The sequence below is a fragment of the Gopherus evgoodei genome, chromosome 2 (assembly GCF_007399415.2).
Source record: "Gopherus evgoodei ecotype Sinaloan lineage chromosome 2, rGopEvg1_v1.p, whole genome shotgun sequence".
NCBI classification, from domain to species: Eukaryota; Metazoa; Chordata; order Testudines; family Testudinidae; genus Gopherus; species Gopherus evgoodei.
This window is the reverse complement of record NC_044323.1, coordinates 157,266,069-157,401,110: the sequence shown is the minus strand read 5'-3', so window position 1 is coordinate 157,401,110 and position 135,042 is coordinate 157,266,069. Positions and strand designations below refer to the sequence as shown.

The following is a 135,042-nucleotide window of genomic DNA, read 5'->3' as shown; positions in this document are numbered from 1 at the left end:
GGGACTCGGTCCTTTGACGGGGTTAGCCGGTGGGAGCGGACAAGCAGAGGTGCGTAGTGGTGCAGAAATGTTGTTTATTATCTGCATAGAAACAGAGAGACTTTGCCTTTGTGTGTGTATGTTGGGGGAGAGGCAGCTGCAAAGGATTCTTCACCCCTCTGGTTCTTCAGAAGACCCCGGCTCCTCAGGGCTGGTTCTTCCCTTCACTGACTGTACAATGGATCATTCCCACCCCCCAGCTCTGACTGTGACCTTCATCAGAGCCACCCGTGGCCGATGTTTTCCTGGCGCCTGTGGCCCAACTGTCCAGGGCCTGGCAATGACTGAACTGCGCCTGTGGCCTCCAGGGCATTGCACTGGCCCCTCTGTGCTACAGCAGCATCCAGGGATCAGGCTAGGAAATGGACGGCAACTTCCAAACCACATGTGTGTTTCTGTGTTTAACTAGGATTTTCTTAGTCTGGCAAAAAAAAATATATCTCACTCCTTTCAGTGCAGTGTGGTTTTCTTGTGGGTTACTTGCATGGGAGGGTGGGACTGCAGGCTGCATCGGAGCAGAGGTATTGTGGGACCGAGGCAGCATTTGTCTGCTCCCATCCTGCTGAGGGCACCTCATATTCATTCGGGGATCCCACAGCAACACAAGAAGGTGAGTCAGCCAATGAACCCAGGCGCTGCTTCTGAGCTGCACCTTCCACGATGCTCAGCTTATTAGGGATGGGGCAAAGGTGGCTGTAGCCCCTGGTGTACCCTCAAGCAGCCCCAGGGGCTCCTAGTTTAGGACTGGGGCCCACAACTCCCTGTTGGGCCATTTGGCAGCCTGGATTAGCCAGAGTGCAGTGCACTGGAACTGCTACCCTTGTCGGAGAACCCTACAGTGGGGGTGCAAGGAGGGATGGTTGGGTGGTCCTGCTCGGTCTTACATGGTGGAAGCCTGCCCCATGAGTATTCCCTGGGGAGGTGCTCGCCAGCCCCGGAATGCCCTCAGGATACAGGGACCAGAAAGCATCAGCAATGCTAATAAAAGAGTATGCTAACACGTTTCGGAAGTGATCTAAAAGCTCAGGGTTTAAGCTAGTCTCTAACTCTTCATGAGGCTTTCAAGCAGGGCAGACGATCCCGCAGCTGCCTGCTGCTGGGTTGCTTGCCCCTTCCTCTGAAGCAGTTGGTGCTGGCCATGGGTGGAGAGAAAATATTGGTCTAGATGCATCTCAGTTCTGATTCAGTCAGGAAACAATGCATGCAAAGTTTTGGCATTTACCGGCCTCCAGTGAGCCATAATTCCCAGGAATGGTCCACCACTGCCAACTGGCTTTGTCTTCTGTGTTGCCTCCTCTTAATGCTGCGAGGCTCTAGGCTGGGGGCAGGAAGACACCTGGATTGAATCTATTCCTAAATGGCAATCTCCAAGCTTGGTGTCCATAGGCCCACTCTTGCCATGATTCTCCATCATCCTCTCGCCCACCCCTATGGCCCTAGAGGTCCTTCTCGTTTGTGGTCATTATGTGGTGCTCCTTGGAGCAGTCCAGCCACATTCTACCATATATTCATTTCTTTCTGCCTCTCTAACTCCCCCGTGTGGTTTCAGTGGGATACATATTCTCCATCGCTTCCCATGCTAAATTCTTGCAGTGCTTTGTTATGCACCGTTACACAGTGGCTGCATTTCAGGGGCAAGTGAAGAGACTCCTATTCGTGAGGTGCTTTGGGATCCTGAGACAGAAGCACTGTCCACCAGCAAGGAAATTGTTCTCTCTGCTCACCTCAACACCTAACTGCAATACTTTTTGTGCTGGGAGCAGGGAAGGAGGCTGTGACCTGATTAATAGGCTGTGAGACTGAAGCAAAGGATTGGGAGTCAAGATTTCTGTATTCTGTTCCTAGATCTGCCAGTGACTTCCTGTGTGACTTTGCAAATCGCTTGGTGGCTCAGTGACTCAGTTTCCCCATTTAAAAAACCAGGCTCGCAATGCAGATTTATCCAGCTAACGCAGTTCCCAAATATTGCAACATGTCAGTCTCTCTTTACTATGATAACCATCTATGGCTATAACTATCGAGTGAGGTGGGAAAGTGTGCAGAGAGGCTGAGGGGTGTGACGAAGAAGAATGGGAGAAAATGAAGCAAAGGCAAATTGGAGCTGAATACTGGGGAAATGTCCTGGCACTGCCATCTCTGAGACTGGAACAGGCTCCTGGGCCACAGGGCGGAAGCCCCAGCTGTTGAGAGATTTAAAACTTGACTGTACAGAGGCCCTGGGACTACGGTAGGGGATTAAAGTGCATTGGTCCCTCAGAGGTGGACAAGAGGGGACCTAACAGGACTAACCATCCCTCAGTTCTCTCACCCTGAGGCCAGGTGAGGCAATAGTTCTATCCCCAATGGGTGCGTGCATGTGGCGGGGTGTGTGTGCTCCCCTTGTCTCCAGTGTAAGACCGGATTAAATGCAGAGGGGCCTAAGAGATTTAGATGCCTACATCCAATTTGGTGGAAGTTGGGTGCCCGTCTCCCACCTTACTCCGTGGTCCCGAATGCTCTGTGTTGCTGGGGGTGCCGAGCGCTGACTGTGTCCTTTGCTGCACACCTACTGGGGGCCTGAGATTATCCCACTAAGCCCCTGACAGGGTGGATGTGTGAAAAGAGCCCCTTGAATGTGAAGGGTTCTCCAGGTTCCATGTAGGCACCGTTCAAGTGGCTGAAGCTGTTTGCTGAGACTCGGCTCCGCCAGGTGACTGGGTGGGAAGAAGCATTAAAACTTCGATTTAAATGGAAATTGGGAGCTTCTCCGAAGGGGGCGGGGGGACCCAGTGGCCACCTGAGCAGTCCAAGTGATCCGATGAGAGGAGAGGCTTGAAGGGAAGCTGCGGCAGCACTGTGGCAAGTCATTGTCTCCTGCCCCTGTGTGGGAAATGACCCGCACTCAGCTGAGAGGAGGTGAGATGTGAGTGAAGCTGGTTCAGTGGCCAGTGGGGGCCTGGAGAGATGGGGGATTGCGAGGGCTCACAGTTAGCCCAGAGCACCCCCTCTTCCCACAGTCGGAAGGCTTGTCTCCATATTTCTCACCCCTGGGGCTTTCCCTCCATCCTAGGAAGGCACTTGCTCTATATTTCACACACACCCCCAGCGCTGTCCCAAAGGTCCTCTTTTCCCACTCTGAAGAGGGCTTTCTCTACTTCCCTCTATATTAACTATAGGCACATTGACTATCTCCACCTACATGCCCCTCCACCTGCTCCTGCCAGAGGTTTCTGGTGCATCTGCCTACCTTCTCAGGTCCCCAGAGCCCTGCTAGGTTTTTGCTTGAGGCTCACACAGGGATGATGAATAGCAAGTGCCAGGGTGACATTTAGCCTGATGGCTCTGTTACCGGGAGACGCAATAGAGTGCCCAAATCTGCGGATGCTCAGGAGGAGCTGCCCTGGAGTCTATTAGAAACACAAAGACTCATGGTTCATCTCTGTTCCCTGAGGTAAATTCCAGAGGCCACACAAGGAAGACTCTCCTGACTCCCAGGCTGAGGGGGAGATGGGGCCACAGCATGAGGGAACCTGCCCTGACTTTCCACAAGGAAATGGGGATGGGGGCCATTTGAGCAGAAACAGCATCTGCCTTTCTGAGGGGAGGACTCAGGTGGGCAGGCGTTCAGCAGCCAGTGAAACAGTGGGCTCTGTAGCTTCAGTGCTCGTCTGACACAGCCTCCTTAAATCAGGGTGGCACCCCAGATGGTTCTGTAAGATGCTGGCAAAAGGTGCCCCTCTTTGCTGGCTGGTCCTCATAGCAGATAAGTGCCTACTATTGCTGCTAGCTCCTTTTGCTTGAGTGGTAGAGAGCTGGGCTTCTGGTGCAAAAGAGCCCAGATTCAATCCCTATGGATAATCCATGGCAGAGTGTTGCAAGAGTCCTGGGCTGATATTTAGTACAAAGGGGTATGCTGCTATTACACGACTAAATCTGGCTCAGAAATTGTCCACTCGAGTTGGCAGGCTGCCTGTAAAGGAAAGTCGGCACTTCCTGGCCTACATCAGGATGGGATTTATTGACCCTGCATTGCTGTGTGTAATCACTGATTACGTTACAGGATATTGCCTGCAGGGCCGTCCTTAGGCATAGACAGAATAGGCAGCCGCGTAGGGCCTCATTCTCCCTGGGGGCACCACTCTGCAGGCAGCCCAGACAGTGTAGAAGCAGGGCTGCTGGGTCCTAGAGAGAGCCCAATGCAGCACAGTCTGAGGAATGGGATTGGCTGCTGGGGTCTCTGGGCAGGGGCGGGGGTAGGGGTTGGGAAAGGAGCTCACCTGTGAGTGTGACTCTTTCCCCCCCAGCTGAGGTCAGGTGAGGCAGGCTCTGTGGCTCTGGAACCAGTATCCTTTGTTGTCTCCCATAACATCCATTCTTCTCCCCCCTGCCCCACGGAGCACCCCCTCCTTTCTCCCTCCTCCCCAGGAGCATCCCTCTCTCTCTCCTCCCTCCCCTCCGTCAGGGCTGGGTTGGATGAGGTGCTGGGGGTGGGTGGGGGGAGGGGAGGCTGGCTGCTTGCTGAGGAATGAAAGTGAAAGTAACTCACTTCCTGGGCAGGCAGCCAGGATTGGAATGTCAAACAGGGCTTGGCTGGGGTTAGCCAGATGTGTGACAAATCAGGACTTGGGGTGGGGTGAGCAGATATCCCTATTTTATAGGGACAATCCCAATTTTGGGGTCTTTTTCTTATATAGGCTCCTTTTACCCTCTCTCCCCCCACCCCCACTGCCTGTCCTGATTTTTCACACTTGCTGTCTGGTCACTCTACGGGGGGGTAATTGGTGCCTATATAAGACAAAGCCCCAAATATCGGGACTCGCCCTATAAAGTCAGGACATCTGGATCTGGCCACCCTAGCTGGGAAGCGCCTCTCCCCGGGCTGGCAGCTGCCAGCGATCCGTCTCATCCGGGGGGAGCTGCACAGGACAAGATGAGCTGCTGTGGCTCCATGGGTGACCTGTCTGAGATCAGATGCTGTGCTAACTTCACCATGGTCCGTAAGGCTGGTGGTGGTGTCCATTGGTGTGTGATTGCACCTGAGGGTTTGCTGCTTCTGTTGCCACTCTGCACCCCAAGAGGTGGATTTTGGGGTCTTGCAGCTGTTGGACCAGCAGGCTGGGGGGTGAGCCAAGCATGAAAGCAGTACTGTGTTGCCATTTAGATTGTCATTTAACAACTTTGTTTGCCAAAAATTCTTGCTAACAATCCCGAAGCCAATTTCAATATATATATTTTTTTTAAAAAAAATCAATATCTTAGCCAAAAACAGAAAATTAAGTTGTTGACAATTATTAGTGACAGGTTTGGTTAAAGGCAGGGAGTGGGCCAGTTTTCATCAGAGAAACAAAAAATGTTGACTGACTTTCATATAGCCTGTTACTCCTGATAAGAACCCTCCAACAACTATAATATGCTCATCTCCTTACTAGTGTATAAAGCAGGGGTCGGCAACCTATGGCACATGTGTCAAAGGTGGCAGGTGAACTGATTTTTGATGGTATGCAGCAGCAGGCTGAGCGGCTCAGCCCATCTCTGCTCTGGGGTTCCGGCTGCTGCCCTATTGCCAGCTGGGATACCAGCCATCGGCCCCGCTCAGCACCTGCTGCTGGCCTGGGGACCTTGAAGGAACCCCAGGCTGCAGTGGACTGAGCAGGCCAGTTGAACCACTCAACCTGCTGTCAGCCTGGGGTTCCATTCACTCAGCTGGCAGCGGGCTGAGTGGGCTGGTGGCAGGCTAACAACGCCGGTGGAGGGTTGAGTGGCTCAGTCTGCTGCCAGTCTGGGGTGCCAGCAGCACTCAGCCTACTGCTACTCCAGGGTTCCGGCTGCCGGCCCCTTGCCAGTCAGGAGCTCAGCCGCCAGCCCCACTCTGCCTCCTGCCAGCCTGGGTGAGCAGAATCCCAGGCTGGTAGCGGGCTGAGGGGGGGTTGGCGGCCGGGATCCTGGCTGGCAGGAGTTGGTGGTCAGAACCCCAGACCAGCAGCGGGCTGAGCAGGGCCTGGGATCCTTGTCTAGGGTTCCAGCCACCAGCCCGCTGCCAGTTTGGGGTTTCATTTACTCAGCTGGCAGTGGCCTGAGCAGGACCGGTGGCCAAGACCTCAGATAATAACAATAGTTTACTTATATAATATAGACATAGAGAGAAACCTTCTACAAACATTAAAATGTATTACTGGCACGAGAAACCTTAAATTACAGTGAACTTGACACACCACTTCTGAAAGGTTGCCGACCCCTGGTATAAAGTGACCATATGTTGTACTAAGATTCTCCTGCTTTTTTTTTTCCCCTGTGAGTCAGTATAACTTTTGCCAGCCCAGAAGTTGGGCAGCCAATGTTTTACGTTTTCACAATGTTTTCTCCAACTTTCATAAAGTAAATACATAGTTAATATGAGTTTAAAAGGCCAGGGACACTTCTTTGTGAAGAATCTGTACAGCAGATCATGCCCATAGACGATCCAGAAAATAAATTTGAGGTTGATTTTTTTAATGTTGTGATGGATAAAGCAGTATCTGCTGTTGATGAAAGGTTTAATACCTTGCAAGTACACCATGAACAGTTTGGATTTTTGTATGACATAACTAAATTCAACGAAATAGGAAAACAAGAGCAACTAATGACAAAGTGCAAGAACCTAGAGAGCCTCCTGAAGCACGGTGATAGTTTTGATTTAAATGGACTTGAACTGTACGAAGAATTGAGTGCACTGTCATCAATGTTGCCACATGCAAAATCGGTGATGGACATTGTACAGTTTATTCATACCCGCAAACTTGTTGACATATATCCTAATGTGTACATTGCCACTCGTATTCTACTGACAATTCCTGTAGCAGTAGCATCAGGAGAACGGAGTTTCTCAAAACTAAAGCTCATTAAAAACTATCTCCGCTCTACCATGAGTCAGGAACGCTTGACTGGTCTTGCTATTCTTGCAATCGAACAAGACACGACTTTGTCTTTGTCATATGATGACATTATTACTGATTTTGCAGCCAAAAAAGCCAGAAAGATTGCTTTTAATTAAAAACAAATCTTTGTTTCAATACCTTTTCATATAAATTTCCAATAAAATTTTGATAAATTAAAAAAATATATTATTTGCATCATTCTGTCATATCAGAATTTTTTCTATAGTGCTGCTTCTTTAGTGCTAGTCCATCAGCACTACAGTGTGCTTAATTAAGTTAAACTGATTTTAATAACATGAATGTGGCAAGTTTTCCAATACTGTAAGCTTATGTTTGTGTTGCTAAGAGCAGATCAGGCACAGGGGCACCAGTTTAATCTCGCCTAGGGCACCATAAATCCTAAGGCCGGCCCTGATTGCCTGGGTGCTGAGGGAAAGGTAGTTAGAGGAAAATCTACCCTGACCAGAGGTGGCTGCTGCTGCAGATTCAGCCTCCCTTTGGATCTAGCTGACTGGCACAGAAGGTCACCTCCACTCTTTCCTACCAGGGCTGCAAGGTTGGGAGTCATGGGCACAGATGTGCCATAGTTGTGATGAATGGGACTAGCCTGGGAAAAGAGTCAGACCCATCAGCCTACGGACAGGGAGGGGCTGGGGGAAGAGGTGGCAGGCTTGTTCCTTTTCTGATGCTGACGGGCATGAGAGGTGGGGGCGGGGGGGACGACTCTAGGATTAGTCAGAAAGCAGCCAATCTCCATCATCTCTCCTCTTGAGTTTCTTTCCAAATTGGAGTCATTAGATGCTGCCCTCATCAGACAGGAGCAGGTGCAGGGGTCACAGGCAGAGATCCATCTCCAAGGGAAAGCAGAGTGTCTAGGCGAAGGATGGAAGAGGCTGAGGGGCTCTGGCCACCTGAAGGAGCCTGGCACAGGCTCTTGTGAAATCACAGGCCTGGCTTTCTCAATCTGTATGGTAATTCAGAACAATCAGAATCAGCAGATGGGGAGAGGCAGGAGAGATTAACCCTTCCCGGAGCAAGTAGACCAAGATAGAGACCACCTCTCCTAGCTGGGATGGGGGAGAGAGAGGTGCTTGGGGAGGGAATCAGGTATCAGCGTTGTACTGGGGTTCCCTGGATGGGGTAGGGGTGGATGTGCAAACAAGCAGGTGAGGTGTAAGTCCTGCACAGGCAGGTCTGACTGGACCTTTGGTTTCCTCCAGAATGCCCCTTTGGATAGGGCAATGATATAATTGTGAAACACCCATGGGGTGGGAGGGGGAAACGGAACCCCTCACGAAGGTTGGAAAGCTGTGCTCCAAAGTAAACAGCATCTCAGACTCAGCATAGATTTGGCAAACACTAGCAGCACAAAGAAATCAAGAGGAAGGGCTTGACAAATGCACTTCCTGGCTGGGGAGTTATTGAAAGCTCAGAGCCAGGGGATGGGAGGAGAGGGAGGCAGTTCATCTTTCTCCCTACTTCTCAAATAAAGTGCTGGATTCTGAAGTGAATGCAGAGTCTGTCAGGGTCCAGGGATAAATGGATCGCCGTAAAGGCTACAGTGTGAAAGAGGGTTCCACAAGCCAAACGCAAAGCTGGGGGGCCTTCAAATATAGCCCAAAGCATGGGTATGTCAGGATCTCTATACACTCCACTCAGAGCCCTAGCAGATTAGCCAAAAATGAAGATGACTTTGTAATAGCAAGGGCAGTGTCTTGCCCTGGGACAGGAATTGCACTGAGATGATGACTTCTCTGAGGCAGAGACTGTCTTTGTGTTGTCTCTCTACTGTCTGGTACAGTAGAGCCCAAATCTCTGATTGGCTTCTACTGCAACAGAAATAATGAGAGTCATTAATTACATTTTAGGAACACTTCACTGGAGAACGGTGGGTTTATTTTCACCCTCATCCATTCTTGTGCTTAAAAGAGGCAGTATTTTAACCAGGGGCTGCAGGATGCCATCTAGTGTCCATCTCCATTTGCAGTGGATTTTGCAAATTGCAGTGAGATCTTGTCCATTTAACATTATTACCCTGAACTGGAGACTGCCCTGTGGCTGGGGAATGAAGATGAATGGGGCTGGGACTGACAGGTAAACAAACCTAGAGACTAGACTTCCCTGCATTTTTCAGCTAGTGTGTAATCCCTCTCTGTCTCTTGGAAGCATGTTTGCCATCCTGCCTTCCTTATTTTCTCACTGCCCATTGCACTGCTCGAGCAATAACAAAGTTCCCTTTACATGGTATTTCTTTTAAATCCCTCTCATTTCTTTGGGAACTCTGAGTGACCTTGGGCAAGTCACGAATGCTCAGATTTTCATGCCACTGCTGATTGTTTTGGGTGCTCAATACTGGGACTGACTTTCAGAAGTATCAAGCACCTGCAGGTCTCTTGACTTCCGCTGAAGGTGCAGAGGCCCAGACTCAAATCCTCAAAGGTCCTTAGGTGCCTAATTCCATTTGAAATCAGAGGAAGTTAGATCCCTAAGTAGCTTTGAGAATCTGGGCATCAGTCTGTAAATCAGGTCCAGAATTTTTAAAATTGGCATCCAAAACCTTGAGGCATTCAAAATCAGACTGCTTTTGACCACTTTGGCTCAAAAACAAACAAATAAACCACCTCCAGTGCCCCCATCTATTAAAGGAGACTAATGATGATCCCATTCCTCTTTATAAAGCCACTTGAGAGCCTTCGATGGAAGAAGCCATGTAAGTGCAGAATACAGTATTATTATTTATTTGCTGTTTAGAAAAGAGAGTCAAATTACAGGTAATTGTGCCACACAGATAAGATGTCCCTGCCTCAAAGCACTAAGGCCTGGATCCTCAAACCTATTTAAGATTGAAATCAGTGTGAGTTAGGTGCCAAAATACCTTTGAGAATCTAGGCCGTACAGCTTAATACCCCAATCCTGCAAACTGCTCTGTGCACCTGGGCCCCACTAACTTCAGTGAGGCTCCACTTGCATGGATCTCACTAGCAGGACTGAGTGAGTGCACACAGCACACATGGCCATTGCAGCTGATGTGTTTCATGAAGCAAAGTAGGTGTGGAGAAGTCTGTTTGGCCCGTGAGGGGAAGAGAACTTTGCCAGGCTTGAGCTACAAGGTTAGAATTGTTTCTATAACCCTTTGAGGATGGGGGATTATGTGCTGGTGCCTTTTAAAGGGAGACTGTCTACTTAAAAAAACATGTATTGCAAACAAAGACATTTCTTTAGGACATGAATAGTAGTTTAAATATCAAAATGGAAATAGAGCCATAGAAAATCTAGCATACTTGTCACGATTTCTGCTCTCTGTTGGCTTTCCTCTCCTTTACTGGAACAAAACAAATCCAAGAAGTCAGTTTCATTTTTGTGCCTAGAGAGTTTCTCTTTCCAGTTCTGGGCACTGTGGTATTTGAGTTGCAAACTCTCTAGGGGGATATTTGTGTGTTTTAAAAACAATGGATTCCATTAGAATTTAAAACAGCTGTAGTGGTGGGAACAATTCTATTCATCTTATGTTTTGTAAATGCTTTACTCTGAACAAATCAAAATTCAGGGTTACGCTTTGCTGATCATGACCCTGAAAACAATGGTTTGAAGGTCTGCCTAGTGCACAAGTGGGCAAACTGTAGCCCGCGGGACCATCCTGCCTGGCCCCTGAGCTCCTGGCCAGGGAGGCTAGCTTCTGGCCCCTCCCCTGCTGTTCTCCCCGCTCCCATGTGGGCGCCCAATGCTCTGGCCCGCTGCTCCTGCTGGAGAGTGTGGTGGCATGGCTGGCTCCAGCATGGTAAGGGAGCTGGGATTCCCAGGGGGGCAGTTGGATGAGGCAGAGGTTGGGGGGGCAGTCAGGGGATGGGGGGCAGTGGTTGGATAGGTGTGGGAGTCCCAGGGGGCGGGGGTGTGGATAGGGGTTGGGGCAGTCAGAGGACTACGAGCAGGGGCGTTGGCTAGGGGGTGGGGTCTCTAGGGGCTGGTTGGGGGCAGTCAGGGGACAAGGAGCTGGGGGGTTGGATGGGTCAGGGGTTCTGAGGAGGGGCAATGAGGGGGTGGATGTGGGGGGCAGGCTGTTTGGAGAGGCACAGACTTCCCTATCTGGCCCTCCATATAGTTTTGCAACTAACTTCGGGCCAAAAAGTTTGCCCACCCCTGGCCTAGTGAGTTCCTAGGATTCAAGGCAGAGTGACTATGGTGGCCCTTTAAGGGAGACAGAGGAAATTCTGGAATGAGAGAAGATTCTGGAGCAGTTAATCAGAGAAAGGAGAAACAGCTCAGTGAGTTTCTCCAGTGATTGTGGAGTCAGTAAGTTGCCCTGCAGGAGGGGTTATGATTTGTTTAGAAGAAAAGAATAGAGAATAAAATTTGTCATAATTCAAGAGCTAGAGCTTCTAGCCTGACTGCAAGGACACAATTTTGTTTGACCTTTAGTCAGTGCTTAAAGTGGTCTGAAAAGGGGGGGGGGGGTCTATCATCATCTGGGAGCAGCAGCTTTGGTAAATAGTCCTTAAAGTGTGCCCCTCAGGAATCCAGATCCAGTTTGATTTTTTTTATTTTTTTGAGGGGCTGGGTCTGCAGCCCCTTGTGATTCCCCACCCCACTTTAAGTAGTGTCTTGTACCTTTAGTTAAAGTCCTAACCTCTCCTAGATGACCAGTTTTTACTCTTGAGTAACTAAGTTTAACTGGTTAATGAGTTCAGTTCTTTGAAGTTGTAAAGCGCTGTATAATGTGATTATTAAGCCTCCTTATGAGTAATGAATAAAATTATCCTGGGCAGTAGTGATGGATTGGGATAGGATCATTTCCCAAAGAGACAGGGTGACATGGCCTTTCCTCCCACCCCCCCCACTAATATCCTCAAAGATATTTAGTCACTTTACAATTTATTTCAAAGAATTTAACTAATTATTTCAAAGCGAGTTAGATGCCTAAATATTTCAGAGAATTGTGACCTTAAAGTATCATAGTATGAAGTGCTCAGCGCAGAGGAAAACTAGAGAGGGAAGAGGAAAAAATACTGACCTGGGTCCAGCATCTGCTGAAGTAGCAGATGCTTTAAAAAAAGCCGTGTTGCCTTTAGCATGGCACAATGATTGCATGTGATTGATCTGTGATTTATTTCTCATGCATTATTGCTTTTTGGTTTTGTGCTTTGCCCCTTCACCTGCTGTGATAGATGAGGGAGGAGTCATCAGATAACATGTATTAATTATCAGTTTGTTTGTGATCATTATTATATAGAAGTAGAACTAGTGGGTTTCTACCTTGTTTTGTCCCTAGCTAGTGAAGTCTAATAGAGAGTTACTGACACATACCAAATCTGATTCTTACACTGGTATAACTCCGTTGCCTTCTATAGTAACTCCTGGTTTACACTTGAGTAAAAGGAAGAGAATCAAGCCTGGTAAATGTAATACAGCCCTGCCAGTGTCTTGCCCAGCTTTCATTAGGAAGAGGCTTTAATGAATTCCTAAGTAGAAATACCGGCTGGATTAGAATGGCTGCATAAGAAGCAGCTAACTCTGCATCAAACATTGTTCCGGGGCAAGGCAGAAATGACCCAGCCCAGCTAGTCTTTAGTTGTGTGAGTAAGGATGAGTCATGTGAGCAGAGGTCTCATAGACTCATAGATTCTAGGGTCAGAAGGGACCAATGTGATCATCTAGTCCGACCCCCTGCACAAAGCAGGCCACAGAACCCTACCCATCCACTTCTATAACAAACCCCTAACCTATGTCCGAGTTACTGAAGTCTTCAAATTGTGGTTTGAAGACCTCAAGTTGCAGAGAATCCACCAGCAAGTGACCTATGCCCCACGCTGCAGAGGAAGGCGAAAAACCTCCATGGCCTCTGCCAATCTGCCCTGGAGGAAAATTCCTTCTCGACCTCAAATATGGCGATCAGCTAAACCCTGAGCATCTGAGCAAGACTCACCAGCCAGCACTCAGAAAAGAATTCTCTGCAGTAACTCAGATCCCATCCCATCCAACATCCCATCACCGACCACTGGGCATACTTATCTGCTGATAATCAAAGATCAATTGCCAAAATTAGGCTATCCCATCATACCATCCCTTCCATAAACTTATCAAGCTTAGTCTTAAAGCCAAATATGTCTTTTGCCCCCACTGCTCCCCTTGGAAGGCTGTTCCAGAACTTCACTCCTCTAATGGTTAGAAACCTTCATCTAATTTCAAGTCTAAACTTTCTAGTGTCCAGTTTATACCCATTTGTTCTTGTATCTACATTGGTACTAAGCTTAAATAATTCCTCTCCCTCCTTAATATTAATCCCTCTGATATATTTATAAAGAGCAAGCATATCCCCCCTCAGCCTTCTTTTGGCTAGACTAAACAAGCCAAGCTCTTTGAGTTTCCTTTCATATGACAGGTTTTCCATTCCTCGGATCATCCTAGTAGCCCGTCTCTGAACCTGTTCCAGTTTGAATTCATTCTTTTTAAACATGGGAGACCAGAACTGCACACAGTATTCCAGGTGGGGTCTCACCAGTGCCTTATATAACAGTACTAACACCTCCTTATCTTTGCTGGAAATACCTCGCCTGATGCATCCTAAAACTGCATTAGCTTTTTTAACGGCCATATCACATTGGCGGCTCATAGTCATCCTGTGATCAACCAATACCCCAAGGTCCTTCTCCTCCTCTGTTGCTTCCAACTGATGCGTCCCCAATGTATATCTAAAATTCTTATTATTAATCCCTAAGTGCATGACCTTGCACTTTTCACTGTTAAATTTCATCCTATTACTATTACTCCAGTTTACAAGGTCATTCAGATCTTCCTGTATGATATCCCGGTCCTTCTCCGTGTTAGCAATACCCCCCAGCTTTGTGTCATCTGCAAACTTTATTAGCACATTCCTGCTTTTTGTGCCAAGGTCGCTGGACCAAGCCTGTAATGACTTGTACTGACCAACCATATTTTGAGAAGTGGTGTTAAGATCTAAGCGTAAAGGAGACTGTAGTACTTGGAACTGGAGTAATGTACCAAAATATTGGAGTTGGCAGCTGTGGTATGGCTCATCTGGGCCCATGACAGTAGGATAATCTAAACCCTTACAAAGTGCTGGAACAAATTAAGGCCCAGTTGTGCATGCAAGTAATTTTAGGCAAGTGTGTCATCGTATTAAGTGCACTGAGATTATTCATGTGTCTGGAGTGTCCTTAAGTCTTTGCAGGACTGGAGACTTAAGCTTTGTCAATGATAGAACGGGTACACCAGCAGTGCTGCAGCTGTAGCATACATACTTCCTCCAGCCTAACTACAGCATTCAGGGCATGAGTGGCAGAGCTAGGTTGATCTAGTTTTTATGTGCAGCCCCACCCTAAGGGGTCCCTTTGTGGATTTGGGCCTAAGGATCAGTGCTTAATTTGTGCCCAGGCTTGCCAGGGCTGAGCCCCAGCACCTCTGGGTTGGGCAGTTCATAGCCCTGGCACCTCTGGGCTTGCTGCATCTGTTAGTAAAGTAAAAAAAAATGGCTTGAGTCCTGGCATCCAATTGCTTGAGCCCCAGCCCATCTTTCATTACAAAATAAGCACTGCTAAGGGCCCAGTCCTGCAAACCCTTCCTTGGCAAGTTGTTCCGTTGCCTGGGTGGGATGTCTCGTATGGGGTAATGGTTACTGTTGGAGTTCACAGGACTGGGGTCCAAATTTTAAAATGGAAGCTGCAGGACAACACTTCCCCTGAATGCTGCTGTGCATCTGGAAGCTGGTGTGTTATAGGAAGGCACCTTTGGGGTGGGACTGGGAGGGCTAGGGAAGAGAGGGGACTCCAGGCCCCATCCCCAAATCTATAAGGCTTCTATCTAGCTGTGCAGCGCTCCTTAGAATGGTTTGATGTGGGAGGGCCAAGTGTAAAGGGTGAGAGCAAGGATTAGGACACAGTATCCACCTATCCTCCGTGAACTTACCTCATTGTCTTCCTTACACGTCGTCTTTGCTGTGATGCCGACAAAAGGTAGGACAACGGTTACATTGTTGTTGAGCAGAGGCCATTGGTCAGCACTGGTTCCTTGTATTCCCCCGTCCGTCTGTACCCATCTGTTGCCTGGAAGTAGGCATGGTCTACACCTAACGCTTAGGTCTACCTAGGGCTAGTACGCAGGCCTGTGAAAAATTTCACCCCTTGCATGCTGCCATTAGGTTGACCTACCTGTAGATGCAGCTAGGTGGATGGAAGAATTCATCGGTGGACCTAGCTTCTGTGTCTTGGGGGGATAGGGCAGGAGTAGGCAACCTATGACATGCATGCCAAAGGCAGCACGTGAGCTGATTTTCAGTGGCACTCACACTGCCTGGGTCCTGGCCACCGAGCTGGGGAGCTCTGCATTTTAATTTAATTTTAAATGAAGCTTCTTAAACATTTTAAAAACCTTATTTACTTTACATACAACAATAGTTTAGTTATGTATTATAGACTTATGGAAAGAGACCTAAAAACGTTACAATGTATTACTGGCAGGCGAAACCTTACATTCGAGTGAATAAATGACAACTTGGCACAACACTTCTGAAAGGCTGCCGACTCCTGGGATGAATTTCCGACGGGAATCCCTTTCCCTTCTGTTGCTGTAGTGAGCGTCCACACTATAGGGGCGTAGTTGTGGCCCTTGCTGTGTTTGCCTTGCAGCCTGTCAGCTCTTCCAGGGGAGGGAGAGACCCCTTTGTTCAGTGTGTACAGCACCGAGCACAGGGGCCCCGGTAATCCCAAGCAATAACCCTTCATGCAAACAGCTAAGGAGCGTTTCTGCACCCTGCGCTCCCCAAGCACGACAGACCCCGGGGCAGGGGACCCGCTTCACGGCTGCTGCAGGCGGGGCAGGCACAAGTCAGTCCCCGCCCACCGCCCGGCCCTGCAGCGAGCCCGGCCCGCCGTGTTTCCCCCGGGCCGCGGGGCGGCGCAGGCGGGGGCGAAGCCGCGGCCGGGAAGCGGGGCTCAGACGCCGCGTGGTGCAGTTGTTGCTGGTCCCCGGCCTGCTGGTGAGTGCGGCCCTGCGCCCTGCAGGCTGGCCCCGGCCCCCCGCTTCCTCCGCTCCGGCTGCCTGCATCCATCCGAGCACCGGGGCCGACCCTCGGTTGCTGGTCTTGCGCCCCCAGCGCAGGTTGCTGGGGGGGGGGGGTTGGTGTGGGTCCTGCTGGGGGGAACCGGAGGTTGCTGTGGGTCCTGCTGGGGGGGGGGGGGCGTTGCTGTGGGTGGATGCTGAGGGGGGGGGGCGTTGCTGTGGGTCGTGCTGGGGGTGGATGCTGGGGAGGAAGGGGGGTTGCTGGGGGTCGTGCTGGGGGAGGAGGGTTGCTGGGGGTCCTGCTGGGTTGGATGCTGGGGAGAAGGGGGGTTGCTATGGGTCCTGCTGGGGAGGTGGGGTGGGGTTTCTGGGGTAGATGCTGGGGAGACGAGGGGTTGCTGTGGATCCAGGTGAGGGGGTGCATGCCTGGGAGGCATGGCAGGAGTTGCTGTGGGTAGGGTGGTAGATGCTGGAGAGGTAGGGGGGAGAGATTTGTTGTAGGTCCTGCTGGGGATGGATGTGGTGTGTGGTGGGGTTGCTGTGAGTCCTGCTGGGGGTATGTGCTGGGGAGGAGGGGGGGTTGCTGTGGGTCCTTCTAGGGGTGAGTGCTGGGGAGGAGGGGGGTTGCTGTGGTTCCTGCTGGGGAGGAGTTGGGGGGGTTGCTGGGGGTCCTTCTGGGCGTGGGGTCGTGGTGGGGGAATTGCTGGGGGTGGTTGCTGGAGAGGTGGGAGGGTCACTGTGGGTCCTGCTGGGGGGGGGGGGGGCTGGAAAGGCAGGAGGGTTGCTGGGGGTCTTGCTGGGGGTGGGGGCTGCAGTGGATCCTGGAAGGTGGGGAATTTGCTTTGGGCCTTGCTGATGTCTGTACAGGATTCAATAAGAGGTTGGGTGGAGGGTGTGGTCTCTGCCATGTGGCCTCTATCTGAAGTGCCAAACCACTGTAGACCTTAGTAGCACCAAGGAGCTAAAGCATTTATGCATCTCTCTCCCCTTCCCTCCCCTGCTGCCTTTTGTCACCCTCTTCCTCTGCATCCCATCCTCCATCAGGCCACCCCCACTGTCACCCTGGCGCTGCGTTGCTTGGATGGCGTCTTCCTTTCCCCCAGTGAGAATGACTTTGTGTGCAAGGTCGCTGAAGAACTGGACCATTTTCTGCTCCAAAACCAGCATGAGAAGTAGGTGGCTTATGTTGTGCTGTTTACATTGCAGGAGCTTTCAGATAAGGGCCACAAAACCTGGGCCCTTTTTACCCCATGTGAATAATAAGATGTTTGTGGTCCCCTTTGCCCACTGTCATGCAGGGTGCTTTGAGCCGTTGGGTGACTGTGTGTTCCACCCAGGGGTGGCTGCAATTCTTTGCTGCCGTATGTCTGTAACTTCAGATGGGCCCTACAGGATGAAAGATTTTATTAGAGATGGGGGGGGTGTAGGGGGCTGAGCTGCAACATTTGGAGCCAGATCCCATGTCCTAGACCAGTGATTCTCAACCAGAAGTAAGCATACCCCTGGGGGTACGCAGAGTCTTCCAGGAAGTACATTGACTCATCTAGATATCTGCCTAGTTTTACAGCAGGCTGCAGAAAAAGCCCTAGCGAAGTCAGAACAAACTAAAATTCCGTATAGATAATGACTTGTTTACACTGCTCAGTATGCTATACACTGAAATGGAAGTACAATATTTATATTCCAGTCGATTTATTTTATAATTAAATGGTACAAATGAGAAAGTCAGCAATTTTTCAGTAATGGTGTGGCTGGGACACATTTGTATTTTTGTGTCTGATTTTGTAAGCAAGTAGTTTTTAAGTGAGGTGAAACTTGGGGTATATAAGACAAATCAGACTCCTGAAAGGGGTACAGTAGTCTTAGAATCATAGAATATGAGGGTTGAAAGGGACCTCAGGAGGTCATTTAGTCCAACTCCCTGCTCAAAGCAGGACCAATCCTCAGTCATCCCAGCAAGGGCTTTGTCAAGCCTGACCTTAAAAACCTCTAAGAAAGGAGATTCCACTACCTCCCTAGGTAACCCATTCCAGTGCTTCACCACCCTCCTAGTGAAAAAATGTTTCCTAATATCCAACCTAAACCTCCCCCACTGCAACTTGAGACCATTGCTCCTTGTTCTGTCATCTGGTACCACTGAGAACCACTGTCCTAGATCATTCAGAACTGGGTTATGGTTTGGGCCATTAAAACAAGAGGGGTCAGTTACAAAGTTTGAGCTGGATCTGTACTTCCCCAAAGTGCAGGGATTTTGTACCTGGGTTTTTTTGCCATGGGCCCATATCTAACTATTATTCTTCCCTGGGTGGAATTATCCTGGATGCTGGCAGCTTCTGCACCAGCCATTTCCCAGCCTTGTTCAGTTGATGTCCCCGCTGGGTGGGTTATTACCAATAGTTTAAGATCAAATAGTTCTTCATCAGCCCCTACCTGCTAGGCCTTCCTGTGCACAATGTTCTCTGTCCCAGCAGAAAATGATTGTGGGGCATAATGAACACAAACCCCTTGGCCTGGCTGAGCTCCAGAAGTATGTTTTGCCTGTCTGCTTGTGCGTAGATGAGAAGATTCAGACGAGCTTCTGTCACAGAGTAGGGACTAGATGGGAGAGAGGAATGCTGTGTTCCAGGTAGACTTGCTTGGACTCCAGTTGTTTGAATTGGATACTTATCACAGTGTTTTAGATGGAGGAGGATATTAAAGTCCAGTCACAAGGTACCTGGGAGTGAAACTAGATCTGATTTTAGTGTGTGTATAAATGCCATGCAGTGTGAAACAGAATATCTTTTTTCTGACCTCCAGTTTCTGAAGATATACATAATAAAGGTGAATTTAGCGCTAGTGAAAGGTGATTGACAGGCCTCCACCTTGATGCCCTTTTGTTTGTCCATGGAACAGATAAAGGCAGAACGATAATCTTGTGGTGAAAGCACTGGCCTGGAACTTGGGAAACCTGGTTCTATTCCAGACTCTGTCCTGTGTGACCTTGGGCAAGTCCCTTCATCTCCCTGGGCCTCCGCTTCCTATCTGCAACCCAGGGTAAAACCCTGCGCTTCCTGGCAGGGGTGTTGGCAAGTCACATCATTACAGTGACGGAGAGGGCATAAACATACCTAGATAGATAAAACAGTTTGCAACAGCAGAGCAGTCTAAGCCAACCGAGTCGTGTTCTGGAGGAGTGAGAGGGTACGGCAGGCACTACAAACTGTTCACTTTCTAGTCCCTCTGCTGTTGCTCCCAGCTAGGGGGCCAGTTGACTTTTGGAATATGGCTCGCTGGCCACTGGGAATGGAATTAGGACCCTATTCCAGGAGTGACTTGGGGTCACTAATGGGGACTTGCAGTGTCTGCTTCCCCTTCCCTGCCCACTCCAAGCTGATGATGCCCTGTCTGTTTTCCCTTTTCAGAGTTCTCTTGTTCCCCCCCTTGTCCAGCCGCCTCAGGTACCTGATCCACAGGACCGTGGACAATGTCGATTTGTTAAGCAGCTTTTCTGTTGGGGAAGGATGGAAGAGGAGGACTGTTATATGTCACTCAGTCATAAGGTACAACAGCACTTCTCCCTTACTGTGCACTACAAGGCACTGACGCTCACTGCACCCTGTGAGGATGGCTTGATCCCTGTTCTATTCTGCAGATACAGAAAAAGGCAGTGAGTGGTTGAGTGCAAAGGTCACACTGTGAGTTAGTTACAAATAGAACCCAGGAGTCCTGACTGCCAGTCACATACTGAGCAACAAAACGATCCATCCTTAATTCACGCAATAGGCCTGAATTACAACTGTGGGTAATTTCACCCCTTGGGGTTCAAGCAATACGTAGGGTGTGTGCAATCCAAGCTTGTCAAAGTGACTCCATGACAATCGCCAGACTGCCTAGTTGTACTGAATATGGGCAAAAAGTTAACAGCTTTATCCTGCTTTTGTAATGCAGTTAATTCTATTCAGATGTGTAAGGCGAGGGAGTTCGGTCTAGTTGGAGCAGAGGACAGGGCATCAGGAGGCCTGGGTTCTGTACCTAGATCTGTAAGGGAGTGTTTCTAGTGGTTAGAGTTAGAGTCGGGCATCTGTCATTCTTTTCCTCTGTGATCTTGGACAAGGTCCTTAACCTTGTGGTGCCCCAGCTAAAGGGACGTTGTCCGCTTAAAAGTCATATGTATTAAATACCTATTTGTTATGAGCACTTTAAGATTAAAAGTGAGAGAATTAAAAAACTGAATTTGTCAGGCAGTAACTTACGCTGTTTGGTCACGTTGTTTTTTTTTTCCTTGGCATTTCTCTCTGTGAAGAATCAGCAGAGTCACTTTCACGTTTGTGCACAGTCATTTTTGTTTTCAGATACTCACTGCTGCAATGTTTGGGTTGCAAAACCTCCCGAGGGACGTTTGCTTGTGTTTAAAAACAAAAGTTCCTGTTACAACCGAAAACAACAGCATGGGGCATTTCAACATATCTGTCGGACTTAGATTCTGTAGAAGCTCTTTTTTAAAAATTCTGAGTCAAAAGTGAGTTGACTGTGTCTCTTTCAGTATTAGTCCGGCGATCAGCCTGGATTCAGGCCGGAGTGGTTGCGATGTCACTTTTAGGTGGACAGATGGAATTCTAGATTGAGGAGGGAAGCTTCTTAGTGCTGCAATGTCTGGGCCACAGACCCTGCAGGAGATGAATGTTTGTTGTTAAAAACAATTGTTTTCCTGGGCCCCTTTTTAAAAAAATTGTTGAAAAATTCTTGTTGAGGATTTGTCAGAAATTAAATGTTGGGCCAAATGTAAGTGGGTGGGTTGCCCCTTTATCCCACCAGGGTGTGTGTCTGAAACCGCTGTTATTGTATTGTCCCCAGTGAATAGGAGGAGATGGAGAATTTTTTTTCCATCAGGAATTAGAGCCCAGCAGTTTACTCTGTCCCTCGCTTCATGAACAATTTTTGGTGATGATCAGTTGGGTGGCGCGTCAAGCGATGAATGCAGAGCATAGCCCAGGTGTGGGCAAACTACAGCCCAGGGGCCCCATCTGGCTCTTCAGATGTTTTATTCTGGCCCAGGAGCTCCTGCTGGGGACCAGGATCTGGGGCTTGCATCTCCTGGAAGCAGCAGCATGTCCCCTCTCTGGGTCCTATGTGGAGGGGCAGCCATGGGCTCCGCATGCTGCACCTGTCTCAAGCGCTGCCCCTGCAGCTCTCTTTGGCCAGCAACCATGACCAATAGGAGCTGCAGGGGCAGTGCCTGCGGACAGGGTAGCATGCAGAGCTGCCTGCTCGCACCTCCACATAGGAGCCAGAGTGGGGACATGCTGCTGCTTCCAGGAGCTGCTTGAAATAAGCCCCACCCAGAGCCTGCACCCCGATCCCCATCCCACCCTCTAAACTCCTCGGTCGTAGCCTGAAATACCCGCCTGCATCCCAGAGCCCAGACCCCAACGCCCTGCCCCAGCCCGGAGTCCCCTCCCACACCCTGAACTCCTCATTTCTGGCCCCACTCCAGAGCCCGCACCCCCAGCCGGAACTCTCACTCCCTCCCACACCCCATACCCCAATTTCATGAACATTCATGGCCCTCTATACAATTTCTATACCCAGATGTGGCCCTCAGGCCAAAAAGTTTGCCCACCCCTGGCATAGCCGGTTTTCTGAATTAATAGCTTCTTGTCTCCCCATCTCATCTGTTGCTCCTCAGGCTTCTCTGCCACCTAGTCCCCTTCTCATGTGCTAATGCACATGTTTGGTTCCCTCCTCCCTGTGTATGCAGCTTAACACTTGGACCTTTTCTCCCACTGTGTCTTGGACATACTGCCCAGTAGCTGCTTTCCTTTCTCTCCACCTTCCTTGGACGTTCCTCTCGGTTTCCTCCTCCTATGTAGCACAGCCTGCTAAAATGGCTCGTCCTCCTATGCAGCTGCTTTTACAGGCCTCCAGGCTCCCCTGCAATGAAGAGCCTAGACCCTGGTGGAAGCAGCTGGAGAGGAGGGTGTGGAGCCAGTGCTCTAGTGACTCTCTGACTTTAAGGTCAGAAGGGACCATTATGATCATCTAGTCTGACCTCCTGCACAACGAAGGCCACACAATCTCACCCATCCACTTCTATAACAAACCCCTAATCTATGTCTGAGTTATTGAAGTCCTCAGATTGTGGTTTGAAGACCTCAAGCTGCAGAGAATCCTCCAACAAGTGACCCATGCCCCATGCTGCAGAGGAAGGCGAAAAACCTCCAGGGCCTCTGCCAATCTGCCCTGGAGGAAAATTCCTTCCTGACCCCAAATATGGCGATCAACTAAACCCTGAGCATGTGGGCAAGACTCACCAGCCAGCACCCAGGAAAGAATTCTCTGTAGTAACTCAGATCCCATCCCATGACAGACCCCTGGGCATACTTACCTGCTGATAATCAAAGATCAGTTGCCAAATTAAGTGCCAAAATTAGGCTATCCCATCATACCATCCCCTCCATAAGCTTATCAAGCTTAGTCTTGAAGCCAGATATGTCTTTTGCCCCCACTACTCCCCTTGGAAGGCTGTTTCAGAACTTCATTCCTCTAATGGTTAGAAACCATCTAATTTCAAGTCTAAACTTCCTAGTGTCAAGCTTATATCCATTTGTTCTTGTGTCCACTTAGCCAGCTCTGCACAGATCACCAGGAAGTGATCTGTGGGCCACAGTTTGGATCTGCTGCTGCCAGGGGAGGCTCTGTGTATTTTGCCACCCCAAGCATGGCAGTCAGGCGGCCTTTGGTGGCATGCCTGTGGGAGGTCCACTGGTAATGCGGATTCGACGGTATGCCTGCGGGAGGTCTGCTGGTCCCGCGCCTTCGGTGTACCCCCCGCCGAATTGCCACCGAAGCTGTGGTACCGGGGGACCTCCCGCAGGCGTGCCACTGAAGGCCACCTGACTGCCACCCTCACAGCGACTGGCAGGCCGCCCCCAGCAGCTTGCTGCCCCCGGCACACACTTGGTGCACTGGTGCCTGGAGCTGCCCCTGGCTGCTGCTGCTGTTGTGAAGGACGCATGTGTGCAGTACTTTGGTGACAGCGTGTGTGGTTATACTCTTGCTCTTGTCAATAACAGTGACTTGTAATAGGAGGGAGGGGAAGCTGCTCCTGCTGAAGTTTGACTGCAGCCTGAAGTGTCCCAGCACATCATGTATTTCCCTGCTGTTTTGGTGCTAGGTTGCCCGAGGAGCCTGGTGATCAGAACAGTTCCTGCAGCAACATGGCGAGATCCCACCGCCCTCTCCAGTCAAGAAGCAGGGGAGGCAGAGCCACAGGGCCGCGCCACGCGGAGATGCCTGCCGATGGCTCTCGAATCAACAGAGGTATCGGCAGGGCGAGGCGACAGCCCCGGAGGAAGCCAGATAAAGCTTTGTATGTTCCCAGAGTAGTGCGCGAAAAACTGGAGGAGTTGAGAAATGAAAGCCTGGCAGGAGATGGAGCTGAGTTAGATGACGATGATGTACGAGAGATAGGGAGCTGCATTGAAAGTGCAACTGATGGGACCCTAGAGGAGTTAGATAACTTTGAGGCCACTACAAATTCCAGCAGGGCAGCAAGTCATCTTGATCCAGTCCCTGGCAAGGAACTTCCTGAGGTCCAGGGCCCTGAAGAGGCATATGAAGATCATATTGTGGGTGAAATCGGTGGTGATAAAGGTAACAAGTGTCCAGTGGACTGTTCAGATGTGTCTGTGTTGGAGTGTGCCAGGAACCTATCCGTATTAGAAGGCCGGGATAAAGGCTGTTCAGATGCCCCTGTAATGGAGTGTATCAAAACCCTATCCCAACATGAAGACCAGGATAATAGCAGTACAGATGCCACTGTATTGGAGTGTAGCAAAAACCTGCACCAAATAGAAGATCAAGATAAAGATGCCATGGATGCCAGTGTATTGGAGTGTAATGAAAACTTACTGGTCCTGGAAAACCAGGATGAAGGCTCTATGAATGCCACTCTATCAGAGTGCTACAAAGACCTATCCCTACCAGAAGACCAGAATAAGGGGTCTGTGGATGCCTCCATATTGGAACAAAGCAAGAATTCTTCAGTACTTGAAAACCAGGATGAGGGCTGTACAGACACCATTGTGTTGGAGCGTAGCCAAAACCCAAGTCTCCCAGAAAACCAGAATCAAAGATGCATGGATGCCCCTGGAATGGAATATGGTAAAAAATCATCTGTACTGGCAGACCAGGATACGCACTGCGTGGATACCTCTGCACTGGATCGTGCCCAAAAGGTATTGCTACCAGAAGATCAGGATGAGGACTGTACAGTCCTGGCGGGCAGACTGTGGTGTGGCTTGGAGTTGCCTGCAGAGGATAGAGGCACCGAAAACCCTGCAGCGAATGAGCAGAGCAGCGTAGAGGATGACTGTGGTGCTGAACTCTTGCAAGAGGTAAAGGTGTTGATGTGAATGTTACCTTAGAAACTGGATTTGTGACAGTAATGACCAGCGGATGTACTGTGAATTAGAGATGTGGCAGTGATTTTAATAGGCCCTGTCATCTTCTAAAAGGGAGACGAGGTGCCCCTGGGACACCTCTTTGTCATGGCTCTGGCAGACCTCTGGTTATGGCTCCTGCTTGCTTTTACTGAACCACTGAAAAGTATAGAATCCTAGGACTGGATGGGACCTCGAGAAGTCTAGTCCAATCCCCTGCACTCGAGGCAGGACTAACTATTATTCTCTAGACTGTGGCTGTAAAATGACTGGGGAGTAGATGGCTCGGGCAGTGTGGTACACACAGGTGGGTCTCAATCCATTTCCTAGCAGCCAGGGGGTCTCCATCTTAAAGCCCTTCTTCTGCTAACTGGGTCTGTTGAACAGTACAGGCCAAAGACTGAATGGGCACTGAGAGCTGAACTCCCCTCTCTTCCCTAGAGGGGTCTTTCCAGGGCAGTGTTTAGGGGAAAGCTGGTGGCTAAACTGGTTACGTCACTTTCCGGTGGGATCAGTGCTAAGTATCTTGCATGGCTCTCATTCCATATTGGAGCATCTCATGATCTTTATTGTATTTATTCTATGAGGCAAGGTAGTGCTATTATCCCCATTGTCCATTTGGGGAACTGAGGCACCGAGAGACTAAGTGACCGGCCCAAGGTCACACTGGAAGGCTGTGGCAGAGCAGGGAATTTAACTCAGGGCTCATCCCAGTCTTGCACCCTAGCACCTATCTATGTAAAATATGCAGGCATACTTTGTGCTTGATAGAACATTGCATTTTTGAAAGACCCCTAAATGTCCTTGCTCATTGGCTTTTCCTGCAATGTTCGAAGTGCACCTTTACATCTAACATGCTTCTCCTCCCAGATTGCAACTTATTTGACTGTAAAGGACATTAGCATCGAGAAGATCCAGTTCGATTATTCCAGCTACGGGGATGCACAGATCAATGAGGGAGATTTTGGACATGTTATAGAGATCTACGATTTCTTGCCATCCCTGAAAACGGAGCATCTGATGGAAGCATTTTCAGAGTTCCAGTAAGTACCTACCTCAGAACAGGGCAGTTCCCGCTCGCCACGCTTAGAGACAGTTGCTTGATGTCAGTGGTGCCAGTAGCTTGAATGACGTGAGCAGTTCTCCCAAGTTCTAGGCTAGTGTGCTAACCACTGGGCTCTTTTCTTAAATGGCTCTCGTCACTGTTAGTATCTGAGTTCCTGAGTAAAATTATACCCATTGATTTGAGTTCAACTCCTAAAGTATATTCAGGCCTTGGCTTCTCTGCTGAAAATGCAGTAAGGATTGGGTCCTTACTTTGCTAAGATTAATCTTGTAAATGTGTAGTACGCAGGCAGTGATCCAATGAAAGCTGCTTGAGGAGTGCATTGATTATCATGTCAGAACAAAATTCATCCCCTTAACTGTAGAGCTGTGACCGGTGCGCCTCTAATACACTGTGTCCACTCTGCCAAAATGTTTGATCTAGCATCTGCAGATGGAGACGCATTCATGCTCTTCCCCTCTCCTACTGCCTGCTTAATGTACATAATGGTGTGGTGTTAGGTTCTGTATGAGCCCCTTTAGCTTAATAGTAACACTCCTAAAGACACAAGCTACTTTTTACAGGCTGTCCTCTGCAGTTACCTTATGCACTTAGCTCTGATGGCGGAATTGGGCTGAACGCTGCCATTAAAACAAAACTGATGGTTTTCCAATTCTCATGCCCCTAGCACACAGCAACGGCATTTGAGTTTCCAGAACGTTTTGTTGGGCTGGCTTTCATGCGATTAAAAACTCCCTCCCCCCCGTTAGGTTTTGTACCACCTTTTGGGTACCCCTTTCTGACACTTGCACTTCCTGTTAACACTGGAAGAATCAGTTTGTCTGAATCATTGTGCAAATGATACATAATGCTTAGTGCTTTCCATGACAAATCCTAAATCTGGGATTGAAATTAAACTGTTTCTTTTAAAGAAATGTGTAATCACTGGGGGCAACAAGTCCCTGGTGGTGGCAGGGGGGCAGGCATTTGAGTGGGGTCAGGATACGTGGATTCTGTTCCCGCCTCTTCTATTAAGTCACTGTGTGGCCTTGAATAAGTTCCACTTAGCCCCTCTACTTCTATCGACCTCCACCTATAAAAAGGAGATAATGCTTTGTAAAGCACCGGGTAGCTATGTATGAAAACCACTCCTAAGTACTGATATTACTAATGGACACTATTCATCAGATTGTTTATGGTGTTGCTCTCCTTTTTCTTTGTAGCAAGAGTGGTTTCAAAATTCAGTGGGTCGATGACACTCATGCCCTGGGTATCTTTTCCAGTCTGGCAGCCGGTAATGTGACTTAATTCTTTGCTATGATGCTAGTAACCTCTGGTGTTGGTGGGACTTCACAATGTCGTACAGTAAATAGCTGTGGAGCCTTAAAATTCCACTTGGCCTGTAAGCTGAATTGCAGTGAGCGTCATGGGGTTTCTGTTACTAAAAAAGAAGATGCCCTGTTCCTTCTGGTAAGATGGAATGTGAAAGAGCCAGGTCCATAGAGTGGTATTGCTAAGGAAATCATATTTAGGATTAAATTCAGTTTCATCCCAAATCCCACATTCTCATTGGCAGTTGAAAAGCAATCTATTTCCCTATGTGGGCAGGGAGAGTTCTGCAATTTCTCATCCCCCTCACATGCCATATGGAAGTGGAAGCCTTTCTCCCACATCTGTTAGGTGTCCTGATACCTGAATGAAGCAACCTTCTGTAACAGGCATGGAAGATACCACTGACAGTGCATGCAAGTCATTCCAGTACTGAATATAAGCAGCTGCAAAACACTGATGCCAGTTCCCTGCCCTGCCACCTCTTCCAAATTTTAAACTTCTTTAAACCAGACATTCAACTTCTGACACAAGAACCTAGAATTAATTCTGCATTGTTGATGTTCTCTTCTGTTAAGTACGTGTTCTGGGGAAACTCTGCTTAGCAGGTTTTTGATTGGCTTGGGTAATCAACAAACTGCTGGGAATCCTTGTATAAGGAGTTAGTGTGTGAATCATTTTGCATTTTAAAAAGGAATCGGTTCTGCCAACTGATTTTATTCTCGAAAATGAACAAAATTCTAGCAAGCCTACAACAAAGGGGACGTGTGACCCTCTATGGACATCATTAATAGCTTGGGACATCTAGATCAAATGCCTGACCTCTAATGGCAAACTGACCTCCACCCTGAGCTTCAGCTCATAACGTTCCTTAGAGCAGTTCATGTCTGGCTGTGCATCTATTCAGAAAGCCTTCATTCTATATTTGGGGCCTGATCCTATCATCCTTGACCCATCCTGAACAAAACAGCTATAAATTCCAGTGGGAGTTTGCAGGCCCAAGGACTGCAGGATTCAACATCTGAGTGAATTGACTAAATTCTGCTGGCCCACTAAAAATCTTGGGCCAGATCATCAGCTGAGATGAAATGGTGTCATTCCATTGACTTCAGTGGTGTTATGCTGCTTTAAACCAGCTGAGGATCTCAACCTGTACACTGAACTTTGCTATAGTTACAAAAATTCAGCTTGTTGACTGTAGTGATCTTTATTCTTTTAAGCATCTCAGGCCTTGGGACAGAGTTATCCTTCTCTAAAGATCCGATCCTTGATCCAGGGGACAAGACAGTCTAAAACCAAGGCACTTCAACGACCAAGTAAGAAACCTTTGATTTGTGTTTGCTCCTTGTTTTGCATATCTTCTGCTGCTAGGGGTGATTTGTGACTAACTTATTTATTATACTGGATTTAAAAATAAACCCACACTAAAGACCTTTACTGCTTTAAAAGCAGGTGTTTACTCCTTGTGGCTTTATTGGCGCTGTTCTGGTTCAGGAGGGTGAGCTAAATTCTGTTGTGCCTCATGCATCATCAATTGTCAGTTGACCTTAATTCTACTCGTGGAAGATTGAGTTATGATGCCTGAGGCAGAAACGATCCAGCTGGATCTGTAGATTAGAAAAGTGACTGTGAAGGGGAGCACGTCAGAGATGGAATAACACACCAACTCAGTCTTGTTCAAACTCACTTTTCTGACTGTTGTGGCACACCTCAAGCCATCTGCTGCCTTAAGGTGTGGCATGATCAAGTAGCAGTCTTGTGTGTTTGTAACAAGAGGACAAAGCGTGCAGAGGAAGATCCTAAATCTTCATTTTTTAGCATAGGCCAAAATTTTTAAAGTTGGGTGCCTACAGTTAGACACCTAAATAACTGACTTGATTTGCAAAGTTCCACATACAGCTCTGATTTCAGTGAGAGTTGCAGGGATATCCCCACCCTCGAAAATCCGGCCCTGTGGATACCCAGGCTTGAAAATCTTGTGCGCAGCCTGTTAAATACTGTAACTTCTACATTGTTCCTCATGTGTCTTCTGCGAAATACAGCCTGCTGCTGATGCATTATTAGCAAATATCCTTTTGAAAAGCAGTAAGTCACGACAGGAGCCAGTGTGTACAGTAACACAAGAGCCAGTTCTGCTCTCTGGTACAGTCACAATTCACACTGACTTCAGTGAGAGGTGCCAAAAGTTTTGGGGGTAGAATAAGATTCAAAATAAGGAAGAGTGCTCCGACAGTATAAATGGGATTGCTTGCTTTTAAGCACATGCTTAAATTCCATTCTTTTCAGTGGAGCTTCAGCACTGATTCTGCTGAATCTGGGACTAGTTTTCTTTGCCACATGCTCCAGTTGTATAAAGCATAAATAGCATTCAAGACTGAGATCTGTTTCCACTACTGATGTTGGGGATCTGGAGTGTATATTAATTGATGTTAATAGAGACTTATGGTACATTTTCCCCCCGACACTAATTAGTTCAAACAATTAAAAAATATCACCAAATGAAACCAATAGCAGTTAGGACTTTGTGGTTGGCATAATTTTATTATTCAATAGCAGATTCAGATAAAATTGTTTAAGCTTAGCCATTCATAGTTAGTAACATTCAGTTCATTACTTTAAAATCATACTGTAATCAATTATGCTTGCCGCAGTAAGTGAAAAATGCCATGAACCTTGTAGCAATAAAGATTTTACTGTACATATAATTATACTGTTTCTTGTACAGTATAGTGCAGTCAAAATAAATTTCAGTATTAATGATTTAAAAGGACACTCGCTTTTTTTAGCACTTCCTGAGTTACTAGTATTGCTAGATTATTGAAACTGAAATTTTCAATGACTCCAATTCACTTTTCCCACTTTATATGGTGAAGGGACTGGTCTATTTCACATCCTGATTTTTGTGCACTAGGCTAAGGGTGTGGTATCTGGGTTGCAGAGGAATGTTTGAACCTGGACAAAATTGTATTTAATTAAAAAAAACAAACCCACAAGTTTTTACCAAAACTTAAATTAGCTGACAGTGCCCCCTTTAGAACCTTGTCAAGAATATTGGTGATTGATTGATTTTCCAAGCTGTGGGTGGTGACAATGAGCCTCTGTCCCTCTTACTGTTTGCTGCTGCTGTTGGGCCTCCTTCAGTTTTTGTTTGAACAATCTTATAATAACCCAGGCCAAGCCATATTGCTCACTGGATAATTTCAAGTTTGCAAACAGTTAATCAACTCTACTGGTATCAAATCCACTGTATATTAAATGAAGACTTATTCAGCTGGCAGGTTTGGACTTGGTAAAATGTTGGATTACTTAATTATTTTTTAAAAAGCCATTTTGAAGCTTTAACAAGCCAGCTGGTGGTTAACAGCAGTGATTGCTGGTAACCCCTGGCAAATGGGCTCTTCAGAAAACCCTTTTAAAACCTACACAATTATTTAAAAATGTTTAGGAGTTGAAGCAGTGTGCTTTCCTACTCTGCCACGTTCAGAGGGGTTAGCGCTAGGCTTTCAGAGTGAGTGTCAAGTGAAATCAGTTTTCTTGGTATCTGAATTGCTAAATTTTGCCAGAAGTGGTTCTGAAGCAGTTTGTGAATTTTAATCACAGAAGGTTCTCTACCACTGCAGCAGGGACCAGGTTTTAAACCATTTGAATAGAATACTTGGCCTTTTGTCTATGAATCTATGCATATTACAGACTAGCCTCGCAGCATTCCATTGAGGCAGGTCAGTAAAGTCCCCTGATGTGAGGTAGGGTAGTTGAGAAAGAGAGTGAAATGACTTGCCTGTAATTGCATGGTGACTCTGTGGAAGAGCTGAAACTAGAGCCCAGGGCTCCTGACTCCCAGTTACGTAGTTTAGCTACAGGACCGTGTTCCTAAAATAAGAGGATTTACTTAGGGAGACTTCCTCCCTCTTCCATTTTGTCTGATTTCTCATCTGTTTTGTTTAGAGCTCCTTCAGCTGGCTAAAGAGAGACCCCAGACTGACACTGCAGTGGCTAGAAGGCTGGTGACAAGGGCTCTGGGTTTGCAGCACAAAAAGCAGAGAGTCTCAGGTGGTGACATGCTCCAGCCCGAGAACTTGGAGCTGGAAAAGTAAAGCAACTCAGAGCCGAAGACGAGCTTTGAAGGAGCGGGGGTGGGATAGTGAACTGCATGCAGAACAGTGAGTTGCCATTAGGACATTTTGTGGAGTTTTTTTAAAATGGGTGAAGGGAACAAGTTTACTGTTGTTGCTATTGAACTCCCTTGTTGCATTCTGGGGAATGGGCCATCTAGTTTTTCAAATTATGCCTCACTAATCCAGGGTACAGAGGCCACTGTAGATTAGCTCTTTACTATGGAGAGCATCTTATCTTGTTCCCCAGCTGTTTATCAACACCCTGCCAAAGCAGCTCATAGCCACTGTGGCATGATTGGTAGTCTCCACTGATGGGCTGTGATAGGTACAACAGCAAAGCCTCCTTGATCTAAGCACTACCTTCTTTTAAAATGTATCAAGCCTTTAGTAGGAGCTGCCCTGCATTGGAGGTTGTGGGAGGGAAGACCTTTGGCCTTGATGGTAAGCAAGAAACACAGAGCAACACATTTGCAGGAGTCAATAGCTGTTTAATGGTTGATGATGTTTGTTTAAAATAAAGTTATACCACAAAACTGATAAGCAGCAAATGCATGTGGCAGCATCAGGTTTTTTTGATACCCAGTATGTAATAAGCATGCTCAGGTTTGTGATGGTGCAATATTTCAAGAAGCGAGCATTCTTATCCCCTGATTAGAGGGGACATCTGCTTCAGAGTTGTAGCACCTGATCCTGAGAGAATGCTGCAAGACTCCCACTACAGGAGCCCAGGCCTTTAGTAAAGTCTCACCTCCTATGAACAAAATGGAGCTTTCCAGATTTCTGTAGGTGCAAAATGTTTGCCAGATTCCTCTCTCTAAGCGGAGAGGAATAACTTAGTATTTATTAGCTACATACTTGCAAGGGTCTTAGCAGGCATTCCTTACACCTCACAACACCCCTGTGAGGTAGGTTAGAGCAGAAATGAGGTTAAAGGGACACATCCAGCTTCAATCACACTTTGGACTGAAATGTTCTCTCTTATTACACACCTAACAACATTAGCATAACTAAGAAAGTGATTTTCTACTTTGCATCTTTCAGCAAACAGAAAGGGAGAGGAGCTTTTCTTAGAACTAGGGCATGGGATTAAGGCCTCAAAAAAGGGTGACAGCAGCATATGTAATACCAGCCCATGCTCTTATTTAAGAATTGACTACAGCTCAGGTTTGTTGAGGTCCCTTTACTTGGTTTGCTGACTCAGAAGGCAGGTGTCCTGACTCCCACTCCCTTGCCGTAGCCACAAGGAGAGGGGTGAAAGAACTAAACTTCCAGGTCAGTCAATGAACATACACAAAAATGGCATAGAAAACTCTTTTCTGGGCAAAGTCGATTTTTATTCAAGTAGGTGTGTGTCTGAAGACATGTAGCAATGTGCGTCCTCAAACAAACAGAGGAACACACTTAGCACCATTATGCATTTACCAAAGTGTAATTTTTTTTAAAAAATCGCTTACACAGGTGGTCTGACATAATGCAAGATCCAGATCCCTGATAGTAATCTTTGTAAAAGTATATTGATGATACAATGATTAACTATATTCATTCTTTAAAGAAAAGGCACAGATGTAATATCTAGCTTAAAGGTGTTGGAAGGAAATAGACATACATAAAATCATTTGGGAGAACAGCTTAGTGTGCAACAGAAATCCTGTTTAGTCTCCCAACACAAGGATGTGTACTAAATAATGGAACTTTCCCAGGTCTAAATTGTAAAATTGACTTGTAGCTTTGTGGAGTTCTGGTAATTACCACAGTGCAAACTAGTCCTGCTTTAGATGTTCCTTTTAAAGATCATGATGTGAGTAGAGCATCTGAAATGAAGTTATGTCACAATATTAAATTACACTTTGCACCTTCCTGTTCTCAGGAAGGCTGCTCCAGTTTTCCTTAGCTATGTGCTAAATTGGGTATTTTCATGGCAGTACTGAGAATGAGTTGGATTTAAATACCTTTAGAAAAGCTATGTCACAAATGTCCGTTTTCGCATCAGTGGTGTGTGTTCAGACTCAAATCAAAGCGTAAAGATGCTGAGACAGGAGCAAGGCAGCTGAGAGGGAAGTATGTTTAAACACTGTCAATAGTAGGGACACAGGTAGGTTGTCCTCACCCAAAGGAAACCACCACCATCTCTGTGGTCTGCTCACTGCAGCATGGACCTGTGCAGATGAACAAGGTGGGAAGGAGTCTTCAGTGAACAGGTTAGACTGGATGGATGTGAAGCCCTAGTTGCAGGGACATAGGGGCCTAGTGGAATTAAACTCTGGTCCCAAATCATCCTAATATTAGGAGTGAGAAGTTAAAAAGCGAATTCTGTTTCCTAGTGTACTGAGCACCTGAAATGGGTATGGAGGGTATCGCTGAGAATAACTTACAATGCTAATTTAAAAGTTCATGGTTGTTTACTTGGTTTCTTTTTCTGTGCAGTGGTTAGGGAAGTCGCAAACAGGCATCCCTGCTTCCTTAAATAGTGGGTGGGAGGCCAGCAGCTCTACCGCTTGGACACTTGGTTATTTGTGAGTCCGCTGAAGTGATCAAACTTCTGTTCCATTTCTTGGCCTAAAGAGTCACCTGTGAGAGGCAGAGAGAACAAGGTACTGTCAGCAAGGTACCCCTTGAGACTGTAAATTATGCCTCTGACACAAAAGGCAGATGCACAACATACCAGATCAGTTGAGTAAATTACACCTCTGTTTCTAAGCTGCCAGTTCTGAACTTGGATCAAGGGCAGTTGCCTACCTTTGGGCTATTTAATCCTATTAAAATTTGACAAGCATATAGCTCAGCTTCTATTAATACGCTCCTGAAAGAGGGAGGGGAAGAGTAAACCTGACACTTGGATGTACACCTCACCCAACGCTTTAAGAACATTGTCCCACAATTTCCTTCTGAGATAGTCCAATGTCATCTTTTGTACCTGTGTGGAAATAGGAACCGCTGGTAAGTGACCTGCCTCATATGGCACAGCAAGTTAGTGGCTGAAGCAGAACCCAGAATTTGACTCCCAGCTGCTGGCTCTAACCTGTAGCTCACACTGTATGCCATAGCAATAACTATTTTTTGAACTGCTCAGCTTCTAACGTGCTTCTGCTCACCTATATGGCAGTTGTACATCCAGATGCGCTGTCCGTCATACCGGCTCTTGCACTTCATCACATTGTTCGAATAATCCGATTCTGCAACTTCATAGTTTGGGTTAATGACAATCTGGGAAAGGGTAAAGAAACAACATCATAGAGCCATTGAAAGATGTTCAGTGAAATGTAAATGGCAAAGAAGATGGTCTCTCTCTTTTGTTTGTACAGCACCAGGGTGGACAAAAATCAGTGATTTTTAAAAAAAACAACTGAATTGATGAGTTATAATGTATCTTAATTAAAACTATCATCATGGAATAGGGATTATAAATTCTAATTTGATAGTACGAGACAATATATTCCCGTAATGTTTAAGAAAAGTTTTGTAAATGAGTTCCAATAATTCATGGATTGGGACCCAATCTTATGGGGTTCCACAGGCTTGTGTCTTGATTATTTAGGTTAATCTTTCTATCTAACCACCCAATGGGACTCAGTGCTCAGTCCAGAAGATACCAGAGATGCTTAGTTTTGCAGTTCTCAAACTGTGGATTTGTCTCTAGAGATAACATGCTTGTTAACAGTAAAATGATTTAAAATAAATAATTAATACACCGGTACCCTGATACAACGCTGTCCTTGGGAGCCAAAAAATCTTACCACATTATATTGAACGTGCTTTGATCCCATCCCCCCTCCTGGAGCACTGCTTTACTGCGTTGTATCCAAATTCGTGTTATATTGGGATAGAGGTGAGAAATAACAGACTTCAACCCTATTGTCCTTCTGCAAATTTGTGTACACAGAGTCAATCCCTTACCTCTCTAAAAGTTCAATGAATAGAAGATTATTGGGGGTGGAATAGATGTGGACAGGGAGTAGAAGTCTGGAGATAAATGTGAGACACGAGGGACATATGCTTGTTTTGTTAATGTTATATGTTTGCTGTTGAAGAAAAAAATCCAGAATACTTACTGTTGTTTTAGTTAAGTAAAACAATTTAAAATGTCTGTCTGGTGATGTTCTCCTCCTAATACAGCATGGCAAGAAAATTGTCCAAATACTAATGATTAACCTATTGAATTGGAGATATTTCTGAATTCATGGTGAGGTGAATTATCTGCTTCAATTACCTTTGGTAAAAGAAGCAACAAACATTCATTTTCTGATATAGCTGTCAAACTAAATCACTGTTTAAAAATGTATAGTGTATACCTTCTAAAAATGAAACCTACATCTGTCACTAAGAAAATGTATTAAGGTTAGAACAACCAACAAGAATGCACTTTTATGTAGAAAACCATGATTAAATATTCTTCCTGACTAGTGACTTAAATCAAATCCACCCTGTACAGCACCTGGCACAGTGGGGTCCTGGTATGTGACTGGAAAAAAATGCATGCTTTTGAAAATATTTGTATTACTGAAGAACCTTGGAGCCCCAAACTACTTTTCAGTTTATTTTCTGACCAGCAGTATTAGTAAAAACCTTTAAAATTCTTTGTTTCATTGTGTCTAAGGAAATCTCTTGTGATGTAGCAGTTTCATGTGGAAGATGATTTTTCACATTTGATTGCATGCTGGTCGCACCCAAAGAGCTACATGCTTCTCACTCCCAGCTGAAGACACTGGACCTGCCTCAAAGCTTACAGGCAAAGGGGAGAGTTATTTGTATTTAATAGGACAGCTGTCAAGACAAAACCTTCTCTCTGCTCTCACATACATGTAAGGTTTTACATTTTTCACCCTTTCCACTGTTTGAATTTCAGTCCACTTGGGCAATTAAAGTAGCATTGGTGGCTTCCCATGCTGTAATGTTAGAGCTGAAAACAGTGCATGAGAATGATCAGAATTCTTTTCACTCATTTAAAAAAAAAAAAAAAAGTCAATGCTGGTTATATGCAGGTTTGTAAAACACTTAATCACCTAAATCTTTGTCCAAAAAGTACTTGACAGCATTTCTGAAGGAAGGCTGGAACAATTGTATAGTATTCAAAATATGGCACAGATCACAGATTAAGGTTGGAAGAGACCTTAAGAGGTCATCAGCCAGAGCTTTGTCAAACTGGGCCTTAAAAACCTTTAAGGAAGGAGATTCCACCACTTCCCTAGGTAACCCATTCAAGTGCTTCACCACTCTCCTAGTGAAATAGTTTTTTCTAATATCCAACCTAGACCTCTTTTCATGATCTGTCTATTGCGACTGGCCATGCTACCTTGAGCTTATTTTTAAAATCACTTAACATTGATAGGTATGTAACCAATTTATTGCTAGATACCAGTAAACAAGTGGCCACCTCCATTGCCCACATCCCAGTCCCCACGTACCTGGAAGAGGTAATCTCCTGGTGCGATATCAGTAATGTCGATCCATTGGCAGTCAATATCATGACGATAGACATCCCAGCATCCCACTGTGATTCCTTGTTCCCCAAAATTAGCACATTCATATTGTTTCTCCACATCTACAGAGGAAAGAGGTATGGACACATAGTGCATGTCAGAACAATCCCAGCTGGTTTGGTGGGTATTCTGCTAACCTCACTATGGGCTGGTTTACAATATGGGGGAAAATTGATCTTAGATATGCAACTTCAGCTACGTGAATAACGTAGCTGAAGTCGAAGTATCTAAGATCGAATTACTCACCGTCCTCATGGCGCGGGATCGATGTCCACGGCTCCCCCTGTTGATTCCGCAACTCCGTTCGGGTTGGTGGAGTTACGGAATTGATATAAGCGCGTTCAGGGATCAATATATCGTGTCTAGATGAGACGCGATATATCAATACCTGAGTAATCAATTGCTACCCGCTGATATGGCGGGTAGTGAAGACATACCCTATAAGGCAGGCAGTTCCTCTGTGAACAGAAGAGTGGCTGCACAGTGCTCCCAAGGTGAATATTGTCTCTTACGATAGTGCATCCATCCTAGAGCAGTGTATGAACTGTACATGAGTATCATAGAATCATAGATTATTAGGGTTGGAAGGGACCTCAGGAGATCATCTAGTCCAACCCCCTGCTTAAAGCAGGGCCAATCCCCAAATGACCGCCTCAAGGATTGAACTCTCAACCCAACTCTATGGCTAGGAAGCTCCCTGAAATGCAGCCACTTCTGGGGTGGAATGCAGCAGTATTTGAAACAGCAGGGTGCAATGCTACATGACAGGAAGTAAAGAATTCTGTGTCCTTTTGAAATTAGAGGGAGGAGTTCCGGGAAAACAGAATGTAAATACATGAGTTGGAATTTATCCAGGACAGCAGATTAGCACTTCTCATGTAGAAAGTGCCAGGGGGTCTTTTAACTCCCTCAAGAGACTTTAGGTCTTATCCAAAATGTTGTAGCTGTAACATTCCCCAGGCTATGAAGTCTACAGGGGTGGGTACAGGTAGCAGGGGATGGGGACAAGTCTATATAATTCACATGTTTTTCCTACCCGATCACCCAGATCAGTGGCTTGGAAGTACTTGTGTCATTGGAGTCAGAAAAGTAAGGCCAGATTTTCCGAACAGCCCTGCATCTAATGAGTTAAGTACTTTTGAAGCTTGTCATTCTTAATGTAATAGCACTAGGAACCTTCTGCAAGCACCAATAGATTTCAACTCTTTCCATGGTTTAAAGACTAGGAATCATTGGCTTCCTTAGCCTTAAGAACAATCACAGCTTTTGGATGACCAAGTTTGCGATCCTCCCTGTTAAGGGACATGGCTGTGTCTTTGGATCCTGAGAACACCAATACATCCCCTGCACAAACTTCCCACACTACGTGGATATAGCGAGGGTACCTGATTCACATTCAGTGTCTTCCAAACAGAAACTGGCTTTGTGTCCTTCGGCCACCTTGGTACCATTGAGGTTCAGCAGATCATAGTGTGTGAAAACCTCCATACTGTGATAATGTCTGAGACACACAAAGAAATGTAGTCTTTAATTAGGATAGCTGTTAACTTACTGCCATCTTAAAAGCATAGCATAATCCCTAGAGAGGACGGATGGTCCAGTGGTTAGGGCGTTAACCTAGGACTTGGGACATCTGGGTTTAATTCCCTGCTCTGCCACAGACATCTTGTAGGACCTTGAGCAAGTCACTTAGGCTGTGTAATTCAGCTTCCCTGTAAAACAGGGATGAATGCTGCCATACCTCACAAGGGTGTTGTGAATATAAATGCATTAAAGAGGGAGAGACCAGAGTAATGGGGGCCATAAACGTATCTCAGAAAGACAGAAACCTTAGTTCAGAGGGTACAGAACATTAATTTATTGGCCGGAAATGAACAGCATAATGGGGTAAAGTTAGTTTTGAGCTCATTTCACTCTGCCTCAAACAGGAAAGCTAGGTTCATACACAGTCCATTTCATTATTTTAACCAGGCACTAACAGAATCAGCTTGGCCCTGTCTGCGCTGCTGTCAGACAGATTCCAGCTCTACATGTCATCGTAGTCAGGATGGTTCAACCAGTGAGGATAGTTTGTTCGTGTTAGGGAACACTGTTATGCATCAAACCAGTGATTCAACCAAGTTGCTTAACTTTAAGTATGTACTTAAGTCCAACTGAAGTCAGTAAGACTTGTGCATAAGTGCTTTGCTGAATACGGATAGACTTAAGTACATGCTTAAAGTTAAGCATGGGCTTTTCTCAGTCAGGGTTTAGTTACACTGATGTAACTGAGATCAGAATTTGTCCCCCTCTCCTTAGAACCAGTGGTAGAGATGTGGCTCGAACATGGTTGTTGCTAGCACAGTTACCACATAAGGCTCTCAGATACCATGGTGATAAGCACTTGAACAAAACAGGCCCCAAATCCTGCCATCTGATCCCTGCGAGCAGATCAGTGCCAAGCCCCACCGATTTCAGGAGTACTTGGGATGTGCCCAAGAGTCTGATTGCAGCATTGGGCCGATTGCACAGAGCCTAATTCAAAACATGTTGCTGAAGAGTTTTTAAAAAGTGGTTCGACTTTAACGGAAAGCAGAACTAGCCTTCTGGCTGTAAAAATAAATCCAGGCTTCTCAGTAAATGGTGCTACCTGATATTGTCTGTCAGATATTTGCAACACCAAGCTATGCATGTATTTATTTAACTGAAATGTGGTTACAGAAGCAACAAAGGGCATTTTTCTCCTATAGGAAAAGAGGATTTTTCTTCACCCCGCCCCTTCCAAAATTGCCATCACTGAAATCGCTGCCAGATGTTCTTAAGTTTCCCTTCACCTGGACATTAAGTGGCTTTTCCCCATTTTTGTCCTGCTTCTGTTTCAAAAGCCTGCTGAACAGAGGCTTACAGTACCGGACTAAAACGGCTGAAAAGAAAAAAAAGCATTCCGTGGTGGCCAAGCTACTGATTTTGAAGTAGTCTATTTTGGCTGCCTCTGCTGCAAAAAAATTTAGAACCTGTGGTCTGACTCAGTTCCTAAAATGTCTGCATCCTTCCAACTGGTGTTTATATTAGTGTTTACAGACTGGAAGGGTGCAAGAGGAATATAGTTCATATTCCTCCATGTAAACAGAATCCAATTTCAAGCACACAGATGGCCTGCGGCCTCTTCCTGAGCCTCTCCTCACTTCCAAAAGACACAGACCCTTGTCCCTTTTGAACAGCTGCTCTCATTGCTTGGGTTCTGTTGGGCCATAGTATTGTACTAGTCTCTCTGTAAGAGGGACTCTCAATATAGCCACGTTGCGAAAGGGCCAGCTACTGAAGGCTCAGAGAGGAACAGAGCAGGCAACCAGTATATAGGACCACAAAGGATCTGGAAGCTGGTGGAGTGGGTCAGCGGGATAGAACAGTCCCTTTGGAAGGTATTGTGCTGCCTAAGCCTCTCTGCTGATCCCTCCCTATAAATGCTCCCTTGTGGTTTGGCAGACAGTAGAAACCTGTCCCTCAGGAGGGTGCTGAAAGCTGCAGCAAAAGGGATGCAGGTTTCTTCCCTCTATTGGTAAATCTCAAGCTGGTTTCCCTTTCGATCTGCCATGCAGGATCTGTTTATTTTCAGCTTGGTTTGTGCAGTTGTGGAACTGGCCCTGCCCCCTTCAACCTAGCTGGAGCATGGTGGAGATGTCCTGACTCTAATGAAAGTCTGCCCAGAAGATGGAGCTTGGTTCATTAAAAGCACGTTGGCTGACTGAGGGTGTCAAATGGGAAGGAGATACAGGAGGAAGGGCTCCAGCTCGTCACAGGGAAGAGGAAATGGGAGCTGAGGCTTCTGGGAGCCTGACTGAGGAGATATCAGCAATTATCTTCAAAGAGTCATGGAAGATGAGTGAGATTCCAGAGGACCGGAAAAGGGCAGAGTGCCAAGCTATAAAAAAGGTAATAAGGACAGCCTGAGGAATTACAGGCTAGTCAGCTTAACTTCTGTACCCAGAAAGATAATGGAGCAAATGATCAAGCAAGCAATTTGTAAACACCTAGATGATAAGAAGGTGATACATAAAACAGTCAGCATGGATTTGTCAAGAACAAATTGTGTCAAACCAACCCAATAGCTTTCCCTGACAAGGTAACAAGCCTTGTGGATGGGAGCAGGAGAAAAGCATTAGATGTGATGTATCTTGATTTTAGTAAGGCTTTTGATACTGTCTGGCATGACCTTCTCATAAACAAACTAGGGAAATGCAACCAAGATGGAGCTACTATAAGGTGGGTGAGCAACTAGTTGGAAAACCATTCCCAGAGAATAATCATCGGTGGTTCACAGTCAAGCTGGGAAGGGCATAATGAGTGGGATCCTGCAGGGATCAGTCCAAGCTCCAGTTTGGTTCGTTATCTGTGGACGATACCAAGCTGGGAAGTGTTTCAAGTGCTTTGTAGGATAAGATTAAGATTAAAATTCAAAATGATCTGGACAAACTGGAGAAATGGTCTGAAATAAACAGGATGAAATTCAATAAGGAAAAATGCAAAAGTCCTCCACTTAGGAAGGAAAATCAATTGCAAACATATACAATAGGAAATTATTGCCTAGGAAGGAGTACTACATAAAGGGATCTGGGAGTCATAGTGGATCACAAGTTAAGTATGAGTCAACAGTGTGACACTTGCAACCAAAAAAAAACAACACGAACATCATTCTGGGATATATTTGCAGAAGTGTTGTAAGCAAGACACAAGTAGTAATTCTTCCACTCTACTCTGGGCTGATATGGCCTCAACTGGAGTAGTGTGTCCAGTTCTGGTTGCCACATTTCAGGAAGGATGTGGACAAATTGGAGAAAGTCCAGAGAAGAGCTACAAAAATGATTAAAAGACTAGAAAACATGACCTTTGAAGGAAGATTGAAAAAATTTGTTTAGTCTGGAGAAGGGAAGACTGAGGGGGGACATAACAGTTTTCAAGTATATAAAAAGTTATTACAAGGGGAGGGGAGGGAAATGGTTCTAGTTAACCTCCAAGGATAGGATAAGAAGCAATGGGCTTAAATTGCAGCAAGGGAGGTTTAGGTTGGACATGAGGAAAATCGTCCTTTCAGAGTGGTTAAGCACTGGAATAAATTGCCTAGGGAGGTTGTGGAATCTCCCTCATTAGAGATTTTTAAGAGCAGGTTAGACAAGCACCTGTCAGGGATGGTCTAGATAATATTTAGTCCTGCCATGAGTGCAGAAGACTGGACTAGACGACCTCTCGAGGTTTCTTCCATTCCTACGATTCTTGGCACCTGTCCTTTAGCTTAGGGCAATCAGGTGGAGAGCTCGTTTAAGGGTTATGGAGCCATCAGTGTTTCTGTATCTCCAACCCCTTTGCATCGTCCATGGGGAGGTAAGGAATTTTACCCAGGAACATCTCAGGGTAGGCTACTTCTGGTGTCCCTTCAGTGAATTCTATGATTTCTCAGTAAAGCAAGCCCCAAGATTCCAATCAATTTTGCTACCTGGCTTCATCAGTGATTTTATACTGTATTAAACTGTGTATGCGCATTTTCTATTTGTTGGAATCATAGCTGCTCAAGTGTCTCATATAGGCCATATACTCTTAAGGAGATTCTCCTTTACTCCTGTGCTCCAGGCCTGTGCTTTTGAAGCAGAAGGATCTGAGTTCTATCCCAGCTGTCTCCATGAAGCCTGAGTGGCTGTGGCGTGTAACACAACAATAACAGTGCAAACATCTAGAAGAGGCCATTTAGTGCTATTTGGGCTAGTGGCTTTAAGATATGGATGGACTCATGTCCATGAGGAAATGGCCCCCCTAATTACTTTCATGACCAATAGGGGGCAGCAGAGTGGACTGGGTCTTTGCTGCTTGCATTTTGATTAGTAACAAATGCAGAGGAACCTAAGCACTCACCTGTGACAGTCGTGCCAAATCCAGGCGTGGCGGCCGTTCTTGGGGCGGAAGTCAGCCTGCCCGTTGTTGTGGATCTGGGAGGAGAAGCGCAGGAGCCGCCTGTAGCCAGTGGAAATGGATGTGTTGGCAGCCGAGGTGGCCAGACAGTTCTCCTCAAGTGCACACTGCAGCAAGAACATCGGGCGGTCCTCCAAGTAGGAGGTTTGCTCCACAATTTCAGCACTGAGCACCAGATCTGGGGCAGCTGACAGTGGGGAAAGGAAAGTGTCTTTAGACCTACCCACACCAAAGCGATGGTTTGCCACTCTAGTCATATCCCAATTGCAGCCATTGCCATAGCTGCCCCACTAGGCACTCCTAGCGGGGGCAGGACAAAGCCACAATCTGTGCTGTTTGAAACCAAGGTTTTCAATATAAACTGCAATACACCAGGCAGCTGGCTCAGGCTTGAGAAAGTGCAGAGATGTGGCTGGTGAGAAGGTCAGTGCAGGAAGCAGTGGCAAATACCTGAGTCTGGAGGAGGAGAGGCAGGGCATGTGGGAAACCAGAGGCTGTTCCAAATATAAGGTGGAAAGCCAAAGGTTGGAGAAGATGGAGAAGGGGTACGAGAGGAAGAAAGAAGAAAATCCATGAACTGAATGCCAAATAAAAAGCTACGTTCCTACCTCTGCTTTTTGGACATTTAACTCTATTATTCGGACAGACAGTCAGTTGATCCTAACATTTGCCAATGTGTTAAAATAGAAAGATGGCCCAATGAGTGGTATGAGCCTCCCTGTTTCCTCCCAGCATCCCAAGAGAAGCCCTTTGGAAGGGAAATCTCCATGATCAGTATCACTTTTCTAGGTGTCCCGAGTACTGGAAGAAGAAAATCTAAGCAACTCACTTTCTGAGCAGGAAACTCCCGCAGCAAAGCGGCCACCGCCTCTGGGGCACGACACCTGGGCGCCATCATGCCGGCAGTGCGCCAGGGACATCTCTGTCCCAGAACACTTCACGCCACTCATAATAACATCATTGGCACTGACGTCTCCGTGCCAGTACCAAGTTTCCTAGGGAGAAAGAGAGAAATGGGTCATTTGATTCCAATGGCAGGTGCGCGGCTGCTCCTCTTAGGAAGAATGTCCAAGCACAGGTCACTGCCGAAAAGATAGACCCCACCGGTGTATTTTGATATGCAAATTAGATCCAAATCCCGTAACTCCCACTGGAGTGAGGGGCAGGTGTGTATGAGGCAGACTATAGCATGGGAGACAGCATCAGAGTTTTTTGTCAATGCATGCACATTTCCATCAGTATTTGGAATGAGTGCTCCCCTCAAAGCAAATTATTTAGAGGCCATCAGGCTAGGAAATACTTATTCTGAAGGGAGATAGAGAGCTCTCATAACTCCCCACATTTATCATTTTGGAGCATATTCATTCACGTCATAAACCAGGTAAGCCAGTGATTAATGATCTGCAGCACCATAGGGGAGACCCAGGTTTGAATCCTGGGTCAAGATTTCCAAAAGGGACCAGTGATTTTGGCTGCCAAACTTGAACCACCTTAAAGGGGCCTGATTTTCAGAGGGTGGGTGCTCAACACAGTATAAAAACATAGCTTCTCCCCCCCCCCCGCTGCCCCTTTAAGAGCTCCCAAGCTTGGCAGCCAGAATCACCAGTCACATTTGAAAACCTTAGCCCCAGCCTTCGAAGACTGAGCCGACACCACTACTCTTGGGAACAAACTCTGTAACTAAGTGGTTAGTGTTCTGGACTACATTGTGGGAAGGCCTTGCTTCTGTGCTAATTCAGCCATGGGCCACCTGACATATAGAGATCTCCTGGAGCTGGGCTAACATTTGCACAAACTGAGTTTTGCAATTCATCAGCCTTTCTGCACAAAAAATTAGCCTGGAGCCACTTCCAGTTTAATGAGCTGGACTGGAATTCCTTTTTCATAGGGGTAGCAGGCTCCCTGACCTGATGAGCCACAGTTGTGCAGGGAGGCAGGAAGCAAGAAAAACATAAGTTACTGTACATGAAGTGAAAGGAGAATCTGTGCCCATTTAGCAAGAGGAAAACTTTTTTTTAAAGCCCCCCCCCCATTTTAAAAAGGAGGAAATAGTAGCAAAGTAGATCTAACAATATTCACAGACATTCTGGTTTCACAGCTTTATCTGTAAATGTATTATCACGTTCATTCCTACATTAGGAGGCTTGCTAGGGCTTTTCAACCTGGTCAGAGATTGGGATCTTCATTAACCAGTTATCAGCAAGTTGCCCTTACAAGGGTACATGATCTCATTGTTTGACTTGCTGCTGGGATTTTGTATTGTCCTAAGTCAGTTGAACTCTGGAGAAAGTGTATATATTTGTACACAAAGTATGCAGTCAGCCCTCATAACATGGGTGTTGTACCACACCATCCTTAGCTAACTCTCTTGGGCTTTAATCCATGCAATTTAAATAGAGCAAAGTTGTAGCAGTCTATATAAAATGAGCTGGAATTGTTGCTAATAGAGATTTTAAAAAATGGTGCATCCTCCTTTTGTGGATGTACTGGAGCCGCTGGGGTATCTGAGACAATCAAATGTCTGTCTTATGAGAGAATACTAAGCACTTTGCATCTGCAAAAAGCACTCTATGGCCTTTTAACTAGTTAAATCTTCACAACTAGCCTGGGAGGTATTTTCTGCACTGTATAGATAGGGAAACAGAGGCACAATTTAACTGAGGTTAAATGACTCGCCAAAGGCCACACGACAGTTACAGAGAATAGAAATCAGAGGCTCTAAGGCAGGAGATGACATTTCCTTCCCACAGCTGGGAGTAGAACCCAGGAGTCTGACTCAGAGTCCTATGTGCTGAGCATGGGTCACAGTTAAATGTGGTTAAAGCACATCTCTCCTTGTTTTTTGATATGTTTAAATTCCACTTTGCTGTAGTCCAACTCTACATCCATGTCTCCACCCAGCCTGACCCATCCAGTTTATGAATTCATCCCTTCGATCAGTTGGGATGGGCAGATACACTGTGCCACGTTAGAATGGGTGCCCAGCAAATAAATCATGTCTGCCTTGCAACATCTGTGCATCAGGGAGGGACAGCAGAATGCTCCAGCATGAGACCAGAATGCTGTTGCATGACTAATACCAGAGATAGAGAATTAACAGCCAGGCTGGCCTGGTGGGAGGCAGAGATGCTGTCAGCTGGAAAATGGGATTTGGACCCTGGCGAGGCCAGGATTTGGAAAACCCAGAAGATAACAACAGGAGGGAATGTTTAGAAGCAAAAGTTCTCCTGTCAGAAACAAACTCGTTAAATGCCTCCGACATTATTTTAGAGCCAGATCCTCAAGTCCTCAACTCCCCAAGGGTAGAACATGGTTCAGTAACATTGTCTGAAAGGGTGGCATGCTGTACCCAGAAATTGTGAAGTACTGTCTGCTGAGAACTAGACAAGGAGGGGAGCATCTCTGTTGGTTAGAGCTGGAGTCTAGGACCCAGGATTCCTGAGCTGTGATTATCAAAGCAGTTCACAGGATTTAAAATTAATGGAAGATTTGTCATTAAATCCCCTGAACGGCTCTGAAGATCTCATCCCTCCACCTATTCCCAGCTCTGCCTCTGTGTAACTATGGGCAAGCCACTTAGCTTTTCTGTGCTCAGCTTATCTAAAACCTATATTGTTATATTTAACCTCACAGGGCCGTTATGGGACTTAGTGGTTTAAGAGGCAGGATGGTCTAACACCTATAGCCCTCATTTGGATCTCAAAGGATCTAGATTCAGTTTCTGGCTCTGCCACCAACTTCTTGTTTGACCTTGAGCAAGTCACAATCTCCCTCTGTCTTAGTGCCTCACCTGTAAAATGCAGATAACATTCTCTCTTCCCTGCTTTGATCTGTCTTTCCTACTAAAATTGTAAGGTCTTCAGGGTCAGGGACTGTCTCTTACTATGGGTATGGACAGCACTGTGGGGCCCTGATCTTGCTACTGTAATACCGTTTGGGGAGTGCTTGAAGATCTGCAGATAAAGAGGGCACTGAGCATAGCGGATTAATTGTATCCCCATGAACCCAACATTAATTGTAAATATATAATTCAGAAGAACGCAATGCAAAACCCCTATTAGGTCTCATCCAGACTGTTTCCCTCGTGGACCCATGCAGGATTATTCCCCACTGAGCATTGCCCTCACTAGTAGTCCCAAGACTTGTTCCTCCTGGCTAAGAACCCAACATTGGCTGCAGCTGCAAGGGGTGAAGTAAAAAAAACCCACTTTATGCCCATCTACGTGAAAGCGTAAAGCTGGGAATGCGTTTCAGGTAGAGAAGGAACGGTCTGTACCATTGCTGCTGTTGCAACACAGTGTCTTGTTAACCTTGTTAGCAATGCCCTGTGCGCACACAGCTAACCCCTGTTCCCCACAGTATTGCTTTATGTTCATGGATATAATGCACCCTGGTCCCACATAAGAGTCTTTTCTATTCTAAATACCCGTGGCCCCTGCTAAAGGAAAATATCTTGTTTCACGCTGGCCTATTGGTGCCGCATCAATAGAGCTGGGCGACTGGGAAGGACAGTGTTAGATGGTTGCAGCTGTCCTGGGCTCTTGTATGCTAGCTTGGCAGCTGCACAGGAAACTAAACTAAAAGAACCAAAGCAGTGACTTGTGAAGGTGGATTGCTAAGCTAGCTGTGAATTTAAAGTGGTGGGAGAGAAATGACACCAATACCCTCCACCCCCATCCCTGAAGAATTAGGCCCTTCTGACCAGTGCTAGGACATGAGGGAGGGAGGATCCCCATCAACCTGAAGGCCTACAATGCGGTCTACAATGGCAGGAAATCATTGCCTGGAGGCATCATGGCTCAGCCGCCAGTTTAGAGCATGACGAGAACCAGAAGATCCCAAAGGCCATGAGGTTAGTGGCATCTCTGCCAGACCACTCACCCCAAAGGTAGGCTGGTGGAACTACTTTGGCAGCCTCAACATACCAAAGGAGGAGAACAGCAACTCAGCCTTCCCCTGAAAGCACAAAGGGGCAGGCTGGCTGGCTGGAGAAATGGGATGGGAGAGGATAGTTGGCCTGTCAAGTGGATTCTTGAAGACACCAGGGAAGAAGTGGCTGCATGGGCAAGCCCCTGAAGGAGGAACTGGATCCTCAGGGAGTGCAGTAATGCCTCCCAGTCCTGTAGAACTGCTGCCAGGTAAGGGGAGGCTGGGGAAAAAGCTTCTTTGCAGGCTCTTTGGCTACATTAACATAGGAGCATTGTGCAGCTTTGGCCGGCTCCCTCAAAAGCTTTGCATAGGAATTACAATGTTTGGATTGCCAGGGGCCAGGAGCCGCTCTATGCCAGGAGGTGAGTGGTCTGGGCCTCCTGCTTAGATGACAGTTGTTTAATCTCAGTGGTCTTCCAAGGACCTATACGCTCCATCTCTGGCCCTGTTCGTTGCTCTACAATGTGATGTTGTCTAGAGTCTGCCATGTTCACTGGGCCTAACATTTAACATTCTCCATGGAGATCCCCGATGGAGTCATTTATTACAGAGAGACAATAAGTCACCTACCACAGAGCAGCATTCAGGTTTTGCCTATCATCTCGCCTGTCTTAGAGTAAACTACCCAGTCCCTGGCAGGATGCAGGAGCTATTAGTTATTTTAAGGCCTCACTCTTCACCCACATTAAACAAGCCCAGGAAAGCAGCTGGCATTATTTCGTATTGTTTATTACGGTGAAGCGCGCACACAGCGAGACGGTCCCCTTCCCTGAAAAGCTTGACATGTTTGCCTCAGCTCTGGATGAGGGTCTCTCTTGGGACAGGCCTCTGTTTCTGCCCCTTTCACTAGATGTATGGCTTGTCCATCCTCCTCTATAGAGATTGCATTCTGCCTCCCTAGTCTCTTGCTGCCATTTCATTTGGATAGGGTAACTCGCTGCTCCCTGTCCTAAGCAGTTCTGCAGTGTTCCTATGGCCTGCTAAGCTGCTGCCACATTCTAGCCTAGAAGTGCCAAGCAGAGAAACAGATCCTATAGATAGTCTCCCATCAGTTAAAGTGCTGGGGAGGTCCCTTAGGATGGAAGTAGACAACAGAAACCAGCAGAAAGGGGGTTAGGAGACAGTTTATTTTCCTTGGCAGCCCTGCCATTTCTGCCCTAGTGCAAGTGATGATATGGCTACTCAGGTGCCCACTGTGGTGGCAGCCCTGTCCTGCACCCATCAGCCATGATTCACTTTGTAGTACATGGCGCACCCAAGGCTAGACCAGATCATTTTGGATTCACCGTGGGATGGAGGCTGTGGGCAGTACATTCCTGCAGCGGGCATTCAAAGAACTTGTGCCTTCACTTTGGACGGTGGCGGAGAGAGGAAGGAACCTACTTGCAGAGCATAACTGGTGTCAGCCCAGAGTAAACGGGTCATCAAAGAGTTCCTCTTGGGATTTCAATAAACTCCCTTGGACTGCTCCCAACCATTGCACCCTCAGGAAGCCTTAATGCTGCTGGAAGTACAGTCCTGTCTCATTGGCTGAAGGACATACATAACAGGCGCATGGAACAAACTGCTGGGAGCTAAGGGGCTGGATGGCTCCAGGGAATCTCTGCACTTATGAGCAAAACCATTACTATGTGATGGATGCTTGGGTGTTCTGTGTGGAACAGTGAGGCTCCCCCTATCACCTACACCACCATTGCTGCTGGCAGGCTCAGCAGGGAGGCCAAAGATAGAGTGGGCCTTGCAGACTGAACTGTCACGCACCTCACAGGTGCTCCTGCTAGCCCATGGTTGAAGTAGGTGGGTAGGGCAGCATGTGTGCCTGTGCGGTACCTGCTCTGTGGATAAACACAGCTGGGGGAAAAGATCACCTTGCTCCTCTCTGCCCAGAGCACATACCAGAAAGAGGAGACGTACCTGAAAGGCGTGGCTGGCAAAGCCGAGGCCTAGCTGGCGACATACCACCATGGCTTCCACCGTGCTCCAGTTCTGGCTGCAGACAGTCCCCCATTTCAGAGTGCCATTGCGCTGCATGAGGACTTCGACCCGGCCCTCGTAGGGGTTACGGCCACCGCTCAGACGCAGCTGCAGATTATCAAGGAAAGAGAAATCATCTCATCAGCTCTCTGAAAGCATCTGCCAGGGACTTCCCAACTGACCTAGTTCCACGTCTGAACAGACACAGGCTCGCAGATGTGGGCAGCAAAACACATTCTCCGCTCGCATCTAAGTGAGTGATTTATAAAAGGACCGTCCCAGCTGGGACCAGGAGATCAGGTTCAGTTCCTGGTTCTGCCACTGACTCCGCGTGTGACCTGGGGCAAGTCAATTCAGTCCTACAGCTGTAAAATGGGGATGATAATATGTCCTTCTCCAGCCCTTAGAGAGAGAGCATGTGTGTGTTACTAAACACGAATTCTTGTTACATCCACATAATTTGACTTCTCACCTGATTCTGGAAACCCATGGCTGGAACATTGCACCTTACAGCAGCATCTTCTTCATGGTTACAAGTCAGTGACTCTGTGTTGAACTTGCAGTCTGTTACGGATTTTTCAAACCCGGTACAGTCTATTTCATTTAGGTGAATGGGACCCATTCCTTTAAGAGAAAGAAATACAGAGTGGTCATTTCCCTGCCAGGCCCCTAAGGAGAGGGAAGCTGAAATCAGTAAAAGTTTATATTGTTGCAAATGATCAACATGGAATCCAGCATTCAACACACCAGCCCAAAAGGACTTCAGCTGATATCTGCTAAGGTCATCTTGCTGCTTGTTTTTACTGTTAAGAAATTATTTCCAGTAGTCTAAAATTTTCAAATGTTCCAGTAATAAAAGAAAAGCCAAGTTTCCATTGCTCTGTAATTTACAAACTTCAGCTGGAGAAATTTTAAAAATATGACCCAGTTTTTTGGTCCTGGTTTTATCCGACAGGAACCTGCAGTTGATCAAGCCCTGACATTTTAAATGGGGACATGTATATATGTGCCAGGGCAAGAAAACAAAAGTATGCAGATCCTCAAAAACCCAGCCAAACAAATAATCTCAAATACAGGTGTGCAGACCAAGATTCCAAGAGCACTGACATTAACAAGGATTGAGAGACTGATCTTCAATTGTTATTATTTGAACTAGGCAATTCTATAGCAGGAGTCACCATATTGTCTAGGCCTGGGGATAGACATATGTTCAAATTTATCTTCTACCTGACCTGCAGAGAATACTAAAATACCCACGGGTAATCAATAGTTGATCCAATGGCACTTGAAACAGTGTGGTTCTTAGCATGACAAATGACTGCACAGAGCTGCATCTTGCACCAAGTAATGCCACATCGTTCTTCAGCAAGAGACAGCGGAAAAGCATGAACACACAATACTCCCTAGTGGTTACATTTTGGTTACTCTCGTATCCCGGACCTGAGTTCAACAGCTAGTGAGGGACAGAGGCTTTCCCCTGCTCTTGGTGGATGGCATCAGATAATCCAGTAGGTCTTTTCCATCTCCTAGGACTCGCCCTACTGGATCAGACCTGAGATCCATGCAGTTCAGTAGCATCTATCTGATAGTGACCGCCAACAGGTATCAGAACCCCGTACTAGCAGATATATTAGGTCTCATCTTGGTCTCTGACAGATCTCTAATTGCTGTGATTATCCGTGAGAAGAGAGCGAAAAGACAAATGCTTCTGAACTTTGCTATGGAGTCATCTTCCTTTTCTCTCTCAACTCAGCAGAAGCCAAACAACTGGCAGGTGGCATGTTCTTCAGATGAATCATTTCAGTGTAGTCCACAGATGGCTACGCACATCTGACCCAGAGGTGTTCCAGCCGTCTTTGCTGGCTAGTAGTCAGCTTTAGCTGGAGGGCACTGGTGGGGGAAGGTATTACCCACAGGTGAGGTTTCCAAAGAAGAGGAAGGAATCCCACCCACTGTTACCTTCCCCCACCTCTTTACTCAGCCCTTATCATTTGAGGTGGATGTTCAGAGGAGCAGATGTCGGAAATGGCAAGCACTCCAAAGTCATCCCTGTCTTTTAATATACATAGAGCACACAGCAATAGGCACCAGGCGGGTCCATTTGTAACCATCACCTTGGAAAAACTGAAGCTGTCCTGTGAGCATGTAATAGCAAGTGGGCAAACCAGGGGGAGAATGGCAATGCTTGTGTCACCACTATCGACTGCCACAGTTGATTTCTTATTTCCTGTTGCTGGTTTTATTACAGTAGGACCCAACTCAAATCACGGCCTCATTAAGCTCCACATATAACCAGTAAGAAAAAGTCCCTGCCCTGAAGAATGTGTAATCTTTAAGGACCAGACAAAGGCATTACCATCATCCTCATCTTACAGCGGGAGAATTGAGAAACAGCGCAATTAAAGGACTTGCCCAAGATCACCCAGGGAGTCTGTGGCAGGAAGCTGGGAACTACCAGTCTCCTGACTCACAGTCCAATGCCTTAACCACAAGGCCATCCTTGACTGGGCCTCATTAAAGAATAAGTTTACCCATCTCCATAGCTATTTCTTTTAACCTGACCCTCAAAGGAAAGGACTGACTAAGGCATGCAGAGGTGGGTAACTAGTTTACCAGCAGCGGTGAGGACTCTTTCTTGGAAAGCTCCTACCCCCATCCTTCTACTAAATTTAACTGCTAGCCAGAAAGTAGAGGCCGGAACACCTTTGGCTCATATGTACATAAACCGCTGTGGTTCAATGATTCGTCTGGAGGATTTGCCACCTGTTCAGACTTCTGCTGAGTCACAGCAGAGACCAGTAAGGAGGGGTTCAGCAGCAGAATCAAGAAGCATGTTTCTATTCACTGCTCCTTTCTTCTCCTCAGAGCAATCACAGGGACGAAAGATGGAAAGGACCAATTAAATCACCTGACTTGATATCCAGATAGTTCTCTTCCCTGATACTCAGAACTCTGTATTTTGCTGTTTCAAGAGGGCATACGATAATATTTTTTTTAAAAGGGAAAACAACGATGGAGGCAAAGGGGGAATGTGTTTGTGCTGGTTTTTACTACTTTATCATATTAAAATCCTTGTAATCTACATCTGCAGAAGGTGAAATTGACATAAGTGATCCGCCCTCTGTGAAATAGCTCAAGAAATTACAGTTTGATCTTGCCAACAGTTGCACCCATTCTGGAGTCTGTGGGGAGTTTCAGACTGGAGGGTCTTAATACAAATATTTCACACAGCTCTCAGTAGGATCCCCCATTTGACTGAATTTTACTCACCACACATTGCTCCCCACTCAAGCCAACTTCCATGTCCCCAGGGTTTCTGAAGCCTTTGACCAACACTGTAGATTGGAAGACATGGGGGCGGAGGGGTGGATTTGTCCAACAGAAAAACCCTTTTTCGGTGCATGTTGCAATGCCTCCAGGTGGGACTCTGGAATTAACATGTACTGAGCGGAACACACAGAAAACAGAGCTCTCCAGTAAGGTCCTAATTATAACGGAAATTGCAAGCGTTCCCTCCCCCTTCTTGTAATATTTTTATTGGAACGAGATGTTTCGTATACGTCAGATGGTATAAGGACAACATTTATGTGTGCTGCACTTCCGAACCCTTCCCAAAGGCTGTAGTTAGTATGAGGTCCAGGGAAGAGAATGCACTTAATGCTATATCAGCTAGACTGCTTGAAGCTAGACCACCATACAGGCTAGATAATCCAAAAGGCATTTTTATCTTGAGCTCCTAAAATCCTATGACCCTACATTCCTAGCTTGCCTACAGCTCTCACTGAAGCCAATAGCCCGGCCCCAGCTTCTGCAGAAGCCAATGGAAGGCTTTACAAATTAAAAAAAAGGAGACTGACAATGGAAGCCAAAAAGAATGTGTCTGTGTCTGTTCTGGTTTCTCTCTCATATTAAAATCCTTGTGCTCTACATCTGGGGAGGGTGCCACTGATGTAACAATTCTGCCCTCTGTCACAGATATCAGGGAACCTGGATGGTTTAGATTTTGCCCAGGATTGTCGGATGGATTGGGTCCTAAGTTTCATTCTCCCTAGAAAATCTAAAAATGTGTGTGTATACACACACACACAAAACAATAATCAAAGAGAAAGAAGAGAGGCAGGGAAAAGGAGCAGGGTCCTGGCTCTTGGATTCACCTCACCCCGGCAAATTTTTTCTTCTCTGTTAAGTCTCTTTGCTGACTCTGCATGTCAAAGACCGACCCCTCCTTGGCACTGGAATGTTTCCATGTTGCAGGACAGTCTGTGCTGAAAGTTACTGATAAAGGAAAAATAGGGCTATATTTTTTCTGGGCAAAGGAGTGACTTCGTATAGCTGCATAGGAGGTGATCCTATAAATCTGACTCACGCAAGCGGTCCCATTAAGTTTGATGGAACTACTTATGTGAGCAAGAGGTACACGATTGGACTCCTATATACCATTCTACTATACCATACTTTTCTAGGTACTATGGATGCATGTTTTCTCCTAGGCTTTTGGGGACAGGGAACGCTCAGAGTTAGCAGGGTTTGATGGACATGTAATTAAGACAATGGCCTGGGACTCAGGCGATCTGGGTTCTATTCCCAGCTCTTCAACAGACACCCTAGGAGAGTAATTTAATTGGCCTCTCAGTTCACATCTGTAAAATGGGGATAGCCACCCTTAGTTTGGCTTGTTTAGTGAGGTTGAGAATTCATCAAATTTAAGGCCAGAAGGCACCACCAGCTCATCTAGTCTGACCTCCCGTCTATCACAGGGCATCTCTACACGGCAATCAGAGGTGTGACGGCAGCATGTGTAGAGGTACCTGAGTGAGCTTTGATCTCGCTCACTGGAATAACAATAGCATTGAAGCAATTGCAGCCTGGGCCAGTCACCCAAGTAAAGAGCCAGGATTCCAGATGGGTTTGTACAGCCCATGCTGCTGTGGCTTCACTTCACTCTGTGCGGCATATGGGATTAAGAGCTATCACCCGTTACACCATATGAAATGCAGTCACATCAGTCTCTTATCCTACTGCAATAAGCAGAGATGACTTTCTGCAAAGGACACTTATCAAGATTTATTGATCCTAGAGAGAAATTTTGGCCAAGATAAGTTGAGCTTGGGGACTCAGTGTGCTCAGTGTTTAAAATAAAAGGAAAGAATTTCACTGGGAATGAACAGCCATGGGAGGCAAGTGTGTAGAAATTTTGTGGTGCCCAGAACCCACCCCCCCAACTCTGCCCCCCCCAACTCCACCTCCACCTGCCTAAGGCTCTGGGCGGGGTTTCAGGGGGGAGGTCTGGGGTAGAGGTCCTGGGCTGGGGATTAGGGTGCAGGCTTTGGGAAGGAGTTTGGGTGCTGGCTGCAGGCTCCGGGCTGGGGCACGGAGTGGGTGTGCAGGAGAGGGTGAGGGCTGCAGGCTTTGGGATGGAGTTTGGGTGCAGGCTCTGGGCTGGTGGTGGGGGTGTAGGAAGGGGTGAGGGGTGCAGGCTCTGGGAGGGAGTTTGGGTGCTGGGTGCAGGTTCTGGGCTAGGGCAGGAGGTGGGCGTGCAGGAGGGGGTGAGGGGTGCAGGCTTTGGGACGGAGTTTGGGTGCAGGCTTAGCTGGGGGTGGGGGTGTAGGAAGAGGGAGGTGGTGCACTCTGGGGCAGAGAATCAGGCTGCAGGGGAATGAGGGTTGGGGCCGAGGATGAGAGGTTCATGATGCGGGGGGGCTCAGAGCTGGGGCAGAGGCTCAGGATGCAGGGGGATGAGGGTTGGGGCTGAGGATGAGGGTTTGGGGCATTGGAGATGCTCAGGGCTAGGGCAGAAGAGCAGGGTAAGGGCAGCCTGCCTTGACATTGGCGGATGGCAGGCGCTAGGACCCTGGGACAGCAGACAGCAGTTCTGCCAGGAGCCAATCTGCAAGCAGGCAGGGATGTGGCGGAGGGGGGACGCAGGGGGAGGGGTGGAAGGCGGAGGCCGGGACCCGCTCCAGGCAGGGATGCAGCGGGGCAGTGGGGGGAGAGCCACGGGGGCCGGGGCCCGATCCAGGCAGGGCCGGGGGAGAGACCCAGCTCCAAATATTGCTGGAGCAGGGCACCCGGCCCTGAATATTCCTGGAGCCCGGGCACCTTGAGCCCATATAACTCACCGCCTTTGTGAACAGCCACTGCTAAGATTTCCAGGTTCTGGGCGTGTAGCATGACAGAGCAGGACACTCTCCCCTACCATGCTGCAGCAACATTTTATGCATGAACATAATGCTTCTTTATACCCACAGTCAAATCCACGTCGGCAGCACTCTGCATCCTATCACCCAGCTCCTTGGCAATTTGTTCAGTAAGGGCACATTTAAAGCTTTTCACATTCTGGCTATTTCTCATGTGTGTGTAATTCATTTTCCCTTTCTGTCACCAAACCAAAAGTCTGGAGGAGTTTCAATTATTCATTTGGTTTTACAGTGTGACTTTTGTTTGGTGGTAAATTTCTTTAGATTTGATGCTAGCCATATGAGAGCAAGGCCTAGGGAATATAAAGGCAGGCCTGGGAGACAGTTCTCTGGATTTTGAGGTAACTAAAGCCTGGGATCTCAATCATCCCCACATACAGGAAATCCAAACCCAGATCTGGTTCCAGAGTGTACAAATAGCCCCTATAGTTACAGCCACAGTTGCCAACTTCCATGCGGTAAATAAGCATCCCAACTTCCACAATAAGCCAAAAACCAAGCTAATCCCATTTCAAAACAAGGCCCAAACAAGCCACTCCCTTAGAATCCTAACACTCTGTGTGACTAGATCCCCCCAGCGTGCCATCCGGAACTGTGACGGGCCTGCTGTGCACCCCTCACACTCCCCTCACCCTTTGCCCCTGCTTGCCGGGAGTTGATCAAAAATAAGAAGCAACAAGCTACAAGCCAAAACTAGCCAAAAAGCAACTCACAAGCCAATTAAGCCAAAAACAAGCCCAATTTCTGCATTTTTTCCCATGGGTTTGGCATATCTGGTTACAACAGGCTGAACCCAGACTCCAGATCTGAGTTTTATGGTGTTTGAAGCCAGAATCCAGACCCATATTTTACAGCTGGAGCCAAGCTCTAGTAGTGAATGGCACCAGGATATTTATCCTAGTGAGTTTCTAAGAGAGATTTTTCGTTCTTTAATTCTTAACAACCAGAGTAAGTAACGGCTGCAACAGCTGTCCAAGGGAACAGGTAAATCCATCCTCACTAGAAGTCATTAAATGAAGACTGGGTCTCTTTCTAAATGATGTGCTCTGTCTAGTTCAACCACAAGTTATTGGGCTCAACAGTCTCACTTAAATAGCGGGGAAGAATAATTTTCCTCCAGTGAAGGAAGTTATTGAGCCATATCCCCTGGCCTGCTTGATGCAGGAGGTCAGATGAGTTGATCATAGTGATTCTTTCTTGCATTTAAATCTATGCAAATAGTCATGGCCAGAGAGATCAATTTGGCTTATTTCTCACACAACTTGATATAAAGGTACATCACTACTGACCTCTCCCACATGCAAGCCTTATCAAACTTCGATTGCTTCCAATGCCTATGTCTTTTTAAAGTTAGTAGGAAACAGATAAGGAAAAGGAGATAGAGAAGGCAAAAAACCCACACCCATGTTTGAACACAGTTGTAGCAACTTATTTCAAAAGTTGTGTGGATAGGGCCTCAGAGAACAAACTTGTACTGGTAAGAGGGGATTTGATGTTTGTGCAGTTCTCTAAATATTTACGATCTATGAAGCCAACAAAAGGTCTGTCTCCAATCGTTTTGTTCCACACACTTGGGCAAACCCAAAGACACACTGAATGATGCTGCCTGACATTTCTGAAACAGGACTTTTAAGAGTCAAAATGTTACCTACTACTGAAATAAAACAGGGGAAAAAATGAAGTGAAAGTAGTTGCAATTCTGCTCCCCAATTCAACCAGCTCGACTGCTGAGCACTTGGAACAAGAGCTTTGTAATGGAATGGTTTTCTGTCAAAAAGTCAGTTTTGTCAAAATCAAAACATTTTACAGGAATGTGTTGATTCTGATTTCTCTCATTTAATTTCAATAAGAAAATTTCCTTTTGGCTATTATATTAAAATCTTTACTATAATACATATTTTATTAAATAATTTGATATATGTAGCTATGACAAATATATTCAAAGTTCAAAAAGTCAAAAGGAAATGTTTCTACCTTATCAAAATGCAATTATTTGACCAAATCATTTTTTTAAAGTGAATTTTCATTCTGTGGGAAATTTCAGCTTTTTGTTCTGGTTCAGAAGGAATTTTTTTTTAATCATTATTTCCTGCAGAATGAAAATCCCAGTTTCTGACCAGCTCTTCCTGCAACTCAGGGACTTCCAATGACCCCATACTAATGATTTCAATGGGAATTGTGGGTCTCAGGATCTGGCCCATAACATTACTGAAGTTCAAAAGACAGCTGAATTTCTCTTTCCTGTTCATCTAATTTCACAGCCCTTGGGAGTTCTCTGAAGGCAGTCAGAGCTGATGATCCATTACGTTCTCATTACCTTGCCCAAGCCGTGCGCCTGTTATAGCCTCCTGGGCGCTCCCGAAACCCAGCTCTCGGCAGACCACACTGGCTGAAATCAGGTTCCATTGGTCGTCGCAAACAGTTCCCCATTCCCCATTCTTCAGCACTTCCACTCTGCCTTCTCCAATCTTGGCCCCGCCTTTCAGCCTGACCAATGGCTGCTGTAATACAAAAACCCAAGTGCAACGTCATTCTTTATGAATGCAAAAGTAGCAATTATTTACAATTCAAACTTTTGGCCTTGGTATAGCCATGCCGCTTACCAACTTGCTAATAAACTTGACCGCCTGGGCCCAGATTTCCAGAAGCAACCAGCATGAGAACCTTAATGGGACTTGATTGTCATACAATATACACAAAAGCTGAGGTACATGCAATCACTGGTCACTTCTGAAACTACGGAGCACTAGCTAATGAGCCCCTAATAACAGAACCACTGCAACAGGAACAACAAGAATGATTAAAGGTCTTGAGAACATGCCCTATGAAGGAAGGCTGAAATAATTGAGTTTGTTTAGTTTGGAAGAAAGAAGACAGAGGGGACATGATAGCAGTTTTCAGGTATCTAAAAGGGTGTCAAAAGGAGGAGGGAGAATAGCCTCTAAGGATAGAACAAGAAGCAATGGGCTTAAACTGCAGCAAGGGAGGTTTAGGTTGGACATTAGGAAAAAGTTCCTAACTGTCAGGGTGGTTAAACAGTGGAATAAATTGCTTAGGGAGGTTGTGGAATCTCCATCTCTGTAGATATTTAAGAGTAGGTTAGATAAACGCCTATCAGGGATGGTCTAGACAGTATTTGGTCCTGCCATGAGGGCAGGGGACTGGACTCGATGACCTCTCAAGGTCCCTTCCAGTCCTAGAATCTATGAAAAACAGGACTTCTCTCTGGACTCCCACTACAGTTCCTCTAAAAAAAATACCATTCCAGATGGGCAATCTACAGCAGGCAGCTGCCCAGGACTGCCAGGCATAAGGAGACCATGTGTGGTTACACTTACTCCAAGAGGGAGATGGTGGAAGGGTGGGGGGAGGAGAGAAGTCCCCTTAAATGTATATTTTCATGCCTCAGGAAAGGACTGGTTCCAAGAAATGGCTAAGGTTCACGATGCACACGTGTGGTTCTCCTCTTCCTACTTCATGCATAGGGATGGGGAATACAATAAGGTGGAATATGTGCTACAATCTTATTCTCTGCTGTTCTGGTGCATGGGTTTGGGAGCAAAGAGGGCATAGGCACAAACAGTTGGGAGACAGGATGCTGTTATAACATACAGGAACAGGCCTAGTGGCTCACAAACCAACCCTCACACCACGTCCCCAAGAGGGTGCAGTCAGACGGAGGCTTGGGACCAGTATCTATTCCCCCAGCCAGCTAGCATGCTGGTTAGCCACAGCAGCGTGTGCACGAGCACGTTGCAGTCGCCCAGAAGTAGGGTTGCCAATTGTGGTTTGGATGTATTCTTGGAAATGTCATCACGACACCATCTTTAACTGAAGATTCATCTTTGTTCTGGGGCTCCAGCACAATCCTGGAGGGTTGGCTGCCTTCCCCAGAAGGATGGCAAAGAATGTCAACCAGACAGTGAATGGGCCTGCCTGTGGAATCCTGGCCTGGCAGCCAGGATTCCTGTGGTGGTGGGTGCACCGGGAACAGCCCATCCTGTGCCAGTCAAGGCAGGATTTGGCCTGCGTGCTGCAGACAGACACAGGGAGAGTCAGAGTGAAATGATAAACACATTCCTCAAATATACTCAGACAATAAACTGGTGCTGCTTCACTGAAGTCAATGGGGCTTCAGCAATTTACACCAGAGGAGGATTTGGTCTGGTGATCCTATTTGGATAAGAACATGGGGCCCCAAATCCCAGCGTGAACATCAGCTTTCATAAGAACCGTAAAAAAATGTGTTAAACAAACCAAATACCATTGCATCATCCAAGTACATCGTGTCCATGCTTTCCCATAAGGCTGAGGAAATTGTCCCTTCCAAAAAGTTATGGATAAGTAACTATTAATAGTGGAATAAATGCAGCCTTTTTACAAGTTGCATGGTAACATGCTGTCCCAGAACCCTGATCCCAGCTGATTATACCTTAAAACTATGCTGGGTCTATCCTTCAATCCTTATGAGCTCTGATCCTGTCCTCACTGAGGCCGATGGGAGTTTTGCCCTAGGATCTTGACCGAAGAGAATAAATTATTCTTCTAATTCCACACAAGAATGCTGAAGGTTCCCTTTGAGATAGTTGTAATTATATGTTTACTTGCTGCATGTTATTCAGTCACTAGAGGTCTCCACTATTCTAGACAGGTGAAAATCAGGTGAGAAAGCTGGAGCTCAAGCCTCTTTGTCTGTAGATGTAATTGGTTTCTTTAATAAATGCTGTCTGTTTAAAACAGACTATGATTAACACAAGAATCTCATGTTCAGAAAAAGGTTATAACACTCTACCTATAGCACTTCACAGGGATGCTGCAAGGCTCGATTGATTAGGTCTCCAAAGTGCTTTGAGATTCTCCAGTTGAAGAGCTGTATTTTAAAAGTATGTAATAATATAGAAACCCACAATAGCTCACCTGCCTCATGCTTACAGAAGGAAAAAAGATCACAATTCCCTGAGACTACATTTGCTTTGAGTCCCTCCAATCTCATGAAAACAGACCATCTTTTCCACACAGTAGCCCAAGAGGCATTCCACCACTGTCTGGTGGGTGTCTCAGTAACCAATTATGTTGCTGAGGTTTAAGGGCACAGAAATATTTAACTCAACGGAAGATAACATCCAATATAATTATAGCATGCAGTGCAAAAGACATACCTGCAATCCTGAACCAGGGTTAAATAAAAGCCAGTAAAAGCTGCACAAGACAGCACAATGTCAGTCAAATACCTTTGGCTTTGAAATTGTAACTGCACATCAGCATACGGACATCACACCATAGCCATGATTCCATAGAACTTATATTACTGAAGAATTACCATATACAGTTAAATGCCAAGGAAAGAGAAGAATGGTCTTGTGGTTAAGACACTAGACTGGGAGTCAGGAGATCTGGGTATTATTCCTGGCTCTGCCACAGACTCCCTGTGTGACCTTGGGTAAGCCACGGCAGCTCTGTGCCTCGGTTTCCCCATCTGCAAAATGAGCATAAACAATAATACTTCCCTACTCACAGGGGAGTTCTGAAAAGAACTGTTCATGATTGAGGTGCACAGATACTGTGGTGACGGCACCCAGTCAGAACCATTTTCACAGTTCCGATGACACTTTTCACTGAATTCTAAATGAAAACCAAGTTGGTTGGTTGTGACGCTGAATACATTAAAGAGTGTGAGGCGCTCACATACCAGGGTAATGGGGGGCACAGAAAGTACCTTGGTTAGTTTTTTGACTTTTTTTTAAACTTTGATTTAAAAAAAAGGGAGGACACTTTTGATGCAGGAGACAGAATGAGACTGGGAATGGGATATGGAGTCTTTTATGGCTGGGTTGCTGGTTCAAATCCAGACCAGGACAGATTTAAAGTTTTATTTTCAAACTCAGCACTGGGAGGATTAAAACCTTTTCCAGCTCTGCCCATTACCTTCCAAGTAGAGAGAGAAGCTGCTGGGGTTGCAGCTGGAGAATGTGCTACTGCTTGGGAGAGCTGGCCATTAATAAGTCAACAGTACGTGATTTGAGTGAGGCCTGAGAACCTCCTGCGTTTATAATTGGAGGTGCATACAGTCCTCCAGGCTGGGCTCAGCTGAAGGACATCCAGAGCCTACATGAATGCTTAAAGAAATAACTGGCGATTTGAATAGCTCAGAAGAGTAGTCATCGTTTACAGAGCCTTCCATCTCTGAGGCCCAGATCCTGAAAACACTTGACTACACGCGTGAATAACTTCAGGCATGTCAATGGCCCAACCGAGATCAAGGCCCTGTTGCTGCATGCCCTGAACAGACACAGAGTAAGAGACATTCCCTTCTTTACAGACCATATGATCTAAGCAGACAAGATGGATGAAAGGTGGGAGGGGAACAGAAGCACTGAGAGGGGAAGTAACCTGCCAAAGCTTACAGTAAGTCGTGGCAGGGATGGGAACTGAATCCATGTCTCCTGACACCCATTTTAGTGACCTATTGACTAGGCCACGGTGTTTTATGTAGAAAACCCAGACTCGAGTCACTAGCTTGAATCTATCACAGCTTAGTAGTGACCAAATGCCTTTCCCACCTCATGACTCTTTGGTGACCTTTGTGTAGCAAGTTTTGTCTTTGTCCTGGTGTCCATCTCACCAAACCCACCACTGTACTCACTGTCCTATTTGTAAATAGCCTCAGCAGAGAGGCCAAAAAGAGTGACTGGAGTTCGGTCCCCAGGGCCCACTTTCCTGGCTCCGGGTGAGACAGGTTGGTAGGGCATCATGCTACCTGTGCTAAGCCTGTCTGGGGAGAGGGTGGGTGTAAATCACAAGTCTTATTCTCCATGGCTGGGGTCAATTTGACACTTTTCCCCATCACTAAATCCCCTTAAAATCCAAACAAGCCCTCGTGCTAGGATCTTCTGTCACTTAACGGTATTTGTCGGTAGAAGATAATCCAATATCTTGGCTATTTTGTATCTACAATATCTATAATGAGAGACTAACCAGCAGAGTCTAAGTAACTGCGAACCAGCAAGCCCTGCAGCAGCCAGGCAATTGTTCAACTGGCTTCAACAGAACAACTCAAAACAACGCTGTGACATGTATTTTCTTCCTACTTGCTTATTGCATTGCCAGCTTCGGCGCTAAATGAATCCCACAACATCTTGAGCCAAGCATCCCGAGTTAGAACGGCAGGGAGGTTGGAGGATGGACACCCAACGCAACCTATGTGCTGGGACACTCGTTGTCCAGAGAACTCTGCTGGTGGAGGGGAAATGAATTAAGAACCACAAGGCAGGTGGTTTTGTTTTTAAGGCTTTGGGAGTGGGATTCAGCGGGTTTGGATTCCATTTCTACATCTGCCACTGACGCCATCAGGGAAATGGCTTAGGCACAGCTGCACTGCAATCCTAGGGTTTGATTGCAGTTTGTGTAGCCATAACAAGCTAGCAGTGTGGGCGAGTGGTTCAAATTACCCAGGATTCTAGGTGGGCTTATACAGTCTGCACTGGAGCCTGTGCTGCCATAGCTTCACTGTTCTGATCTAGCTAGATAAAAGCTAGCTTGGATATCTCTACACAAGATGCAATCACACACAGTTATTGCAATGTAGACATACCCTTTGTCTCACTGTGCCTCAGTTCCCAGTCTTCTCCCACCCTTTGGCTGTCTTGTCTATTTTGATCCTGCAACTAGCTCCATGCGGAGCCAGGCTGAAGTCAGTAGAGGAATACTTATGCAGAACAATTTACTGACTGGAGCTTTCAATTGTAAGCTCCCCTAAGCAGGGTTCTCTCTTATTATATGTACGTACAGCGCCTAGCACAACGCAGTCCTGATGTGGAGAGGGGCCTCAAAACACTATTATAATGCAAGTGATAAATATATTAATTATTATTAGAAATGGTAAAAAACAGGAAATAAATTACTTCTCCCCCCAAAAAACTATTTTTTTCCCCTGGTCAGAATTGCATAGGAATTCAAAAACACTCTGATCAGTGCTATAGTTGGTTGAAAAACAAGGACAAAGTTGTCAAAACTCTTCTCCCTCCCCTTTTTGTTTTAATTTTTGGCTGAAATTTGAAAATGATGAAATTTTTCATGGACATTTCAAAACAAACTAATTTCATCCAGCTCTAACACCACCACCAATTATTCTGAATGCATGCGGCATAATTTACCATCAATCACACACAAACATTTTTGTCCCAACAAAGTACAGCCCTGATCCTGCAAAGATTTACTCTTATGCTTAAACTTTACTCACGGTAAACAGCTCCACTAAGTGGATAGACCACTCAGTAGAAAAAGCTATGCCCATGGGTGAGTCTTTACAGGATTGGAGCCTGTCTTGTGTTAGGATAAAAATGTTTCTAATGGTAAATACACTGCATTCATTTAGAATAATTTGTCTTCTTGGAGCTGGATTAAATTAGTTTGATTTTTGAAACCTCCACATCTGTGATAGCTGATCGTATTTATGCAGTATAAACACACAACCATAAAATCAAAACTCTTTCCAGTGGGGTGGCTGGAGCCGTCTCCTTACCTCCTGCCTGAAGGCTTTTCGGAAGCCACTGTTGCTGCTGGGAGCAAAGGCACGTCCAGGGATGCAGCTCACCACGGCAGGCATCCCATTTTCACAGGTGATATTCTTCTCTGCATCCACACTGAGATGGTTGCCCAGTTTGCAGCTGGAGATGTGAGCTTCGTTGCCAGTGCAGTCCATGGAGTAAGCCCAATAATTTTGCTTCCTCTTGCTGGCAAACATCCTGAAAGAAAAAGGAAATCAGACAGCTAGTGAAATCATTCAAAACCACTCAAAGGAAATCATTCTCTGCACCGCCAGCCTGTGGAACTCCCTGCCACAAGAAGTTGTTGAGACAAATACTGCAGCTAGAACTTTAGAGGAACCCTGGATTAATTGAAGACTACTGCTAAATTTCTAGCAAAGGGATTAGTACAGAAATTTTCCTATCTTTCTCATATCTTATCTGCTTCCTGAAGCTGAGAGCAAGGTGATACAGGCTTTATCTACACTCAGAACTTGCACTGGTTTAACTATATTTAAAAAGGAATTCATTTAATCAAGTTAAGATTGACTGACCACAGATCCATTTGCTTGTGTAATGACCCTTTGTTTAGTTTGTCACCAAGGACTGATCTCAGGTCTGAAGTTCAGACCTCTGCCACTTGAGTGAAAGGACAGTCCATGAGCTAGGAGCAATAGCAGGAGACTATCCTCTCTCTGGAATAGCCACCCAAAGGGACACAGGCACACTTGTGCAATTCTACTTGCACCACATGCTGCACAGGCATAAACTGACACTTTGCACAAAATGCAGGGACTCTTTTTTTGGCATGTGCAAATTGATGCAGTGCAAATAAAGCTGGTGCATTGTTGCAGGCTCTTTGAAAATGTGGCCCTTGACATAACTGTTATCCCAGCAAATTAGCGGGGGGGGAGCAGGAGGGAGGGGGAATGACAAACTGAGGATAAAGCGAGGGTTCTCCAACGCTTCTCAAAGCTGCAGCATTAACAGCCTCGAGCCTGAGGAGAACTTCCGAGAGTCAGAGCGACTCCCCTCGTGACACGTTTACATGAGAGGAGATTGGCAGGAGATTCCACGTCTTGCACCCAAACTGGATCACTCAACGGGAATGACTCCAGCGGCTGGGGAGTGGAGGAGAGATAAACCCATGGGGGGAGGTGGAGGGGGGAGAGAACCTGTTCAACTTCCAGCCAAAGCCACAAGGCTTTCTTATGGCTGCGTCTGAGCTGGAATGGAATGGCAGGGCAGGGTAGCATAGGGGATGGATGGCATCTACCACTACCAGAGGAGAGATTCTGCATATTAAGTTAATCAAAATCCAAAGGAGCCAAAACACGACTGTAATCCTGAAGTGTCTTTACAAGAGCCCACATGTGCCACTATTCTGGCATGAGTAGCAAAGGAGTGACAGTGATCTGAAAGGTAGCTAGGAGAGTGTAATTAAGGTGGACAAAACACTAAGAAATGAAGCTAAGATTTTGATTAATTATACCATTGATAAAGGAAAGCCAAAATGAGGGGAGGGCATCTGAACAGTTCAGGGAGCTGGTAGAGAAAGTCTTTTTCCGCTAGCTAGGTTGTTAGTGTCAATTCAGCCTAGACTGGAAGTAACTGCAAGCTGTTCCCATCTTATGATCATTCAGAGGGGCCATGTGAAATAGGATCTCACTCCATTTCCCAATGGGCAGCTTTCCAAAAGGACAGAATCCACCATTCAACAGTTGGTTCTAATTGCCCGTCCTTGTCAGTCTCAGCAGAGGTATCTAGGCTGCAATGGCTCTTGGATACGAAGCTGTAACCTTCCAGCTGGAGTCCATCAACACGGAGCCGTGCAGGGGAAACTTGTCGATCTTGCGAATAAAGGCCTCCAAGGCTGTCAAACCAAAAATAAAATCTTTCCCCACCACTAAATTTACCCCCCAAACCAACAGACAATTTAAAAGTCAAACTGATAGAAACCCAGGACAAAATCAGTGAAGTTTTGTTTTGTTTTCGGAGGCTGGGGTGATGGCAAAACTTTGAAATTTCATTGAAATGACAAAAATTAAACCAACCTTTCAAACAGCTCTAATCCACCATCCATCTCCACCCCCAACTAAGTCTCCCTGGCACAAGCGTAAAAGGGAGTCACCAGCTACAGCACAAAAGTATCAAAGTCAACATCCCGTTTAGAAACGAACATACACAGCAGGCAAATAAGGAGACACAGCTGATGGGTTTGGACCAGCCATATGTTAACAGGAACATCCCATTCCACTTTCCACTGATGCCTGGGATTGAAAGGCAGCAAGAGTTGGGTGTCTAACTCCTTTAAGTGTCTGAAAATCCCAGCAGAAGTGACCCCGAAGTTAATAATTGATCACTTTGGAATACAAACAAGGGGTCAGATTCTGTTGTCAGTCATACCAGGGTAAAAATCAAGAATAAAACTGACTTCAGTGAACATTGACGTTACTCCAGATTTACATCAGTGTAATGTGTTGTACCAATTATATTAGACCAATAAAAACCAGCAGGTTCTTATTAAAGGGGGCAAGACAAAGATGCCACATTTATTATGATAACAATTTATGACTAATAACTAATATCTTAATTCTTATACACACACATTATACCTAATACTTACACACACACACACACACACACACACACACACACACACACACACACACACACACACACACTATACCGAATACCTATACACACACACATACACACATTCATCAGGTGTTCTGCAGCTGCTGCATAGTTACCAGTCCTGAAGATAGCTTAAATTCATGGCTTGATTTTGCAGCTTGGGTTCGTAGCTTGTGGCAGCTAACTGGCCAGGAAAGATGGGCACAAGGCTGAGCTGGATCTCTGTTGGGCAGGCACCGATGTTCTTCCATGTTGGCAGCAGAATGTTACCCAGAGTCTCTCATCTCACCCTTCTTTTTTATAGGCTTTTAGTTTGGATTCAAAGTCTATAGGTCTTGCTGTGTCACGCTGCCTCTGGGTTTAGATTGATCACCCATCAATTGCAGGCTTGACTTTCAGCCTTGGACCTGGCTTTGATCTTCCTTCTGTTGTTCTGTTGTCCTTTTCTTTTTAGGGTGGATGCTTCTTACTTTGTTTAGGGCTGTTGTCTAGGTCTTCAGCCGTTGGTATTTGAACTTTATCTCGTCAGGACAGGCTGGGGCTGGCGGTTGATTCCATCATTCATACATACCTCATTCACACATCTAAACTAAACTAATAAGATTACAGCAGGGTTTGCAAAAATGAAGGTTGGAGAAAGCTTTTACAAAATGGATTACAATATGGAACAGAAGTTACAGTGTAGGCAAGTGTAGTGAATGGTGAACAGAAGTTACATTAATAAAGTGAACAATTAAAAACAATTTCATTTATCAGTTCTACAAATGGAGATCAGAATCTGGCCCTACATTGAGACATTTATACTCATGAGAGCTGGCTGTTTGAGATTCAGTTTTTTTGTTCATTAGAAAAATACAAGCATTATAAGCATTTACACTGGAAACCCTTGACCCGCCACACCCACGCAAAGAGTTACATGAATTTTGCAAACAGGCAAGGGACGTAGGACTGCCTTATAATAGCAAATGAAGGGCTGTCGTCTTATAGCAAATAATGATCTCATCCCAAGGAATTTCTTTAGGTATTTACATCTGGCTGGCATTAATAGCCCTTAGTAAACTGGTTATAAATACCCAGGAAATGCCCTGGGCCTCTTGTCAGCTCACCTCCCTTGACAGATTCTGGATTTTCAAAGGTTGTAGACTACAGTTTACTTTACAATTCTTTAGTCTTCAGTAACCTGTTGGGTAGCCTATCTGGCACTGATGATACAGAAAGGTCCCTATCCAAACCTCACTGGCGTAAATCAGGAGTAACTCTACCAAAGCCAAAGGGGTATGAATAAAGACTCAGGTCCTGAGAGTTTAAGAGACAGAATCAGCTGAGTGTGTTTTAATTGGGGCTTGTCTACATCAGAAAGTTGCAGCGCTGGTGAGGGAGTTACAGCGCTGCAACTTAGGAGGAGTACACATCTGCAGGGCACCACCAGCGCTGCAACTCCCTGTTTGCAGCGCTGGCCGTACTCCCGTTTTGTCTCGGGTGTAGAGGATCCAGCGCTGGTGATCCAGCGCTGGTAATCAAGTATAGACACTTACCAGCGCTTTTCTTGACCTCCGTGGAATAAGCAGGTATCCCAGCATACCTGAGGAAGCCTCTGGTAATCAAGCTGGTCTCCTTCCCCAGCTTGCTCTCGCGTTCCCCGAACCCCGAGCAAGCAGGTCTCCTTCCCTGAGGTTTGCTGGGTGGTTCCGGGAACGCGAGAGCAAACCGCGGCGAAGCTGGTCTCCTTCCCCGGTTTGCTCTTGCGTTCCCCGAACAAGCAGGTCTCCTTCCCTACGGTTTGCAGGGTGGTTCGGGGAACGCGAGAGCAAACCGCGGCGAAGCTGGTCTCCTTTCCCGGTTTGCTCTCGCGTTCCCTGAACCACCCTGCAAACCGCAGGGAAGGAGACCTGCTTGCTCGGGGGTTCGGGGAACGCGAGAGCAAACCGGGAAAGGAGACCAGCTTCGCCGCGGTTTGCTCTCGCGTTCCCCGAACAAGAAGGTCTCCTTCCCTGCGGTTTGCAGGGTGGTTCGGGGAATGCGAGAGCAAACCGCGGCGAAGCTGGTCTCCTTTCCCGGTTTGCTCTCGCGTTCCCCCAACCCCCCTTGAAGCCACCCAACAGCACTGCAGTGTGGCCACATCTAACACCACTTGCAGCGCTGGTTGCTGTAAGTGTGGCCACTCTGCAGCGCTGGCCCTATACAGCTGTACTAATACAGCTGTAACAACCAGCGCTGCAAAATTTTAGATGTAGGCCATGTCTACTTTTGCAGCGCTGGTTGTTACAGCTGTATTAGTACAGCTGTATAGGGCCAGCGCTGCAGAGTGGCCACACTTACAGCAACCAGCGCTGCAAGTGGTGTTAGATGTGGCCACACTGCAGTGCTGTTGGGCGGCTTCAAGGGGGGTTCCGGGAACGCGAGAGCAAACCGGGAAAGGAGACCAGCTTCGCCGCGGTTTGCTCTCGCGTTCCCGGAGCCACCCAGCAAACCGCAGGGAAGGAGACCTGCTTGCTCGGGGTTCCGGGAACGAGAGAGCAAACCGGGAAAGGAGACCAGCTTCGCCGCGGTTTGCTCTCGCGTTCCCGGAGCCACCCAGCAAACCGCAGGGAAGGAGACCTGCTTACTCGGGGTTCCGGGAACAAGAGAGCAAACCGGGAAAGGAGACCAGCTTCGTCGCGGTTTGCTCTCGCGTTCCCGGAGCCACCCTGCAAACCGCAGGGAAGGAGACCTGCTTGCTCGGGGTTCCGGGAACGAGAGAGCAAACCGGGAAAGGAGACCAGCTTCATTACCAGAGGCTTCCTCCTTCCACGGAGGTCAGGAAAAGCGCTGGTAAGTGTCTACATTGGATTACCAGCGCTGGATCACCAGCGCTGGATCCTCTACACCCGAGACAAAACGGGAGTACGGCCAGCGCTGCAAACAGGGAGTTGCAGCGCTGGTGATGCCCTGCAGATGTGTACACCTTCAAAGTTGCAGCGCTGTAACTCCCTCACCAGCGCTGCAACTTTCTGATGTAGACAAGCCCGTAGACATGGCCTTGGTCATTAAAAACTGATCTTCACCATCCATTGAACTGTCCCTCTATCCGCTTTAATGGAAACAACACAAGAGCCCCATCATCAGTCTGAGGGAAGGTTCAAGATTCAGCTAAGAGTAACCCAGCTTTGGTAGGAATGGTGTGAGGGGCCAGGGTCCACATAAACAGCTTTCATTACAGAAGAGCATAAACCAGTGGCTACAGCCAACCAAAGTCAGTGGGGAAAATTCCTCCATGGTATAATGAACTGAACCAATGATTTTGGCCACCTGCTGTAGGTAAGCATGGAGCATCATCGGGAATTTAGGGGGAGCTAATCCTGTCCTCAGATGGATTAAAAGGAAAAAAAAATCAAATACTCTTCCTTCTGATTGAATGGGCCTGAAACACTGGTTTCTGGCTGTGCTGAAAGACAGCATCTTCACACCAACTAGCTTTCCCCCTGGGGCAGGCATCTGAACAATTTAGCAAGTATCCTTTCTTCAGCCTTGTGGCACCTTAGAGATTAACAAATTTATCTGAGCATAAACTTTCGTGGGCTACAGCCCACTTCATCGGATGCATAGAATGGAACATGTAGTGAGGAGATATATATATACACATACAGAGAACATAAAAAGGTGGGAGTTGCCCAACCAACTGTTGAATCTATTTCCCCCATGTTAAGTATCTTGTCAAACTGTCTTAAATGGGCTATCTTGATTATCACTACAGAAGTTTTTTTTCTCCTGCTGTCAACAGTTCATCTTAGGCCTTGGCTACACTCACACTTTACAGCGCTGCAACTGGGGTGTGAAAAAACACCCCCCTGAGCGCTGCAAGATACAGCGCTGTAAAGCATCAGTGTAATCAGGGCAGCAGCGCTGGGAGCGCGGCTCCCAGCGCGGCTCCCAGCGCTGCACGCTACACCCGTAAGGGATGTGGTTTACATGCAGTGCTGGGAGAGCTCTCTCCCAGCACTGCCGCTCTGACTACACTCACACTTCAAAGCACTGCCGCAGCAGCGCTCCCGCAGCGCTGCCGGGGCAGTGCTTTGAAATTCCAAATGTAGCCATACCCTAAATTAAATTAGCCTCTTAGAGTTGGTTGGTCAACTCTCACCTTTTCATGTTCTCTGTATGTATATGTCTATATATATATCCTCACTACGTGTTCCATTCTATGCATCTATGAAGTGAGCTGTAGCCCATGAAAGCTTATGCTCAAATAAATTTGTCTGTCTTTAAGGTGCCACAAGTACTCCAGTTCTTTTTGCGGATACAGACTAACAGGGTTGCTACTCTGAAACTTCTCCAGCCTTATGCAGCAGGGCAGAGGAGCTGCCAGATCTGTTGCCTTCTGCCTAATGGGGATCTTGCTTTGCCAGTAAAAACCTGCAGAGGTTTATTCTCCAGACAGGGGTGCAATGCACTGCCCTGTAAATTCAAACACAGATGTATCATCTTATGATTTTAAGGTTCAGGGCAGCTCTCAGCAATAGATGAGAAAGGATTGGTTTGATGTGAATGCAGGTCAGAAAGGCAGGAACTCCTGAGTTCTATTCCTAGCTCTTATACTCTCTTGACCATCTTGGACTGAGCTCCTGCTCACTCCAGTGAGAGTGGCAGAGGTTCAGGATATCTGACCTCATTTTGCCCATCTGTAAAATGGAACGAATACTGCTCCCCTTCTGCTACGGAGATGAATTTATGAAAGCTCTTAAATAAATAGCTTTGAAGGAGCAACGGGAGCATGGAAAATGCACTGAGGTTTGTTTTGTTTCTTAAAAGAAATTGCGCCATCAAAAGGAGAAGCTAAGTTATATTGAGGAATAAAACTTTGGCAGCAAGAGGATGATGAACTAAGTTGTTGTCTTTCAGGCAGGATCCATCTGCAAATTATTTCACCTCCCACCATGGTGCAGAAGCAAAGCCGAATATCTGCTAGCTCAGCCCGCCAAGCTGCAGTTAGCAGGAAAGGGGATGACTGTGGGTATGGCAGAGGGTGTTCACAACGTTATGAAATGTTGCAGCATTATGAAATCTGGTTACCCGGCTGTGGGATAACAGTGTGAAAGGTTCCATTGGCAGGAAAAGGCTATTTCCAAATGATGCCGTGTGAAGCCTGGGACATGAGAAACATTACAGGGCTTGATACTCACGTGGGAAAGAGGCTCATTCCACGTGACCAGGGAGGGATGAAATCTGTCCTTCCTCAAACCACTATGCAATAGTACTAGACAGCGGGTGGAATAAGCTACAGAATGGAAGATGAGCCCTGGATTGGCAGGATATGACAGATTACCTGGATTCCTGAGCAGGACTTTAGAGTGACCGAAGCAGAGACTACCACTGAAGACACCAGCCCTGATTTTACACAGGACCATTGGGCAGAACCCTTGGAGTTTTACTTAGTCCTGGCAGGCCACTATTTAATACAGCTTTGCCCTAATAAGGTGTCTTAATGCATTAAATGCTGGGTTCCAGTAACTTTGGGCACACACAATGCTGGAGGAAGGGAAACCATTCTTTTAGAGGTGACAATCCAATGAAGCTGCCAGTCTGACACATCTGTATTTAGGAAAGTACAAACACAATTCAAACTTCTCCTCCCTTTGGCACAATCACACCCCAGGCTGTTCCAACACTGTGGAAAATATTCAACACCTTTTCCAAAGATCTTTATTTGGGTATCAACAGCTCAGATATCAGATCTCCCTTTTACCTGTAGCTGGGCCTGGCACATAGATACAAGGGGGAGACTGCAGCAGAATAGGCACCAGGTTCTCTGCCACTGACTTTACTGCATGATGTTAGAAAAGTCACTTAGAAGCTGGTATTTAGAGTATCCACCACTCAGACTGTGGTCCTGGGGAGCTGCACATACCCAGTGCCTCTGAAAATCAGTCTCAGTCTCAGTGCCTTATTATTCTCCCATCTGTAAGATTGGGTTCATAATGCTGTATTATTTATTTTTATATGCACTAGAAATATGCAAAAATCCCTGATCTGAAAATCCTAATCCACACACACGTGTACTCATTAAATATATATCTGTACACACACAGCACACTTTATATCTTCCATAACTGCGCACCTGAACACATCCTACACACAAGATTCAGCTTACAATGCTTAAAGGTAAATAACCTAATCCTTAATAGAGAAAATACAGAAAAAGATACTGCATGTACCTACTAGAAAACATGACTCCCACCTTGGATAGACCAAAGGCATCTTAGTGGACATGATGCACACAGAATCATAGAAATGTAGGGCTGAAAGGGACCTCAAGAGGTCATCTAGTCCAGCAGTTCTCAAACTGTGGGTCAGGACCTCAAAGTGGGTTGCAACCTTGTTTTAATGGGGTCTCCAGGGCTGGCGTTAGACTGGCTGGAGCCAGGGCCAAAGCCAAAGTCTGAGTCCCATTGCCTGGAGTTGAAGTCAAAGGCCAAGTTTCACCTCCCAGGGCCTAACCCTGAGCCCCACCACCCAGGGGTCAGGCTTCGGCTTCAGCCCTGGGGTGGTGGGGCTCAGGCTACAAGCCCGCTACCCAGGGCTGAAGCTCTTGGGTTCTTGCTTTGGTCCCCCACCCAGTGTGGCAGGGCTTGGGTGGGCTCAGGCTTCGGTCTCCGCTCCTGGGGTTGTGTAGTCATGTTGTCAGAAGGGTATCGCGGCGCAACAAAGTTTGAGAATCCCTGCTCTAAGTCCATCCCCCTTTGCTGAGAAAGCATTAAGTATAACTAGCCAATCCCTGAAAGGTGCTTGTCTAACCCATTCTTAAAAACCTCCAATGATGGGGATTCCACACGCTCTCTAGGTAACCTGTTCCAGTGCTTAACTATCCTTTAGTTAGGAAAAACTTTCCAAAATCTAGCCTAAATCTCCCTGGCACATGCACTATTGTGGGCTGAAGGAAAGTTGCCAAGCCATCATTTATTAAGTACAGTTGCTTCCAACTATTAAAATGATACCATCCTTCTTGGAAACACCTCTAAGTGCCGAGCAGGAAGGATCTGCTTTGTCTTATTAGAGCAAATTGATTATGTGGTTCTGATGTGCAGTGCAGGAGCACAACAGTATCTCTTTAGCTCAGGAGAGAAAACGGGCATGGATGGAAGGAAACATGTTCCTCTACTCCAATAATCCAGAACAAAAACATGAGACCACCTCATAGCAATTACTACTTCACCACTTGTATCCCTTAGATGCTGGAAAACAAAACTCTAGTTTGGGCATTTTATTTGTGCTGCTTTACAGTATTCCAGCCCCAGGACCTTTTCAACCGATCGTCTTCATCTTACTAATGAGAAACATGAAGCGCAGCCAGTCAGCTCCAACAGAAACCTAGAGAAACAGCCCGCCTGTGAGCTAAAGGAAGAAGCGGAAAAACAACAACTATTACTTCTTACAAATAAAATTCCCCCCCACCAGCTTAGTCCCTGGTCCAGCTCCATAGACCAGACTTGGGGGAGAAACTGGATGATTTCTTAGCATAAGCTATTTTGCAGCTGCCTTGTTGTAAACTGTAAAGAGCAAAATGTGTTTATGTTACGAGCTGGAGACAAAAAGAAATCTGCAGCATGCTAACTCACAGGGGGACAGTCAGAATTCCTGCTAGTTTTATTCTGCATGCAACCAAAAGGACACTGCAGGCTTTCCCCCAGGGATCATAGAATCAAAGAAGATTAGGGTTGGAAGAGACCTCAGGAGGTCATCTAGTCCAACCCCCTACTCAAAGCAGGGCTAACACCAACTAAATCATTCCAGCCAGGGCTTTGTCAAGCCTGACCTTAAAAACCTCTGAGAATGGAGATTCCACCACCGACCTAGTGCTGTCTACACAGAGAGTTTAGACCAGCATAGTTACATCTTTCCAGGGGTGTGGATTTCACACCCCTGACAGACCTAGCTATGATGAAGTAAGTTTCCAGTGTAGACCAGGCCTGTGTGGAGCTCCTTTTGAAGCTGGACATTTCTACTGGGGATTGGGAGAAACTTGTGACTATATATGGCTAAGAACTCTAACCATCTCAACAAATGGGGTATCGTCTACACACATTGCTGCTGACAGTGTGTCTCCAGTACACATGGCTTGGTGAATCCAGGCCCCGTGCTGTAAGCCAAGTGGTGAACTCTTGACACCCATTGGTACTGAGTTGTTCCATTACTTTCATAGAATATCACGGTTGGAAGGGACCTCAGGAGACCATCTAGTCCAACCCCCTGCTCAAAGCAGGACCAATCCCCATCTAAATCATCCCAGCTAGGGCTTTGTCAAAACTGACCTTAAAAACCTCTAAGGAAGGAGATTCCATCACCTCTCTAGGTAACCCATTCCAGTGCTTCACCACCGTCCTAGTGAGATAGTGTTTCCTAATATCGAACTTAGACCTCCCCACTGCAGCTTGAGACCATTGCTCCTTGTTCTGTCATCTGCCACCGCTAAGAACAGTCTCCATCCTCTTTGGAACTCCCCTTCACTCTTCTCTTCTGCAGACTAAATAACCCCCATTCTCTTCCCTCATTTTATGCTCTCCGTGGATATTGCAAGACAGTGCACTATAGAGTAGAAGTAAAGCACTGTTTACAGTAGGGACATTTGACCAACGTGCCACCATTGCTAACATCATTTCAGATCCACAGGCAGCAGCCGTGTCGGGAGCTCTAGTGCAGACAGGCTGCCAACATTTCAAGCAGCGTGTCATCTAACTCTGTTCACGGCAGGGCTAATTGACTTGGTGCTTAATACAGTGAAGGTAGTTGACAGCCCAGCTACTGAAGAGCTCCCAAGGCTGCCAACTCCAGTGGAGCTGAACAATGGGAGAATTATTGGAAAATTTCTTCAAGGCAGACAGCTCCTGAGCAGCAACTGACTCACAATCCTTAAATTCAGTGAGTTGGCAGCCAGATACGCAGGAACTACAGGAGGGTGAGCCCAGGTGAGAGGCAAATACCAGAGAAGTTTGGTAAACCCTGGGTAAACATTTCGTCCGAGCTGTGAAACACTGAATTCTATGCAGTCGTGTGAATGAGGAATCTTGTGTTATGAGATAAAACAAGGACCTGTCTTACTGCAATTCAAATCAGTTAAAACTGCTGTCGCGGCATGCACTGATCCTGATCATGCAACTGGATCTATGCAGACAGCCCTCTATGTCTGCTCAGGCTCTTTTTGAAATTGATGGGCCTCCATGAAGATTTAAGTGCAGGACTCAGACTATAGATATATACAAATGTTACACAGAGCCCATGCCAGTAGAACGAATGCAAGAATAAATATTAGGACTATCTAGCAGTTGGAAATAGAAAGACTTAGTGAACCGTCTTTTTGTCTGACTTTAAACAGATACTACATTTTTTCTCCTCCAAAAGGTTAGGCTCAAACTGGCGTCATGCATCCCTGGTTACAAAAGGAAGTGCCCGACATTTAAAATATTTACACAGAAGTAAAATCTGATCCACAGGAATGAAGCAACTGGCCGAGGTTTGCCTACTTCTAGGTCTTTGCTATAATTCGAAATTTGCATTTTTGAACAAGGCCCGAGTGTTCGGGAAACATGACCAAGGCTTATAAAAAGTTCCCCTCTTACTTGTAGACCTTGGCATTGTATTTCCTCTCGCCCGGAAATCCAAACATGCCGCAGACAACTCGGGAATTCTTCGCAGTCCAGTGTTTGTCACAGATCTGCTTCCAGTTCCCTCCGTCTTTCACCTCCACGTAACCCTCTGTAACAGGCACACGCCTGCGGTAGGTAGCAAGAATAGCTCGGATCCTTATGTCCTCCACCTGGATGTTCATGTTCTAAGGGTAAAAAGGGTATTTTAGGGATGCATTATAGCAAGTCAACAGGTTTGAATGGTTAAATCAGGGAACTGGAAGTCAGGGTACCTGGGTTCTCCACCTGACTTGTTTTACAGCTGAATAAACTGACACAGGGAAGACAAGCTGGCTTATGCAAAGTCAGCACAGGGAGTCCCAGGAGGTCCCATTCCCAGCTCCCCCACTGACCTTCTGAGCAACCGTGGGCAAGTCACTTCATCTTTCAGTGTCTGTTTCTCCAGCTTACAAAAGCAATGATCCTGTACATTGGTAGGTAAAGTACCTTAATATGCCCTGACAAAAAACATATTATATATGAATGCAAAAAGTATTATGGCCAGACAGATGGACCTTTACAAATAGGACATTTCTGGAGTTTCTAAAAAGATCCTTCACATGAGATATTTTTGTTGTTTAAATAATATTTTTAGTCCATTTCATTTAACATCACCATCCTTTGTTATAGCAGAGCCATATTGTTATTTTCAGTTTTTCAGCTTCCTTAAAAGGTCTTCTCCACTGAGCACCAGGGGAAACTTTACAAACGTGTGCACAATTGAAGATCCAACTGCAATGGGTCTCCCGCCCACTCTGCACTTGCCAGCTACGACTGCATCTTTCCATACTGTGTGGCAGCATTTAGCATGCTGTAATGGGGGGGGGGGGAGGAGTGGCTACAGTCTTTGCATTTTAGGCGTGACTTGTTTTGTGTCTTAACGCACATGCCAGGGACTGAGCTAGGCTGATTTACACCAGCTGAGGATCTGGCCTTAGAAGCATAAAAGTGAGCTGGGCCTGAAGTTCATATCATCACAGCAATGTATTTGTGCATCACTTTCCTCACCATAGACCCCAGTACTACAGTACCCAGGGTCTCTGATGGGCTACTACTCTGGTTGCTAGCCCACCACATTTACATTACTACGGTTACCCATGCTAACTAGACTGTAACATGTGCTAGTGTTAATCACACCTTCAACTGCAGTGTAGACATACCCACAGTGACTTGCCCAGGGTCACACACAGGGAGGTCCTGAGGCCAATAGGGAATTGAACCCAGATGTTTCAAATCCCAAGCTAGCATGCAAATCCCTGGGTTATCCTTCCTCCCTCCTTTCATCCCCCAAGAGCATAAGTTTTAAAAAGTGGGTCTTTCCAATTGCTGTTTGTGGGTACTCGCTGTTTGCTCAGACTGGATTTCTCCTTTAGATGAAATGCACTTGGGACAGGAGATGGGTCTCAGCCGCCACATGGATTTCACATTTTGAGCACATGTGAGGGCAGGAATACAGAACTCTCAGAAACTCAAGCCCTGAGCTTAGGCTGACTGGAAAAAGAAAATCTGCTGTGGCAAGCAATTAAAAAGCTAATGCAAGTTTCTACGATGCTTCCAGGAGAAGTCCTTTTTCTTGTCAACAGTATAAAGAGTACATGGTTTCCAATGGTTACATCACAGCTGTGGAATTCTCCCCTTCCTCTCCCCAAGTTTAATCACTTAAAAGTGAACAAAGCCCAGCACTTTAAAGGAACATGTGCTGCTTTGATCCACTGCGATCAATTAAAAATACAAGTTGCTAGAGGCAGGAAAAGTCACATTTAGATTCAGAGTTGCCTAGAAATAGAATCAGCACATCTGCCCTGGATAGGAAGGATACAGAAAGGCTGCATTTGGTTATGTGATCGCCATGTGCAACTTGCTAAATAGGCAGACCGCAGGCCAGACCCTCACCTGCTGCAAACAGACGTTGCTCCACCAAAGTCAATCGGCTGAGCTTCTGGCCTAGTGTATTTAGAGGAGGGGACTCAGCTCAAATCCCTGCACTCTCTCGTGGGCTCTGCTACTGACTCACTCAGTAACCTTGGGCAACTCACTTAGACTGTATTTTTTCAAGCATCCATTCATTTTGATTGACTGGCTTGACACATGCCTAGGTATTGATCTGACAGAGGTGTTGACCTCTTGTTGCTCACATTAACTTTAACTGCAATTGTGGGTTCTTGACATTCAACCACAGCATGTCTCAAAGGGGACACCCAAAACTAGAGGTCACTTTTGAAAATTTGGCCTACTCCTCTCGTTATTTATGCGGTGTATTATAGTAGCACCAAGGACCCCAGGTCGTGGAGCAGGACCCCATTATGCTAGGTACTATACAGCTACAGAACAAAACACAGTCCCTGCTCCAAATTGCTTATCTTCTGCCTCGGACAGCGTGAGCAGTAGTGTAGCTGGGGGTGGGGGGGTGGAGGGAGAAGGAGGGAGCGGCTGTTCTCCTGCCGAGCACAAGTGGCATCTTTTCAATTTCTTGGCACCTTAATTTTTATTCACCTGGTGGCACTTTTACTGACGGGGCGGCACTCCGGGTCTTTGACAGCACTTCAGCGATGAGTCCTTCACTCGCTTGGGTGTGTTCGGTGGCACCAAAGGACCTGCCACCAAAATGCCGCTGAAGTGAAGGACCTGCCACCTAACTGCTGCTAGGTCATGAAAACAAACCTAGTAGTAGAAAACCCTGAAGAGTTTAACATCTAAACAGAGAAGTCAGACAAAAAGTGGGAGCAAGCGAATGTTATTAACCCTGTTTAGTAGATGGGAAACTGAGGCAGAGACTAAGCAGCTTGTCCAAGAGAATCTGTGGCAGAGCCAAGGAACTGAACCCAGACCTCGAGGCCCAGGCCAATGGCTTCACAAGACAACCCTTTCTCTAGCCAGCAGCTATACACCAGTTACCTTTTTAGAGCTAAACCATTCGCTCTGTGAACTGTGTTTTTTTCAAAGGACAAATGTGTGTGTTAGAAAAACCAAAAACGGCTGAGAGCATCCTAACACGGAAAAGCTGCAAACACCCTGTGCCTCACTGGGGCGTACCACGGATTTCCAACATCAGAGCAACAGGAAAGCAGGAAGCCAGCAATTTCCCATTGGAGACTTTCCCAAGTTACCCAAACAAAACCCCAAGAGAAGATATTGCAATCTTAAGAAGGTTATTTAAGAAAATAAAATCTACTGGCCCAAGTTCTGCTTCTGTAGTTAATCAGGCAGCTGCTAGGCAAAGTGCAAGATAACATCCGTTCCCAGACAGTGCTGACGTCCCAGGGAGTGGGTTAGTGGTCTAGGAAGTGAGAAAAGAACAGGCATACTTGTGGCACCTAAGGCCTAATCTACACTATGAGTTTAGGTCAAATTTAGCAGCATTAAATCAAATTAACTCTGCACCCGTCCACACAACGAAGCCATTTTTGTTGGCATAAAGGGCTCTTAAAATCCATTTCTGTACTCCTCCCTGATAAGGGGAGTAGCGCTAAAATCGACATTGCCGGTTCGAATTAGGGTTAGTGTGGATGCAATTCAACTGTATTGGCCTCCAGGAGCTATCCCACAGTGCACCATTGTGACCGCTCTGGACAGCAATCTGAACTCAGATGCACTGGCCAGGTAGACAGGAAAAGCCCCACAAACTTTTGAATTTAATTTCCTTTTTGCCCAGTGTAGAGAGCTGATCAGCACAGGTAACCATGCAGAGCTCATCAGCACTGTGACCACGCAGTCCCAGAATCGAAAAAGAGCTCCAGCATGGACCGTACGGGAGGTACTGGATCTGATCGCTGTATGGGAAGACGAAGCCGTGCTATCTGAACTCCGTTCCAAAAGACGGAATGCCAAAACACCTACCCCAGCCTGGACAGTAGTAAGGAGCAGTCCAGCTATAGGCTGAACAAGTGCAGAATGGTGGTTCACTCTACTTCCCTGTAAGTCAACCGCCCTCCCCTCGCACCTTGATCTCTGCTTGAAGAGGCAATAATGTCAGTGTTGTTTCAAATTCACGCATTCTTTATTACTTCATCACACAAATGGAGGGATAACTGCCACAGTAGCCCAGGAGGGGAGGAGGGAAGCAACAGGTGGGGTTGTTGCAGGGGCACCCCCTAGAATGGCATGCAGCTCATTTCTGCCAGATGTCTGGGGCTCTGACCCTGAGCGGCCACTTGCATCTCTGGTTCTTCAGAAGGCTTGCCTGATATTCTAGGCAGCACCGAACCTCCATTAGACAAAATTTGAAGAGAATGACCTCAGGAGTCATTCCCATTTTTGTCTAGGTGCCCCTGACCGATCTCATGGAGGCCGGCCAGGAGCATCCCTGACAGCAGCAGATGGTACAGTATGACTGGTAACCGTCTTTGCTAACTTGCAAAGGCAAGGAGCTGCAGCTGCTGCTGTGTAGCACTGCAATACCGTGTCTGTCAGCAGCATCCAGTAGACATACGATGACAGTGAAAAAAGGCTAAATGGGCTCCATGCTTGCCGTGCTATGGCGTCTGCTCGGGCAATCCAGGGAAGAGGGCATAAAATGATTGTCTGCCATTGCTTTCACGGAGTAGGGGTTGACTGACTACATTTACCCATAAACACCCGCGACAAATTTTTGGCCCCATCAGGCATTGGGAGCTCAACCAGAATTCCAGTGGGCAGTGGGAACTGTGGGATAGCTATCCACAGTGCACCACTCCGAAAGTCGACCCTTGCCATGGTTCTATGGATGCACACTGCCAAACTAATGTGCTTAGTATGGATAAATGCACTCGACTTTATACAAGCTGTTCCCAAAAATCAACTTCTGTAAAATCAGAGTAATTTCGTAGCGTAAACATACCCTTAGAGATTTTATTTATTTCCAAATTTATTTGGAAGTGAGAGGCACACATTCCAGCTCTGCCAGTGACTCATTGTAAGAAGGCTGTACTCTACTGGCCTGATCCAGGAACTCGGAGTCAGGACCCCAGGGGTTCTCTATTCCCGGCTGTGCCACTGTCTCATTTGGGCATGTCACTCTTGCTCTATCTTCCCATTTCACAGATGGGGAAACTGGGGTGGTGAGAGTTTAAGGGACTTGCCCAGGACCATGAGAGGAATCAGTGTCAGAGCCAGGATTCTAACTCAGGAGTTCCTGGCTCCGATCATACCTCCTTCTCAGAAGAAACTCATGCACCAAAATACATCAACAAGCCAGCCAGCCATACTGACTTGTACTCTGCTTAAATAGACCCATTCTTCATTGGTTCTGATTTGTATTTTGTCTTGGCCAAGGACAAAAAATATTATCAAATTTGCAGGAAATAAATCATCCTTTTTATACTTCAATCTCCAAACGGCTATAACAGGCCAGCACGAAACATCATTTCATGATCTGCCTGAAGAGCAAGTATAAGCCACATCTATTTCCCCCCAGTTTGTTCTCTCTAACTGTTTGTAACCATACAACCCTTCAATTGCTTTAACCATGGATCTAACCCTGAAGTCATTACTCAGGCAAAACTTCCATAGACAGAATCAAGAACTGCAGATCTAGACTTTACATCGGAAAACTCAAAGGGGAACAGGGTGGAGAATAATCAAAACAACTAAATGTATATTTCTCAGGGAACTCTTTAAAAGGACTGGTAAGATTCCCCCCGCCCGGCAACTTTGTATGGGTTTCAGTGATTTCTCTCCGCTGCAGGGTTCTGTTGGTTGCACTTGAATTGGTGCGTAGTCAGTGAAAAGTGAGTATAGAGACATGCACTTTATCCTTCCAACACTCACACCTAGAACAGCTGGGCTAATGTTGAAAACAGATTTCTCATAAAACCAGAAGGAACCACAGCAAACAATATTTAATAGCCTGAGCAGATTTCTTGTTTAAACGACTATTGTCATATTTCATGTACACGTGTAGAGGGAGATCAATGGACACACAGTGCATTTATGGGGACCATACAATATTTGTTTTTCTATTATAGTAACATATAGCAACCCCACCAGAGATTGGGGCTCTGTTGTGCTAGGTGTTGTCTGGGATTGTCAAAGGAGCCCAAGGAAATGAGGCACCTGAATCCCACTGAAAGTCAATCACTCATCCTTATTATGATGTGTATTACATTAGTACCAAGAGGCGAGATGGAGCCTCATTGTGCTAGGGGTTGCACACACAGTGTAAGAGATCGCCCGTGTCCTAAAGAGTTTACTAGCTAAACAGACCAGATAAAAAGTATGGGAGAAGAGAAGCATTATCGTCCCCACTTTACCAATGGGAAACTGAGGTATAGAGATTAAGTGACTTGCCCCAGGTCATGCAGGGAGTCTGTGGCAGACCAGGTACTTGAACCCAGGTCTTCTGAGTCCCAGTCCAGAGCACTAGCCATAAGGCCATCCTCTTACAAGACCAGACTTCCCAATCTGCAGATTTCAAAGCACTTTATTAACCAGGTATTACTTTGTTTACAGACAGGAAAACTGAGGCCTTATTCTCATACATGCTGGAGACCTATGTGCTCCATCTGGAGCTCTGGGGCTCAGCACAGCATAAGGAGTAAAACCCAGAACTCTTGACTCACCCAGTCCCACACATAATGATTAAATAACACTTCCCTTACTGAAAAAGGGTTCTCACAAATAGCCATCTTCCTCATGCAGGGGTGGAGGACAGATAAAAACCAAGAGACTTGATTAACATATTGAATTACCATGCCTCTTGCACAACAAGCCCTCCTCTTTGGAGCTATTCAGCTAGTCTTGCATGACTTCCACCCATTCGCACCAACAGCTATTAAGAGAGATGCTGTCCCATCTATCCCAAACCTCAGTTCCCCTTTGGCTTGGAATTCAACTACTAGCCTAATCCCAACCTGGATCCAAAACCTCACCCCGTGTCTGCTCATTAAACATCCCACCCGTGTATTTTATATGTAGCCAGCTCTAGTGGTTGTACTAATATCTCTAGAGTCACTTTCTCTCTGAAAGGATCCTGTTTCTTGCATTGTTAATCCCACTCACCGAGATAAATGAGTCTGTTCCTTCCTTGTCTGGCACCTTTCCACAAACTGCACTTCTTGTTTTATCCAAATGTAGTTTTGGCAGAGAGAGAGAGAGAGAAAGCGAGCCAACATACAAAGCAACAAGTAATCCTCAGGCCAGGGCAACAGATTTTCTCTTCCCTAACTTAAGCTGTTTTACCCAAGAAAGGTGTGACAAGCCCACTGAAGCAAGGCAGGAGGAGAGAGTGGATTAGGTAAAAGAGAAAGCACTGCAGATCTTTGGCTATGGTTTTTAAGCAATGGCTCCGCCAAAAACAACTCACTTTCAACTAAAACGGTATGGGTTTGCGTGAAGTAAAACACTAGTCTAAACTAAATTGATGTAAACAGGAGGAAAGCTAAGCACTGGATTGGGACTCAATTCAATTTCCAACTCCGCCACAAACACCCTGTGAACCTTGGGGAAATCAATTCACCTCCCTGTGCCTGAGTTCCCCTTCTGCAAAATGCGGCTATGGAAATCTGGAGCACAGCTTGCAGGAGGGGAGACTCTGGAGGAAGCACCAGAACATAGGGGCTGACTCTGTGGGTGCTCCAGAGCTGGAGCACCCACGGGAAAAAATTAGAGGGTGCTCTGCACTCACCGGCAGCCAAGCTCCCTGCCCCACCTCACCTCCACCTCCTCCCCTGAGCACACCGTGTCCCCGCTTCTCCTCCCGGTGCTTGCTGCCACGCAATTGCTGTTGGAAGGGACGCGGGAGGAGCGGGAACATGGCACACTCAAGGGAGGAGGCAGGGAAGAGGTGGGGGCCAGGGCAGAGATTTGGGGAAGGAGTCCAATAGGGGCAGGGAGGGGGTGGGGACTTTGGAGAAGGGATTGGAATGGGGGTGGGGCAGGGGTGGAGTCAGGATGGGGCTTGGGATGGGTCGAGCACTCACCAGCACCAGGAGAAGTTGGTGCCTATGCACCCGAAATTCAGTCTGCGGGCACATGGCTGGAATGCTAGCTGCAGCATCTCTGTAAATAGTTCTCTTAATAAAGAGCCAGTTCAGTTTTACAAGCACAGAGCCATGTTATTACCCAGTATGCAGTCCATGAAACGGGTTAATGATACCTCCTTTCTTCCACCTTCTGCCCATCTTGTCTATTGAATTGTAAACTCTTCACAGTAGGGCTGTCTCTCTGTTTGTTTGCATAATGCCTAGCACCATGAGGACCTAATCTTGGCTGAGACCTCTAGGAGCTACTAGAATACAAATAGATAAATCAAACTACAATTCCAAGAACTGTAACAGTTCGAACCATCTATTTTTTTTCTCCTGCTTCCTCAGCTTTCTCAATTCTGTATTGGGTTTCCTCACTCCTCCTCTACAGCCCTGGATACAACACCCACCACGTAACCAACGGCCAAGGGTTGTTATGAAACCACAAATCTCAGCCGCAGATCGTGCAGAAGACAATAAAAATAAAAGGTTTTGTTGTGAGTTTTTAAGAGAATCCCAGCTTCAAATAAGTTCACATGAATCTCAACTGGTTTGGTTTCCCTGTCTGAATCAGACGCTTTCTCACAGCTTTAGATCCAATTGCAAAAGGCTCACACAATCTTCCAACTTTTTCCCATCACCAATTGCCATCTGTTTTGCATTAGGCAGAACAAACATATCTTTCTATATCCACTACTCGCCTCTCCCCCAACTTGCTCCTTGTGACAGGCCTGTCATTTAAACACCCAGGTGGATGCAGATTAATGCACGGATCAAAATGAATCTGGTTTCTTATTCCTGGGAATCTGGTCCCCAGCCCTAAGGCTCCACTATTCACAGTTCATTAAACAAAAACAAAACATCAGGGAGTGGCAGACAAATTGCTTGTTTATGCCCTTTCCCTTTAGTATTGCTATAGCCACAAAAGGGCTAGATCATGGCTTTAGGGATTTTCCAAGAGTGAAGTGCCTAATTCCCAAAGAATTGGGCACCTCAATCCCTTAGGCTTTTTGGAAACTTCCACAGAGCCGTGCTGCTCCAGGGCTCCAAGGCACACAGCAGCAGTATTGGCCTAAGGGTGCAGCATTTGCTCCCCAGCACGTTGGCTCAGCCCTGCTAGCTGGTGCACGTGCTGGAGCTGTCAAGGCAAGAGTCTGCAACCCGGCAAGGCAACAGGAGCACAATGACGGAGAGATGAGTCTAACCCATGAACAGAGACATAAGATGGGAGGCTCGAGAAGGCTTCTCGGGCCCTCTTGTATCCCCAGCACAGAACAGCCCTTGGTTTTTACAGAGGAAGCAGAAGAAATGACAGTTCATATCCTTTTTGCTATTAAATTCCTTAGGCCCAGGGCCCACAGCATCACTCTGTAAACAGCTGCTAATGCATTTTTCCCTCCTAGCTAGCAGGCTCACAACATTCCGTTTAGAAGAGCAATGACTGTTTCCCTTCATTATCTACTCCAGCTCAGCTAGTTTTTTCCATCCCAGCTGAACCGTCCCAGTTTGACACTCCTCAGGCTTTCCTCTGATCATCAGACTGAATGGCTTTTGGTCAACATTTAAAGGGGGGGGAAAAAAAAGAAGAAGAAGAAGAAAAAAAAAAAAGAGTGATCTCAGCAGAGAAGATACCTTAGGCGACTTCAGCAAACCACAACAGCTGGGGTTTTCAGAAGAGAAGCTCAATTGCCACATGAAATATACACCCACGCAACTACATCATGAGGAAGCCAGCCGGGGACTGATCTAGTCTGAGCAGCCTGGGGTTTCTGCTCACTGACATCAGCAAGCTGAATGCTTTTAAACAGGCAACTATGAGTCAGGTTCTGAACTGGTGACTTATCCTAAGATGAAGGGTCAAGGTAGGTCCAGAGGGGGATTTCTGCCTTGACCATTCATCATGTTGTGGGATTTTGCCTCTGTTCATTCTAATATTATGTTACCATCATTAGAGCTGAATGAGAACTGCAAAAACTATGTTTGGACCTGTCAGTTTGGATGTAGCTTGGAACTATTTGGTTCAATCATGTTCATGATCCTATTTATTCACAAATAGACAAGAGAATATACTTCATGTATATATTTACATGCAAGTTTGGGAAGCAGCTATTCTTTGTATGGATACTTGCATTAACACATTCCCGGGGTCTCTTTACACTAAACAGGAACTTTGGTTAACTCTGGACTCACAGTTCTCCTGTTTTAGAAAGCTTTAGTCAGCTAATCAGTCACCTAATCAGGTAGCAGGAACAATTCCATGTGTGACTAATCATACTAGTAGTATGATTCCATGTATCATTACATACCTTAAATAGGAGACATTTATTAAAGAAAACATACTACAAACAGACTTCCACACAGTTTTCAGTTCCAGCTTTGTCTCCCTTGCTTACCAGAGACCACATCACATCTAGAACACTATATAGCACATGGAGAGATCAGGCTGGATATTATACTGTGAGTAAATGCACCACTATGAGTAACAAGTAGCAAATCAAAGCGAACAATCTGCAAATACACCATTGGCTGAAATCAGTTCACAAACTGTTTAAACAGATATGACTAGCAGGGGGCAAAAACCCTCTTCCTTCTTTTGGATACAGACATCAGGCAATAAATAGGTTTGATCAATTTACAGTGACAGCTCCTTCCAAGGCCGTTTTAAAAGTGGAGGAAGCTACATGAGGAAATCAAAGGGAATGAAAGCTCTACTCATTATCAAAGCACTGGCCACGCCATATGTTTCCTTCATCCTCATGACCACTTCAGGAGTAGCCAGACCAACAATGAGCTGAGCTCAGCACTGGAATACATTTCTGGGCCTGAGGAGACCTTTTACACCTGTCAAAATGCAAAAGTTCCTGGTGAGATCACCACCCGCAAGTGTGAATCCTGGTCATGAAACCAGCGCACATAGAAAGATACAGCCTCATAAGGTGGTAGGAATTTAAGTTCATCTCCATTCTAGATGTGCACTACTTATATTTTGAATCATGAAGAGAAGTAGATACACAATCCCCCTTCTTATAATACTACCTAGCTTGTATCTAATGTACGTCAGTAGATCTCACAACACTTTACAAAAGAAGGTAGCTATCTTTATCCTCGTTTTACAGATGGGGAAACTGAGGCACAAGGCAGCAAAGTGACTTGTCCAAAATCATCCAGCAGGCCAGTGGTCATGCCATGAACAGAACCTGGTTTGAGTCCCAGCTCAGTGCTCTATCCATTGGGACATGCTGTCTCCTTATAAAACCTTAGAAAGTAAATTAGAGGCTGAATTTCCCAGTCCTCCAGCCTTGTTGGCAAAAGCCACAATTTACATATTGCTGATCCACCGTCTTCCTTTTCATCCATCTTCTCTATTTATGCTTCTTTTCCAAAAGCCTTGCCTATCCCACTGTCCGCACAGCTATGTAAACATCTTTTTATTTTAGTTACCGTCAAGTTCTAAAAGACACTTCAAGATGTTTTTGCTTCCAAAGCATAAAGTCATGAGAGGACTGGACATCTATTTACACTTTTAATCAAAAAACATCTTCATACCGCCCTTCTCTTGCCCCAGCAGCCCTCCTCTCCTTTATTAAAGCAAAGGCGTCAAACAGTTTATCGACTCCCCCATCATAACAAAGGCATTACCCAAGTAACTCCATACACTTAAAGTGACCTTTAAAACCAAGTTATTTCTCCACCCATTCCCCATGCACTAACATATAGGAGATCTGTCTTGGTCTGAACATCTGGAGCTGGCCACACATGCTTCTGCTAACTAGCATTGACTTGAGTAATTAACAACCACCCAGCGTCCCAGATGAGAAGCAAGCATGGTAATAGAGATGAGGTAGGATATGGAAGCGTCCTTAAGATCAAGAGAGTCTTGAGGGAGGAATGCCAGAAGCCCATTATTTAGATCGGGGTAGGCAACCTATGGCACTCACACTGCCCAGGTCCTGGCCACCGGTCCGGGGGGCTCTGCATTTTAATTTAATTTTAAATGAAGCTTCTTAAACATTTTAAAAACCTTATTAACTTTACATACAGCAATAATTTAGTTATATATTATAGACCTATAGACAGAGACTTTCTAAAAATATTACAATGTATTACTGGCACGCGAAACCTTAAATTAGAGTGAATAAATGAAGACTCGGCACAACACTTCTGAAAGGTTACTGACCCCTGATTTAGATTATAAGCTCTTTGAGGCAGGGACCCCAGCACCCAACATGATGGGGTCTCTGTAAATGATGGGAGCTGTTACAAACTAATGCAATACAAATTGCAGAGGTTTTTGCTGCACGGTGAAGGGCTTCACAAGCAGCCTCCCCCTTTGCACTGGAAGTTGCCAGCATGGAGGTGACAAAGAGGAAATGCTAGGGGAGAGAATCAGCTGGCAGACATGAGACAGAGAATAGCAGCATGCAATATCATGGAGATTCTTCATTGCAGCAAGTGGTCACTTCAGTCCAAGAGAAGGAGGATACTTCTCACCCTCCCAGAAGTGCTTAGAGCAGGGGTGGCCTACCCGAGCCTGAGGAGGAGTCAGAATTTACCAATGGACATTGCCAGAGAGCCACAGTAATACATCAGCAGCCCCCCAGCGTCTCCCACTCACCAGCAGCACTGCCAATCAGCGCCTCCCCCTCCCTCCCAAACAGCTGTTTTGTGGCATGCAGCAGGCTCTGGGGAGGGAGGGGGAGAAGTGAGGACATGGCATGCTCAGGGGAGGGGGCAGGAAGGAGTGGGGCAGAGCCAGGGGTTGAGCAGTAAGCACCCCCCGGCACGTTGGAAAGTTGGTGCCTAGACAAGGAGCCGCATATTAACTTCTGAGGAGCTGCAGGTGGCTCTGGAGCTGCAGGTTGGCCACTCCTGGCTTTGTGGATACATTCGTTAATGGTTGCAAGTTGCTTAGGTGGAGGCAATATAAAATAGAAAGGTGAACTGTACCCCATGAGAAAACCTAGCAAGGCCATCGCTGCTGAATGGACTGGCAAGCTCAGGCTGACCTGCTGCAGACTATACCTTGGTCCCTTTCCTAAGCAGAGAACACTATGTTCTCAGGTCTATCTACTGCCCAGCTCAGAACTTCTGTTAGGAGACAGCGCTGGACCACCAAACATGCCATCAGAGCCACTGCCCTCTGATACCAAAGTGACAGCCACAAACCAAACAGAAGGAACCACTTGAGCAAGCAGAAAGCAGCACTGCAAATTTATAGCATTAAACAAACCCACTGGTTTAACGTGGCTGTACTTTTATTGATGTTTGTCTGGGCTTTGGCTGCTACAACAAATGCTCAGATTTCCCCTTTCCCTCCAGACACACCTTTATGTTGCGTGCAGGTTTGCATTTAGAAAGAAGTAAACATTTAAACTGACACAGAGAGAGTAAAACAGATTTATCATAACAAACAAGAAAAAAAAACTGTTCATGTCAAGAATACTTGAGGGTGGGTAAGTAAGAAAGCAAGATGTATATGTGAAATCTTGTATCCTGTATTCAATCTACTCTGTGGATAAATGGGGCTTGTCAGTTTCTGGGAGTATCAAGTCAGTAGCTTTCGCCAGTACTGCCGGTGCCGACAAGTAGGAGTCCAGTTAGTCGACAGTCCCTGCTCCAAAGAGCCATGCAATCTTTCTGTTTGGTGTTTGTACTGTGCCTAGCACAATGGGGTCCTGGCCTACGATTGGGGTTCTAAGATGCAGCCATAATATGAATGAATAATAATAATGGTTTGATCTGGCCCGGCAAACTGAGATCCTCCATTTTGCTCAGAACAAGGACATGCAGGAATAAAAGCAATATGAATTTCCTTCACATATCTCCCTTCACCCACACATTACTGATAGTTTATTTGCACTGGTGCCCAGAGTGTGTTAGGTGCTCCCCAGAAATACAAGAACATTGCCTGACTTGAGGAGCTTGCAGCCGCCTCTCAACCCTCAAGGGGCAAGAGAAGAGGATGTTCTCTGTAACCTCTTCCGCCCTTGACCTCTTTGCTGAGGCTGAGTGGAAAACATGGCGGTGCTTTTCGTAAGATGGAGTCAGAGCCACCAACCTCAATGCCACATGGGACGCTGAAGACCTTTAGATGGCAATGACTTGCACTGGATTCTAACCAGTGACCAAGAGGTACTTTAAAAAACTCAGTATCCCCTTGGCTAGCCATTCCTTAAGTTCAGTGTAACTTTTAAGAGGACTATATTTTATTTGTATGCATTGATGTTGTTGCAGTGAGAGTCCCTGGATATTAGAGAGCTGAGGTGCGGGAGGTCATATCTTTTATTGGACCAGCTTCTGTTGGTGAGAGAGACAAGCTTTTTATTCTATTTGTGAACTTCTAGCCATAATCTAGATAGGCAAGAGTGGTAAATATTTCCTTTCTGCGTATAAAATAGCCACTCGGGTCTTCACTTAACCTAAACTGGTACTGCTAGGGCACCTCTCTGTAGCTAACCAATGATCAAGTCATTCTTTCAAGGGATGTTCATTAAGGGTCTGATCTAGAGCTCATTTAATCAATGGGAATCTTTTCATTCATTGTATAGGCTTTGGATCCGACCCTCATAGATGGGATAAACCAGCCTGTCTAGTTCAGTTCTGGCACTCACTTCTAGTCTTCATCAACAAGCATGACTCCATTCATTGGCTCAGAGAATTAATGAGCCACTCTCTGAAGTAACCTTTTAGAAGACAAGGCAGCCTATGAGTGGCCAGCGAATCGGACCACAATGATATTGTTTGTGGTTCCTGAGATACTGCAGAGATGGGTGCATGAGAAAGCTTGGACAGAAGTGCACACCATCTGTATGGAACATCACTCTTCAGTGCTGGACATTAGAATAGGCCCTTGGCCATATTTTCTCACCTAGAATCCCACCAACTAGATAAAGCCTGCCATGTCAGCAGGAAAACCTCATTCATTTATAAAAAAGGAACTAGATGGTAAGGAAGATTTAAAATTTGCAGAACATTGTAAGAGGATAGGTTCCCCTGAAATCTTGCACTTCCCATCCCGAGTCCCAAATAGTTATGTCTGAAACAGATTATATACTATAACCACCACCTAGTCAACAGAGCCCAGTACAACATTGTTAAAAGCTGTAACATAAACAGGACTTAACAGTGTTCCTCCTCAATGCGGGGGAGGACCTGGACAAGTGTAGCTAATCGGTACATGGTTAGCTCCTATCAACACTACAACTTTTGACCATGTTGTAACCAGGTCCTTTGAACTGGTTATTGTTACCATCTAAATAGGGCGCTAGGAAACAAGTGGATACATTCTCCAGGCTTTGATCTGACATTCTGATGCTCGGCAAACACCCCCTCAGCCCAAGGCATGGCATTATGCCGAACACTCACTCGATCAGGCCTACAGATAGTTCCACCCACAGTCTAGCTAGTGCTGGAATTTAGACCCAGGTAGCAGTTATATTTGCTGATATCTAAAAGCTGCAGCCATTAAATATATTTAGTAGTGAATCCTATATTAAAGTGAAGGGGCAGAGTTAAATATTTTTAAAAGGATGTTTCTGAGATACTTTAAAAAAACCACCAGGTGTCTACTCTTAAAAATTATAGTAGGATCCTGTTACTGTAGCCCATAAAATTGCTAAGTATATTTACACTATATTTAGACAACACAAGGTGGCGAGACAAGCTATTTGAAAAGCAGGCCGTCAAAAGCATATCCTTCACTCATGCTTTTGTGGAGAACACAAACTTCAGAATGAATTCGACAGCTGCCAATGTCTGGTGAAGCCTTTGAAGAATATTTGGGACTTAGAGTCTCATTTACACTAAGGTTCATTTTACCCCACTCTGGCATGGAAAGGGGCCTTAAAGCCGGTATAGGCTACATTTCCACCTGCTTTTGAGGCACCTTGACATTGCCAGAACAGTGTCAAGGGGCCTTAGTGTAACTGAAAAATCAATCCCATGATGCAGAGATTGTTTGGCTTAGATCATTCTTGTTCTACCCTGGATCAGTATAATTTTTCATGATAAATTAGCAGAAGAATGGGCAAAACAGTGTCTAGGGGCAAGGAGTCAGGACTGTTGGGCTCTTTTCCAAATGCTTCGCCTCCATTACTGTGATTTGAGTGATTCACTGAAAAATCCGATCCTCAGCCTTTCTTGCTTCGTTACACCATCTGCAAAATGGGCATCTAGGACAAAGGGGCATTGAAAAGCTGAATTAAATGGTTATAAAGTGCTTGGAGATCCTGGTGTGAAAGGAACTAAACTGGCCATGCCTTACATTTTCCAGAGTAGCGATTATTGCCACTCAGCATATGTATTTATAAACACTTATTGTTCCTTTCTTATATGCTTCCAAGGAAATCCAGTGCTCAATGCACAGGTGTATTCACAGACATACACTGATCTTCCAAGAACAACTGGATTTACACCCCCCCCCCGGCTCCCACTCACCTTGTTTAATGCTAGCAGGGCCTTAAAAGCATCCGATCAATTTCATTGTCTGTCCAGAAGCCATGCCACTACAAGTAGCCTCAGTTACACACTCCACAATCATGGTTAGTCCCAAGCTACAAATCAGGCCACTAATGTCGATCAGAGAGCATAATGCTTCAAGTTTTATCCTGAGTTTAAAAAATGGAACCCAAAATAATTTCTAAAACCTAGATAAAACATAATGGGTTAAACCCACCTCCCTGAAGACAATGGAGTTACACCCGGGATGAATTTGGCCATGTGTATTCTAGAATGTGGGTGTACACATAGCCCTACCCAGGTAAGTACACATGTAAAGATTGCAGTAAATAGATTTACCAATTCCGTTTGCCTGTCTTTTCATTCACTAAGCTCAGCATTTACAACCATTTCACACTACTCCATTTGTCACACTCTACTAGAATTTGGTTAGCCACACACCTGCCACGCTTCCACTCCAAGACTGTTGCTTTTTAACCCCTTAGTGGCATGCTGCTTACTACTACTACACACAGGTAAGAGTGATCAAGTGGAGAGAGGTGACGATTTTCAGCAGGGAAGATTTACCTGCCTTTCCCTTTTAAGGTTCACAGAGGCGAAGAGGTATTCACAAACAAACCCAAGCCACAGGTCCCTGCTCCTGTAACATCAATGAGACGCTGTCTGGGTATTTAGACTATGCAGAGTTTCTTTTTCCAGGAGAGAAAAATTTCCCTCTGTAATATCCACTCACTGTAATTTAAACTTCCCAGTAGAGCTGAGCAAACACTCCTTTCCTAAGTTCGGAAAGCTGAGTATTTGCACAGCCAAGGAGAAGGGGCAGCAGGCTAATTCTCACAAACCAGCCGCACATTAATGGAGCTGCTCTGGTATGTGCATTTTTAGGATCACTCCCAAGAAATGATCCTTTGAACAAATCTCAAGGGTAAAAACATGCCAGGAGCACAGAAAATATCTGGCATGAACAAAGAGGTTTTTTTGAATGGTTGAAAATTTGCCCTAAGATAAATCTGTTCTTTCTAGCCTAGTGTCTCACCATTTTGTTGCAGATCATCCATCACTAACTCTTGGCTGTGACATTTCAGCCTCTCTCTCTCTCTCAACCCGTCTGTTGCATGGCAATCAGTCTTCTGCATAGGAGCAGATCACATACCCCATTGATAGCTGCTTTCATTGATAGCTAAAAGGGGGTTCCAAAGAGGATGGATCTAGATTCTTCGCAGTGGTAGCAGATGACAGAACAAGGAGTAATGGTCTCAAGTTGCAGTGGGGGAGGCTTAAGTTGGATATTAGGAAAAACTTTTTCACTAGGATGGTGCTGAAGTACTGGAATAGGTTACTTAGGGAGGTGGTGGAATCTCCTTCCTTAGAACTTTTTAAGGTCAGGCTTGACAAAGCCCTGGCTGGGATGATTTAGTTGGGGATTGGTCCACCTTTGAGCAGGGGGTTGGACTAGATGGTCTCCTGAGGTCCCTTCCAACCATGATATTCTATTATTCTATTAAAGTAATGGGACAACTCAGTACCAGTGGGCGTCAAGAGTTCACCATTTGGCTTACAGCATGAGGCCTGGATTCACCAAACCATGTGTACTAGAGACACAAGGTCAACAGCTATATGTGTGGACGATACCCCATTTGTTGAGATAATTAGAGTTCTTAGCCATATATAGTCACAAGTTTCTCCCAATCCCCAGTAGAAATGTTCAGCTTCAAAAGGAGCTCCACACAGGCCTGGTCTACACTGGAAACTTACTTCATCATAGCTAGGTCTGTCAGGGGTGTGAAATCCACCCACTGGAAAGATGTAACTATGCTGGTCTAAACTCCTGATGTAGACAGCACTAGGTCGACAGAAGAATTGTTCCATTAAACTAGGTATCGCCTCTCAAGGAGGTGGATTATCTAAAGTGACAAGAACCTCTCCTGTCACTGTAGCGAGTGTCTACACTGAAGCGCTGCAGTGAACAGCTGTGCTGCTGTCACGTTTTAAGTGTAGACAGACATCTGCTGTCTGTCATGTACGGGACATGTATGCTATGAGGGCACTATGAGGAATGCTAAAGCATCAAGCAGCATGGAGGCACAGCAGGACAGAGCGAGTTGTGTCCTGTTTCCCTGCAGCCAAAAACCCTTTGTCATCTCTGGGCTGTGCTCACCACATGGCCAGCTTTCCCCTACTACTGGTTCTTGTTGGGAACCAGTAGGGAGGAGGAGAGTTGAGGGGAGTAATGGCCAGGGAGGAACAGGAAAGGATCCAGCACGGCATTCCATGGCATGGGCTGCAGTGGGGAGCTGGGTGGCAGCAATGGGAAGGTAGGTGGGGCGATGGAGTGCTCCCAGGGGAACGGGAAGACGAGCTAAGAGAATGGAAAAAGGTCTCATCTATTTCTCGGTGCCGCTCACAGAGAACTAATATCAGTGTGGTAAGAGTTAAAAAGCCAAATCTCTCATGATGGCAGGAGTAGGATCTAGTGGTTTGGACAGGGGTCTGTGAATCAGTACTTCTGAGTTCCATTCCCACTTCTAACACAGAGTCCTAGGTGGCCTTATGAAAGATTTCACCTTCCCATGCCTCGGTTTCCCCATTTGTAAGAGGGATAATAGCTTCCCTAGGGGGTTGGGAGGATGAATTATGCCATATTAATCAAGCACTTTGCCTTCTTCATCTGATGATCTCAAAGGACTATTATAATACCGCTTTGCCACGCAGCATAAACCAGTGGTGCGTGGCAAAGCTGTTACCACTGGTTCACGCAGCATGAACCAGTGGTAACAGTTTCAACAGCTGTGCCTCAAGGTTTTGTCTGTAACCACCAGCTTTTCCATAATACAAGAACTCCCACACTACTGAAAGAAGGGGATTTAAGGACACTGATGCATGTGACTGAAAAGCTCTGGGGAAGGCTCCTTTTGTTCAGCTGCTAGAAGAATTATTGCCTCACAAGCAGCAATGAGCAGGTATATTCTTTCATGTCAGGATGGGGTCGGAAGGAGCAGGGACGAGAAGAGAGAATCCTCAGACTGTGAAAAGAGCTGTAATGGAAAAAGTCTCTCTGATCATATACACAGACCAACCTTTTACAGTCATCTCTGGAAAATTTCATCCTCTACACTTTACTTGCAGTGTTTCCAGATTAGGAACCCAAGGGACATTTCCCAATAAAAATAACATTTGTTAAAGGGATATAATGTTGCTTCTGAAGAGTGTAAAGATTTTGCCAGCTTGATTTTAGGAACCTATTTCAAATCCTCAGCTGGTATAAGCCTGAATAGCTCCACTGACTGAGTCCCACTGAAACAGAGCTACACCAATTTACACCAGCTAATGATCTAGCCTTCTGTATTAAACCTAAATAATACTTTACAGTTCTGAAGTGTTTATCCCAGGAGGATCTCAAGGCACTTTCCAAACAAGCAATCTTCCTTACCTATCTCACAAGGGGGCTGTGGCATATGATATCCATATTACAGATGGGAAAAATCTGAAGCACAGAGAGATTAAAAGTCTTTCCCAAGGGTCACATAAGGAGGCAGTGGCAGGTCTGGTAATAGAACTCAGGAACCTTAGGACATGCCTACACATGCAATAAAAACACCTGTGGCTAGCCCATATTAGCTGACTTGGGCTTGGGCTGTAGGGCTATAAAACTGCAGCATAGACATCAGGGCTCAGGCCGGAACCTGGGCTGTGAGACCCTCCCACCTTGACGAGCCTCACAGCCCAGGCTCCGGCCTGAGCCATGACATCTACACTGCAATTTTATAGCCCTGCAGCCCAAACCTATAAGCCCAAGTCAGATGACACAGCCCAGCCACAGGTGTTTTACTGTGGTGTAGACAGCTTTAGATTAAAATATTTAGCAGTGGCACCATCTGATAATTCATAGGATTAGCACTCAGAACCCACTTATACCAGAGAGAAACTTCACTCTGAAATGGACTGGAGTATCACTATATAAAGCATGAAAATCAACCTAAGAAATCTGGGACTTCTACAATAAATCCTGACAGTGGTGTAACTGAACTCATTCACGTAAGCAGGTTCCATTGTACATAGCCACACAATCGTTCTATGCATTCATTTAGGAAATGCCATAGTTATTAAGAATTAGGCCTTTCTATGAGAGAAAGATGCACTGGATTTGTTAAAGTTGTAGTTTTAGAGCCCCTTATTTCGGCTTAAACCAAGTTTATTTTGGTTCATCTTAAATTGATTAAGAATTGGTTTAAATTAAACTAAACTAAGGCTGTCCACATGGGAGGTTTGCATTGGTTTAAAAAGTGATTTAAGTTAAACTAGTGGAATTTTCCCGCTTAGACCAGGCCGTGATGAGCCTACTTAATAAACAATTTCAGGCTACCAGAAAGCCCAGAAACCTTCCAACTGGAAAAAGTGGATGAGTGGGAGAAGAGTGCATCAGGTGGGCTAGATGTGAAAAAGTAGGAGTGTCCAAAACAGTTTCCTTTGGAGAATCTGAGCAAGATGTGCAAGGTTCCCAGACGTGCGATGGAAAAGCAAAGACTTTCAACATTCATTCGCACAGGCATCTTGACCTCCCTGTTTCGGATCTTATGACCCTCTGATCTCCTCACCTTTGACTTGAAACTATGTCATACCAGCTGCTAACAAGAAAAAGCGATGCTTAGCGCCCTCCGGGGGGGGGACGGAGAAGAGGAGGAAGAGAAGGTTAGATATTTAGCAGCTAACTGTTACTGAAAAATACCTTTGGAATGGAATTTTTAAAATTCATTGCCGATCACCCTTAGCGTTGGTCTGTGGTCCTGCTGTAATAAAACAGCAGAAGAGACGACCTTCCAACATGCCCTGACCTCTCAGAGGGATGTGATAAAATGGGTTTGACTATGCACAGTAGGAGCAATAGTATGTTTTTATCCTACTTAGGAGCCGCCAACAGTTCAGGCAAAGTAATGTGCAGGAGGTATGAACACATCAATATTGGGCCAAATTCTCAGCGAGTGGAAAGCAGCATAACTCCATTGACCTCAACTGAGCTACACCAGCTGGTGCACCAGCAATCAATTGCATCACTGCTAGCAGGCGAAGGAGAGGGATTTTGAGAACTAACCCTTTCTTCTGTCCTGCCTTTGAAAGGTTTCATGAGATAGTCCAGGGGTCAGCAACCTTTCAGAAGTGGTGTGCTGAGTCTTGATTTATTCACTGTGATTTAAGGTTTTGCGTGCCAGTAACACATTTTAATATTTTTAGAAGGTCTCTAGTTATATATTATAGACAAACTATTGTTGTATGTAAAGTAAATAAAGGTTTTTAAAATGTTTAAGAAGCTTAATTTAAAATTAAATTAAAATGCCGAGCCCCCTGGAATGGTGCCAAGACCCAGGCAGCGTGAGTGACACTGAAAATCAGCGTGCGTGCTGCCTTTGGAATGTGTGCCATAGGTTGCCTGCCCCGAGACAGTTGCGTGCACCAGCCAAAGCTCAGGCTTTTAGCTCCCTTTCTGGCCTCCCTCATGCTATAATTAGAGGTCAAATTTTTCAAGTCTAGGTGCCTACACTTAAGACTCTAAATCCATATTTAGGCACCTAAATAAGAGAGGCCTGATTTTCAGAGGTGCTGAGCTCCGCTTGGAGCTCCAGGTGAAAGCCAGACCACTTTTGCAGGAAGGCTGTGCAGCCTAGTGGATAAGACAATAGACTGTGACTCAGGAGATCCGCATTCTATTGCTGGCTCTGCAACTGATGTTTGGTGACACTTCACCTCCCTGTACCTCAGTTTGCCCCAATTTACCTCCTTTGTGAAGTGCCTTGAGATCTAGAGATAATGATCTGGATGATAGGATGGATTGCAACCTCAGCAAGTTCACAGATGGCACTAAACTGCGAGGAGACACAGATGCGCTGGAGGGTAGGGGTAGGGTCCAGAGTGACCTAGACAAATTGGAGGATTGAGCCAAAAGAAATCTGATGAGGTTCAACAAGGACAAGTGCAGAGTCCTGCACTTAGGACCAAAGAAACCCATGCATTGCCACAGGCTAGGGACAAGCTGGCTAAGCAGCAATTCTGCAGAAAATGACCTGGGATTGCAGTGGATGAGAAGCAGGATATAAGTCAACAAGTGTGCTCTTGTTGCCAAGAAGGCTAACTGCATATTGGGCTGCATTAGTAGGAGCATTGCCAGCAGATCGAGGGAAGATCTATTTGGCACTTGTGAGGCCACATCTGGAGTATTGTGTCCAGTTTTGAGCCCGCACTACAGAAAGGATGTGGACAAACTGGAGAGAGTCCAACGGAGGGCAACGAAAATGATCAGGGGGCTGGGGCACATGACTTATGAGGAGAGGCTGAAGGAACTGGGATTGTTTAGTCTGCAGAAGAGAAGAGTGAGGGGGGATTTGATAGCAGCCTTCAACTACCTGAAGGGGGGTTCCAAAGAGGATGGAGCTCAGCTGTTCTCAGTGGTGGCAGATGACAGCAGATGACAGAACAAGGAGCAATGATCTCAAGTTGCAGTGGGGGAGGTCTAGGTTGGATATTAGGAAACACTATTTCACTAGGAGGGTGGTGAAGCACTGGGATGGGTTACCCAGAGAGGTGGTGGAATCTCCTTCCTTAGAGGTTTTTAAGGTCTGGCTTGACAAAGCCCTGGTTGGGATAATTTAGTTGGTATTGGTCCTGCTTTGAGCAGGGGGTTGGACTACATGACCTCCTGAGGTCTCTTCCAACCCTAATCCTCTAGATTCTATGCTTATTAAGTCATAAATAGATGCAGCTAGTTACAAGAGTCATCCAAATTATCCCACCATGTTCAAGCCTCTAATAGAAAGAAAGGGCTGGATGCGTCATGGCAATAGAGCTGGACTAAGGAGCTGATTCTGCAGTCTTTACTAAGGTAGAAGTTGCAACTTTCCATTGACACAAAAGGAAGAATGATTTTGTGGTAACCGCATTGACCCAAGATTACGAAAATGCGGGTTCAATTCTTTCAGTCCACAGATTTCCTGTGTGATCTTTGGCTCAAGTGATTTACTCTCTCTCTGCCTCAACTGGTAATGTTAATAATGTTTACTGACATCAGAATGGGGTCTTACAAGAACCTAGACAGACTGAGGGTACTCAGCCTGTGGTAGGATCAGGCCCCTAAAAGAGAAGTTCCATTTTCTTTGCAAACACAATACGCTTAAGTCACCAACGCTCCCCTGCTATTCCTAGGAGGGCTGCTACTGTTCTTTAGCATGGATGATCCAAGAGCCTCAGAGATCAGCCAGGCAGTAGAGAATTTGACTTATTTCACACCTTTTCCTGCTCCTGCAGGATCTTGTTAGTGACTCACATTTGCACCATTTAAACTGCTTAAACTTTGCTTGGAACGTATAAAATGAATCAAAACCTCAAAAGCAGCAGCAAGTCGGAACAAACCAGGCCTAAGTTAACCCAACGTGTTTAACTCATTAGTCAAACCTCTGCTTTTCCATTAGCTAAGCACTAGAACTCTAAATTTTATGATTAATATCGGAAGCATCCCCGAGCGAGATGACCTCTGTCTAGACTGATGCATGTTTTCCTCCAGCCTCTGTGCTAATAATTCCCGGGTTGCTATAGGGAAGCAAGCATCTGCCAAAGCCATCTCTGATATTCCAGGATTTTGTATATACTCCTCTATAAACAAACAATGGTGCCATTGAGCTGGTCACTGAGAGATCCCTGTTAGGATACGAAAGACCTCATTTCCCTTCTTACTCATTTATGGGAAGCTGCTAAGGGGATGGTGGTGGGAAATGGGAGAAAGCCACTGTAGCAATTCCTCGCACATCTGCGACGCCTTTCACAAGACTGTCTCAAAGCTCTTTACGCATTACCCAGCTGAAGTTACACAGCAGCTCCGTGCGGTAGGTCAATAGCGTCGGGTGGGGAAACAGATACACAGATGATAAATGGAATGCCACCAATGTATTTCCCCTCTGTCATTCTGCTGCAAAGTGGACTCTGGCTAGGGCTTCTGGCCTGGGGTTTTCTTTCCACTCAGGTGTGAATGCCAATGCTTACGCCACTCATACTAGGAGAGTGTGGGCCGATGTACTCCTCTCATGGCTGGTCCACACAAAAGGTTTATGATTCTGCCACAGTAATCATTTTAGGAGGCTAAATCCTTAAGCTCAAGCAGTAGAGGCCCCTGCTTTGGCAGTGACGGTCATGCATTCAAACCCCACGGTCTGCTCAAACAGGGGCAGCTACATAGTGCCACCCAATGTGGAGCCTGAACCCATGAGCGTGGCAATAAGAGTCACTCAGACAGTGACTCAGAACATCAGACAGTTTGAAGAGTGCACAGGTGAGTGTCTTCCAGCATCCCCTTCATCCTGGAGAGCTTTCCCCCTCCTTCACAGACTCATCCCATGCCACAACAGCCACTACATTTGCAGCTCCGTGACTAGCTTCTCAGGTGACTGATTCCATAATGCAAATGGCACCCTCTTCCCTCTAATGGCTGAGACCCCCCCCCCTTGACACCACACATATACTGGGAGGATCTGAGATTACTACAGAACTAGTGCGCGTGGTACCTCCACTAGGCCATGCCCTACGCATCCTTAAACAGAGAGAGCTAAATTTCTTCACCAGCTGCATTATATTTACCATTCTCCAATGGAGCAATCTGTAGGAACCAAATGTTCAAAGGTTATTACTAGTTATTCTACAGCAAACAGCCCTTTGAATAACCTTGTTTTAGAAGAGCCTTAAAAAACACCCCCTATCCACTATTGTTTCAGGCTGTAAAATGTGTCCCCAGCCAAGTCAGGACTTAGCCACAGAAACCACTCTGTGGTGTCTCAGATACCACAGATTCCCACTTATACCTAGGCTAGGATATAACTGTGGTAATTGGATGGGATCTGCTGGCAAATGATGATGAAGGGTGATCCCTGTATTTGCGTATTAAAACACTACAGCACTGTAAAGAGAGCAATTTTGCACTGAGTCATCACTAGTCGTTTGCAACCTGAAGACACTCAAAATCCAAGGTGGACAGAATTATTTGCTCACCTAGCTCATCCTCTTTCCACTACAGGATTCTTCCTGGCAGTTTATTCTCAAGGAGTCTGTCAAGTCTAGTTTTAAAAAGATGACTCACGCAACAGAGCTTTCACCATTTCCCATGGGAAACTATTCTACGGACTAATAGCCTAACCTCCCAGTTAAGAACTTTTTCCGGATGTCCTGCCTACACTCATTAAATTTCCTCCCAGTACTCCTAACATTAATCCTCAACTCCTTCAGACACTCTGCAGAGTTATTACAGCCCCTCTTTCATCATCCTTTAGCCAAGCAGCACAAAGAGCTCTTTAAATATTGCCTTATAAGTCAATCCACTCAAACCCACAACTCTTGGAATCTGCTCATGTCCATGGACAACTCTGTTGTACCCAAACGTGACCATAAGACCCCAAAGAGAAGCCAAATCACAACTATAGAAAATGGCACCCAATAATTCATAGCTTTTAACAAATTAAGAATTCATCTAATTACAAGGACTGTATCACATATGTTGTGTCTTTCTGATTTGATTCGCAATAATAGGCAGATATAGCGCCTGATCCAAAACACTGTGGGAAGACTTCCATTGGGCACTGGATCAGTTCCTTCAAGTTATAAGTGCATTTACCTCTATTTGGTTGAGAAACGGCTTGTCAAACTTGAAGCCAGGGATCCTCTTTTCACTGCAAACGACTCCCACGTCTTCTGTGTGTTTGCAATCTGTGACGCCCCAGCCGTTTGTGGTACATGCTGCCAGTGTCACCTCTTTACCAGTACAGTGGACATTGTCCATCCAGATTTTGCCTGAAGAGGAAAGAATTGAAAGGCTTGAGACATCAGTGAGCAAACCGCAGAGTTGGTAAATCTAGATTCACTAATTGATCTAAAATGAGCCTGACACACCAGTTCTGCTAAGCGTGTGTTCCCCACAGTAAATCCTGTCAAAGGCAGGTCTAAAATCTTTACTTAAGATTTAAGGTATTTATAAACCAGAAACATAATGGTTAAGTTGAATAAGGTACACGTTTAGGGTTAGATCCTGAGCTGGTGTAAATCAGCATCGCTCCATTGAAGTTAATGGAGCTATATCAATTTTGAGGATCTGTTCTTCAATGTCCAATAGCAACCACACCTGCATTAAGATACACAAGCCAAGAATTCCCAAATTGACTAATGAGTTGGGGGGCCCCCCAAGCAGAGACATCTTACAGGGGCCTAGTTTTCTGACAGTGCTGAGCACCCACCCTCTGAAAATCAGCTCCTTTTAATGTGTCTCAGGTTGGGAATCCAAAAATCAAGTCAAATTTTCAAAATCTTCCCCAACTTAGGTATTGAAAAAGCTTAATTTAAAACATGAAGCATATAGCGTAGTTGTTTCAGATAAATACATGAAAACACACTGATGCTGTGCTCAGAGAGTTCTGCACTTTGCACATTGTATCTGAGTCCCACCGTAATGAGTGTACACCAGGCACCGTGTCCCGCTGCAGATAGTCCTGTTTTGCAATGTGGAACAAAATCCATTTTTCTTGCGTACCATCCCCTCTGCCATTTGCATCAGCACATAAAAAGAAAGGCAGGCAAAAGTGATTTTAATCAAACTTCCTTGTGGTAAAAGCTAGCTTCCCCTGATGACGGCCACTTCAGAGCGTCTGGTGTCAATAGGTCTTCTCGGCTCAGCTGATTAGAGCATGGCTTCCAATTGCACATGCCATGAATCAGTTGTCTTCATCCAGGGCTTCTTGCATCCTCTCTAATATGTCAAATCCTGATTAAACTTCCATTTGGAGAGAACTCCGAGTTTTGATTGAATTGGGTCTGTCATAAACAGATAGTTAAGGGTTAATGTCTCTTTCACCTGTAAAGGGTTAAGAAGCTTAGTAAACCTGGCTGACACCTGACCAGAGGACCAATAGGGGGACAAGATACTTTCAAATCTTGGTGGAGGGAAGTCTTTGTTTGTGCTCTTTGTGTTGTTGTTGTTCGCTCTTGGGACTAAGAGGGACCAGACGTACATCCAGGCTCTCCAAATCTTTCTGAATCAGTCTCTCATGTTTCAAACTTGTAAGTAATTAGCCAGGCAAGGCATGTTAGTCTTACTTTTGTTTCCTCAACTTGAAAATGTTTCTTTTTGCTGGAAGGATTTTACCTCTGTTTGCTGTAACTTTGAACCTAAGGCTAGAGGGGGGTCCGTCTGGTCTAAAGGAATCTGTTTACCCTGTAAAGCATTTTCCATCCTGATTTTACAGAGATACTTTTTACCTTTTCTTTCTTTAATTAAAAGCTTTCTTTTTAAGAACCTGATTGATTTTTCCTTGTTTTAAGATCCAAGGGGATTGGATCTGGACTCACCAGGGATTGGTGGGTGGAAAGGAGGGGGATGGTAAATTTCTCCTTGTTTTAAGATCCAAGGGGTTTGGATATGTGTTCACCAGGGAATTGGTGAAGTCCCTCAAGGCAACCGAGGGAGGGGACGAAGTTTTGGGGAACAGAGAGTGCCCCAGACACTGGAATTCTGGGTGGTGGCAGTATACCAGAGCTAAGCTAGTAATTACGCTTAGAAGTGTCCATGAAGGTCCCCACATCTGTACCTTAAAGTTCAGAGTGGGGAAAAACCTTGACAGGGTCATTTTAAATGTGTATTTTGGCCCAAATTTCAATGGGTGCCTAATGACTTGGGAGGCCTGGAATTCCAGGTGCCAACTTGAAACACCTTAACAAGGCCTGACTCTCAGACAGCTCTGAGCCCCGACTTTCTGAAAAATGTGGCCTTCCTTAAGGCATCAACAAGTTGGACACCTAAAATCACAACCCCCATCTCAACACGATGGCCACACTCTCCCTGCAGTAGCTGATGAGGGTGAAAAAAAACAAAAACAAAAAATACTTACAGCGTCACATGAAATCTACCGGCCCCACTCTGGGCTCTGTATAGTGCCCATCCTTGGAGTCTTTAAGGGGCTGATTCTCAGAAGCACTGAGCATTTACAGCCCCTTGGGACTTCAAGGGGTGCTGAGGCCCTCTGAAATAAAAATCAAGCTCTGCATGCTTAGCCCACGTGTCAGACCACAGGGGGTGTCCCACATTTGGGGAATCAGAAAGAAAGATTCCCCCCCCCACCAGCTGTAACAATCCATTCTGACACCTTTAAAAGTGAGATGTGTAAGACCTCCTAGGCATCAGTGCTACCATGTTCCATATGAGGGATATCAACTGTTTTCCCAGGCCTTGTGCCAAGCCTATGTGAATGGCCATGGCAGAGTGCAAGCTCTCACGGTGGTCACATGGAAGGAATCTCCTCTTCCAGTTTTGAGGCTGCTACTGAAAATACCAGGGTAGCCTCTGAAACTGCTGCATTCCCTCCTCTGTCTCCTATATATCCCCCATCGCCGTAGCTTCAGAGGGTGTGATTACACCACAACCAAACACCTGTGGCTGGCTCGTGTCAGCTGACTTGGACTTATGGGCCTATAAAATTGCAGCGCAGATGTTCAGGCTCCAGCCCAACCCCAATAGCAATTTTATAGCCCAATGAGCCTGAGTCAGATGACACAGGGCTGCTGTGGATGTTTGACTGCAGTGCATGTAAGCCCAAGGTTCGAACTCAGGCTCATGCCTAACGCCTTCCATCTACACACAATCGCGCTGACCCAGGGTTCCAGGACCTTGTGGGGGTGGAGACGCCAAGTCTCAGTCAAGCTGGGATCCAGGATTCAAGCCCCGTGTCTTCAGTGTAGATGGAGCCACAACAACAGACACATGCTCTAGGAGTCTGCCAGAAGCATCCGACAGGTGGATGTTCTTTGTCCTCTGGACAGTCAAGTTTGGTGGACAGTCAAGTTCCCCCCCCCGCATCATGAACAAAGGGCTACAGTGGCTACATTTTGGGTAGGCACTAGGAAGTCTGGGATATGATTGGCTGGACTCAGGCCCACATGACACCATAACCCCAGGTTGGGACCCAGGCTTCAACAACTCCTAGCCAGGGGTTAGGAATGATGTAAATGCTCATGCCAAAGCCTAACAAACCCAGGACCTGATAACTTGAGTTCTAACAACCCAGGCTCACATTGCAATGTAGACAGACCCTGATCCACAAGTGATAAGAGACAGGAACTTAAGGCTACAGCAATAAGTGCACTAGCCGCCTGCCAGAGGCTGGAGTAGGCATGCGCTGTGCATTGCACAAATGCAGCTGCTTTACTGCATTTGGCTGGTTGATTCACCGTATCCTGGATCCAACAACCATGCTCCTCCTCTCTTCCAGACCAAGTCATGCTCAGATCCACCCCTACCCCTACCTCACAGCAATGCAGAAATTGCCCTGGTGAATCCCAACGCCAGGCTTGGGCTCCCTGCAGCACGCAGAGAAAGAGCACTCACTTTAAGTGAATCAGAGGGTAATTTTTGTTTAAAATGTCATGGCCTCTCCCTTGGAAATCTCCTGCTGTACCGTGGGAGCCAAGATCCACAATGTGGGACAACATTTGAGGTCTCAAATTTCTCTCAAGTCAATTTTAAGCTCTGCTTGCTTTTTTATGGGTAATTTTATAGGTGTGAGCGTTAAAGAATGGTGTTAAACTATGGACCAAATTCATCCCCAGTGTAACTGCAGGGAGTGAATAGAGTTACATCTAGCGTGAACCTGGCTTTATGCTTCATGCTACCAATTATAAAATATTCAGTAGGCAAATGTTTGTCTTATCTACCATAAGTAAATATACAGTTATTGAGGCTTATGGAACTACTAAACCCCAAATATGCTTTTAATAATCAATTCCTACATATAACAAACCAATATTTGCCTTCCTACATCTTAATTCAAGGCATATTTGGAAGCCCCAAACTGAAGTGCGATCGGGTTGATGTCTCGTCTGTAACAGTCCACTTTACATCCAAGCCATCTATAGGCAATATCAAGGAGGAGAAAAAACAGACAGACAGTTTCATGTAAGGTTCAGCCTGATGAGAACTCTTCCCCCGCCAGAGCTAGTATGTTAGTTTCCTGAATGATTTCTATAAAAAGTGTGTTTAATTACATAATTAAAAATGCAGGCTGGGGGTCTCACAGGCTACTCCAGAAGCCACTCAAGATGAACTGCTGCCTCTCCAAAATTTCAGTCTGCCACCCGCTTCCTACCAGTTATAGACAGTCCCTTATAATCTGAAGAGTCAAGACACAGGTGGGAAGATGGAAGAACTATTATCCCCGTTCCACAGATGAGGAAACAAGAGACACAGATTAAGTGTCTTGAAGAAGGTCGTACACTCGTAGACCACCAGATCATATCATCTGATCTCCCAAATATCACAAGCCACAGACACCACCCAACTCCTGCACACTAAACCTGACAACTGAAATTAGACCAAATAAACTGAGACCCCCGGGAGACTAGACTATGATGTGCCACAGGTAGACAATATTAGGGAACCAAGGTGCACCAATGCCTAAGACCCCCGCAATGGCAGGGAAATGGTTAAGTGAGAGATGCCCAAAGAACCCTGGCAAGTGACTGGCACCCACACACCGCAGAGGGAGGCAACTCCTCTTCCCCCTCAAGGTCACTGCCAAACTGAGCTGGGGGACAATTCCTTCCCAACCTCACCTATGGCAATCAGTTAGACTCTGAGCAGGTGAGCAAGAACCAACCAGCCAAGCTGCTGAGAGAGAATGCTCAGTGTCCTGACCCACCCTGTCCAGTGTCCCATCTCCAGCCACGGCCACTCATCATACTACAGAGAAAGGAGATCAACGATAACCACGACCCCTGAATAGACTCAGGGGAAAATATCCCTTCCTGACCCCTGTAGGTGGCTGGCCAAAACCGTGAAGCATGAGCTTTTGGGAACATAAGCTATAAACCAGAAGTTAGCCCCAGGCCTGCTGAGCCCTGCCCCCTATCTTCACAAGCTACCTTGAAAGGTCACAGAGGGGAGGCCTCTAACAGCCAGAAATCAAACCCACATCTCTTGCACTCCAGTCCCATGCTTAATCACAAGACTTCCACCCAGCCTCTCCCAATCTGAAATTTCTGGGTACCCTAAATCTCAGTTCCATTAGCACCAGCAGTGGTAGCCTGGGAATGGGGTCTGAGTCAATTCCTCTTCTCCAAGAGGTGGCCCCCTCTAGGCCAGCGCTGAGCCACATCCTCAGTCTGTTGTGTTGAAACATCAAGGGCTTTAATCTCCAGTTGGCTCAATCGGGCCCCTCTCAATAGCACTAAATTCAACTCAGACCTGCCTACACTGACACTTAATTTGTGGCTAGATGGGATGTAAATCAACCCCACAGTAGCCTACCATGTGCCAAGTGTCCATGTGGATCCTGCTACCATGCACTAAAAGCTCTGTAGTGTGCGTCGATCTACTCCGCTTTGAAACAGGAGCAGATTAAAGCACACAAGAGAACTGTTAGGGCACAGCAGCAGGGTCCACCCGGATACTGGAGTGCGCTACAGGCTAGTGGGGAGGAGATGTACACCCCAGCTTGCCATGAACTAAGTGTTCATGTAGACAAGACCTTGCGTTTATTTTGTTTCAATCATTTGCCACTGGAAACCCCACCATGGTGTGGGCACACACAGGGGACCAAGGAAAGCAGAGTGAACATAAACACAAAGGTGGGCCGTGGAAACCGGGCAACTTTACCTTCTCCTTTTCCATACTTGGAGCTTGACACCCAGGACACAGCCTCCACATACCCCAGCTCTTTGCACACCACGTTAGCGGCGTGGATGGAGAAGTCGTCGTCACACACTGTGCCCCACTCCCCGCTGTAGAACACTTCCACCCGCCCCTCGTTGTGCTTCCGCTTCTGCCCGGCCAGCCGCAGCTGAATCTTGGGGACGTTGGCTGGCTGCTGAGGGGCATGGTATTCTGGAGGGGGTTGCTCAGGGTAGCCGGAATAGTAGGGCCAGTGCTCATACTGGGCAAGGCCCAAATGGCTCAGACAGCTGAAGAAGAACAGGCCGATAAACCAGTGGTTACGGTTGAAACTCAGGCATCTTCCCATTTTCGGCCCCTGGGGTTCTCAGAGCCAGCTCCTCTCTTTAGCAGCTGCTGTTCAGTGCAGGTAGGATGCTGTGTGGGTTGGCTGAAAAGAAAGAAAAATCTGTGTGAGAGGTAAAACATGACAACAATGGGAACTTATTTTTCTCTCAAACAAAGGGACCTGACCAATGGAAGGATATGTCCAAGTTGCCCCCTCCTGGTGTTTTAGTGAAACATTTCAGAAATCAAAAGGTCTTGGGTTTGTTCTGCAGGGCAGCGGAGACAAACATCAAAACCTCAACATGGTGTGCAACAAAGAATTCCTATTCTCCAGCCAGCTCTAATCTGAAAACAATTCTTTATCATGTATAATGACTAAAGCAGACTAACCTAGTCAACAGTCTGACCGAACAAGGGAGAGTTTCACCATTTTAATTCTGTGGCCATCTGATCAAATGCACAATTAAAAAAAGCCAAATTCATCCTTTAAATGGTGGAAAAATAGAGATGAAAGGAAATAAAATAATGTGGTCAAGAATGGAGAGATTTACATTGCAATTTGAGTTTTCCTGGTTCCCAATATTATGACATACGACACATTTCCATTACTGCATGTCTGGCTTCATCTACGCAGAATTACTGTATGTGACCATGCACAGGAATCATTTTTAATGTAGATTTGTCTGACCTTTTCTGGCCTCTTGGTAATGTTATAGCTGAACTCCAGCCCTAAGTCAACTAGATGGAAGTCCAGCGGTTAAAACGCTTGCAGTGAGTGACTTAAAGGTAGGAGGAGTTATTTTCTGGTTAAGAAACTTGAGCCAGACGTGGTGCTGAACTGAATGTCAGTTCATTTCCTGTCCCAGCCCTCAGATATTCCACATTGTCATTCATGCAACCAGCACATGGAGCAGGCAGAGAGTACACGTGTAGGTTAGAGGCTGAATAGTTTCCAAATGAAGCAATGCCAGAAAGCAGTGGGAAAAAGCTCCCCAACTCCCCAAAGCAGTATTGTTCCCTGGCAGCAGCTAAAACACCGGGAAGGAAAGTCACCAATACAGATGTCTAGAATAGAATATCAGTCAGTATGTGCTAGGTCTGTGCTACCCCAAAGGTGACAGAGACACGGACACAGGGAAACATGGATAAAGTAGCCTTCCAAGCGGCTGAAGGAGGCTGTGTGATCTACTGGACCAGAAGTCAGGAAACTTGGTCCTATTCCCAGTTCTGCCACCGCACTGCTAAGTAGATCAGAGGCAAGTCACTTCCACCTCAGTTTCCCCTTAAGTAAATGGGGATGTGATACGGACTCTCCTTTTGTAACGTGCTCTGAGACCTTTGGATGCAGTCTCCCTCTCTTTCTCTGAACCAAATGCAAGTAACAAAGGTGGGTGCATTTGAAACATCCCTATTCATCAATGGCACAGTGGGGTGGTAAATTATGGTTCAAACTAAACTGGTTCGGGGAAACAAGGGGGAATAGAGTGCTACAAAGCGCTGGGTTTGGGCCAAATCTTGATCTTGTTATCATCATGGATTCCCATGAACTTCATTGGGCTAAGATTGATTTCTAGGCTGTCGTACGGGATTCATCACTGCGGTAACTAATTATACACCTCACAAACACCCCATGAGGTCAGGAAGCATTATCCCCATTTCACGGATCAGGAACTGAGGCACAGAGAGAAAAGCAACTTGCCCACAATCACAAGTGGTGTCTGTGGCAGAGCTGGGGGTAGAACCCAGATTCTGGAGTCCCAGGACAACACCTCAAGCATGTGACTTTTCTTTTCTTCTGACAATTCATTAAGGGGGTTTGCCAAAAAAAGTAGAGTGAAATATGCATTCTGACCTGTTATAACCTTATTCCCAGATTTGGACCTTAGCGTCCAAAATATGGGGGTTAGCATGAAAGCCTCCAAGCTTAGTTACCAGCTTGGACCTGGTACTTGCTGCCACCACCCAAAAAATTAGAGTGTTTTGGGGCACTCTGGTCCCCCTGAAAAACCTTCCCTGGGGACCCCAAGACCCAAATCCCTTGAGTCTCACAACAAAGGGAAATAATCCTGTTTCCCTTCCCCCCTCCAGGTGCTCCTGGAGAGATACACAGACACAAGTTCTGTGAAACTACGCAGAGTGATTCCCCCTCTCCGTTCCCAATCCTGGAACAAAAAGGACTTTCCTATTCCCCAGAGGGAATGCAAAATCAGGCTAGCCAATTCAACACACACAGACCTCCCCTGATTTCTTCCTCCCACCAATTCCCTGGTGAGTACAGACTCAATTTCCCTGAAGTAAAGAAAAACTCCAACAGGTCTTAAAAGAAAGCTTTATATAAAAAAGAAAGAAAAAATACAAATGTTCTCTCTGTATTAAGATGACACAATACAGGGCAATTTCTTAAAAGAATATTGAATAAACAGCCTTATTCAAAAAGAATACAAATCAAAGCACTCCAGCACTTATATTCATGCAAATACCAAAGAAAAGAAACCATATAACTTACTATCTGATCTCTTTGTCCTTACACTTAGAAACAGAAGATTAGAAAATAGAACTACTTCTCCAAAGCTCAGAGACAGCAGGCAGACAGACAAAAGACTCAGAGACACAATTCCCTCCACCCAAAGTTGAAAAAATCCAGTTTCCTGATTGGTTCTCTGGTCAGGTGTTTCAGGTGAAAGAGACATTAACCCTTAGCTATCTGTTTATGACACGCCCCCCAAATTGCAGACAGTGGGGAAGCTCACTGGCGGCAATTTCCTTCTAGAACTTGAAAATAAACAGATTAATACAACACATGCACCTTTACATATACTACTAAGTATATAACTAACAGACTTTTACATGTTAAGAACACTTTTTAACTACTGGATTCTGGGAAACTCTCACGGGAGAGTGCATCAGCAACTTTGTTAGAAGCTCCTGTGATGTGTTGAATGTCAAAATCAAAATCTTGGAGAGCTAAACTCCAACGAAGAAGTTTCTTGTTGTTCCCCTTGGCAGTATGAAGCCACTTTAGTGCGGCATGGTCAGTTTGTAGTTTGAACCGCCGTCCCCAAACATATGGGCGTAGCTTTTCCAGGGCGTACACAATGGCATAGCATTCCTTTTCACTGACTGACCAGTGACTTTCCCTCTCAGACAGTTTCTTGCTGAGAAACACGACAGGATGGAAGTTGTGATCTGTTGCTTCTTGCATGAGCACTGCTCCTATACCACGCTCAGATGCATCTGTGGTTACTAGGAATGGCTTGTCAAAGTCCGGGGCCCTGAGCACAGGGTCAGACATGAGCATCGCCTTAAGCTGGGTAAAGGCCTTTTGACACTCATTAGTCCACTTAACGGCATTTGGCTGGGTCTTTTTGGTTAGGTCGGTCAATGGGGCAGCGATTTGGCTGTAGTGTGGTACAAATCGCCTGTAGTATCCGGCCAAGCCTAAGAAGGATTGGACCTGTTTCTTTGACCTTGGGACAGGCCACTTTTGGATAGCATCCACCTTGGCCTGTAGGGGGTTTATGGTTCCTCGACCCACCTGGTGCCCCAGGTAAGTCACTCTGTTTTGGCCTATTTGACACTTTTTGGCCTTAACAGTTAGTCCTGCCTGCCTGATGCGCTCAAAGACCTTTTCCAGGTGTAGTAGGTGTTCGGGCCAGGAGTCTGAAAAAATGGCCACATCATCGAGGTAGGCAACTGCAAATTCTCCCAGTCCAGCTAGTAGACCGTCTACCAGCCTCTGGAAGGTGGCGGGTGCATTTCGAAGGCCGAAAGGAAGGACATTGAATTCATACACCCCCGCATGGGTGACGAATGCTGACCTCTCCTTGGCAGGTTCATCTAGTGGTACTTGCCAGTACCCCTTGGTTAAGTCTATTGTAGAGATGAACTGGGCACGTCCCAACTTCTCCAATAGCTCATCAGTGCGTGGCATTGGATAGTTGTCCGGACGAGTTACCGCATTTAACTTACGGTAGTCCACGCAAAAGCGTATTTCCCCATCTGGTTTGGGTACCAGAACCACTGGAGATGCCCATGCACTGGTAGATGGGCGGATTATACCCATCTGTAGCATGTTCTGGATCTCCCGTTCTATAGCAGCTTGGGCATGAGGAGACACCCGGTAGGGTGGGGTTCTGATTGGGTGAGCATTACCTGTATCAATGGAGTGGTATGCCCGTTCAGTCCGTCCTGGGGTGGCTGAGAACAATGCGGCGAAGCTAGTGCACAGCTCCTTGATTTGTTGCCGCTGCAGACGTTCCAGGGTGGTTGAGAGGTTCACCTCTTCCACGCCACCGTCTTTTTTCCCGTCGTAGTAGACACTGTCAGGCCACTCAGCATCATCTCCCTGGACTGTAAACTGACAAACCTGTAAGTCTCTGGAATAGAAAGGCTTGAGAGAATTAACATGGTACACTTTAGGCTTTAGTGAGGAATTGGGAAATGCTATGAGGTAGTTCACAGCTCCCAGGCGCTCTTGGACCGTGAATGGTCCTTCCCATGATGCTTCCATCTTATGGGCCTGTTGCGCCTTCAAGACCATAACCTGGTCTCCTACCTTGAAGGAACGTTCTCTGGCATGTCTGTCATACCAGGCCTTTTTCTCTTCTTGAGCATCCTTTAGGTTCTCTCTAGCAAGGGCTAAAGAGCGTTGGAGGGTGCTTTGTAGGTTGCTTACAAAGTCCAGAATGTTAGTTCCTGGAGAAGGCATAAACCCCTCCCATTGCTGCTTCACCAACTGTAATGGCCCCTTAACCTCGTGACCATACACAAGTTCAAATGGTGAAAACCCTAAACTGGGATTTGGTACAGCCCTGTAGGCAAACAGCAACTGCTGCAACACTAGGTCCCAATTATTGGAGAATTCGTTGATGAATTTTCGTATCATGGCCCCCAAAGTTCCATTGAACCTTTCCACCAGGCCATTGGTTTGATGGTGGTACGGGGTGGCAACCAAGTGATTCACCCCATGAGTTTCCCACAGTTTTTCCATGGTCCCTGCCAGGAAATTAGACCCTGAATCTGTAAGGATGTCGGAGGGCCAACCTACCCTGGCAAAGATGTCTGTTAGGGCCAGGCACACAGTGTTAGCCCTGGTGTTGCCTAGAGCTACTGCTTCTGGCCATCGGGTAGCAAAGTCCACTAAAGTCAGTACGTACTGCTTTCCTCTGGGCGTCTTTTTTGGGAAAGGGCCCAGAATATCCACAGCTACTCGCTGAAATGGGACCTCAATTATGGGGAGTGGTTGGAGAGGGGCCTTGACCTGGTCTTGAGGCTTACCCACTCTTTGGCATACCTCACAAGACCGGACATACTTGGCAACGTCCTTGCCCATCCCCTCCCAGTGGAAGGACTTCCCCAACCGGTCCTTGGTTCTGTTCACCCCAGCATGGCCACTGGGATGATCATGGGCTAAGCTTAAGAGCTTCCCCCGGTACTTAGTTGGAACCACCAACTGTTTTTGCGGCTGCCATTCTTCCCGGTGTCCACCAGAAAGAATTTCCTTGTATAAAAGTCCTTGGTCTATAACAAACCGGGATCGATTTGAAGAGCTGAGAGGCGGTGGGGTGCTCCGTGCCGCCGCCCACGCTTTCTGAAGGCTGTCATCTGCTTCCTGCTCAGCCTGGAACTGTTCCCTTGAGGCTGGGGTCACCAGTTCTTCCTCAGACTGTGGACTTGGGCTTGGTCCCTCTGGAAGCGATGTAGGTGATGGGGTTGTTTCCGTTGCTGGTGAACCGCTCTCCGCTGGTGCACCTGAGGGTATTTCAGGCTCTGGCTGAGCCTTTTGGGTATGGCTGTCTGTTGCTTCTGCCAGTTCTGGCTCGCTGGCGCCCTCTGGCGTTGAGTTTGAAGATGTGGTTGCACTTGCTGGTTGCTGTTCCAGTTCCGGGCCTGGGACTGGAGATGCTGTGGCTGTTTCAGTGGTAGGCATGGAATCCGGGTCCACTACCTCTGTCTGGGTCTCTGGTAACACAGACGGGGCCTCTGTGGACGGCTCAGGAACAGGAATGGGTCTGGAAGCTTGCCTGGTTTGGCTACGGGTAACCATTCCCACTCTCTTGGCCCGCCTCACCTGGTTGGCCAAGTCTTCCCCCAGTAGCATGGGGATAGGATAATTGTCATAGACTGCAAAAGTCCACATTCCTGACCAGCCTTTGTACTGGACAGGCAGTTGAGCTGTAGGCAAGTCTACAGCTTGTGACATGAAGGGGTAAATTGTAACTTTGGCCTTTGGGTTGATGAATTTGGGGTCAACGAAGGATTGGTGGATAGCTGACACTTGTGCCCCCGTGTCTCTCCACGCAGTAACCTTCTTTCCGCCCACTCTCAAATTTTCCCTTCGCTCCACGGGTATTTGAGAGGCATCCGGGCCTGGGGATCTTTGGTGTGATGGTGGTGTAATGAATTGCACTCGCATGGTGTTCTTTGGACAGTTGGCCTTGATATGTCCCAGTTCATTACACTTAAAGCATCTTCCATCTGATGGGTCACTGGGCCGAGGTGAGTTACTGGAGACTGGTGAGGTTGAAGGGTAGGGTATGTGTGGCTTTACTTGGGTGGAATGTGGGGTCTTTGGCTGTCCTCGGTTGTAGGGTTTATGGTCTGTGTGTCCCCTGTGGTAATCGTTCCCCTTGACAGTAGCTTTCTTGCTTTCTGCCAGTTCCATCCATTTGGCTCCAATCTCCCCCGCCTCAGCGATATCTTTGGGATTTCTATCTTGTATGTACCGTGTGATGTCTTCAGGAACACCATCCAAGAACTGCTCCATTTGTATGAGGAGGTTCAGTTCTTCCAGGGTTTGAATGTTGTTTCCTGTTAGCCAGGCCTCATAGTTTTTTGCAATGTAGTAGGCGTGTTTGGGAAATGACACCTCTGGTTTCCACTTTTGGGTTCTGAAGCGCCGACGGGCATGATCTGGGGTTATCCCCATTCTGTATCTGGCCTTGGTTTGAAAAAGTTTATAGTCATTCATTTGCGGCTTAGGCATTTCAGCTGCCACCTCTGCTAAAGGTCCACTGAGTTGTGGCCTTAATTCTACCATGTACTGGTCTTCGGGGATGCTGTACCCAAGACAGGCTCTTTCAAAATTTTCCAAGAAGGCCTCGGTGTCATCACCTGCCTTGTAGGTGGGAAATTTCCTGTGCTGTGGAGCAATAATTGGCGCCGGGTTGTTAGGGTTGGCTGGCACATGCAGCCCAGCTTTTGCCAACTCCAGTTCATGTTTTCTCTGTTTTTCCTTCTCTTCATTTTCTTTTTCCATTTGTTTTTGTTGTTTTTCCATGTCTCTTTGTTGTTTTTCCATTTCTCGGCGGTGGGCCGCCTCTTCTTCTTCTTGCTTCCTTCTGTGGGCCAACTCATCTTCTGCTTGTTTCCTTCGGTAGGCTACCTCTTCTTCTTCTAATTTTCTTTTGTGTGCTGCCTCTTGGGCTGCCTGTTTGATGCTTTCTTCCTTTTCTTTCAGCTCCATCTCTTTTTGTTTTATTTCTAGTTGTCGCCTGTGTTCAGCTTCTTTGATTTGGTCTTCGGCCTCCATTTTTGCCTTAGAAGTCATGATTCCTGTTTTCTTGTGTTGGGGTGCCCTCCGGTGTTTATCTTCTGAACTGCAGGCTCTGTTTCCTCCTGGAGTCTGCCTAGCAACAGTGCTTTTTTCCTTTTCTCTCTCTAGCTAATGTTCAATTAAGGGAAACCAGAAAAACCACTTTATTTGCATGCATATAAGTGCTGGTACTTGCCTCCTAATGGGAGGGCTATTGCATGACAAAAGACCCTTAACAGTTTGGTAATGGCTTCTTGCTTAACATGCAAACCACAAACTGCCAGAGAGCAGAAAAAAAAATTCTCTCTGGTTCCCTTTTAAAACCAAACTGTTTCTCTCTGCTAAAAAGCCCTTAGCAGAGAAAAGAAAAATATAATATTCCTACTGGCTTCTGGATTCTGTCTATATCCCACCGCTGCCACCATGTTATAACCTTATTCCCAGATTTGGACCTTAGCGTCCAAAATATGGGGGTTAGCATGAAAGCCTCCAAGCTTAGTTACCAGCTTGGACCTGGTACTTGCTGCCACCACCCAAAAAATTAGAGTGTTTTGGGGCACTCTGGTCCCCCTGAAAAACCTTCCCTGGGGACCCCAAGACCCAAATCCCTTGAGTCTCACAACAAAGGGAAATAATCCTGTTTCCCTTCCCCCCTCCAGGTGCTCCTGGAGAGATACACAGACACAAGTTCTGTGAAACTACGCAGAGTGATTCCCCCTCTCCGTTCCCAATCCTGGAACAAAAAGGACTTTCCTATTCCCCAGAGGGAATGCAAAATCAGGCTAGCCAATTCAACACACACAGACCTCCCCTGATTTCTTCCTCCCACCAATTCCCTGGTGAGTACAGACTCAATTTCCCTGAAGTAAAGAAAAACTCCAACAGGTCTTAAAAGAAAGCTTTATATAAAAAAGAAAGAAAAAATACAAAATGTTCTCTCTGTATTAAGATGACACAATACAGGGCAATTTCTTAAAAGAATATTGAATAAACAGCCTTATTCAAAAAGAATACAAATCAAAGCACTCCAGCACTTATATTCATGCAAATACCAAAGAAAAGAAACCATATAACTTACTATCTGATCTCTTTGTCCTTACACTTAGAAACAGAAGATTAGAAAATAGAACTACTTCTCCAAAGCTCAGAGACAGCAGGCAGACAGACAAAAGACTCAGAGACACAATTCCCTCCACCCAAAGTTGAAAAAATCCAGTTTCCTGATTGGTTCTCTGGTCAGGTGTTTCAGGTGAAAGAGACATTAACCCTTAGCTATCTGTTTATGACATGACCAAACTTAAATGTGCCTTTTTTGCATTTTCGAAAGGCTCATGGGGACCAGATGCTGCATAAATCACTCCCAACACATATCCACTGCTTTCAGCAGAGTTATGTTGGGATAGCACTGGATGGCCAGGTGAATTATGAGTTTGGTTTGTGTTCTTGGCTCCTGCCAAAACATCTGGTATAAACAGCTACCACAGCCCACATGCTGACATGATCCAATAAGGCAAATCTTAGTGCCTAAAGTTCACTTAGGCAGTTGGCTAGCTCAGTGATGGGTCCAGGACAAGAACATTTAAAAGGAACAAATGGCAACCATCTGAATTAGGTAAATTAAGAGCACAGTACACAGACTTATGGCTGCATCTTCTGAAGCCACCAAAAACACCCTATTGAGGAAAATATTTACAGCAAAAGGCTCATCCAATGCTATAGCTGATATTTGCAAAGCCATCACAAGAATTGGGACTCCCCTGAATCTCAGTGGGAATGGAGCATTTTAAATTCCCCAGGCAACTGAAAATCTCCCTCTATTTCATAAGATGCTCCACTTGTGCCAGCACTATTTAATACCTTTGTACTTTGTCAAATCACTCTCTCGTAAGCACTCTGATCTCCCTCTAAAGATCTCAAAACACATTAATGATTTAAGCCTCACCCCCATGTGAGGTAGCTAGGTTTCCCCATCCAGGGGAAACAAGCACAGAACATTAATTTGCCCAAGAAGTCACTGGAAGAGCTTGGAAAAGAATCCAGATCTCTGGACTTCTTCTCCTGTGCTTTAAACCAGAAGACTCTCCTCTGTCTCTACATTAACTCATGACTTAAGATTTGATCCCGTAAGACACTGATTCAGGCCTTATCAGGACTGGGGTTTTATCAGTCATGGAAAGGGATGGAAGGAAACATAACTATTTTTCCTCACAATCACGTCATGCTTTAATTCCTTGAGAGAATTCAGCAGGTGAAGCAAATATACTGTTTGCCTCCATGAAGTCCTGCTCATTAGCTGTCAACAAAAATCCCTTTTTAAAAGTTGTTCGTATGAACAATAGAGCAACTCAAACATGACCAGAAATATCATCATCTCGCTGCACAAACACCATCTTTTCCTCTGGAGTAAAAAAAAAAAAATCAATTATTTCAATAGTCACTTTAAAGGAAATTTGAGTCCCTTTGTACTAAGGGTGTCAGTGATGCTCCATTCGGCTTGCATGCAATAGTGTGTACATTCAAAGAGAAGGAACAGCAGACATTCTGATTGCTATTGGCTGGGTTATTTCACAACAGGGATTAGGGAACAGCTGCCATTCACCAGCCCAAGAAGGTACCACATTAAGTTGTACACATTGTGTTCTATATTCAGTGCTCCGACTCCCTACAGAAAAAACATTCCTCAAGCACATTAATACATCCTATAGTAAAGAGAGGAATGTTACCAAAATAGAATACAACAGTGGAAAGATACTTTTATCTATAAATGGTGTCGTTTATCATCTCAGTAAGGACACATCCACACACAAGGAAAGTTAGTGGGAAGTTTTAAGTCCGAGATATGCAGGGATCAACCCTGCTGTTCAAGGAAACCAATATCACTTGAAAGGGAGCAGAAGTGGGTCCTGCAGCACATAAGCCTGTGTTGACCCTCAAATCATTCCCAGCCTGCATTGGGACTAAGGGACCACTCACTGAAACTATTATACACTTGAGAAATCCTCTTGAAGTCAATGGGACAAATTGTGAGAGGAAACACTACTCCTAGGCTTTCAAGATCAGGCCCCAAGAACCTTTTTGAAGTGCCACAATATACACAGACAGCCATCAAGGTCACTAGCAGGGATTGAACCAGAGCCCCTCAGCACAGGCCCCTACCACTTCAGCTAGAGAAGTAACTTAGCTGAGCTCAGTTATTAATGTGACCTGAAGTAAATCATGTTTTCTCAACAGATCATTAAGTCCACTACACGTCAGAGACCTGTGTGATTACTTAAAGGCCTGGATTTAGACCCATTTAAACAATTTTCTACGTGTTGGTGCAACTATGGAAAGCCACAAGTAGAAAAGCAGCATCTTGCTGGTCTGGAGAACCTGATTTACCAATTCAGTGTGCTATAAGGAGAACAAAAAATACTACAGCCCAAGGGTTCTAGAACGTGCAACATTGTGCAATTGTACGTTCAAGCAGCTTGCCCACAGAAGTAGTGAGGCCCCAATAAAAAAATTGGTGATTTCAAACAGAGCTCTTTAATTCTCCCTTCTGAGATCTCAGTATCCCTACCCCATCTCCTGCCTTATAAAAACCACGGTGCAACGGGCAAGTGAAAATGCGTACAGTCGATGGAAGTTTAATGACCCACAATCCTTGCCCTACCTAAGGCAACACAGAGCGCATACAATGGTGCATCACCAGCTTTTCAAGAAGGTGCTTAGAGGTATAGCTTGCTTATGAGAGATAGATACTTGCAAGTTGTGACGAACTGGGAATGTTATTAATGTTTTCTCTGAATACTGTGTTGGTGCTTCAGTGTCCCCATGGCAGTTCTTAAGTATCTGGCAGAGCAAAGGGCCAGTGCACCTAAATGCCTGACACTCTGTCTCCTAGCAACTGATGGCCTGGGCCTCTCCCCTGCAAAGGTGCCAGCTGAAGGTGTTGGAGACAAAGATCAGAAGACCTCCAGGCCCGGGAAAGGAGCTGAGCAGAGAGGAGGGACTGGAAGGGGTTGTTAGTCTGGAGCTGGCTGAGGGCAGACGTGGGGGTCTGGCTCACTGATCCCCAGAATGGACCCGGCCGAGGGGTCCGGTTCGTGGTACCTACAAGCTCTGTTTTAGACCCTGTTCCTGTCATTGAATAAACCTCTGTTTTACTGGCTGGCTGAGAGTCACGTCTGACTGCAAAGTGGGGGTGCAGGACCCTGTGGCTTCCCCAGGATCCCGCCTGAGTGGGCTCACTGTGGGAAGCGCACGGAGGGGCAGAGGATGCTGAATGCTCCAAGGAGAGACCCAGGAGGTGAAGACATGTGAGCTTCTTGCCCTGAACAAGTCTGCTCCAAGGGAGAGGAGGCTCCCCAAAGTCCTGACTGGCTTTGTGGGGAGCTGTTCCAGAGCATAGCCCGGTGACTCTGTGACACAAGTAATGCAGGAGGGAGTACTCCGGCAGAGATGAACCTTATAGCAATATTAATCCGTGGCCTGGTCTACACTATGCGTTTAAACCAAATTTAGCAGTGTTAAACCGATTTAACCCTGCACCCGTCCACACAATGAGGCCCTTTATATCGATATAAAGGGCTCTTTAAATCTGTTTCTGTACTCCTTCCCGACAAGAGGAGCAGCACTGAAATCGGTATTGCAATGTCAGATTAGGGTTAGTGTGGCCACAAATGGACAGTATTGGCCTCTGGGTGGTATCCCACAGTGCACAATTGTGACCGCTCTGGACAGCAATCTGAACTCGGATGCACTGGCCAGGTAGATATGAAAAGCCCCGTGAACTTTTGAATTTCATTTCCTGTTTGGTCAGCGTGGAGAGCTCATCAGCACAGGTAACAATGCAGTCTCCTGAGAACTGAAAAAGAACTCCAGCATGGACCGCACGGGAGGTACTGGATTTGATCGCTACATGGGGAGAGGATTCCGTGCTAACAGAACTCCGTTCCAAAAGATGAAATGAAAAAACATTTGAAAAAATTTCCAAGACTATGATGCAGAGAGACCACACCAGGGACTCAGTACAGTGCATTGTGAAAGTTAAGGAGCTCAGACAAGCCTATCAGAAAACCAAAGAAGCAAACGGAAGGTCCGGGGCAGGGCTGAAAACATGCCACTTCTACGCTGAGCTGCATGCAATTCTAGAGAGGTCCACCACCAGTTCCCCACCCCTGTCCGTGGATTCCAAGGTGGGGGCGGTAATCTCAGCCATGGCTGAGGATTCTGTGGACAGGGAAGATAAGGACGAGCTTGCAGAGAGCACACAGCACTCTGTTCTCCCCAACAGCCAGGAGCTTTTTCTCACCCAGACGGAATTACCCTCTCAGCCCTCCCAAGCCACTAGCCCAGACAGTGAAGCCATGGAAGTGACCTCTGGTGAGTGTACCTTTGTAAATATAAAACATGGTTTAAAAGCAAGCGTTTTTAAATGATTGATTTGCCCTGAGGACTTGGGATGCATTCGCGGCCAGTACAGTTATTGGAAAGTCTGTTAACATGTCTGGGGATGGAGCGAAAATCCTCCAGGGACATCTCCATGAAGCTCTCCTAGAGGTACTCCAAAAGCCTTTGCAGAAGGCTTCTGGGCAGGGCAGCCTTATTCTGTCCTCCATGGTAGGACACTTGAACACGCCATGCATGTAGCAAGTAATCTGGTATCATTGCATGACAAAGCCTAGCTGCGTATGGTCCCGGTGATTGCTGGCATTCAAGCAACATCCGTTCTTTATCTGACTGTGTTATCCTCAGGAGAGTGATATCGTTCATGGTAACCTAGTTGGAATTCAGGAATTTAAGTAAGGGGACAGACATGGCCATTCCTACTGGGCTGTTTGCCTGTTGCTTAAAAGAAATCCTTCCTTGCAGGTAGCCAAGCAGGGGATGGCCGGGGGAGGATTGGCGCGGAGCTTTTTCACGTTTGGCTAGCAGGGATCTTCCATGATACCAGCCATGCAGTTAGGGGGAGGGGTAAAGCGATCATCCCAGAGAATTGGATGGGGGGGCGGTTTCTGCTGCTGCTTGTTAATAGGAAAGAAACAGCATTGAACGGGATTTGCTTGGTATTTGGCAAAGGAGGGCCAATATACTGTGTATATGAAGGCTGCAGAAGCCGAAAGACAGTGGCTTACCATGGAGGCATGCAAGCTGAATTCTGCTTCCCGGACCTGCGTCTGTGAGATCTCTAACACCAGAGCTGCAGGCACTCAATATTAAGATGCAAAATGCGACCTTGTAGTGAAATCACATGTGCTATGTAAGGTGAATAGTGTTGTTCACCGTGAGAGTATAAGCATTGTTCTGTAAAATGTATCTTTTTTTAAATACTTCTCTCCCTTTTTTCCCCCTCCCTCATGCAGCTGCAAATTTTTCAAGCCTCCCAGCTATCTCAGATAAGGCGGCGGAAAAAAAAGACAAGACTAAATGTTCTTGGAAATCGTGGAAGTGACCCGCAATGAAAGAGCTCATCTGAATGAGTGGAAGGATGTGGTATCAAATTACAGGAAAGATGCCAGTGAACGTGTGGACAGGAGGGACCAACGTGAGGACAGGAGGGATGCTCGAGATGAGAGGGGGCGGCAGGAAGATCAGCGGTGGCGGGATGCAACGCTGGGACAGCTGCATGATCTAACTGACATCCTCCGACATCTGGTGGAGCTTCAGGAACAGCAGCAGGATCACAGAGTGCCACTGCAGCCCCTGTGTAAGCACCCTCACCATGTTCCATATCCTCCTCACCCAGACATGTAGGAACGCTTTGTGCACCCGCTCACTCCACCCCCATGGATAGCCCAACCAAAATGCTGTCATTACTTTGAAATTTTTTTAGTGGCATTTTCCTTCCCTCCTATCCTCCTTCCAAACCACACCTGGGCTACCTTGTCAGTTCTCTCCTTTTTATAATGAATTAATAAAGAATACAAGATTTTTAAATGATAGTGACTTTATTTCCTTAGAAAGCAAGCTGTAATCGAAGGGGGAGGGTGGGTTGCTTACAAGGAATGAGTCAATCACGGGGGGGGAGGGGTTCATCAACAGGAAACAAAACACAGTCAGACCGTACCCTGGCCCGTGATTAAATTAGTTTTCAAAGCTTCTCTGATGTGCACCGCTTCCTGGTGTGCTCTTCTAATCGCCCTTGTGCCTGGCTGCGCATAATCAGCAGCCATTTGATTTGCCTCAGCCTCCCACCCCGCCAGAAAAGTCTCTTCCTTACTCTCACAGAGATTGTGGAGCACACAACAAGCAGCAATAACAATGGGAACATTGATTTGGCTGAGGTATGAGTGAGTCAGTAATGTGCGCCAGCGCGCCTTTAAATGGCCAAATGCACATTCTACCACCATTCTGCACTTGCTCAGCCTGTAGTTGAACAGCTCCTGACTACTGTCCAGGCTGCCTGTGTATGGCTTCATGAGCCACAGCATCAAGGGGTAGGCTGGGTCCCCCAGGATAACTACAGGCATTTCAACATCCCCAACTGTTATTTTCTGGTCTGGGAAGTAATTCCCTTGCTGCAGCCGTTTAAACAGAGTAGTGTTCCTGAAGACGTGAGCGTCATGAACTCTTCCCAGCCATCCCACGTGGATGTTGGTGAAATGTCCCTTGTGATCCACCAGTGCTTGCACCATGGAAAAGTACCCCTTGCGGTTTATGTAGTGGGTGTATTGGCGTTCAATGGCTAGAACCTGCCCCATTACCAGCAGGATCTCCAAAGCGCAGGGGCCCACGGTTTGAGAGAATTCTGTGTCCATGTCCTCATCACTCTCGTTGCCACACTGCCGTAGCAGCCTCTTCCTCGCCTGGTTTTGCAGGTCCTGGTTCAGCATAGACTGCACGAGGTGTTTACAACATCCACGATTGCGGTCTTGAGCTGAGCAGGGTCCATGCTTGCTGTGCTATGGCATTTGCACAGTTCACCCAGGAAAAAAGGCGCGAAACTATTGTCGGCTGCTTTCACGGAGGGAGGGGTGAGGCTGCACCCAGAACCACCAACAACAATGTTTTTTGCCCCATCAGGCACTGGGATCTCAACCCAGAATTCCAAGGGGCGGAGGAGACTGTGGGAACTATGGGATAGCTACCCACAGTGCAAAGCTCTGGAAATCGACACTAGCGTCGGTACATGGACGCACACTGCCGAATTAATGTGCTTAGTGTGGCCGCGTGCACTCGACTTTACACAACCTATTTTTTAAAAAATGGTTTCTGTAAAATTGGAATAATCCCGTAGTGTAGACATACCCTGAGATACAATATGGGGTGAACAATATATAGGGCTTGCAAATGCAGCATTTCCAGAGAGATTACATGCCATCCTGATAGGCTGTAAAGTGCTGCAAAGTACCGTATTTGGAATTTTTCCATAGGCAACTCCTGCTTGAAGCCACATGCCTGCAATTTACCTGTAACTGGATCCTCTTGGATAGGATTCAGTTTTGATCTATAGTTATGGCTTGGTTAAAAAAAGATAATGGTTGAGGTCAAAGTTATGTATTCCCATCAAGTTCACACCACTATGACTGGGGGCACCTCAATCAACATGTCCTCGGGCATGCTCTCATATGGCGTCCAATCCAGATCCCACTGAAATCAATGTAAAAGCTCCCACAAGCTTCAAAAGATGCAAGACAGGGCCTATGACAATAAAAGTATAGCGCTCATTACAGAATTGGGTCCTGGTTTGTTGGATGCCGCAAGCCCAGTCTAGTCTGCAAACCTTTCAGTCAGTATTATAATATATTCAGCTAGTCATCACCTAAAATGAATGCAACTGTTCATATGAAAAAAAGCCAACAGATGTTAGCAAGAGCATCGGAGGTTTTCATTTGCTTCAGTTCTGCCTGAACTATCATTAAAAACAGAAAACAGTTGACTGCCAGATAGTTGTTTTAGCAAACCCAGGATCTCAGACTGCTGCAAACTTAATAGGCCCAACTGGTAACATCTTCCAAAGCAAAGAGGATTTAATTCTAACACCACCCATCCACTGTGAAGCACAAGATGAGTCTTGGGCATAGAGAGACTCTTGTACTTCATCAGGGTTTTGCAGGGATGAGGTAAATGACATCGTGCTGTTCTATGGTACAAGCACCATCTGACTTGTCTCAGGATCTAGCTTGGCAAAGAACATAGGATTGGAAAATTACAAAAAGCTTTCTGGCCTCAGCTGCACATTCATATGTTAGGTAACGGTAAAAAAAAGCCACTGACTTAATGAAATATGTACAACGGGGGCGGGGGGAGGGGGAACAACACCCACAGAAACAAGATGGAGCAAAGTACTCTGCCAGAAGAGAAGCTGGAGGGATAAATGTATTTTCAACACACACAACTTTTCACAACAAAGAAGAAAGAAGCCTGGGATTTCCTCTCACCCGCTTTAGACTCAAAATCTGCAAAGAGCAGCTCTGGAGACTAAAAAGGCAGATTTCATTTTTCAGCCACACAACTCAGCATTTAAGGAAGTCAAGTGACTGAACCCCTTTGTACCACCCAGGGAAATTCCACAGGTCCACACATTCCCATTGTTCTAGCATGCCCTTCAAATAGCCATGGCTCTCACAGTGTTTGTGTTACCAAGCTCACATATCTGAAAAGCCCAAAGAAGGGGCTAGGACAGGTGAGAAGCACAGGATCTCAAACTCACTCAAAAGTTGTATGGGAACAGAAGCACTGCTGTGAACTGTAGTTGCTCAGGCTGGTTTTGACAGTACCATCGTGGCTATTAGCGTCAATAATTAATTTTGAATTCCCTAATCGTCCCTGAAGGTTTTCTGTTTCCTGTAATGTGCCTGGCCTGAAGGGTGGGATGGAAGTATGGAAAGATAATGTGAGTGTTAGCACCATGACATCAGTTAGCACTAAAGTTCTCTCCTTTCTCTCTCTCACTGCACTAAAGTCACTTACATTTGCTCTCAGTTTTAGCCCTTACTCTTTTTTTTAAGATTCTCCTTTACAGCTAAGTAGAAAGAGTTCTTGTTCTGAGGACGGAGGGACAGATATCAAGCCCCCTCCACACACACACACACCCCTGCACTTTCTAATGTGCATTTTATTTTGGCAACAGATCTTCATTTTTCTCACCTCTCCAATTTGTTAAGCAATGAAGAATGAAGCCGAATGGAGAGCAACAGCCTCCGTGTTACAGCATGACTGACTTTCGCATACTCCTAGCCAATACTGGTTCTTGGCTATCCCACAGGTCTTGGTGACTAAATGGAAAATACTGTATGAAAATATCCAGCGACAGATATGATACTTATATGCTACCCTTCTAATACACATTGAAAAATGATTAAGCAGAACTAAACTTTTGAACCCAACGTTATTCCAGTATCAGAGGATAGCCATGTTAGTCTGTATCCACAAAAACAACAAGGAGTCCAGTAGCACCTTAAAGACTAACAGATTTATTTGAGCATAGCTTTCATGGGTAAGTTCTATCTGAAGAAGTGGTTTTTTACCCACGAAAGCTTATGCCCAAATAAATCTATTAGTCTTTTAGGTGCCACTGGACTCCTTGCTGTTAATGTTATTCTAGTTATTTATTGTAAGTTCCAGAAATATCTTATGGTTTCTTAAACTTTAGGACAATTAATCTGCTCAGACTTCTTATTCATTTTAACAGAAGCAGCAGCAACTTGAACCATGAAACTTATGCTTTTAGTCTGTTAATAATACTGCCTAACAGTTTTCATCAGTAGATCTCAAAGTGCGTTATGAAAGAGTGCAGTATCATTATCCCCATTTTACAGATAGGAAAACCGAGGCGCAGCACGGGAAAGCAACTTGTCCGTAGTCACCCAGCAGCAGGACAACTGGGAATAGATCCCAGGTCTCTCGAGTCCCAGTCCAGCACTCTATTCCTTAATGGCATGTGATTTGCTCATTATGAATAAGAGGCTACAATAGGGTAACAATGAAATCAACAGCTGACATGCTTGGATTCATTGCAATAAAACGTGTGTGCATGCACACACACGCTATGGACACACAGTGATTTTGTGGAATGCTAGGAAATATGAAATGCCATTTAAAAAAAAAAGGAAAAATCGCTGCCTAATGCTGATTTGGTTTAAAGTACCTGAACCATCAATAACACATGCAGTCGCAGAACTGGAATAGTGACCTGGTATTTAGAGATGCATACATCTTTCTGGTTTTCCATTATGCGGATATCTTCTGGACTTTCTTCACCCTTTGATGGAACATCCCTTAATATTAATGGGCATGAGGGCTGGGGTTTTCCATGAAGCCAAAGGGAGCTGGGAGCCTAAGTCTCACTGAAAGTCAATGGGAGTCGGACCTAACTCTCTTTTGAAGATCCTAGTCTGGAGGTTTCTCCATTTAATAAGCATAACCACAGGGAAGAAACAAAAGAGCCAGCTAATACATTATACCACTGAATAAAGATATATAGTACTCTGGAAATCACATGCACAGGGATGATGTATACGGTCACTCCAAAATGCACTACAGTTCTCTGTCTGGGACTTGGTCTGATTTTTAAATCTACATTCCATATTTATTTTGCCAATGACTATTTGCACACTGTATATTTATAGATATCTATCTACATCCTCAAACGCCGGATTAAATGAATCCTTGGTGGAACTCTGACTTCAAGGGGCTTAGACTGGGCATCAATTTCACTCACAATGTATATTTACACACATTCACAGTATACACCGTGCCTAGGCACACACCCCATTCCTAGAGCATTTCACACTTCTATACAGTCACATCTTTCATCCTGAAGTGCTTTACAAACAAAGACTGATGAACTGTGCAATCATGCCACCTACTACTGAAGAGTAGCCATTTCTAGGATTGAACATGGCAGCTATTTAACAGTGCACAGTGACACCATGCAAAAAAAGTTTAGGATAAGAATTAATAATGAATTAAACACAAAGTTGGAAAGCGAATTTAGGGATGGAATGAAATTCAGACAGGAAACCTGGAGGTTAATAACATACAAATAGTTTCCAGGAAACTCTTATAACCGCGTGTGCCCTAAAGATCAGTTTTATTTCATCATTCAAAAGACAGCACCTACAGCAGCAAGAACTGATCATTTAACAACATGAGTGGGGGGGCATGATTGTCTCATCGATGGAATGCCACGTACTAATCATTAAGACAACTTTCTGCAGCAGCTGGATTTCCTTGGTAGTGCTAACCTGGACAGCCTCTGTTTAGCTTGTTAGATTTGACCAAGACCATAGCACAGGGCTACAGACCTCATTCAGATGTACTCTTATTTGCTGGTAGCCAAGAAGTGCCAATGATGGAAAGGCTCGATGTTAGATCTCTCTGTATTGTATGTGATCTTGAAGAGTCATCCTGTTACTTACCTCCACCTGACTGTCTCAAATGTTACAGCCAATGTTAAAAAAGAAAGCCCTTTTCTTCATGTAACACTAAACGAGCCCAGATGAGATTTGTTATTATGCAGCAACCAGCAAGCATACTATCCAGAAAGATGTGGTTTCTGCTTAGATTTTCTACTGTTACAATAGCTCATGCCAATATTTGCATTGTCTGATTTGTAACAGCACCTTAACCTCCACCTAAGCAACACTATGTGGGTGGTATAATGTGGGTGCAATTAAACCAATGAGTGGAAACCCTAAAGCAAATTATTTTCAGTCTCCATCAAGCTGCAGTTTGAAAACAGCCCAATGTTGTCTTTATGAACGAATTCCTACCTGTGATGCTAATTGGTTTTCTCCCTATACTCCCAGATAACTGAGACAAGTATTGCTTTAAGCTCACCTCCAAACTATTTGATCTCAGGTTCTCCTCTGGCGCTGCAGACAGTGACACCTGTTGTATCAGCTAAGTAGTAGCCACTAGTATGAAAAGAGAAGAGTAGTTTGCTTCTTTAACACCCCTAGGCACAGGGTCCATATAAGAGCAGCATTCATTCCAAAAAGGGGTTGTCACAAGTTTCAGTGCTGAAACTTTGTTAGCTTGTATTCAACCGGGCATCTGGCGTCACCTCTAGGTAACACTCCACAATTCTCTCTCATGATACAAGTGGAAAGTCATCCTGAATCCTACTGGGACTGCTGTGTGAGCTCGGGATAAAATGGTCACTCTAAAGAACGAATTGTTCCGTGCAAGGACCACACTTCAAGGAACAGAGTGTTGGCTCAGATTCAACTGAATCTTAGCACAACAACAGAAATTTCCTCTTATGAAAATAGATCTCAGTATGTTTCACGCCATCCCTGGATGGGGAACATTTGCTTTTAAATGTTTCCTTTTGAGAATCATGTATTCAGGAAAGAGCATTTAAACTGCTTCTGAAGTTTGGTGACATTTACACAGTTTATTGCATGGACTGTAGCTTCCTAGACTCAATCAGGCTAACAGTGTTACAGAATCTACGCTGTCTAAACTTGCAGGCATTTAGCAACACGGCTTTTCCACTTCATTAGTTCAGTCCCAACTCATCCCTGTAAGAGAACAGGGGAGAAAGTTTTACCTGACCACAAACATCTTTGCCAAGTGACAGAAAAAATCTGCAACTTTTTTTTTTTTTTAAAGAACAAGTTTCCAAAGGAATACAAGATGATCTGTTTTACTGGGTCTCTCCCACCCCTCGCCCTCCTTTCGAGATATAGGTGCTAAATAACCAACTAAAGTTAGAAAAATTATATTATAATAAATAAAAGATGTTCAAAAAGTAGTGAGGAGCCAGGTTGACTTTCAGCCCTGAAAGAGGCTAGATGGTTGGTTTAAGGTGGCTGTCAAACAACAACAAAAAGAATCACCCACACAAATCAATCTGGCATTACTTCTGTAATAATCATGCCACTCTTTGGATTGCAATGCAGCAGGACAGCACTTACCTGGAGATGCTTTGGTGGGCAGTGACCTCAGTTCCTGCTGCTCTCTTTGCACTAAAGTGGCTCTTCTGAGCCGAGTGTGCAGTTTGAGGGGTCCCCTTTGCTTTAAAAAATACTCTGCAGCCAAGGAAATGTGCTGCAGAAATCCTGATGCTGCTTCTTCCTGGTAAATTTCACTGGAGTTATCCAAGCAAACCCCTCCCAGGGCCCACCCCCTCCAAGCTCAGACACACCAACTAGGCTGATGGGTGATATCATGGGTTTTTGCTGTAATCTGAGAGCTGTGGCATTCCTTGAGCATTGCACTGAAATTATTTGCAGCCAAGGAGGTGAACAGGGAATGTGATCTGCTTTCCAGGAGGCCCCTAAAGAACAGACCATTCGGGATCACTACCATGTATTATTATTTAAGAGCTATATTGCTGTAGTGCCCAGAGACTCCAATGGGGTTCAGGGTCTCGTTGTACTGAGTGCTGTACAAACATATAGTAAGACATGGTCTTACAGCAAAGCATCCGTTATAATTATCTCCCTTTCTAGGGCTTTAGTTTTGCAACATTCCTCCTCCAAGGCTGTTTTCTGTGTAGGTCTCATCTCACTTTAGCCCATTTGGCATTATGTCCATCTCTATCTAGCACCTCCAGCTCTGTGCTGTTTTTCACCCCTTTTCATAGCAAGGGTAGTCAAATCTGAGGCATGTACTCACAGGCTATATATCTCCTGGATCTGCATCATCAGTTACTCCAGAAAGTCTGATGCCTTGGGGATTAGCCAAGCTCTCATTAAAGCTGTATTTCCCCTCCGTCAAAAAAAACTGACCACTGCAGATACAGGAACACTAAAAAGATTGAATTCAGAAAGAGCCTCAGCCACTGAATCCAAATACACCTGAGAGTTGGGGGAGGAGGTGTTAAAATATAAAATGTTGCCACTATCTTCTCTCTCGGGCCAGGCTATACCAAGATCCTTGAACCCTGGAGAGGTTTAAATTCAGATTCTCTCATTTGCACAGTTCTCAGTTGTAGCCTTTAAAGACTAATATTGGGTAGAGCTGGTCAAAAAATTGTGATGGAACAGTTTTCCATCAATGTACACTGAAATCAAAACGTTTTGTGGGAATACGTTGATTTCATCTAAGTTTCTGATGCAAAGAAGTTAAAACACTGTTTCATTTGATTTCATTTGGACTTCTATAATAGAACACTTTATATTGTACCCTTTCAACCTCATCTCAAAACAAAAACTTTTGGAATTGCCGTTCCATGGGAAATTTCACCATTATGTCTTGAATTGCAACAAAAATAATTGATATAGCGATATATCCCATGGAACAGAAATCCTGTTTTCTGACCAGCTGTGATACTGGGATTTTCAAAAGGAGACTAGGGGTGTTTAAGAACTCAAAATCACACTGAAAGTCAATACTGACACCTCAGTCAAAATGGGTATAGGTAGGACTTGCAAAGGGTGACCTTCAGAAAAGGACTAGAAGTCGAGAACTAAGGGCCTGAGCAAACAACCCACTAAGTCTGTGGGAGACTTTCCATATACTTCAGTAGCTTTGGATCAGACCTCAAAGTATTAGAAGACCTGCTGGCAATCCATTCCAATCCCACTCCACATGCACAGCCCCCGCCAGCCCAGGACTGCTCCCTACAGCTCATTCCCCAGGGTTTAGTCCCCCCTGGTTCTATATTAATTTCCAAATTCATTCACTTATTCTGAAAAGTTAAAACGCTTCACGCAAACCTCTGATTACATTTCCAACAGTCAGCCTACAAATGTGTGAGAACAGACTCTTACATCAGATTTCTGCTATTTCCCGGCTTCTTGTCAATTAGCAGAGCCCCTTCATTTCTAAAACATCATTTATTTACACCAGATATGGCCATTTTTCCTTACACAGGGAATACCACCAATGGCCTTGTGATCGGGTAAATCAATTGTCCGTTCCTCATCCATATTCAGGAGTATTATTAAACTATCCATTCCAGCTGTTGTTGGGGGCTCAGGTCAACCTGCAAAGCATCATCAGTCTCTGATTAGGTCTCTTATCCTAGAGCAGGCATCTGAACGTTCTTTAGCACAATCATAAGCAGAGACAACATATTGCTCATTTCCATGACGAAGCTTTAGTCAGCCAGGGAAAGTCTGTTGGAATGATTTTAATATTAACTGCTGCCTCCTTAAACACTAAACTGTGTCAGCTTAGATCTTGATATTTTGCCCATCACTACAAGCAGATTCTTACCCACAGACAAGATGTAGCATGGATGACAGTAAGGAAGTTTCTCCATACTGATGGGTCAATGTGCCTCAAACTCACACCAGTAGGGGAAATAGCTGGGTTCGGTCTCTACGACCCATTTGATCCTTGGCCTCTCTGTTAAGTAAGCAACAAGGGAAGCAATTATTTAAATTGGGGACCATCATTTTGTTCTGTGTTGGAAGAGTTCTAGCACGATGGGACCCTGGTCCATGACTTTGGCTTCCGGGTGCTAAAGCAACACACAACGCAACAAACATGAACAGTGCCAGCTGCCCAGTTGGTAGTTTTATTACATGGACTGTCAGCACCAATTCATTTCACATCCTGGATACCAGAGCAGCCCTCAGATAGTGGTAACTTGGTTATAGCTTGGGCCAGGAAGCTCTGTGTTCTCATACAGCTGCACATATGAAATATGTATTTCATAACACTCTCCCCACATGGGGGTTTCTTGCTCACACTTAATGTTGATGTTCAAGGAACTCTGTGGGGTAAGTGCAAAATTGGCTCAGCTGCATTGAGAAAGAACAGACCCCTAAGGAATGAGCAGCATGAGCCAGCAGCCAGTGAGACAGATGGTACCAAACTAGTAAATAATTAGGAAGAATACAACCAGACTCATAATAAACGGCACCACCCACTGGTGGATGGAGACTTCTCCAAGCTGACCTCATTCTTCTCAGTGCAATGGACATCTCTCTTCACCTTAGTCAGTACTTTGAGCTCGCCCACTCCTCTCCCATTCTCTTCCCAAGTGGTTGCTGCTCTGTTCACTGCTCATTCTAAATTCTATTACCATTACACCAAAACTTTACCCCTTTACCTGCAATCAAGCGAGCAGCAAATATTGTTATGGACACCTTATGCTGTAATCATATTACATTTCAGCAAAGTAGGGGTGGGCCTGGTTAGCATTTGGATGGGAGACCTCTGACGAAACCCAAGGTTGATGCAGGAAGTGCTCTCTTTTTGAATAGTCAGCAGTGAACTGATCACCCAGCAGCATCATACAGGGTTATGTGCTGCAGAAAGGAGCATCTTTCATATGCAATTTGTGTTTTGTTTTTTTTAAATAAAAGAAAAGCCATTACACTTTTCTTTTAAAGTGTAGCCCTTCTTGGTGCAAGGCAGAATGTGAGCAAGCAATGAGTTAAACCCAGACCAACAACCTAGCCAAGTTAGAGTTAAACCTCTGGCCTGATACGACAAAGTTAAGAAGAGTTTAAGAAGGAAAGGAAAGTAGAGCCGCATGAATCAAGGGCATGTCAACAAGACAGCCAAAATGCTATGCTCCTTTGGACCCCTGATACTGCCAATTTCCACCTTGATCATTTTCTTCCCTTCAGCACTGGGAACTGGTAGTCAAGAAATGAAAAATAGTGATGATATAAACCAGCAACTCAGAGTCACCAGTTACTAGAGTGCCACCTCGTGGTCAAAAGTTCAACGTGGGGGCTCAGCTCACTAAGACGGGACCAGCGAAGCAAAAATGTGTCTCAACACAAGCTCTGAATGGCAGACCTACTTCATGCTGTCAGGAAAGTGAAGCTAAATTGGCCAGAGGATGGAATGTGTGAGCATTTGCTAGCTTAGGCACACAGAAATAGGACTGTCCACAGCAGGAATGTTTGCAGCATGCCCAAGTACAAAGAGGTCAGGTGAGGATATAGGAGGCAAATGCCATGTAAGCATCCCGCTTAAGAACATTCTTGCCTTTTATCTAAAAGGAGATGGTTCAGACAGAGCTCAGTACTACACTTAAGGGCAAAATGCTGAACGCGTGCTAACTTGCTGGGCGTTCCACCTTTAATTTTTGTATCTCATTAATATCCAAGACAGAGACAACTCACAAACACGGAAGTCACTCTCACACAAAATGCAATTGATTACAGGAAAGAAATGCTATTCAGAATTTGTTTTCATCATAACAGTCATCACAGAGAGAAGGCTGTTTATAGTGGCTAAACCAAGGTCCACCAAAACTCTTTGGAACACTGGCTTTGCCAGGCCTATGGTCCATCCAAACCTATATCCTTTCCTCCAAAGCAATCCCTACTTGCTGCTTCAGAGAAAGGGGTAAGTTGCCATCTAAAGGATGTTTACAGAATAACCTGTCCACAGTGGAAGTTTCTCCCTTACAAGGATTAACATCCCTTATACCCCCATCTAGGGCAACTGTTGCCTAACAGAAGGGATTAGGTAAGTGAAGGACAAACAAAATGAGAGTGAAAACTTCAGGGTTGCTCTAAAGCGGATGTAGCAGTCTTATTTTACTCTATCACCACCAGAAGGTTGGTCCATCACAACCCCTGGTAAATTGTTCCAATTGTTAATTACCCTCGCTGTTAAAAATTTGTGCCCTATTTCCTCAATTTGTCTAGCTTCAAATTAAACAAACAAACAAAAAACAAACAAATGAACTTCCAGTCATTGGATCTCGTTACACCTTTGTCTGCTAAATCAAAGAGCTTATTAACCAACTTTTGTTCTTCATTTAGGTATTTATACGCTGTGATCAAGTCGCCCTTTCATCTTCTCTTTGTTAAACTAAATAGATTGGGCTCCTTGAGTGTATCACTACAGGGCAGGTTTTCTAATCCTTTAATCATTCATATAGCTCTTCTCTGACCCCTCTCCAATTTAGCAATATCTTCCTTGAATTGTGGACACCAGAACTGGACACATTATTCCATCAGTGTTTGCACCAGTGCCAAGGATTGCTTTAGCCTTTTCGCAACAGCGTCACGCTGGGAGCTCATTTTCAGCTAATTGTCCACCTTGACCCCTCCTCAGGTCTC

The 135,042-nt window shown here is 45.9% G+C and overlaps 2 protein-coding genes across 2 annotated transcripts; one reads left to right on the top strand and one right to left on the bottom strand.

Annotated features, from left to right (window-relative positions):
• The first annotated feature begins 15,844 nt into the window (after positions 1-15,844).
• On the top strand, positions 15,845-33,448 carry R3HCC1 (R3H domain and coiled-coil containing 1). Its single transcript, XM_030552049.1, has 8 exons — positions 15,845-15,921; positions 16,989-17,116; positions 19,349-19,486; positions 23,101-24,322; positions 25,238-25,410; positions 26,636-26,706; positions 27,962-28,057; positions 30,687-33,448. The coding sequence occupies exons 4-8, from the start codon at positions 23,144-23,146 to the stop codon at positions 30,833-30,835; spliced, it is 1,668 nt and encodes a 555-aa protein (XP_030407909.1). The 5' UTR covers positions 15,845-15,921; positions 16,989-17,116; positions 19,349-19,486; positions 23,101-23,143; the 3' UTR covers positions 30,836-33,448.
• LOXL2 (lysyl oxidase like 2) lies at positions 33,322-130,119 on the bottom strand. Its single transcript, XM_030552048.1, has 14 exons — positions 129,979-130,119; positions 108,253-108,697; positions 102,232-102,407; positions 76,126-76,337; positions 63,895-64,117; positions 57,691-57,874; positions 49,649-49,800; positions 49,117-49,284; positions 43,103-43,268; positions 42,217-42,460; positions 37,719-37,834; positions 36,259-36,395; positions 33,949-34,060; positions 33,322-33,424 (listed from the first exon to the last, which is right to left on the bottom strand). The coding sequence occupies exons 2-14, from the start codon at positions 108,614-108,616 to the stop codon at positions 33,345-33,347; spliced, it is 2,334 nt and encodes a 777-aa protein (XP_030407908.1). The 5' UTR covers positions 108,617-108,697; positions 129,979-130,119; the 3' UTR covers positions 33,322-33,344.
• Between the last annotated feature and the right edge of the window lie 4,923 nt (positions 130,120-135,042).

What these genes read in the sequence shown, in the direction of transcription:
- LOXL2 (XM_030552048.1), bottom strand. Translation starts at nt 108,616, where the DNA reads ATGGGAAGATGCCTGAGTTTCAACCGTAACCACTGGTTTATCGGCCTG. An exon ending in CGTTTCTCAACCAAATAGAG is followed by an intron (nt 76,338 to 102,231) that starts GTAAATGCACTT and finishes TTTTACCCTTAG; the next exon opens with AACATGAACATCCAGGTGGA. An exon ending in GGGAGTTTCCTGCTCAGAAA is followed by an intron (nt 42,461 to 43,102) that starts GTGAGTTGCTTA and finishes CCCCACTGTCAG; the next exon opens with CTGCCCCAGATCTGGTGCTC.
- R3HCC1 (XM_030552049.1), top strand. Translation starts at nt 23,144, where the DNA reads ATGGCGAGATCCCACCGCCCTCTCCAGTCAAGAAGCAGGGGAGGCAGA. An exon ending in GTGCTGAACTCTTGCAAGAG is followed by an intron (nt 24,323 to 25,237) that starts GTAAAGGTGTTG and finishes TTCTCCTCCCAG; the next exon opens with ATTGCAACTTATTTGACTGT. An exon ending in CAAGGCACTTCAACGACCAA is followed by an intron (nt 28,058 to 30,686) that starts GTAAGAAACCTT and finishes TGTTTTGTTTAG; the next exon opens with AGCTCCTTCAGCTGGCTAAA.